The sequence below is a fragment of the Sarcophilus harrisii genome, chromosome 5, assembly GCF_902635505.1.
Source record: "Sarcophilus harrisii chromosome 5, mSarHar1.11, whole genome shotgun sequence".
Classification (NCBI taxonomy): domain Eukaryota; kingdom Metazoa; phylum Chordata; class Mammalia; order Dasyuromorphia; family Dasyuridae; genus Sarcophilus; species Sarcophilus harrisii.
Window position 1 is genome coordinate 131,375,941 of NC_045430.1, and position 144,179 is coordinate 131,520,119.

Sequence of the window (144,179 nt, forward strand, 5' to 3'; positions counted from 1 at the left end):
TGCTCAGAATGGATGTCCTTTTCTCCATCTCTGCTAACTGAAATCATTTTCTCCAGAAATAGTGGTTGATGTCCATAGTCTGTGCTGTTTGAAGAGACTGAGCTTGGAAATCAATTGTGTTTGAGAATTCTGAGCTTCAGTAAGAGGGTTAAATTTGGTCTAGTTTCCTTGATAAGTCAAACATAAATATGGTGTCTGTGCTGAGAGGTATTGGGATCAGGATGATGAAGAACTGCTGTACTTTCAGCCTAAGCAAGATAGGGAAATCCAATTTCAGAAAAGAGAAAGGGGAAGAGAAGGAAGGAGAGAAGGAAAGAGGGGAGGAAGGAAGGAAGGAAAGAGGGGAAGAAGGAAGGAAAGAGGGGAGGAAGGGAGGAAAGAGGGGAAGAAGGAAGGAAAGAGGGGAGCAAGGGAGGGACGAAGGAAGGAAGGAAGGAAGGAAGGAAGGAAGGAAGGAAGGAAGGAAGGAAGGAAGGAAGGAAGGAAGGAAAGACAAAGAAAGAAAAAAGAAAAGAATTCTTTTCTTTCAAGACTGAATTCAGGAACTTCTTATTCCATAATCTCTCCTGATTCTTCCCAGTTAGAAGTGATCTGTTCTTTTCTGAATCTTTCACACTGCTCCTTTAGATCTCCCATATACTTGATCATATTTTAACTTGTATCATAGTTAGTTGTGTGCGTTATTAACTCTGAGGGCATAGAATGTCATTTTTCACTGCCATCTTCCTGGTATTTATGTACCTTGTACATAACAGATGCTTAATAAATGTGTATTTAATTGAACTGAATTGAGGAGAGGAAGTCCAGCAACTGAGGATAATTAGGCTATACCAAAGGTGTAATAAAAAATATCTTCTATGGGATTTAAAAATATATACATATATAAACTACCCTAATTTTCAATGCCCCTTTGATACAAAAGTGTGATACCCAAGCTCCACTAACTTGAGGCTGCCCAGCAACCTTTCTAGCTCCCAATGGTGACAATTTAAGAGGCCAAAATCACAAGAGGACTGGTCTTTTGTGTACAGTGTCTTGAGTTACACTTTAAGGTAGCCAGCATGAGAGTGCTCTTGTTTGAGGGAGTTGATGTGAGGAATCTGGCCCCCTGGGGAGGACAGCTTCTCACTAAGTTTGCGGTTCATCAGCTCCATGCGACGGCTGTTCTTCTTTGCTTGGCGCAAGGATCTCTTGACCTTCTTCACCCTATCTCGAAGCTGTTTGTTCCGTTTCTCAAGGGTGGCCACTTTCTGCTGCAGCTTCTTCACATGGTCTTCCTCCTCAAAGAGGGCCTTCTGTACTGATGAACACATGAGCTGCAGAAAGGATAGCAAAGACTAAATTAAAGGGAATTTCCAGAAACCCTTTCCCAAGTAAGAATATTCTTGGCCCTGTATTTTAAAATAACTATCCTGGCTTGCTCAGGGTCACAGGCAAGTAAGTAACAGAGACCCAAGTTCAAACCCAAATCTCTTCTCACTTCAAGTCCCCTGCTCTTAATAATACTCATACTCCTCTTGGCAAATCAGACTTGAGTTTCAGAGAACTACTATAAAAAAAAAATTGAATGAGAGCAAGACTTGATCTGAAATTTATTTAGAAATGTAAATACTTCTTACTCAGGTTCATTTTATCATATGTGTTGTACATCGGTCGATGTACACTTTTTGCAAGGGGAGAAATGGAGAGAATGCTGAGACTGGAGTCAGGAAAACCAGAGTTCAAATTTGACCTCAGAGACTTACTAGCTGTATAACTTTGGGCAAGCCATTTACCTGCTGCTTGCCTCAGTTTCCTCATCTGTAAAAGGGGAAAATAATAATAACCCTGCTCTCCTAGTGTTATTGTAAGTATCAGAAATAATCATTGTAAATGTACTTAGCAAAGTGCTTGGCACATAAGTAAGTGCTATATAAATGTTAGCGAGAATTGATTACATCAAACTATTATTTTTAAAAATCAAAAGTCACTTATTAAGCATCTACTATATACCAAGCACTAAGGTTGATACTGGTGATACAAATAATAAATGAAAACAGAATCTAATTTCAAACTCAACATTAGCTACCAAACAGAGACTTTGGGAAAATAGGGAAATAAGACGAGAATAAACCAAAAAGCAGCCCTACTCCTGAATACATTTGACTATGTTGAGCTCTGATATGTTAGGTTTTCTTAATATTATTTCTCCTTAATCTTTCGGGCCAGTTAAAAAGAAATGTTCTACTGGCTTAGTGGAATCAAAGGAAGACAATGAAAATGGAGGAGCTATCACTTCAGAAGATCTAGGATTTGGGTCTATTCGAGGAATTTCAAAGAAAATAGTCTGGGTTCACCTGTGAATGCTTCTGCCTTCTTGCTATCCCGTGAAACTTTATAATAAACAAACAATATTCCCCAAATGTTAGGAGTCCAACTTGAAAGGCATCCAATATCGATGGGAAACTACTGTGAGCCAATGGGACAACATGTCCAACACTGCCCTCTCCTGGCTAGATTGAGGCCTTTCTCCAGATGAGAAGGGAATGACACTTCCACCCCCCACACCCATATCCAATTTGGCCATTTGGAGTGTAACTAAGGCATAACACTTTGATGGGTTCATAGAGGTTCTTCTATTAACATATTCTCCTGGTCAGATTCAACTAATCGGTAAGAGGGCATTAGAAGGAACTATCAAATAAAAGTAGAAAAGTTAAGGGTTAGGGAATTTTAGGAGGATGTGTGTCCAGACTCTAAATGAGCAGAAGGCAATAGCAAAACATAATTTTATATCCAAGAGACGCTCAATGATGTTTTAGAATATTCCTCGAAAGCCACATTTTTAAACACATAAATAAAAAATAAGTATTTATCTAGCATTTCTCTTTTAAGGACTTCAAAACACTTTATAGAAATTATGTTGTCTGGGGCAACTAAAACTTACTTTCTCTTTGATGAAGATCAAAGAGAAAGTAAGTTTTAGTTGCAGCAGAATTAGCAAATTTGACATAAGAATGAACTTTTTGACTTTCTATTAGATTGATATGAACTATGTTTTGTAAAATACTTTCTAACTTTAAAGCACTATGGAGGTAGGTGCTGGCTCTTATTATTCTTACTAATGATGCGGTTGCTATTATGTGGATAACAATACAGAATTTCACCTGTCTGGATGAGATCTGGAATTTCCTGACACATAAGTGATTACCTCCCCCTTTAAAATCAACAAAGAGGCTGGATAAGAAAACAGCCATAAATCTGTTCAGCACGTTAGCTGCCAGCTACAGTCGGGGAAGCATGGTAGTACAGTGAATATAGCACCAGGTCTGGAGTCAGGAAGACTCATCCTCCCAAGTTTAAATCTGGCCTCAGATGCTTACTAGCTGTGTAATCCTGGGTAAATCACTTAACTCTGCCTCCATTCTTCATCTGTAAAATGAGCTGAAGGAAGAAGTGGCAGACCACTCCAGTATCTTACCAAGAAAACCCCAAATAAGGTCATGAAGAGTCAGAATGACTGAAAAACAATTTGAACAATAAACTGGTGATAGGATAAGGCCCAAAGACTTCTTACTCATATTTTAGTCTTAAGTGGGGTTATTTCTCTAGTTAAGTTTGTAGATTCAAGAAATCTACATTAAAGAAGACATGTTGATGGTGATCATCAAAATGATCATACTCTTAAGTAATAATGGAATCAATGGGAATAATATGATCTGGGAGTCAGGGAATCATTACTTTTTTTTCAGTAAGTAGTTTTAGGACTTTTTCTTTTTCTGAACTTCAGCCTCTGATATCCTTTCCAACTCTAAATCTGTATAAATTTTATGATTCACTAAGTGTCTAAATTAAGAATTTGGAATCTAACTCATCATCTCAGAAATATCTGCTTCTCCTATTAGAGAAGGGTGGGAATTATTGAAGGGCAGAAATTATTCAGGGACAGACAACTTCTCAGTTCATCTCTTACCAATTTCTCTCTTTCTCTCTCTTTGAAAACAAATCATTTCAGAAAATTTTCTCCTTTTTTCCATCTAAAGGTCCTTTTTCCATCTAGTTTTGCAACTTTTTTTTTCAATAAACCAATTGGGAAAAGGAAAAAGCCAATGAGTGCTATAATGAATAACGCTGCATTTTCTTTGGAAAGACACCAGAAAAGAAACACACAAAATAACGCAATAGCACTGGCAGCGGCAGCAGATTGCTACTGTCCAAAACCCTTGGCTCTTTTACAGACTTATCCCAGTACTTTGATGACAATGGAACTTTTCTGACTATGGAAAAGAAGTCATCCCCCAGCCTTTACCAGTTATTTAACATGGAACATCTCCCTTAGGAAGAAAGGAATGGCCCCTTACAGAGGCTAGGGAGGGTTAGGGTAGGAGGGCATAATCTCTTCCTTTGGCCAAGTGGGGTGGGCAGCACACTACTCCTTGTGAGGCTACCTATTCTTAATCCTTTGCCATTCTCATTGCCATAGTCATGGTTTGAGAAAAAAGCCAAGGCTGGTGCTTAAGATGCCAACATACCAAGTAAACTTCCGGTGACCTTTCTTTGGCCACCAGTGTATACTTTAATAACAGGACAAACCCATGGAAACTTCTTCCTTCCATAATAATTTAATGGCTCTCTATTTACTCTCTGAATTTTCCAGGCAAGCCTATCTTAGGTTATTGGCAAGTTAACAACTTTATCCATATGGACATCAATGAATGGATAAATGAATGAAACATTTGTTAAGTGCTAACTATATGAAAATGCTATGCTAAGTCCTGGGGATAAAATCAAGTTAATATTCATTCTTCAGACTTTCTATATTCAAGCATTTTTATCAACTATTTATCCATTTATCAACAAACATTTATGTTGGACCCTCACTATATATCTAGCACTGCTTAGTATTATTTCCCTAAGAAAATAATAGTAGTCTCTAAAAATAATCAAGTCTAAAGTCAACACATATCATTATATGCTCTTATGTGTACATACAAAGCACGTGCTATGCAACATATAATCCATTGTTCTTATGGCACATATGCTCAACATAAAATAACAAAGCCAATATTATTATATACATAGATCATTTTCTGAAATCTAAAAACTGAAGGATAGAGATTATAAGCCAGAAAAAATAGAGAGAGAGAAAGAGAATGAGAGAAAGAAACAGACAGACAGAAAGAGAAGTGGGGGAGAGAAGGAGGGAGGAAAAGAGGAAAAGAGTAAGGGAGAGAGAGAAGGAAGGAGAGAGTTTTTGATTAACATTTAGTTCAATTCAATTCCATAACATTTTGTTCAACATTTAGTTCAATTCAATTCCATAAGCATGTATACCTTCTCTGTGTTAGGTACTATGCTGGACACTAATGTTCAAGCAAAAAACAGTGCTTTCCCTTGGGAAGCTTCATGCTAAACTAAAGCTGACAGAAAAGCAAAAGACAAAAAAAATGGTTAAAAAAAGAAAGAAAAGCATGAGGGAAAGAAAGAACAGTAGAAAGAGTTAGAAACAAGGAAGATAAATATCTAGGTGGGACAAAAAAATATCTAGCTCAGTGGGACCAGAGAATCTCAACCAATTTAAAGTGATGATATTCTCTACCCAGAGCTTCTGCTCATTCCTACCACTTTTAGAGCTCTAATCTACCTGATTACATTAGTCTTCAGTTGGGCTGCTAGGCTATAACTTAGAATATGGAAATTTCTTGAAGGTCCTATTGTTTCTACCTAAATTCAAAATCTGAAATGAGATGAGAGGAGACTCCCGAGTCAATAAAACCAGGTATGTCCAAATTGTTTTTAAAAGGAAAAAGACTGACAATCCTAAGTGGCCACTGGCAAGGTAAACTTAAAAAACTCTACCATATGAGTAGATAAAATCATAAATCTAACAGTTACAGCTGTAGAGGATGCCAGCGCACCATAATTTTCCTCAATCCCTTCCTGGATTCACCTTCAAAAATTCACTGCTAAGTACCCATCAATCAAATCCAACTCACCTTGAACTTTTGCATTTTGCTCCAAATAGAGGCTATGATTGCACATCTACTACCCTACTGATATAGTTTGATAATGTCACAGGTAAAAGTTTAGAGCATCACTTTAGGATCATTCATTTACACAGTCATCATTCCATCAGCCTGATAACCTCTAAGAAGTTCACAGATTGTGATATTGCTAACATTCAGGATGAGAGACCAAGATTCATCACAACTAAAACAAATTCCAGAACTTATTGTTAAAGGGAGGCAAAAAAAGAGGAATAGAGATAAGTTCTGAACACTCCATTCCCCCCCAATAATAATATCATATAACAAGAGCTACTGTTAAGTGATGCTTTGAGGCATTTTCTCCTAAGAATTCTGTAAAATGGGGTCCTGTAGAAATTCCATTTAGAATGCATTTTGATAGATGCTTTTCTAACTTTACATTTTTCGCCAAGGTCATTGCTGAATTATTGTTAGATTGTCATCTTTCTCCTACTTCCTTAGCATGGGTATCTCCTTAATATACCTTAGCCTTATCTCGTGCTAAACCCATCTTCTCTTTCAACTGAATATTTCTTTAGTGACATATTTCACTTCTATTCTATTTAGAAGTTCTTTATTCATCTCATATTACTGCCTAATTGTACCCACAATGAGTACCTTCATTGCCCTCTGTATGATATTCATTTTCAATTATTCAAAGACTATTGGTTTTTATTTCCCTCTGCAATACATAAACATTTGTGCTATAAAACATTGGTACTGAAAAGATGAGTCTTATTTTCAGAAAAAGTTTAGGGGTCATTAAAGAAGCTTTGAAATTTCTTGAATGCATGCAAGCCTACTCTCCTTTGGTCTGAATCTAGTTTAATTTGTCCATTTGTATGGTTTGACTCATATATTTATGATAATGATGGACAAGCTCTATAAATTGTCCAATGAATGACTGTTATAATCTTGGCAATAGACATTCTTCATCCATTTGGCATTCCCTGTGTGTATGGCAATGCCAAAATCTTTTGAATGATTACAGATGTCTATTTGGAGGTGTTTCAGTGTCTTGAAGTCTGAGGATATCAGCCCATTGTCATCCATAAATAGGAACCTCTGGAGAAGCTCATCATCCACAGAAAATCCCACATTAACTCAGATGCTGTTCTGGTTCTTCTCCTTTACACTGACAAAAACATGTCATTGGTGATCATAAAGTTCACCTTTTTCAGACCTGGTCTCATTTTTTTGTGTCACTAAAAGAATTATTTCTGTTGTTCTACCTTTTAAAGTACCTTGAATGATTTTTATATAAAGGTGGGACACATCTTGTTAGAAGATAGCCTTTAAAGGAACATTTTGTTCTACTGAATTAAAGGTCTTTTCACAGTCAACAAGGAATAAGCACAGTCAGAATTTGTATAGTCTACAGTGTTTGGTTAATTGCAAGATAGTAAAGATGTGGTCTATTGTAGGCTATCACTTATAAAAACTTCCCTATTGCCTCCTAATATTATCATTGATGATACCCTTATAATGTGTATGTGAGTTACTCTATTAAAAATTTCAATACATGCATATATTAGTCTTTAAAAATTTACAAAGATGGGAAAGAAGGTCTATTAGGTGGGTAATAATGTTCTCTTGGTTATTTTTGGTTTCTCATAAAGCCGAAGTTTTTCCACATTTTTGGTATCTTTCCCTCCACATAACTTGTAAATTGATTCCTTAATGTAGTTGTGGTTATGTTATCTCCAGCATCGATCTCATGTCTCTCTTTGACCCAGTCTGGTTGCTTTTGCTATTTTTGTTTTCTTTATTGTAATTTCTATCTCCCATATAAGTATATCCAGGACTGTGATATTAGTGTCCAAGCATGATTGTTCTCCTATCTTTGTTGGTGAAAATAGCTTAGTATTTTAAAAAATATTTGCAGTTATTTTCCAATTTTCCTCTTGTATTCTTTGCACTTTTATATTTAAATGTCTTTGAAAACACTTTTTTTAAAAGTTGGATCTTTATCCAAGCTTCCTTTAAACTGGTTATCCTCCACTATTCTCTTTGCTTTATGAGGTGATAGTACTCGTGATCATCCATCACTCTTCTTATTAGCTATTTGTAAAATTATACAAATGAGTTTATATTCTTGTCTTCAGATACCACCTGTTTCTACTTTGCAAGTAAAATCAAGTGTTTGGTGTCTTTTGAGCTTTTTGTATCTAGTTGGCAACTAATTTTTTATTTCTTAATTTCTATGTAAAATTTCAATTGGTATTGATGTTATTTATGCTGTCCATTAACCATTTTATTGGTTGCTTTGAATAATTCAGAATTAATTTTCCCAATAATCCTTTCATAGTTTTTCTCACTATTTTCTGTCTTTTAAATTCATACTAATTTTGACCTTTACTCTAACATGCCAGTTGTATGACTCTATATAGACAACAGATTCATAAATGAGTTAAATGAGTTACTGATTCAGTAATATTTTTGTGTTTTATGTGTATTAAAATCAATATCATTCAAATGATATTTGACACTTGTCATAACAAATATTTGCCAATTTTTCATTAGAAGAATAATTTATTATTATTTATGTAATAATGATATATATAATAACATCTAACAGTATGTAACATTAATTATATATGTTAATGTATATAATTGAATATAGAATAATAAGCTTGTGATAACTGATTTATATTTATGCATTCATAATATAAAAGCACCTTTCTGTCTGATCTATAAGTCTGGCCTCTCTCATTTTTTTGTCCTCAATCATGCCTTTTAATATATTTTTAAACATTTTATCTATTCTGATATTTGTATTAAATTCATTGAATATCAAAGTTTATAATAACTATATCTGCAAAATGTCAAGTCTTAAAGAAGGCAAGAAATAAGCATTTATTAAGCATCTATTATGTATCAGGCATTATGATAAGCACTTTACAAATATCTCATTGATCCTGTGAAGTAAGTAGGTACTATTACATCCCAATTTTACAACTGAGGTAAAATAGAAAGCAAATGATGTGTCTGTGTTTACAAGGCTAATGTTTGAAATCATATTTGAAATCAGGTTTTCCTCATTGCAGGCTCTGTGCTCTCTTATCCATTGCACAACCTCTCTACCAAATAGAATTCCTTAATATGATTCCTATATATCTTCATTCTCTCCATTTGATATTCATAAACTGCAATTATTTTCATTTCAGTCTTAAAGAAAATACTCATCATGAGCACTGCAATATGAGATGGCCAAATGTCCTATTAAATAATGTTCCTTGCTTAGGGAATATTATAAAACACACCATCTTTTTTGTTGCTTCTCCAAGTGAGCCATCCTTCAATTTAGCTACAACGTCTTCTTTTCTTTTGGTTTCCTTTATAATTAGAATGTTTTTTTTTTTTTAATGACATGATTTTACTCCTCTAGTGGCATATTGACTCACTGCTCATTATTCAAAGAGCTCACGTTTAAAATATCAACTGTAAAAGTAAGATTTTCAGATTGTCTAAAAGTTTATTCCTTATTCTTTGACCCCCTTTCCTACTGCCTTCATCACTAATGAAGCGGAAAGGGACTCCCCAGGACTGCAGGTCATATATTTTTTCCCTTTATTTTACAGATTGCCAAGACCAATTACTATGCATTACTATGCAGTCACTCTACTGGTGATAAGCCTTACCATATTCGCTATAGCAAGCCTGGCCCTCAGAACACAGGTCTATACTTAAAGCTTTTCCAGTATGGTATAACCTTCCAGAGCAAATCTCTGATGGTATAGACTCTCAAAACTCAGGATTGAGGATATGGAGATTAATAATCTTTACCAAAAATCATGCTGATGACATGATTTGCTCTTTATAGAACGCATGTAAGTACAAAGTTATCACTATTACTCATAAAACATTCTTTCAATAATGTATTCTAGATTTTTGCCAGTAACAAGTCAAATTCGCTAGCCTACAGTTTAAAAAATCTTCCCCTTTTTTAGAACCAAGATAACATTACTCATATCCAGTCCCAAATCACCTTTCTTTTCTTCACAGTTCTGCATAGATTATCAATAACATCTTAATAAATGTACCTGTAAATTAATTTAAAACACTGAAATGAAATTTATCTGAACTGGTGAGTTAAAAAACATTTAAGAACACTAAATGACAACTCTCTTACTACTTTTTCATTTATTATAGATTTTGAATTAGAAAGAATTTTAGTTCTATCTCCTTCATTTTACAGATATGTTGATTGAGAGTGAGAGATAAGGTGCTTTGTCCAAGATCATGATGATTCTCTGACATCAAATATAGCCTTCCAATATCACACTTCAGTTTCTTCTCTTGCTTTCAATTTCCTATTAACCATTCTTATTTCATACTTCCCAATCTAAAGTCCATTGTTCCATGAAAAATGAAGGTAAACTGAAGCACAAAGTTCTGAGCATGATCAATTTACTAGCAAAGCTCACAATTCCTCATATATTGGATAATAACCAATTTATTGGATATTCAGGACAGAATACAGAGCATTCTTTTTTTTTTCCTGAGGCAATTGGGGTTAAGTGACTTGCCCAGGATCACACGGCTAAGAAGTGTTAAATGTCTGAGACTAGATTTGAACTCAAGTCCTCCTGACTTCAGAGCTAGTGCTCTATATCCACTGTACCACTTAGCTGTCCCCAGACCATTCTTATGGTCTAAAAAAAGAACTAATCACAATACATATTCATGAGAGATTAATATATATTCATGATATTAGTGCATATTTGTAGAATTTATAGGAATAGGGAAGTAGGTTGATTTGCAACATTAGGGTGGTAGGCAGTCCCAGTTCTATGTGATTTTGATTAAATCAGGCCTTGTCTTTTTCATTGGTTTGAGTGTCTATGATTAATGAAACAATTCAATGATATAATATGAGAACATCATGGAATGTCTTGTACATTTTCATGAGTCTAAATGAATAATTAATTTACATATAAAAAGGGGAACTTTAACTAACCCAGAAAAAAAGAAGTCTTACAAAACAAGGAACTTGGGCTCACAGAGAGTGGGGAAAGTAAACTCTAACAACTTACTAATAAAAATTAACTTAAGTATAATAATTCATAGCAGGCCTTAGCTAAGACAATTCTCAGTTTGCATGCCTTGCCATCACTCTCCTTGATAAAGAAAATAGATTGAAAATAAGAATTGAGTTCTTTCATATTTCTGTCATTCATTATTACATCTACCCAAATAGCAACTGACCATTTCTTTGATCTTTCTCTTGCCTCAAATAAGATTTTTGAAATTCTATTTATCATTCTTGGCATACACTTCCAGCCTTTGCTCATTTTGAGATTTAGCATTTCCAAAGTTATTATAACAGAACTGAGCAACCATTTTATATTCATCTTCCAGTAACTTCCTTCCTTCTTCTGTGCATCTCTCTCTTAAAAACATTTTTTTCCTATGACTTCTCCTGATGACATATCTCTCTTTCTAGCCGGATCCATATTTTTTCCATTTTTTGGAATAATTTTTGTTTGTGTTTTTGTTCTTGAGAATATCTCATCTTTCTTAAGCTTATTTCACCTATAAAACTTAGGTAAGTGGAAACCTACCTAAGTCTTTCTCTGAAGTCTTAAAACTTTGCTCCCTTGATATCTAAGATCAAATTCTTTTCAGTGTTCTCCTCATCTATTACAAATGCTAGTTTGACTTGACTATTTCCTCCCATAGGTTCCATTATTCTTACTTCAGCAACTAGTTCCTTCATAAATTGGCCAGAATCAGGTCCAGCAGAAATGAGATTTTTTTTTAAATGCTGACTCTTTAGTCATAGTTTTTGTGAATATTAAACATTCTGAGATTTTTACAGGACTAGCTGTAACACTATGTGAAAATGAGGTTGTAATATTTTAATGGTTCTATGATTTTATTAATGTGTGTATTCTTATACATAGACACAGAATAGGAAGATGTTAGACATGAAAGAATCTTCATGATCATATAATCTCATGAGGAAACTGAGGACCAAGGAAGTGTCAGACAACTCAGGGGCAATGAGCTTTTTCAGGAGAAGCACCAGACCTAAATTTGGTAAGAATAATAGAATGACAACAATACTAACCAGATCTAATTTAATTAGCACCCCCTCCTCAAATCCACTTCTTCAAATATTAAGCTTCTTTCAAAGCATAGTTAGGCTACCTCCTCAAAGACCTTTCCTGATTGCGCCCAGTTCCTTCTTCAGTTATTAAGAATCTCACTCTTTTGAAATTATTGTTACTTTGTATAGTTTTTGTATTTGTTTGTATACATATTGTATCTTCCCATTACAGAACAAGCTCCTTGAGGGAGAATCATTTCCTAGATTACAGGTGACTAGCACAGTGCCATATACTTCTAGCATGACATGTGTGGTGAATTGAATCAAAGCCACAAAATCAAGATTAGACCATTCTCCTTCAGTTTTTCTAGTGAGACCAATTGAAATATTCCTATTTGGCTTGGCACAGGGTTCCCTGCCCCGCCCTGCATCTCAAAGGGGTTTGTCCCTCTGGTGCCAGGAGTTCAAAGGAGGGGAACTCCACAAGCCCAGAGCAGGCTGTGGCAGGAAGAATTCCTACTTTAAAGGAGATTTGGCAAAGAAAAGAAACAAACTGAGGTTAGGATGAATGGGAAGGAAGAAACAACAGTGATAAGGCAGTCCAGACAGATGGCTTACCAGGAGATACTTTTCTTTTTTTTTCCTGAGGCAATTGGGGTTAAGTGACTTGCCCAGGGTCACACAGCTGGGGAGCTGGGAAAATCAGACTTAAACTCAGGTCCTCCTGACTACAGGGCTGGTGCTCTATCCACTGTGCCACTTAACTGCCCCAGGAGTTACTTTTCAAAAGTTAAGGAAGCTGAAATATTGAAAACTGCTGGACAATCAGATAGATTCCTGAGAGCCCTTCCTACATTAAGGCTAAAGTGCCACAGAGGAAATTTTAAGGTTTGGTTTTGTCGCAACTGAGAAGAATTTATGAAATCTAAGAACAATTCTTTCCATTTCAGATACATTTCCCATCCCATCCCACACATGCCTCTGATATGAGGGCTAAATTTATGTGTCTAGTCATTAGTAAATGTTTAACAACCAAATCTCTATGACATTTTTTAAAAATTGTACATAAAACACATTATTAAGTTTAATATGAATTATCAACATTTTATCTGTCATTTTTTAAACTAGCAATCAACAAGACATTAAACCAAACCCACAAGTTGTCATTTTGCACTTGCGAATTTGGGGTATATAAATGCTCCCACTGAAAATTTATTCACTGGTTCTTTCAAGCAAGCTCTGATACTCCCCTGTATCCCAAAGACTTACTTGATCCCACACCCATTTCTCTACTATATAGAGAGAATAGAAAGAAGAGGGCTATGCGGGGATATCAAGGGCCAAAAAAAATTAAACATCCAAGCAGGTAAGGTAGAAATATAAAGAAACATATTTTGTGGCTCTATCTAAAAATTTTTTGAGACTTATTAGAGTATTGAATCCTGTAAGGAAAAAGAGAAAGAGGAAAGGGAAAAAAGACAGTCAGAAACGGACAAAGAGCAAAAGAGAGAGAGTGAGAGATAGACAGACTCAGACACACAAAAAAAGACAGAAAGACAGAAGGAGAGAGACAAAGACAGACACAGAGAGAGATGAGACGCCCTCTCACACACACACACACACACACACACACACACACACACAGAGGCATAATCACAGAGAGTGACAGAGACAGAGAGAAAAACAGAGAGACAGAGATGAGAGAGAGAATGAGAATCCTTAAGTGAAATATTATTTGGTGTTGACCATCTTCCAAGTTCTAATAGCGTAAAAGATTTTCAAAGAGGAGTGAGAAGGAAAGAGAGTTGGATCGTTTTCTAAGCTTCTAACAAATTTGCCTTCAGAAAGACAGTGTGTAGTGGAAAAAACTCTAACCTGGAAGCCAGGAAATGGAGGTTCTAATCCCAGTTTTGCCATTAAATGGGTTTGTAGTCTTGAATAAGTTATTTAACTTTTCTACACTATGGTTTCCCTGTCTATGAAATGAGACTAGATAACTTCCTAGAGTCCTTTCCATTTGTAATTGTATAAATTATGCAAAGTCTCCATGGAACATCTAGGATCACTTTAGGAACAGTCTATAATAAGCATGGGATTCTCTCCCAACTGATACTCCTCATAGAAATTAGGCTTACTATCTTCTTTCAATGACTGTTGATTTGAATAGAATAGCAAGCTTCTATGTTAACTGACAAGATATCTCAGTTTCTGTAGCCCATTTGTCTTCGTTTCTCATATTTAGCCTTCTAGGACTGTTTGAAAGAAAGGCTAAAAGGTCTCTCTGATGACTTTCTTACGTAACCTTTGAAAAATAGACCACTAAATTTAGCTCCAGACTTATCTGGGTTTATATATATAGGAATGTCCCTTCACCTTCTGGAAGCTTCAATTCAATCCAACTCAACAAACATTTGTTTTATAAAGCACTGGGTCTAAATTTTCTCATCTTTGAAATGAGCAGGCTCTATTAAACTATCTCTAAGGTCCCTTTTAGCTTTACCATAACAGAAACTAAGTCAATAAAGAATTCAGAGGCTCTCAACTCTAACCTGAATAAGAATCCCTGATTTAAAAAAAAAATTTCCCAGAGAAATTTCAACTCTGGAATAAATAGTGGAAATTGAATTCAATGAACCTATATTCATGAAAGACTACAATATAATCTTATGAACCCAAGAATTGTAAATATTCCTGCTTAGAGATGAAGTTTGGGAATTGGGGTAGGGGGAGGCAGGGAAAATTACTGCCCAGTCAGAACCATAAATATAATTATCCCATCTGGCTGAGGCTTATAGCACTCTATGATCTCAATTTATTCTTCCTTCCTCATACCCTGTCATTGGGTCACTTTTGTTTCCAGAGGGGAATCTGCTGCCCCAGGGAAATTTAAGTCACTGCCTGAGCTGACACACATACCCGGTCCAGTGGTACACACTGAGGTTTACCTGAGAAAATTCATAAACTGAGTTTTGTGTCCTCAGATAAGACCAATCACAATAAGCCACTGGGAGTCCCTGATGTTAATAATACTGTCAGAAAAACAGAATCCTGGGGTGATTTGCCCTTAAAAATATAAACCTTTATCTGTCAGTGCCCAGATAAACTTCCAAGCATTTACCCAAATTAACCAGCCACTCTAATCCAATGGATTAACATCCATTTTGCTTTGCTCTCATGAAGGTTCAATTCTTTGGTTCAAGTGACCTGGAAGGCAGGATCCCTGATTCCTTCCCTGCATAAAGGGCCTTCAAAGCCAATCTGTGTTTTTCTTCTTCTGTGCCTGTCTGCTTTCCTGGCATTCTCACTACTGGCTAAGAACCCCAAAGGACTGCTGCCACTGGCCCTGCTGGAGAATGTGAGTGAGATTTATAAGCTGTGAGCTCATGTTTACTTCCCATTGACTAATGACTTGTCCACACTGCCACATCAAATGCCCTGATTTCAGCTGGAAGTCCGTTTATTTGAAAAGAAGAGAGTGGTCTGGGGACATGTTAGGTTATTTGTTGAAATGCACATCAAGAGACAAGATGTGGGTTTCAGGGGTAGCTCTTCTAACCCCATCCGCACTTCATACCCATAACTATTCTGTTTCTCATTCTTTCTTGAATATAATCTGAATGAATTGAATTTGATTTCCCATCTTCATTCCAGAATTAAATTTCAAAGGGAAATTTTAAAACATCAGATTACCAAGTGAGCCTGAAGCAGAGTGATATTTCTGCAGATTCTTATAAATTTTTTAAGGATCATCAGCCATGCTTTCTGTTGTGGCAAATATTAAAAGGTCTTCTTAGGGTCATGGGATTTTTTACAATTATACAAGTCTTTAGAAATCATCTAATCTAATCCAAAGGTTCTTAATTAACCATTTTTGTGTCATGGACCTCTTTAGTAATCTGGGGTAACCTATAGATCCCTTCTCAGGGTAACATTGGTTTTTTTAAATTCATAAAACAAAATATATGGAATTAGAAATAAAAACAATTATATTTAAATAAAATTACTAATATATTAAAGAAACATCATTACAGTTAAGAACTCCTAATGCTCTTAACCTTTCATTTTATAGATGAGAACGTAAGATTGGCAAAAGTGAATTGAGTTGGCCAAGGTCAGGCAGGTAGTTTATGCCCACATCAACTAACTCCAAAATCCTGTGTACATTTCACTGTACCCACCCTGCTTCCTATGTACTTTCCACTCTTGATAATTTAAATTGTAAGTAAGGATGTGCTGGTAAATATTTAGCAATCAGTTTTCAATTAATATATGCAACACACATTTTTTAGCTTAATCTATATTTTTTGCCTTTTCTCCACCACTTTCTAAGTCTGGACAATCAATAAAACTAAAGCAAACTCTGATTCACAGAATTTGCTGATTTCCTACATGTTTCATTCATACTGAAAATTTAACAGTTGGACAGGTAAAAGTTAACACAGGTATGCCTCACTAGAGGCATTCAATAGAGATGATCTATAAATGACATTTAGAAGTAAGATATTAAAAGTTAGGATAACAAGATTACATGACAGTACATGATATATTTTCCTTTCATAATGACAAGTGAAAAATGGTTCCTGAAGATGAAAAGGTAAACTGCGTCCTGAGGCTAAGAGAACTAACATCATTATCAACTGAGAGGAAAATTGGATTTGCCATTAAATGCTATTTATAGAATCAACTATTTTCTATCATTTAGTTTTAAGAACCTCAGAAGATTATCAGGCCTAATCCCTCCTTCCTTTCAATAAGTTATCACTTCCACTTTATAGGGGAGACAACTAAATCCAAAAGCAATTAAGTGACTTGCCCGAGGTCACACTGTCAAGGACCTAAGCTAATAAAATTTGTCATTTTTTGTTACAACCTAGGAAGGTACAGTTTTAATAAATACTTGTTGATTGATTAAGCTATGTGACCTCTGGATAGGTCCAGATAAAGCCACTGCTTTGTAATAATGATTATGTCAGAATTACAAAAGGGAAGGTCTTGATAAGTACTCTTTTTATTCCTATTAATGTACATGCCCATCTGCTTCCTATTGTCACATCCACAATCCTTTCTGCACATGAAAGTATATAAACTTGCCTAATTCCACAGATCTAGCTATTCTAAGCAGGGTATCTGGGGAGTTATCTTTTTGTCCCTTTAGGAAGTTTAAGATACACAACATTATAAGTTCCTAACTCAAAATATGCTGAATTTTTAATCAGGAGACCTGGATTCAAATCCTAGTTCTACAGTTCACTATTTCTATGATGTTGAGCAAGTTAGTTCATCTCTCCAGGTCTATGTTTGTTCACCTGTAAAACAAAACCATTAAACTAAAGGATCTCTAAAAATCCCTTTCAGCTCTAAGTCCCATTGTTTTCATTCAACTCTTAGAAAGCAGGAAAGAAACTTAGCACAAAACTATCTATATAAATTGGAGAAGGAAATGACAAACCACTTCAGTATCTTTGCCAAAGAAGGAAACCCCAAATGGGGGTCATTAAAAGTCAGTTGCAACTGAAAATGACTGAACAACAACAAAAATCTACATAATAAGTTCTCAATAAATACAAGTTAAATAAATAGGTTTCTTCAGAAAACTCAGTTGTGATAGAATTCCATCAAAGTCTACCACTATAATAAAGATTTTTGTCAATCTGTTCATGTGACTTCCTAAGGTTATTCCATTACCTTCTCAGGGTTATAAAACCATGATAGATTTCTTTTTCAAGTAAGGAAACTAGGGCTGCAAGAGAGAAAAAAGCTTGATTAAAGTCCCTCAGTGACTCAGGGAGAGAGCTGGATAAAGAATCTAATCTAGCCAAAGTCAGGTCTTTATTCAAACAGAAGATGAGTGATTTTACCCTGAGACCTTTGCAACCACAAAGAAAAAAACCAGCCAGCATTGTACAATATGAAAAGAGCAACTAGCCATTCTTAACTACTTGGTTTCCACTGTGTGGATATTTAGGCTAAAATATTTTGAATAATTTTGAATCTCATATAATAGGCTCTGTAGTGTTCCAAGGCTTGATTCAAATAATACAAATCCAATTACAAATCGTTAAATAGGACACCATCTCTTCCATTTGGATTCAGCAATAGGCATCCTCCATCAAAAAGTACATGCTTCTACTTTATGCCTTATTTGATTCTCAAAGGGCCAATATGCTTTTAACATACACATGGGAGACATTTTGTTGGAAAAGAGTTAAGATGGTGTTTTGCTCTATTAAAATATGTGGCTTATATTGGATTACTTGCTATCTAGGGGAAGGGGAGAGGAAGAAGGGAGAGAGAAAAAAATTGGAACACAAAGTTTTACAAGGTTAAATGCTGAAAATATCTATGCATATCTTTTAAAAATAAAAGGCTTTAATAAAAAAAAAGATAAAATATATGATTGGTGGAAGTAGGTTGCAATATATTACCAAGGAGGAATTGTACAGGAGAAATGGAATAATGAATGATTCAAGAGTAATGAAATGCAACCTCTTAAAGGTAGCCTTGAATATAGGTCTAATGAAAACGAATAAGCATCCCAAGATCAGACCAGTTAAGAGAGACATTAACAAAAAATTGTCTATTAGGCCAAAAAAAAATTTAGCCACAATAATTCATTATATCAATAACTAAGGTATGGAGGAGATTATGTAAATATAAATTAAAGAAGTAACCACCAGAATAGAGTCACATTTTTGAAGGATATTGATATTTACTTAAGGATGCTTAGAAGACATAAGACTATGGCATTTGAGGATTGAATGGGGGAGGGGAATAACAATGTTTAAATTGGAAAAACAAAGAATAGGGGAACAGGAGGGACAAAATAGATGTCTTCAGGAATTTAAAGTACTGTCATGTGGACAAAGGATTAGAAACACTTTACTTAGTAGCCCAGAGAGCAAAGTTAGGAAACAATACAGAAGCAGAAAAGATTTATAAAATCTTCAACTATATAGTGTGATCAGTTGTCAAATACTGTGGAGGGTATTTCTATAAAGGGTCAAATTAAACATCCTTCACTATATTACAGCTCTTCAAAGTAATGAAATAGTCCCCAAGGTAGCATTAAGTAGAGTCGTAATTGAGTTATACCTTACTTTAAGCAATTGGTAATTTCAATGTGGATTCCATCTACAAATAGTACAATTTGCAACCCAACTGAGCCATCTCATCTTGTGTGATTCTTCCTCATCTCCTTCTATAAATTGCTCACATGAGGGCCACTTCATATACTGGCTAGGTTTGGAGGGAGAGGAACATAGTTTATCCCTAAATTTTTTGATATTGCAGGGACATTATCAATGCCTCCCTCAAGTGTTATTAGCCAGGTTCAGCGTCCAGGGAGTGGTACTGTCTTAGAGGTGAAACTGTGATGTACTTGGAGAACTTGGAAGAAACCCCATTATTTGGGGTTTCTTTGGATGTACCTCACACTGGAGCATTTGTTATAATAGATATCCTCTATGGAATTCTTGCTTTTGTTAGGAATGAGAAGAGATGATCTATCAATAAAGTCCCTTTTAGCCATTAGTACAATGCTAAAAATAATCAACCAAGTAAATCTCCTGAAGGGATCAAAGTTTAAGCAAGAACTCTGTCCTCAGGGCCATTGTTGGCCCTGGTTGCAGCTGATAAGCATCTTCCCCATTCACAGGAGACTAACTTTATATCAGTGCTTGGCACAGTGTCTGACATATGGTAAATACTTGATAGTTGCTTGTTGAATGACTGACTACTTCCCTTTTTTAAAAATGTTTTATTGATGTCTTTTGTTTTCACAGTACTTCCATTTCCAAACCTATCTCTCTTCTCCTCCCTAGAGAGCTATACTTTATAAAAATAAAAAAGGAGGGAGATAATAGGAGAGGGAAAAAAACAGCTTAGCAAAATTAAGCAACACATCAGCAGAGCCTGACAGTATACTCAATGTTTCACACCCACAGTCTCCCATCTCTGCAGAGAAGAGAAGGTGGTATATTTTCTCATCTCTTCTTGAGGACTAGTCATTTTTATTTTGTGTCATTTAATATTTTTGTTTCTAGTGTTCTTTCTAATTTCCTTATAATGGTTATAATGTACATCTTCCTGTTTTCCTTACTTCATTTTGAATAAACTAGGTGATATGGTGCCAGACCCAGAGTCAGGAAGACCTGAATTCAAATGTGAACACAGATACATATTAGTTGTAAGATTCTGGACAAGATACTCAACTTCTATTTGCTTCAGTTTCTTCATTTGTAGAAGATAATAATAGCATTTATCTCCTAGGGTTGTTGTGAGGATCTAATGAGTTAACTATAAAACACTTAGCACATTGCCTAGAATTTGATAAATACTATATAATGCTAGCTATTATTTTCACTATTATTATCAATTTACATTATCATTCCACACAAATTTTATATATATATCATTCTCTACAGTACAATATTGAATTCCATTCACATACACAATTTATTCCACTATTCTCCAACCAATGGATGTCCATTTTGTTTTGAGTTCTTTACTGCTACAAAAAACACAGTTATGAATATTTTGGTGGAAAGGAGACCTTTCTGTCCTTGACTCCCTTAGGGAGTCTAATAATCAAGCAGAGGGACATCTGAGTGAAACAGTATTGACATTTTTAATCACCTTCTTATATGATTCCAAACTGCTTTCCAGAATGATTAGACCAATACATATTGCTACCAACACAATATCCAGGTGCTTGACTTTCCACAGACTCCCGTAGCCATCTTTTGTTATCTTTGCCATTTAGCTAGGTATGAATAAAAGCTCCAAATTGCTTTGATTTGCTTTTTTCTTATTAATGATGTAGAACAATCTTTCATATCTTATAGCTACTTTCATGAAAATCTAGTGAATCAAACTTCACAGTTTGGATTTTTTTTTTTAAGATGGAAAGGGATAGAAAGGAGACAGGGTGGGGCTAGTTATACAGAAATGACTTAAGAACAATAACCACTCCAGAAGACTTCACTATAAGCACCCCTCCCTTAACTTCACTTCTACCTAGTAAATAGCTACTCCTTCTGTACACTCAATTAAGAATGAACTCACCAGAAAATTTGAATCTAGAAGGATATTTGTCCCCACTTTAAAAAGTAGACAGTGAATCAGTGTCAATGCCTAAAAAGCAACTACTTTCTCTAAAATCTTCACAGTCCTTGACCGACAAAGTCCCTTTATGAAGATAACTATATTTCTCTATAGCCTCGGGCCTATTGCTGCATGTATCTGGCCATGACATTCAGCATGAGGGGCTTAAGCTCATGTGTTAACCTGTTGTCTGTTAGCTTCAAAAAACAAAACAAAAAATCCCACAAAAGGTTGTTGATTCAAATTGGATATGTTTTGGAGCCAAGTGGGAATTTCTAAATGCTATGCTGACAGATGGAAAAGCCAGGCCTTTTCTTGGACTACCCCAAAGCCATGGAAACCCTGATTAACTCTGTCCCATTCTGCTTCATTGCTTCCCAACTTCAAGAATTCATGACTGCATCCATGTGGGCACTCCTTCCGACAGCACAGGTTGTTATTCCTCTCTTAACTCCTAGTGGACTATTTCATAAGGTACTGTATCCAAGATGAAAAACAAAAAACAAAAAACAGAAAACAACCCAAATCATTCTCTGTAGGGTAACTCTCTGAGAGTGGAATCAATCAGATTTTGTATTCAGTGGGTATTGCTCTGTAGAATTCAGAATTACCTTCATTCCACAATGAGGCAGTGAAGCAAGTCTTAAACATCTCTGTTTAATTTCTTTTTCAATATGCCAGACTTCCACCCTTAACATATTCTCTTCTTGCTTCTCTTCAATGTATTGAATTGTACTTATTTAGATTTCTTTATTGGTATCCTCAAACTAATTTGGGTATAATTTATGTATTAAATTTGGTGTTCCCTATTAAACAGGGAACTCCTCAATGGAAAACAGGCTTTTTATTTCTTTAATGTCCCCTCCCTTCATAAAAACATGGCTGAGGGAAGGGAGGAATATAAAGATATGTCAGAACTTTACCAAAAAGCTTCCATTTTTTTTCCCAAGGCCATAGGTCTTATTTCCACTTTCTTGGGAAGGAAAGGTAGATGGGAAAGGGCAATCTCCAAATGTGTTACCTCAGTATAGGATTAATGCTACCTCCCACCTCTTAAAACCAAACTCTAAAGAATTCTAAAGTCAGTGTCAGATCTGCTCCAATCATGTTCCTCACCCAATATTACCATAGAGATGCTTCTCATCCAGGACTTCATCTGATTTCCTTTGCCCATTCCATAAACACTATCAAGTAAAATAAATCTTTACATACATTTATTCTATACAAAGTAAGAGTTAATCCATACAAAATAGGAAGAATACAATAAATTTCAGAGACATAAAAATATTATAAACATTTGACCCTGTGGTCTGCTTTAACCTTTATTTAATAATAATTGGCATTTATATAGATAGAACTTTAAGACTTGCAAAGGAATCACATGTTACCTCATTCAATCCTGACAACAAAATTATAAAATAGGTCCTACTATTACCCTTATTGTATGATTGAAGAAACTGAGGCTAACGGGTCAAGTCTTTCCCAGCATCACATAACTATTAGGTGTCTAAGGCTAGATTCCAACTGGTTTTTCTGATTAGAAATCCAGTGTGCTAGCAACTATTTCATCTAGCTGCCCTATTTCACTATACTTATATTCTTCCTATTCCCTAAGGAGTCAGCTCACATAGGCAAAAATTCAGGTGCCATCTTTTTTTTTTCTTTTTTAAAATTATATTTATGCATTTTAATGCACATTGCTTTATAAATCATGTAGGGAGAGGAAAATCAGAACAAAAGGGAAAAACCATGGGAGAGAAAGAAAAACAGAGAAAAGAAGTGAACATAGCACATGTTGATTTACATTCAATCTCCATAGTTCTTTTTCTGAATTCAGATGGCATTTTCTGTCCAAAGTCTATTGGGATTGCCTTGAATCACTAAATCATTGAAAAGAACCAAACTTTCATAGATGATCACAACACATTCTTGCTGTTATTGTGTATAATGTATATTTATATATATAATGTATAATGTATAATTCCTGGTTCTGATACAGTGCCATCTTGAGCCAGGAAAAGTTTTTCCTCTCCAATTCTTTTGCTAGAATGGTCATTTCACTTTTTCCTAAAATTCTGTGCTAACTCTGGTTCTATCTAGTTTTTAATCCCTTAAATTTATCCTATTGGTACATATTTTATCACCTGTACTCCTCATTCAACCAACAGAGAATAACCATCAGTATATGGTTAATGCCTAATACTCCCTCTCTATGTGTGACCCCTCTCCATTTACTTCTTGTCCTTGAATTTCATCGCCATGCATAGATTTTCTAATTGTACTTGATATGTTTGCTAGTAACACTTAGGGTGTAGAAAAAACTGGACTCTGATTCAATACCATAAGTATTCTATTGAACATCCATGTCTAATCTCATTTTCTTGGCTGACATTTGTAGAAAATACCCATTCAGATATAGTGCCTGATAGTATGGAATGTACTAAAAGATGTTGACAGAATTAGCAATTTACAGCTTGGAAAGAGAATGAATGCTGAATTTACACACCATGCAGAAAAGAAACTTTTTTTTTTTTCCTGATACTTTCCAAATGTTGAAGAGACTCATGAGGTTTTACTCTCCCTGGTTCATAAATATAATAAGAACAATCAACTTTAGTCAATTGTATAGGGAGTGAGGAAGCTGTCTGGATACTTTAAAAACTTAAAAACATTTTAAAAATAGTACAAGAAGATAAAATTTAAAATGATATGCCTTCCTAATTTCTCAACAGGGTATATGTGTGTAGAGGGAGACAAGTTTGCTCCATTAGAAAAGGAATAAAACCACCACTGAAGGATATTTCTGACATTAGGAAAGGATTGAGGATTTACAAAATATTTTACACCCATCAAAATACCCCATGGACACAAGACAAGTGAACACAGCTTCTGATCATGGGATCAGAAGAATACTTTGCCAAGATTACCTGAAATTAGTGATATACCTCTTCCCTCACGTCTGCTTCTATTACATAGCAGCAATTTGCAGTAACACTGAAATAGTCATCTCTCTCTCTCTCTCCTGTAGATAGTTGAGCTTTGTTTAAGATCCATTTATATACTCAGATTTATGCCTTAGAGAAAAAGATATAGTCAACTACTGGGTTTTAGATATCATTTATTAATAATATTTCTTTTTTGACCTGTTAACAACACCTATTGACTTCATGTAGCGTGAGCAAGCTTTAAAAAAAAAGTCCATGTATTTATAACCACTTACAGGGCCAAATAAACATTTGTAAAGTACCCACAAATACAAAACTCTGCTAAGAATCCCATGGGGGAATATAAAAAAGGAAAATGACTTTACATTTGCCTTTGAAAAATTTAACATCCAAAGGGAGGATCGGGGAAGAGAATAGAATCACAGCATGTATTAGGATAAGAGAAATTATTTTATCTACATATTAAAAAATAGATTTTTATTCCTACATTTTATTTTTATAATGCCTAGGTCCTCCCCTTATATCCCTCTTTCTCCCCCCCCCCACAAAATCCACATCTGAAAGAATGTTTTAAAAGAGGAAAAAAAAAAATCAGCAAAACTGCACATTATGTCCCACAAAATACATTTTTTACAATGTTGAGGATATTTTTTAACTAGGTCTGTGATTCACAAGTATAGAGAAATCCTAGAGGAAAACTCTCTTTAGTAATAAATGTTCAGCACTTTCTCTGCATTTTATAGTCTTAGAAAGTTCCCTAGAGGACAGAGAAGTAAAGAGACTTGTCTACAGTCATATGACCAGGATGTATTAGAAGCTATACTTGAACAACTTCCAAATTGTTTTTCAGTCTTGTCTGATTCTTTGTGCCTTCCTTTGGAGTTTTCTTGGCAAAGATACTAGAATATTTGTCATTTCCTTCTCCAGCTTATTTTACAGGCAAAAACTGAGACAAACAAGGTAGAATGACTTGTGTGGGGTCATACAGCTAGTAAGTGTCTGATATCGGATTTGAACTCTGGTCTTTCTCATCCCACTGCTTTAGTCACCAAACCACTTAGTGGCCCATCTTATACAGAACGAGTACTTAATAAATATTTGCTGAGTTGAACTACATTGAATATTTCCAACTTTGTCCTAAAGCACTCTCAGAGTAAATAGGCCTGTAAATAGTTCTGCATTTATGTACCTTAGTGCTGGGGTTTCTTCTTATCTGGCCCACAGGAAAATGAGGAGAGTATCTTTTTTTTCTCCCACAGACAATACAAATTTCTGTGCATTTGTAGATCTGTCCATCACAAATGCACGGAATTATTTGAGTGGATGTGGGACCCTAGAACTCATTTTCTAGGTTTTTTTTTTAAAGGAAAAACAAATAAACAAACAAACAAAAGACCAGTCACTTCTCAATAAGAAAAAGAGCACACAAAAAGACACAAGACTATGTCATATGAGGACTGAATGGGAAAAAAAACAATGTTTAGATAGGAAAAAAGAACAGGGGAACAAAATCTTCCATATTTAAAGTACTATAATGTAGAGAAAAAAAAATCAGAAACACTTTATTTAGCTCCAAAAAGCAAAGTTAGGAAACTACCCAGAAGCAGAAAAGAGTTGTTGAAAAAATTTCAACTATAGTGTGATCAATTGTCAGAGATATTGTAGAGGATATTCCTATGAAGGGTCAAATTAAACATCCTTCACTATATTACAGCCCTTCAAGGTAACGAAATAGGTCCCAAGATAGCATTAAATAGAATCATAACTGAGCTACACATTACTTCCATAGATTGGTGATTTCAATGTGGATACTGTCTATAATAGTAGAATTTGTAACTTGTCTGAGCCATCTCATCCTGTATGATTGTTCCTCATTTCCTTCCATAAAATGCTCACAGGGGGACGATTACACATACAGACTAAAGTTGGGGAGAGAGGAATATAGTTTATCCCTAAATTTCTTGATATTGAATGGACATTAACATAGGCTATCCATTGGTATGACTCAATCTGGCTACATAAAATCCCTTCTCCTTTTTTGATTGTAGATTTCTTTCATATTTCATTCAACTACTCTTTATATTCTTCCATATAATTCTTCATTGATAACATATTGTATTCTACCAATACTAACCATATACCTTTTTACTGCTCTTTGGCTGGTTTACCCCTTCATTGGAGATTGTGATATCTCAACTCAACCAACTGTGTGATATTAGAGAAGTCAATTAAATCTTTTGGGAGGGTACCACACATTACATCTTTTAAAATGAATAGCTGTTATTCATTTCTGATAGCAATAAACCAACTAAAGTCTTACTATTATGCCTCCCCCAAGTGTTCTCAGACAGGTTAAATGTCCAGGGAGTGCCACTGTCTTAGAGGTAAAGCTCTGATGCACTTAAAGAACTTGAAAGAAACCCTACTATATGGGGTCCCTTTGGATACACCTCATTCTGCAGCATTTGCTATAACAGATGTCCTAGATGGATTCATGTTTTTGTTAGGAACGAGTCCTTTTTAGCTGGAAGATAGTATAATGTTAAAAATAATCAACCAAGAAATAGTCTCCTGAAGTGATCTTACTGAGATATTTGATCAAAGTTCAAGCAAGTAAGTACACTCCTTATGGGTTGAGCTGTAAATAGTTCTGCACTTATATACCTCAGGGCTTTTGAGTTTCTCCTTTTCTGGCCCACAGGATAATGAGAAGAGTACCTTTTTTCTTCCACAGACAGTACAAGTTCCTGTGTATTTGTAGACATGTCCATCACAAATGCACAGAATTACTTGAGTGGATGTGAGATCCCAGAACTCATTTTCTGGTTTTCTTTAAAAAAAAAAAAAATCCAGTCACTCTCAGTGAGGAAAAGAGCACCCAGGAGCTAAAAGTCAAAAGCACCAAACATCTTCCCCATTTAGTAATACAATAATGCAACACAAACTATACAAAGTAGTGCACCAGTGGGCTCCAGCTACCCATAAAACAGCAGAAACTAGTTGATGATATTATTAAAATAGTTCATTTTAGGAAATTCTATGTCTGTGGTTTGAAGGAAGAATCCTAGAATGCATTCTGAAGAGAAAAGCCTTTGCCAAGCCATTATTTATAACTGTGTAACCATGACAGCCAATCTGTTCCATTTAGTTCAGCTTAACAATCTCCACCACTCATGATTCAGGGAAAAGTAGGCTGAGTGGAACAGCCTCCTTGTGTGCAGAGTGTTCAAAGAACAGAGGTGCCCCTCTCTGGGCTCGCTTATGACTCAGTCCTTCTTTTTGTGACAATGAAGCATTCTCAGAAAGGCTTTGCTGCTAAAGTGGAAAATCTAGCAGAAACTTTAATGTTCTCTCTTCTGCTCTTCTCCTGTGTGCGTGAGTGCTGGGCCATAGGTGGCTTTCCTGTTTGTCTTTTATGTTTTACGTGCACAAGGAGAAGTTTACTTTTCTCTCCCCTACCACAATCACTATTGCCAGCAGCCACCACCACAGACTGTCAACCACCACCACCACTACCCCAACAACCAATGGCGATTCCTTGATCCCTGCCTCTCCTCTCCAAGGGGGAAGAGGCAAAATGAACAATCATCTCAGGGTTGTAAGCTTAGCCATATCCTTGACTCCTTGTCTTCACTCACTCCACATACCTAATTGTCAAATCTGGCTATTTTTAATCTTCACAACATCTCTCTCACAACTGACCCCTTCTTTCTACTGTTCCAGCCACTATCTTAGCTCATTCCTTCATGCCTCTTGCCTAGTTTATTGAAATGGCCTCCATTCCGTTTTGGTCATGTATACTTATTGTGTATCTAATTTATATTTTAATGTATTTAACATCTACTGGTCATCCTGCCATCTAGGGGAGGGGGTGGGGGAGTAAGGTGAAAAATTGAAACAAGAGGTTTGGCAATTGTTAATGCTGTAAAGTTACCCATGCATATAACCTGTAAATAAAAGGCTATTAAATTTAAAAAATAAATAAATAAATGAAATGGCCCCCATTGGTCTCCTTGCTCCAAATCTCAATTTTTTAGTCAATTCTCCCTTCAGCTGCCAAATGTGATTTTCTTAAGCTGCACATGTGAACGTGTCACTCCCCTACTTACTCAACACTAGTGGCTCAGTATTTCATCTGTTTTGACTTTTAAACCCTTCACAACCTGGCCCCAACCTCTTTCCAGTCTCATTGAAAACTGTTCCCCCTCTATAATCTATGATCTCTATTTTTCACACTGGACACTCAATCTCCCACATGGATGCTCTTTCAATGGCCATCTTCCATGTCTGTCCTATTCCTCCTCACTTTCACCTCAAAGAATCCCTCTCTTCCTAGAACACTCCACTCATCCCCCACTTTTCATAAGGAACTTCCCTTGATTCCCCAACTGCAAGGATCCTTTCTTCCAAACTACCAAATATTTGGTGTTTCTGCTGTAAATACTATTATATGTACTTTTTTTCTGTATGAATATAAGTGCCTTAAGAGAAGGAATTGTTTCATTCTTTGTATTTGTATTTTCAGCACTTAGCCAAGCAAAGTTGAAGTTTAATAAATGCTTATTGATTGAATACTGATTGATCTTCCTGAACTCTGGGAAAAAGTACAGAAAACATCTGGCTTTTTTATATCTGATGCCCTAGTTAAAATATATGTGGCTGAATTCTAAAGAAGGAAATGATATCCTTCTAAATTTCTACTCCTAGGAAGGGGGCATGGCAGTGGCCTGTGATTAAACAATTTGCAGACATTGAAAATGGATCTTTGATTAAATTTAGGCATGTATTATTGTTTGTCAACCTTTATTCTAGGAAAATCCAGTTCACTGTTTTTCTTCCTCTCAAGTCCTTTGCAGCAAATATTTAAAATCACAATAATCTTTCAAACCACTTCAGGCAAACAACCAAAAATAATCTATTGCTATAAGGACAGGGACTATTTTAATTGAAGCTTCCAATGAAGGAGGTAATAAAATGATCAAGCAAATTTAATTTGGGCAAAGGGCATTTTAGACAATTACCCCTAATCCACTTAGATTTTGACAGTATGCAACTTAACCAGATGAGAGTATCTTAATTGTTCACTTGGTATAATCACAGCCTGGATTCTAACAAATTAACTTTAGACTAAGTGTAAAAATTCCTTGACCCATTTATATTTAATATCAAACTACCAATGCCTACTGATTAAGCCCAAATATTCACCCAACTGAAAGTGGACTATGATAAATTTAAAATGGGGCTCTTGTAATATATTTAAGGGAGCCTCTTTGAAAGCCTCTAGATAAACTGGAATGAGAAATTCTCTTAAAATAGTAAATAGGCTAAGAGACATAGTCCCACCCTGCAGGGCATGGAAGTAGATTTGGAATCCCAGATTCTAGTATTTAATTTCTTAAAGGTGGAAGCCTCCAGCTAACTCTTGAATTGCTAAAGGATCAAAGAGGATGGGATGAGTGCAGAGCTTCACCCTCAGGTTCTTCTTCCCCACCTCTACCTCCACTTAAGCAGGAGGAGAATCCTTAAGAACTTCAGAGAACCAGAGGATCTGAAGTGTTCTCAAAACACCCCAGGGCCATCTGTGGCCGGTGGCAGCATCTCTATAGGGAGCTAAGGATAAACAGACATGATGAGAAGAGGTAGCTTCTACATGGAGCCCAACAAAAAAAGTTACACCATAAAAGGACTTCTGGGAGCTGAGTCTCCTTGCATGTGTACTTTCTAAGCACAAGCACATTCTTTTGGACTCTGAATAGGTTTAGAGAGTATGTCATAGACTTGAGGATGATGTTTTGTACCAAGTGTTCTTACTATTCCATTTCTATAAATGTCCCTCTCTGAAGGCTAATTGAATCAAGCTGAATAATTGATATAATTGACATCAATTGATAACCAGAGAGGAAGCACATCATTAGGAGATTGTGATCTCCCAGTCTCTCAGAACTAGCTCTAGATTCACATGGGTTCAACCTGCTTGAGCTTTGGGACAGTGACCTTTTTGTGTGAGTAGGAATTGGAAGACTGAGTCTAGAGTTTGTCCTGTATGTGAGTCAGGAAGCCTTTATTCAGTACCTACAATGTTCCAGGCAGTGAACCGGGGGCACAAAAATAAAAGTTGAGACAATCCCTGTCCTCAGATAAGTCCTATAGAATTTATATTTCACTGGAGGATGCAACACATTCACAGATAGGTGATTATCAAGAAGTTACAAAATAAAAAGAAGTAATTTTAGTTCAGGGAGCACTGAGAAGTCTTAAGATCAGGAAAGACCTCTTGAAAGAGGTGGTGATTAAAAAGTCTTGAATTGAAGGTAGATGTTCCAAGAGGCAGAGGGGAGGAGGAGGAACACATCAGACATGGGAAACAGTGGAGGAAAGAAAAAGCCTATATAAAGGATAAAGGCATGTAGATAAGAAATGGAATGTCCTATAGAGAATACATTATGGCCAAGATTAGCTAGACCATAAACTGAAAGAGGGGGAATAATGAATAAGTCTAGAAATATAGTTAGAATCAGAATTCTAGAATCTAGAATTTAAATGCAAATAGAGGGGTTTGTATCTATTCTATGAATAATAGGGAGCCAGGAATGCATCTTGAGATGCATTATGGTTAGGGCTATGATTTAGAACTATCAGTTTGACAGTTACACCTATGATGAACTGAAGAACCGAGAAAATAAATGCATGGGGACTAATTAAAAACTTATTCATATAGTCCAAGAGAGAGATGATGGGGGCTTGAATTAGAATGTTTTTGGTGTAAGTAAAGAGATGAAAACGGACTCAAGAGTTCCTGAAGAGGGAGAATTATCCAGATTTGGCAACTGATTGGATATGGAGGAAGGGTGGTAGGAATGACAAATTGAGGCTTACTCTTGGATTGCAAAGAAAAGTGAAGTGACTTGAAGGATGATGGTGCCTTTGACAAATAGAAATGTGGGAAGGATGGGCGGTTTATGGAGAAAAATAATGAGACTGGTCTTAAACGTGTTGAATTTAAGATTTCTAATGTACATCTAGATGGAGGAGTTTATCAAACAATTGAAAATGTGAGACTGGAGCTCAGGAGAAAGATGAGGACAGGATATAACAAAACATGAATCCCACCTATAGAAAGTGCTAATTGACCTAAACTGGTAGAGGGAGTTTCCTTATCTGGGAATTCTCACTAAAATCACATTTCCAGTTCTTAACTTTCATATATTAACGATTCCAAACATGTAGAGTTTCATTCAACAGATTCCAATTAACCTACATTTTCTTCCCTCAAGGATTCCAAGAGGCTGCTTTTTCTTCTCAATTCAAACCCACCCCAGAATCCCAGAGCCATTATTTTCCAACCCAGAGAAGACTTAAAATTCATTGAAATTTAATCAACTTGATGTATACTTGGATGCCATCAATCTTGAACAAAATGCACAATCCAGAACAGGCAAATGAGATGAAGAAAGGATTTTTTTTCAGGAACTCCCAGGGAATGTGACTGAAGAGCATTGCCAAGACTTAAGTAACTGTCTAATTTCTTCCATCCTCCAGACACCAGACACGCTGAGACATAAAGGAGACATAAGGAATGCAGGTGTGTACACCCTGGGCCCCAGGCATGTTGCAACACTGCTGAGTAAGCCACAGAAACTCCATCCGAATAAACCTTAGGACTTAGAAGATACTCCTGGCAACTGTTGCCCAGAGCCCATGATGTATAGATTGGTATCACACAGCAGCATCTCTGTAGAAGAGACAAATTAAAATAACAGTCTTTATGGTACATATGCTGAGCCAAAAGCTATACCACCATAGTTTAGTAGGATTCTTTTAAAGCTGTTTCCTGGGGGGTAAATAAGGGAAGGGGGATGCTACTTATAGGCTCTATGATCTTAAGGGAGTCCCTTCTTCTCTCTGAAACCTGTCTTTCAAACAAAGGATATTGCCCTACATGGCCAGCAGGGTGCTCTTCATCTTTTTAATCTCATGATCCAACATCTCCAACCTTCAGAAGAATGCAATAAAAAATATAGGGAGAGCCACAGAGGCTTGCTCTGACCGACATCATTTCACAATAGCAACATTAATACAATAAAAACATACTTCACCATAAAGTTGTAAAACCAAGCTATAAAGATGTCAAGAAAACCAATCATTTATGAGATTATTCCTAGGGAACTAATTCAATTCCATTTTACCTAACATTATATTTTTGCAGAACCAGTTTATGACATTGGATGAGCTAACCCTATATAATTAAGTGAAGGAATCACAGATGGTACCCAACATTCTTACCACTCACTATATACCATGATACCATCCCCATCTCACTCCCGTCCTTTAGTTAAGGAATGTGAATTATATACCACATAATCCTCAGTTTAGAGATAAGAAATAGAGAAAGAGAAAAAGAAAAAAAGGATAGGCAACAGAATATAATAAACTTATGGGGACTTCTTAAGGAGTAAGACAGTCCCTACCTCTGACACTGGTCAAGATTACAATTAAATCACCTTAAGGAGATGGATGTCCAGCTTCTATAACCTCTAGTAGGAATCCATCCTAGGATGGAAACTCAGTTTTCTCATCTGTAAAGTTAAATTGAATAATCTCTAAAGTCTCTTCTAAATATAAATCCTTTCATGCTATGACTTTGTAACTTTCACCAATTGGCAGTTCCTGTTTTCATTTAAAGTACTTTTAAAAAATGCTCAGAATAGTACAGTCAGAGGTCATCTAAAAGAGCACTTGAAGGAATTGAAGATATTTAGCTAGGAAAGAAGACATAACAGTTGTCTTCACATTCATGAGGGGCTGCCATCTGGAAGAAAAACTTGTTAGGAGTTTCACTGCTTATTTATCATTGGCAATGTTATAATTGTCAAGACATTCATATATCTTCTAGTCACTTATAAGGAGGAAAAACAAAATACTTTGCTCTTCCTCCACAAGTGGACCCCCACAAATCATGCTGACTGAATTGAGAGAGCAGCTTTCTGTTAATAGTATAAGGTCAAGAAAAGATCCATGGGCTGATTTCTTTTGGGAGTCTGATACCACTGGTATAGGTTATGATTAAGGTTATTATTAAACATTCTACTTTCATTGTATAGGTTCATATTTGATGGTCCTATGCTAATATATATTCCCCCAATAATGTTTTTTACTTGAATTAACAAATAAAACCTTTTCCTCCTATCTTTCCTCTATTCCTTATCTTCCCCCATCTCTCTGTCTCAGTGTCTATCTCTCTTTTTTCTGCTTCTGTCTCTCTTTCTTTGTCTCTCTCTCTCTCTCTCTCTCTCTCCCCTCCACATCTCTGTGTCCTTATTTGTCTGTGTTTCTCAGGAACTGAAAAGGGGATGACAATGGACCATGTCACTTGAGCATAATGCTATTTTTCTATTGCTGACAGAACCCATATGATCTGAAAATAGCCTGAGTAGTAATCATCCCCCCCCAATATACACACACACACCCCCACCCACCCACCCACACACACCGAAGTAATGACCGGATCTGATAGTGTTTAGAATGAAAAAAGTATAACTGTTTTCAAAGGAAGTCAGTTGGGATAGTTGCGTATATATATATATATATATATATACTTCTATTCCTTTTCTTTTTAATCCTACAGGTAGAAGAGGCAAGAGGCAAGTAGCAAGTTTGAATCTGTCACCATGTGGCTCACAAATTCTAGACATGATATGTCATTGAAATTATATAAGACAATTTAATGCTAATTTTCCTTAAAATAATATTCATGCATATTTATATTCTTAAAGCTAGTATTAAAGTATTTTCAATGTATAGATAATTGTTTTAAAATAAATTTGCTGTTTTACTGAGCTAGAAATTTCTCTAAAATTCTATGTGCAGTCTAATTCTGTCAAGTTTATAAATAACTTTTGTCTTTCAAGAAAACATGTTTGGATTTTTGAGAATTGAACACATTGAGTACTGTTGGCCAAATGGAAAAGATCCCAAGAAATTGGGGGGTGGGTACACTAGGAGAAATGCTAAAAGGCCTAGAATAGAAATTAAACCCAAACAAGTGAATCCTGAACTTTAATAATATTCATTATTAATATATTCTCAACAAATAGGAATCCTGTCTACTTTTAAAGTCTAAGAAAAGGTGATTGGAAAGCAACTTTTGGTAAATATTTTGTTTACGCTTTGTTTCTTCAGAATCACCTTATATAGTAGTTAATGCAAGCATTATCCCCTTGTTTACAGCTATAAAAGCTGAGCTTCAGGGAGATTAAGATGACATGTTATGTACCTTCAAAGGAATGTATACTTATTAAGAGCAATTTACAGAAATAAAATTGATTCCATTAACTAAATATCATTCTGAAAAGAAAATCTGTCCAACTTCCACCATGACCATATTAAGTTTTCTGATGGGGGAAAATGCCATTAAAATCCTAGTCTGGTTCAACCTTTCTGTAAGTGTTGGCATCTCACCACCTGAATCAACACAGCTTTCCTTATCAGCTGACAGCTACTACAGCAGCTGGCCAATGTGTCAATTATTAGCTGAACATCTGGGACCATTTTCCCTCCTGGTGAGCATGTTGTGATCTCAATCACCCCTGATTGAGGGGTAATATAAAACAGGGAAGTCATCAATTATCTTGCTGTCTTCTGCTGTGGTCAGACCATACTTAGAGCACATCTTCCTGAGTTCAAGTCTAGCCTCAGACACATACTAGCTTTGTAGCCCTCAGCACGTCACTTAATCCTGTTTGCCTCAGTTTCCTCATCTGTTTAAAAAATGAGCTTGAGAAGGAAATGGCAAACCACTCCAATATATTTGCCAAGACAACTCCAAATGGGGGTAAAGAGTCACACATACACACACACACATACACACACAATGACTAAATAAAAACATTAGTTTGGAGGGGGGGAACAAACAACTTGATATGGTAAGAGCTATTCAAAAGTGGAAAGGATTGCTTCAGGAGGCAGTGCATTGCTTTGCTGGGATGCTGGCTCATCATCGAATTCATTCATGAGCCAGCTAACTAAATGAACAGCCCAGGGGATTATTAACCAGGTACACATTGAATTAGATGGCCTGAAGTCCTTTCCAAATCTGGGATTCTATGATAGCTCTTACCTTTTAATGGAATTAGCGGAATTTTTATAGCAGGAGATGGAGATGCCAGGTAGTGACTCAGGAGAAGCTTGTCAAAATGCAGTTTAAGGTAGGGCATTGATAATATCAATCCATTCCATACTATAGTCCATATTTAACTATCCAACAGGAGACAAAAACATTTTTAAAACCCCCAAAATAAGACATTTTAAACATAAGAATTATGTAGCTGAGCAGAAATAACCAATGAATTCTACTTAGAGTTTTGACTATTTACTTTGCTGTTCAAGAAAAACAGCACAAAATGCTCCCAAGACAGCAATAATTAAAGCACATTCAAATCAGTTTTTTATGATAAATTTGGAGATGGTTAAGAGAGATCAATGTCCTCAAAACAAAAGCTCTATAGAAAGAGAGATCATTCTGAATGAGGAAAGGTGGTGAGTATAAAGTTTTGAAGAAGTCTTACTATATAATATACAATTAAAGTATTAATTTTTAATTTAACTAAAATGAATAATTATTTAAATCAAAAGAGTATTCCTATTTTATTAGGAATTATTATGTACTATACAGCACACTTCTGGGCAAACTACTACACAGAAAACTAATAATTCTTTTTTTTTTCTCAACAGTACTTTATTTTCCCAAATACTTGTAAAGATAGTTTTCAATATTCATTTTATTTTTATAATAGCTTCTTGTTTCTCAAAATACATGCTAAGATAGTTTTCAACATTTGCCCTTGCAAAAACCTGTGTTCCAATTTTTCTTCTTCCCTCCTTTCTTTCCCCCTGCCCTAGACAGCAAGTAATCCAAAATAGATTAAATATGTGCAATTCTTCTAAGCATATTTCCATGTATATCATGCTGCACAAGAAAAATCAGATCAAAAAGGGAAAAATGAGAAAGAAAAAAACAAGTAAACAACAGAAAAGATGAAAATATTAAATTGTGATCCACATTCAGTCCCTATAGTCCTCTCTTTGGATACCAAAGGCTCTCTCCATCACAAGTCTATTGATTGGCCTGAATCACCTCATTGTTGAAAAGAGCCAAGTCTATCACAGTTGATCATCCTATAATCTTGTTGTTTTTGTGCACAATGTTCTCTTGGTTCTATTCACTTCACTCAGCATCAGTTCATGTAAATCTCTCCAGGCCTTTCTGAAATTGTCCTGCTGATTATTTTTTATAGAACAATAATATTCCATTATATTAATATACCATAAGTTATTCAGCCATTACCCAACTGATGGGCATTCCCTTAGTTTTCAGTTTCTTGCCACTACAAAAAGGGCTGCCACAAACATTTTTGCACCTGTGGGTCCTTTTCCCTTTTTTATGATCTCTTTGGGATATAGTCCCAATAGAGACACTGCTGGATCACAGGATATGCAGTTTGATAGCCCTTTGGGCATAGTTCCAAATTGCTCTCCAGAATGGTTGATCAGTTTGCTATCTGGGTTACCATGAGCAAGGTCCTATCCCTCCCTAGGACTAAGTTTCCTCATCCTCAAAATGAGGTGGGAGAGTGCGGGTCAATAACCCACTCCCCCTCCTGTTTATCCAAGCATATGAGTAGTAAAGTACTCGCTATCACTTCATGAGACACAGAATATGTACAGGGAACCAGCCAGCCTGTGAATACTGCCATGGATGACAGAATGAGATCTATTTATATAACATGCCTCGTTTCTTAAAATCTCTGTTCTCTGAACATTTATCTTCTGCCCTCGTGTCCCTTCTCTCCCAACACAGAATAAACATAGGACTGTGTTGGTAGCGTGGGTTTGGTTAGAAAGCCCACTATTATACTCAGGGAGGAGTGGGGGGGGGAATGTTGAAAGTTAAATATTGTCATAAAAGACAGAGAAGGAAGGAAAAATAAGGGTCAAAGGCCACACAAGCTTCTTAAGGACTTAGAGAAAATTATAGTCCTATACCCTACCCATATCCTGCCACTTCTCCCATCTCTCCAAAACTTTCCCCTTCTCTAAAGAAGAAAACATTTGTTTTGATAGAGATAGCTCTTCATTATTCACGTTAATAGCAAGAAGCTCTAAAAGTCTCAACTATTTTAAATTAAGCCATGCCTCCTATTCTTTTTTTAAAAAATGGTAATAAATTCCTCTCTTGAAATCCCTAAAATAAAATAAAACTAAGCAGTGACTAAGCAGTCAATAGGTTTATGATATGCTAGTAGTGATGAATTGTTCAATTATTGTTCTCCCTAGGCAGTGCTTTACACATAGGTTTCATTGACCAATAACATTGTTTTCAAGTTTAAAAGTTTTTCCCTCTTCTTTTTTGATGATGGCCTGGTGGTCAGGCAGATCATCTTGGACCCTTTTCCTAGGTTCTTTGAGCTAATCAGGTAATGTCTTAAGAGGCCATCTTCATTATATCTAATTTTCTGCTTTCTTTTCTCATCATCTAAAGTTTATTAAGCTCATATAATTTAAAAAGTATTTTATAATCATAACTCAAGAAAATGGAAGCATAGCATTTCATTCCCAAAATGCCCACTTTGATTTGTCTCCTTACCTAAACCTCATCTTCTTGGCACTGAAGAAGGAAATAACAAACCACTCCAGGATCTTTGCCAAGAAAACACCATAAACATGAGATCCATGTAATCATAGAGAGTAAACTTTACAACAACAAAAATCTCACCTTCAACACTAGAAAGAAAAAAAAACAGAACTAGTGGTGTGTGTGTGTGTGTGTGTGTGTGTGTGTGTGTGTCTGTGTGTGTGTGTGTGTCTGTGTCTGTGTGTGTGTGTGTGTGTGTGTTGAACACAAAACTTTCCAGAGTGGGTGTACAAAATTTTAAAAAATTATCAAAACCTTATGGGATTTCTCCTCTGTCTTGGGAAAAACTTTAACACCCTGGCTTAAAGGAATATTCATTCTCTCAAGCCACTCATTGCCTTGAAAGTGATTGAGAGTGATTAAATCAGGGTCTATTTACAATTTTCCAAAAAGAAATCATAAACTCTTTCTTCATCTAATGGGTCCATGAAATCTCAATTATTTGGCTAATTCTATGATTTCATGAAAGAGAATAAAGATAAACACTGGACAGGTCAACGGGGGAAGTTGGAAGCCTTGACGATAGAACAGATACTCAAGTATAAAGCAACCTAAAAGTGTGTAAGGGGAGTGAATAGATAATCCTCTGCTTCATTCCAGCTGTCTAATTCTACTTCTGAATTAATAGATCAGATGTAAAAAACTGCAAATGAATATGAGATTCTCAACAAATGCACAGAACCCTGCTGTTTTATGTTTTACATGGAAAAGAAAATAGCTCAAAATACCTTAGACTATTTCAGTTACAGAAGAAACAACCCAGAAAGAAAAAAAACAAGCATCTGGAAAAATAGTAATTAAAATACTTTTTCTGGACCAAACTCTTGTTTTCTACTTCTTCTGGGAATGAGATTTTATAGCTGAGGGATAAAAAACAAAGTTTCTATTTGGGAAATGTGAACTGAGCTCTCAGTTGCTAAAGGAAAAGGGTGATGGGGAATCAATGCCCAATAAGGAAATGTGTATGCATGTATATAATTAGGTACTGACCATCCCTCTCTCTCTCATCTCCTTTTAACAAATTATTCATCTGTGAATCATTGTAAAAGATGCAAAGATGTCAAAGAAATAGCTTCTGCCCTCAAAGAATTTATAATCTAACTGAGGATATGGAGTAGACAGTGATGGTAAATACATATGATCAAGATTATAGATTTAGAAGTTGAAGGGCAAGTAGAATACAAATAACATATGATAAATGTTATTAGCAGTGCAAACAAGATGTTGTAGGAATTCAGAAAGAATTTCTTCCTACAAGAGCTATTTCCTGATTTCCTCACATCCCATTACTAGTCCTCTCCCCAAAAATTATTTTTATTAACTTCAAACATATTTTAAACAATATATTTACATGTTGCTTCCCTGATGGAATCCTTACCCAATATTCTGTCAACACCTCAAATTCAACATTTTCAAAATGTAACTTGTGATTTTTCCCTTGTTTCCATGTTCTTCCATAGTTCCCAGGTTTTTAAGATATCACTGTTCTTTTTGTTGCCTAAGTTTCTTCCACCATCACCTTATATGGAATCAGTTGCCAAGTTTTGATTCCATCTCTACAAAATCTCCCCAAATTCCATCTCCCTCAGTTCTCTTCTCTCCTCTCATGTACTATCTACCCTAGTTCATATCCTTGCCATCTCTTCTGCAGACCACTGAAACAGCTTCCTAATTGAGCTCCTTGTTTTGCTTTCTCCTCCTGCAACCTACCCTACACATAATAGTTAAAAGCATTTTCAAAGGTATAGGAATGACCACATTGCTCCTCTGCTCAAAAACTGATAGTAGTTTCCTCTTGACTAAAGGATAAAATACAAACTCCTCAGCTTAGAAGTTAAAGTCTTCCATGATCTGTCCCCAACATGCTTTTATAGCCTTACTTCCCATTCTCTCCTTGGCATATTATATTCCAGCCAAAATGACTAAAAGTTGTTCCACAAACTCAACATTCCATCTCTTGTCTTCATGCCTTTGCAAAAACTCCTGGGATTGTCACCATTATCATCACAGCTACTATTTTTACATCTACCTATCAATCTAATTTCACTTGATCCTCACAGCAACTCTGTGAGCATTTACTACACCCATTTTATAACTGAAGACACTGAAGAAGCAGAGATTAAGTGATTTTTTCCCAGAGTCAAACAGTGAGTAAATGTCTGATGTGTGATTTAAATTCTGGTCTTCTGGATTCCAAAGTCAAACTATCTATCACTCCATGTACAAACTTCAAAGAGAGAATGTACTCTCCTCATTTTCACTTCTAGAATCTTTGTCTTTTTCTAATTTTTAATTTTGGCACTATTTACTTCTTTAAGTCTTCTCTAATCTCCCAGTTGTTAAGGTTTTTTTGCCTTCTCAATTTTCCTTGTACTATGTATATTTCTCTGTGTATGACAAGAAAAGTGACTCACTCATAGACTGCAACCTTCATGAGGACTGTTTTGCTTTTATCTTGGGTCTTAGGGAACTTAGTTAAGTGCTACTATATAGAAAGAATTTAACAAAAGTTTCTTAAATATCATAGGTCACTAAGGAAACAAAGCTCCAATTATGATGGAGGCAGGTAATTATGCAAGATATATGATTTTAATGGTTCAAGCCTCAGGACATGAATTCAATATTTTTTAAATGAATGCTGCTGATATATCTGTGAATTGGTTTAGCCATTCTGGAAATAAATTTGGAAATATGCACAAATGATTACCAAAATATTCATAACATTAGTCTAGTACTGAACTATATCCACAAGGTGACTGACTTCAAAAAAAGATATATCCTTGACTAAAAAATATTCATAGCAGTATTATTTATAACAAAAGCATAGGAACAAAATATGTGTCTAACAACTAGGAAATTGCAGAACAAATTATGGTACATGGATAAAATGAAATATTATTTGTTCCATAAGGAATGACATATATAAAGAATTCAAAGAAACTTGGGAAGATTTGTAAGGAATGAATCAGGGTGAAGAAATCAGAGGAGAAAAAAAAAGACGTACTGACTCCAAGGATGTAAATAGACATAAACAGAAGTAAATAGAGTTGCCATGGAGAACCTTCATCAAACACAACAGTGAGTGTAGGTAGTATAAGGCCAAAGATAAGGACACATATATAGTATTCATTGCTAAATCTTTGCTCAATATCTTAGGGTTATCCAAGATGTCACGTCAACATATTCTTGTTTTATTCTCTATTTATACCACATAATCAAGCATCTTGTAATATCTACAAAGAATGTGTATTTATTTATAGATAGATAGATAGATATAAACATATATCTTCTTATCTTATACAATTCCTGTTGATTTTATTTTTGTAATATCTCTTCCCTATTCCCCCCTGCCTGTCTCAAATCTCTTTCCAATATACTCCTCCCCTCTCCAATTCAATAAATTCCAGTGGCTCCTGATCACCTCCAGGATGAAATAAAAAGATTCTCTTTTAATATTCAAAACCTTAATAATTTGCCCCCTTGCACTTTTCCCTATATAGCTTGCCCCCATGTAGTTCACGATCCAGTACTACTGGCTACATTCCATTTGAAGACCCTGGGTATTTTCACTGGTTATCCCCTGAATCTGGAATGTTCTCACTCCTCATCTCTGCCTCCTGACTTCCTTCAAATTCTAATTAAATTCCATTTTTTATGAAAAGTCTGACCTGATTTCTTCTTTGCCACTGATTTCAATGACTCAGAAGAAAAGGGTGAGTTCTGCTTTACTTAAATTCAATTCATAGACAATTCAAAATGTCACCCAAAGGTTACCCCTTCCAAAATGAAATTATTCCTATCTTAGTAGATAAAGAATGAATTAGGTATTAACTTAATGTCACTTTAAAATCAGATTACCTGTACAGTCAGACCATAGCAGACTGGCTAAAAAATCACTTACTAACTATAATACTTAAGGACCCTCATCATGAGCAAGTTTAGGCTCCATCGAGTAAGATCTTGAATGAAGTAGGGAAAACAAGTGAGCAAGGTGAATATGGTACTCACAGATATATCCGATTTCTACTGAATACCAGTGACTATAAAGGACTTGGATGTCATGATGTATGATTGATTGCAGTGATTCCCAAATGATAAGAGGTCCAAATCAGTGAGATTATTCAGGAGAGGGAAACCAAGCAGCTGAAGAGACAGAGCTGGAAGATAGCTTCTTTTATATCTCATTTCTTATCAAGTTTTGAACTTTAAATAACTGCTTTTTTGTGTCATCATTGTTTCTTGGCAAAATTCTCATCTCATAGATAGAGCCTATAAAAATGAAAATTCCTTTTGTATTAAAGACCATCAAATGACCACCTAAGGCACAAAAGTCCTAGATTTTTCCTTGTAAGCACATTTTTTCCTTTTATTATATAATATGACAGGGACATGCACCTAGTAGTTGAACTTCAACTGGCCCGAGTAATCATATTTTAATTTGGGGAGACTCCTATTGCTGAGCTAGGAAACAAAAGCCACACACATCAATTCTCTCAAGCACACAAAATTGGCATTTCTACTGGTAACATATCCAAAGGGTACCTAGGTCTCCTATTATAAACCAGTGGAATTAACCCCCTGGGAAATGCAGATACAGCTCAGCCAGGCAGGCTTGATTGGGAGCTTAGATTCTCACACAGGCATTAATAACTAACCCATGCCAGACAGCCTTTCACCATAACTGTGTATTTCAGTACATTAAGAAACATACTGTATGTACCATATTTATAGTAATGCTACTGGCTCCATTAAGCACTTATAACCTGACACATTAAATACAGAAGGGAAAAGTAATAACAGGCTCAAGAAGAAGGATATTGCTGTGTATGCAGACTGTCAAGAAAATAGAGTGAGATAATATGTGATTAGAGGGATTTCATAGGCTCAAGAAAATACACATACACACACACATTGGGGTCAGCAGGGTTCCCTGTGCATGTGGTGGAAGGGCAGTGAAGGAGTTTTCCTGCCAAGACTGACAAGATTTTGTTCTGGTCTTCCCCTTGGTGAAACAGCTGAGAGAAAAGGGATTGTATTGTTTTTCTCCTCCACTAGTAACTAAGGAGCTGTTTTTGTAGTGGAAACTGAGGGGATGCCCATCAGCTAGAGAATGGCTGAGTAAATTATGGTATATGAATGTTATGGAATATTATTGTTCTAGAAGAAATGATTTCAGAAAGGCCTGAAAAGACTTACATGAACTGATGCTAAGTGGTAGAACCAGGAGAACATGGTACACAGCAACATCAAGATTATGCAGATTATTGATTCTGATGGACATGGCCCTTTTCTACAGCGAGGTGATTCAGGACAGTTCTGATAGTCTTGTGATGGAAAGATTCATCTGCATCCAGAGAGAGAGTTGTGGGGCTGAATGTAGATGACAACATGTATTTTTACCTTTTTTGTTGTTTGCTTGCTTTTTGTTTTCCTTCTCATTTTTTTTCTTTTTTGATCTGATCTTTCTTGTCTAGCATGATAAATGTGGAAATATTCCTAGAAGAATTGCCTATGCTTAACATATATTAAATTATTCAGGGGTGGGGGGGAGGAAGAAAGAAAAAAAATTGCCACACAAGGTTTTGTAAGGGTGAATGTTTAAAACTAGCTATGAATGTATTTTAAAAAGAAATATAAAAAAAGCTAAAAAAATAAAGTTTACAAAGCATAATTTAAAAAAATAAATAACTAGGAAAAATTTTTTCTTATGTATTATGAAGGAGTAAAAAGCAGAGACAGCAGATACCCAAGCAAGGGAGCTATAGGGGAGAAAGAAGCAGATTGTAAAACATGTAAAACAAGTGATCCTAAATGCTGTCTTAGCCCTTTAGTGAAGCCTTTAGCACCAGGACGATTCGGGAGCATTTTCTCCTACAGAGAAAGACTGAACCCATCTTTCCATTACTAAAGTTGGGATTTTAGAATAGCCTGCTTCTAGGTTTGGGGGACACCACTCTCTCTTGGTTCTCCTTCTACCTAAAGGCTACTCCTTCTGTGTTCTTGGCTAGATCCTTATCTAGGTCATACTATCTAATCTTAAAACATCCCTCAGGCATCTGTCCTGAGCCCTCTTCCTCCTCCCTCTACACTACTTCATTTGGTGATCTCATCAGCTCCCATGGATTTAATGATCATATCTATACCAAGGCTTCTCAGCTCTATCTATCCTGTCCCAACTTTTCTATTGACTTCCAGGGAACTACCATCCTCCCATTTCCTAAAGTTTGGAACTTAGTCTTCACCAGACTTAAATGCTATTATAAATTCATCCCCTAAACATTCCCATTCCAGTCTGACCTATTAGATCATTGTTCCTTAAACACACAATCACTTCCTCCTCTGCATCTTTGTTCAAACTATGCCCACTATCCATCATACTCTTTAGGGGAGAGGGGATATATTGTTTTGACCAAACAGATATTTCCCAATAAATGGTAAAGCAACCCCTTTCCCTCCTTCATTCTCCCAAAACAGTTAAATAAAGCCACCTGATAGAATATATGTGTAGGTACATATATGTGTGTGTGTGTGTGTGTGTGTGTGTAATTTTAGGCATGTGTGTATTTTATATGTTAATTTCTACTTTTGCACTTTTTATATTATCTGGGAGGATGGAACCTCTAATTTAAACATCTTGCTATCTGATACTGTTCATTATATTTGACCTAAGATTTGTTGCTTTTAATGTTAGCTTTAGTTTTGTTGTTATAATCAGAATATTTATTTTCTTCACTCTGAACCACTTCACATAATAGTTAAGTATATTTTGTATACACAAATTTTTTCTTGCTGGAAGGACAGCCTTGGGCTTTAAAACCAGTAGTGGGAGGCTACCCCAAATAAAGTGTGGTATAATGGATAAAGAGGTCCTCAATCAGGAGGACCTGGATTCAAGGCCTGTTTTTGATGCAGACTAGCTGTGTGAACTAATCAAGTTGCAGAACAATGACTTCCCTGAATTAGTAGAAAGAGTTCTTTACTGGGAACGCCACACACCAATAAAATTATGATGGGGAAGGGTTTGGGATCTAAAAGAATGAACAATTGAATTATTTTTCTCTCAGCCTTTTGCAAAACCATTTAGAATCAAGTTACAATTCCACCAGCAACAAATTAAGATGTCTATATATAAAACATTGAATTTTACCATCTTTGCCAACTTAATGTGGGTAAGTTAATGTATTTGTGTTGTTTTCATTTGAATTTCTTCATTTACTGGGGATTTTGACAAATTTTCTCCGAAGATTGTTGAAGTTTTCATTTGTTCTTTTAAAAACTGTTCATATCCTTTGATCATTTGTTTACTGGGTAATGGCTTAGTTTTTATAGATTTTTATAAAGTATCCATAGATTTGGATATGAGTCTATTGTTAGAGATATATATAATACAAAGATTTTTCTCAATCCATATCTTTTCTGCTAAGTTTAGCTGCTTTAATTTTGTCTCTGCAATAGCTTTTCAAATTTAACACAATCAAGCTTATCCATTTCATATTTTATAAACTACTTTACTTCATGTCTGGATAAAATTCTTTCCCTTTCTACAGTTTTGAAAAATAACCTCAGAAATAATGTATTTTTTTAAAAAATGTAGATCATTTATTTATGTAAATTTACTATATAATTGTCTGGTATAAATTTATTTTCTACCAAAATATTTTCTAGTTTACTTAGCAGTTTTGTAAAATCAAGAGGCCCTTCCGGAGTGGTTTGTTCTCTGAGTTTATGAACCATTTAATTACTCTATATATCTACTTCTAAGACTTGCTTATATAATCTATTTCAAAACTCTACTTTTTAACTGTTTATTCCACACTGGTAACTTTTAGTCATTGATATGATTCTGAAGCATATTTTGAGATCAGAAAAAGTCACATCCTTTCCTAATTTGTCCCTATGCTTCTCCTTAATGTTTTACTTTTTATTCTTCTATCATAATGAAAATAATCTCAGATATAAATTCAAAAAAATCTGAATTTGAAACCCAGCCCTGTCACTCACACCTTATATGGCCTTTGGCAGGTCATTTATCCTCTCAAATTCCTCCTTGGGCACTCAGATTCCTTACATATTAAAGACATCCACAGCTGCCCTGGATTACTTCTAACTTTTGTTCCTGCTCCAATGTCATATCATAGCCCATAACAATCTTGTGCTAATTTTGTTTTTTCTTTATTTCTTTATTTAATTTCTTTATGGGAAACCAGTTTATATATGAATTTTTGTGTGTTTATTAAGGTAATTTCTTGTAATGAATATTGTTACATTAATAGTCTACTTAATGTGAAACAATCCTTGTAACCTTGGCATCTGTGCTTTTGGATAGATTGTTACAGATTCTTTAAACAGTTCTCAAAACACAAGTTTGGGTAAAAATCATTAAAAATATTGGTCTGCTTTGTTCCTCCTTGGTTTAGGTATCAGGACCACATTTTTGTCACAGAAAGAGCTCTGGTAATATACACTTATTTTCTACTTTGGAGAATAGTTTGCGGGTATAAGAGCTATTAGCTCTTTACATCTTTTGATAGAATTCATTCTTAAATCTATCTGGGGGTGGTTGTTCAGTTGAAGTCATGTCCAACTCTTCAAGATCCCATTTGGGGTTTACTTGGCAAATATACTGAAGTGGGATATCATTTCCTTCTCCAAAAAAATCTATAAGGACCAACCAGAAGATTTTTTTGGAAGTTTACTTATGGCTCAATCAATTTCTCTTTCTGATGATGAGTTACTATCTGTACATTTTCATATTTTATTTTTATACATATATATAGTTTAATTTTTCAATTTTGTAGCATGGAATTGGGTATGATATTTTTTGACAATTTTCTTCATTTCGATTTTCATTTCAATATAGTGTTAAGTCTACCCTTATCAGTACAGAGGCAGGCAGCATGGATGGATTCCATTTTTTAGTTGCATGTCCAATTCACTCAGGACATCTCAAGATCTTCCTGCTGCTGCTGCTGCTGCTGCTGCTGATTGGTTCCTCCTGACCTGGACCTTTATAATAGGATTTAAGTTTAACTTAATCCATTTATTTTTGAAGCTGTCACTTTTAGGATCTCACCCAATTAATTTGTGACTCAGTCTAAGTAAACAAACTAGCCCAGTTAGCCCAGTTTGTGTACTAGTTGGCCTTAGACAATAGAACATGTTTTATATCTAAATCCAATACATCGAGATCATCTCATAATCTTTTTCCTTTATTTCTTTTCACCTCTCCCAAGCAAAACAACCTTTCCTGAACATGTTTCCCTATATTTATAGTAATATATAGTATACATAATAATAGCTTCCCTATAGGATCAGTGAGAAATATGAGAGTGGATAGAATGCTGGACCTGGAGACAGCAGGACTCATCTTCCTGAGTTCAAATCTGGCCTCAGGTACTTCCTACCTATGTGATCCTGGGTAAGTCACTTAAATCTAGTTGGCTCAATTTCCTCATCTCTAAAATGAGCTGAAGAAGAAAATGGAAAACCACTGCAGAATCTTTGACAAGAAAGCCCCAAGTTGGGTCACATGACGGAAAAACAACAACAACAGCAATAACTCTGCTTTACAGCTATGTATACTTTCCCAAGAATCAAAAGAAATGGAATTCATTTATTGCATTGTCAGAGTCTCTAACCAATTTAATTGAAATCTACTCAAATGTAAACAATGGGACCAAAGTGTTCTCTGGATTTAAAAATAATAATAATAATATCCAAACAAATAAGGTTTGGGTTGTTCCGTTATATATATTTGCTTGTTTTTCTTTTCTCCCCTTTTATTTTTTTCATGATCCTACTATGCACGTCTAGGATAAAAAGCCAGGCAAAATTTCCAATGTTTTGTGCCATTACAGAGAAAAAGAGTGTGTGTAGTTCACAGATGGGATCCCAAGGAATATTCTCTCTTTCCTTTATTTTTATATTACTCTCCCACTAAAGAAAGGAAGAAAAGAGGGAAATGAGGTGAATTCATATTTCTTGAAGCAGAGACACCACAAGTCTTTCCCTTGAGAAAAATAAAGTAAGACTACTCATTATCCAGGGCTAGATACCATAAAAAGTGAGAGGTGGATTGAGATTTCTGCCCCATACCTGTCACTGTTTAATCCTCAAACCAGAATAATGAGGGGGAAGGTCAGCCTGAATGGTCTAAAGGGGGAAAGGTTAAGAAATGGCATTCAGGAAGTTACAATAGCTGAACTGTTTATGCCTCAATTTATGCAGAACTCCCAGGGGATATGAAGGGCCAGACAATGAAATGAACAATTCATCAAGTGCTTTTTGAGCACTGTTTTAGATTCAACTGGATAATAGAAAGATTGGAGCTAGACTTGAGATTTCATTAGCATAGAAGCCTTCTGCATGAAGAAATTCTCTCTGCAGATATAATCTGGCAAATGCTCTGCAACTCCCAGTTTTAGAGAAAGCAATGGTGTCAAACAGAAATGGAAAATGGAGCCACTAAACCCTGTGAGACAAATATTGATTTAGTTTTAAAATGTAATGTTATCGATATTTAATACATTGTTTTATTTTGTTAATTACTTCCCAATTATATTTTAATCTTTTCTGGGCCAAATTTAAGAGTGTTGACAGCTGACATAGAGAACTTGTTACTGTCTAGTCATTTCACTTATGTCCAATTCTTTCTGGCTCCATTTGGGGTTTTCTTAGCAGAAGTACAGCAGTGGGGTTGTCATTTCCTTCTCCAACTCATTTTATAGATGAGGAAACTGAGGCAGAGTCAAATGGCTTGCCCAGGATCACACAGTTAGTGTCTAAGATAGGATTTAAACTCAGAAAAATGAGTCTTCCTGACACCAGATCTATCCACTGCACCACAAGAGCCACATAATCACTGTATGTCAGAGGTCAGAGGCCAAACTTCATCCCAGGGCTTCTAGTTTCTCCAACCATTGTTCTTTAAGGCATCTCTTAATATCAGAGAAAACAAAAGCAGAAAACACCCCTTAGCCTTTAAAGAGCTGATGGTGCAGTTAACTCAAGAGCCAGAGTCAGAGAATCTCAGTCCCATGTGACTGAGCGAATGTTCTCCCTCTCTTAGACATATTGCTGTCTAAGTGACTAAGAACCCAATGCTGAGGCAAAGTATTTTTCTCTTAAGAACCTTCAGTATGGGTCTTTGAAAACTTAGAATTCTAGAGCTGGATTGGATCTTAGACTAGGTCACAGATAATTGGGGCAGGAGAACCAAAGATATTGCTCAAGGCCACACAGGTAGTGAATGGGCAGTGCTCCTAATTTCTAGGGCTTTCCCCACTTAACCCATGATTCTCCTCTTTTGGCTTGGATTAAATGCCTTTCTTTCATGGAATATAAAGTCCAGCTGGTCCTATCTTTGATTTATCTTTCTGGCCTCTCAGAGGATGACATCTCATATTATTCTCCAGAAGGAGAAGCCTGGGGTACTCAAAAGTAAAGTGCTTTATGGAAGCTCTGTTAAGTTTATTACCTATGATTGAAGTGATTGAAGTAGAATTAGGAAGAATGGGAAAATATATTTCCTATGATTTACCACAGCCCTATGGACCTTAGTCAGAAACGAGAAATCACACATACTAGCAAATAATGTGCCTCAGTGGAATGGCAATGAATTTGGAGCTGAAGGACCTGGGCTCAAATTCTATTATTGCTTTTTACTACCTTTGGGATGCCAGATAAACTCTTTAAACTCTCGAAGCCTTAGTTTCCTTATATATAAAATGAAGGGGCTGGGAATGATGACCCCTAAATTTTATTAGTTCTATGATCTGATTATGACTCCATCAACAGCCTTCCCCCAAGAAATTCATTATTCATTACTGAGGACCTATTTTCTAAATGACAACTTCTTGCTAATACACTAAGTTTTATTGAGATGCAGTGAATCACATATCTCCAAAAAAGTCATCTCACGAGAAGCTCTGAGATACTAGATTCAAAGGAAAATTTGATAGATTTCAACTAGATACTATGGACTGTTTCTTTGTCTTTCTCCCTTCTTCCCTCTCTAACACCTTCTCTCTTTCCTCCTTCCCTCTTCCTCTCCCTTCCTTATATATAGGCTTATCTGTTCTCCTTGTACAAAGACTCCAACAGAACACTATCCTGCGGAACTTGTGGCCTGTGAATCTTGCCTGAGGCTATTGCTTTCTATGGTCTTTTTTTTTTTTTTTTTTTTTTTTTTTTTGTCCATCAGAATAATCTACTTTATAACTTAGTGTTAATGACCTTCCTAACTCAGAATTATCCCCTTCAAAATCTAGTTGGTTTGTGAATTAAACTTTTTGGCATTCCCCTAGAGACAATGAAATTTATGTTTTCTTCCTTGGCTATCATCTTAACTTCTGTGGTTTTAATTATCACTCATATGCAGATGACTCTAAATCTCTTTTCTAATGCCAATATCACATTTTCCATACAGAGATTTCACAATGGCACTTCCAGGTCAGAATGTTCAAATATGAAACCATTATATTCCCTCAAAACACTGCTTCTGTCTCTGACTTCACTCCTGAATTACTGCAGTAGCCTCCTGGTTGGTCTTTCTGCCAAAAGTCTCTCTCTACAACAATCCATTTTCCATTTAGCTGTCAAAGTGTATGATGTATCTCTGACTATTATCCTATTCCCAATACAATAAATTCCAATGGCTCCTGATCACCTCCAGGATTGAATATAAAATGCTCTGTTGGACATTCAAAGTCCTTGATAACCTTTCTCCCTCCTTTCTTTCCAGTTTTCTGGTTTTCTGATCTCTTATTCCCATGTACTCCACAATCCATTAACAATGATCTCCTTGCTGTTCCTTATCACACAAGACACTCTACCTTGAGTGTTTTCACTGGCAATCCCCATGACTAGAATTCTCTTCTCCTCATCTCTGCCTTATGGATTCATTCTCTGACTTCCTCCAATTCTTGGCTAAAATCCTGTCTTTTATAAGAAACTTTTTCCAAACCTTCTTAATGTTTGTGCCATTTTTGTTGATTATCTCCAATTTATCTTGCATATATCTTATTAATATATAACTTTTTGCATGTTATCTCTCATTATATTGTGAGTTTGAGAATGGAAACTTTTATATTTCATTATATTCACAGCTTAGCTCAGTGAATGACACTGTTTATTAGTTCATTATTAATTGAGTGACTTATTTCACTATTTCTATCAAGGATATCACTATCTTTCTAATCACATGGGTTTGTAGATCTCCTGTGATAAAGGGTTCTACTACAAATTTAGATGACCTATTCTGCTTTTGAATACCTCTGACTTTTAGATAATTCCACACACACACATTAAGTCTGAATCTGTAACTTGTTTAGTAGGATAATGGATTTATAATTGGAAGGGACTTCAGAAGCCATCTAGTAAAACATCTTCATTTTACAGAGGTGGAAAAAATGAAATTTTGCATGAAGAAAAAGAATTAAACTTGTGAAGGATGCAAAATCCATTCCTTTTCATCTTGGTTATGAAAAGAAACAGAGAAACAACTTGTGTTTTTTTTTTAACTTAAAGCCAGTTTAAGCCAGTTATAAAGAAACAATTTTCAACTGAATGGTGATGAGAGAGATATTTAAAAGGTCTGAATAGAGAACTGAGAGAATTTTTTATGAAAACCTAGAAATGACTATGATTGCATGTCATTATGGTCTCTTGACTCATTTTTATGTAACTGTTTTTAGAGCATACAAGATGAAAAATCACGAAGTGATAAATCAACTATTTGGAGAGTGTATAATGATTAAATAAAGATTACTGTTGACATTACTAACAGAAAGATAAATTTTATAAGTTTTCTTTATAAGATAACAAATCACTGAGCACCAAGACATTCTAATTTCAGCCACAGAAAGGCCTGAAGAACCCAGAAAGGTATAGAAGAACTCAAAAGAAGTTAAGAAGTCATTAGGAGTTGAAAGAGAAGATGCTAACAGGAGTGGTCAGCTGATGAAAAAATTTGAGCTGCTCTCCTTACTAATTTGCTGATTGGCTACACGTCCCCAGCAGGGGTCCTCAAACTACGGCCAGTGGGCCAGATACGGTAGCTGAGGACATTTATCCCCCTCACCCAGGGCAATAAAGTTTCTTTATTTAAAGGCCCACAAAACAAAGTTTTTGCTTTTACTATAGTCCGGCCCTCCAACAGTCTGAGGGACAGTGAACTGGCCCCCTATTTAAAAAGTTTGAGGACCCCTGCTAGAGAGAAAGGCTTCTTGGAAGTTGAACTCTACCTATTTATCTTTGCCTCCTTCAGAGAGCATTAAAAAATCAAAGAAATGTCTGGTTGCTCATTATTGGAATCCTATGTTTTTGGAGAGAAAAACAGAAGGGAGAAAGAAGCTTTGCAGTTTCTGTACTATAAGAATAGATTGTAATTTATTTTAAAAAATAAAGCACCCAGTTGCATGAGGATAGACTCATCTGCATTGCCCAGATAGCCCTTGAAGAGCTTAGACGGTCTGTTTCAATTAGCCAGAATTGTGTCACTTTTTTTTTTTTTAACCCTCTCTTCTTAGTCCTGCCCTTTGCTATCAAGGAGCACAAATCTCATCCATTTCCCAGCTGACAGTCTTTCAAAGAGTTGAAGACATTTTATTATGTCTAAGTCTTTTTTTTTTTTCAGGCTAAACATGCCAAGTTGCTTTAACTTATCTCTATCCTGTTTCCCCTCCCTTACATATGTTCCCCTCCTCTATTTATCAATGTCCTTCATAAAATATGGTATTTAGGACTGGATAGACTTTGAATATGATTTTCCATGAAAGAAAACAGCCCAACTATTACCTTCTCAGTCCTGCCACTTTTACTGTAACCAATGGTTGTATTAGCTTTTTTTTTTTTTTTTTTTGCTACCATATCATCTGAATTTCTCACAATGATTCTGCAATATACTGAGACCTCCAATTTTATCTTTAGACAAACTTCTGCCTGACCATGGCTTCTCTACTTTGTACTTGTGAAACTGATTTTTGTTCTCTAAAAATCAGATTCTACATTCATCCTAATTGAATTGAATTTTATGTGACTAATGATCTATTCCATCAATATATTTTGGATCCCCATGTTGTCTTTCTTTATCTTAGCTAGCTATCCACCTCTCTCCCAAGCTTTGTGACATCTGCAAATCTGATCTTTGTCTTTATCAATCAATAATCACTTATTAAACACCTATTATGTACTGGCATTATGCTAAGCTACCCAGGTCATTGACAAAAATGTTAAATAGAATCACCAGATCCCTGGGGTACTTCATGAGAAATCTCATTCCAAATTCTCATTAAGTCAAATTATCAGTTACACACATGCCAAAAAAAGAAAAATTTAAATCTCCAATAAACATAGTAATGGGAATTTAGAACAATTCTTAGATTTCACCAGACATCCATCAAATTATAAAAAGATGATAATATATAACAAAATTCTATTTTGCGTCTGTGGTAAAAACAAATATTCCATTAAACTTCTGGTGATTGCTCTAATCTTTATGGAAAGCAATGTAGAATTCTACCATATAAATTACAATATATGCATACCCTTTCATATAGTCATTTTGCCTCAGGGACTCTATCTCAAGGCGCTATAGATGGGGGTGGAAGGGAAAGAGAAGAAAATATATATGTGCAAAAAATAAAAATAAAAAATCCCCGTGGCAATGTTTGTAATAGCAAAATCACAAAGCAAATTAGAATATATGCATGTGGTGAAATATTATTGTACCTAAACAAGTTCATTATGAAAAATTCAAACAAATGTGAGAAAACAAATGAAATGATAAGTTAAAAGGTAAGATCAAAAGAATATATAGACAATTGCACAAATTCAAAAAAATAGCAAAAAGAGTCCATGTAAAATACACAGAAAAAAATTTTAAAAGAATTGTGTAGAACAGAATACTAGACCCCCTCACCCAAACTGACTACTCAGAGGCATCTTCAGATATAAACAGAAACATTTATTGCATCCTTGCAAGGAAAAGTCCAAGCACACCAGCTGAGCAGACACAGAGCCTCTCAGCTCCCATCTCCCAGCCTGATGTGTGGCCCTAGGCAGGGAAACAGGGAATCAATTATATAGCAAAAGACTCAAATTCATTGGATGGATTGAAAAGGAAGTAACCATTGACCAGTGGTCAGCAATGATGTCTACTTCCTGTGGGTCATGTAACTTCCTAAAGCTTAGGCCTTGGGTCTGATCTTTTCTTCCCTGCAGTCCTCTGAGAATAGGGATCATGTGACTTCCTGAAACTTAGACCTAAGGTCTGACCCACTCCATCTCATAGACTTTTTGAGAAATCTTCACCTGATCCCATTCAGAGTCATGACAAGAAGATGGGTGATGTGGGTAATGTTACATTAAAGACAAGAAGTATAATTCTTGGTTTAAGTTTAACAATAACCAGCCAACTTATAAGCACAATGATTTTAATTTTAGTTTCGTTTAATTTTGTTTGTTCATTTTCTTCTTTTCTTTACTTATATTCTTGTTTGCATGCTTGAGTCCTCCTCCATGGAAGTTAAAATAAAATTTACATTTTACAATGGGATAGTTTGCGAGCATTTAGAAGAAATAGTAATAATTAACAAGAACTAGTTTGGTTTTACCAAGTGCCAGTCAAGCTAAACTAACATTGTTTTCTATTTTCCTTTTTTTTTTTTTTAAACAGGGTTACTATGCAGGTAAAAGTCAAAGACACAATATTCTATGGAGAAGTCTCTAGTAAAATGCCATGGGATTGATCCTTTGCCTACTTCTAGTTAGCATTTTAATCAATGATTTGAATGAAATTATGAATGGTTCACTTATCAGATTAGCATCCAACATAATGGGAGAGATAGCTAATACTGTATTCCATAGAATTAGCATCCAGAAAGCTTTGAGAATCTACGATCACAGAATTGGAAAGGGCCTTTGCTTCCATCTATCACAGTCTATAACAGAAGAAGAATCCTTTCTATAACATGTGCAATAAATCATCCTTCAATCTTGGCCTAAAGACAACTAATGAGTTGGAATCTATTGCTTCCCAAGTGCCTTCCAATTTTGGTTAGCTCTAGTTCTTAGAAAGTATTTCCAGAATCAAGCATAAATCTGGCCTTCTTTGCAACTTTGACTTATATTTTTCCTATTTCTGTCTTTTGGAAACAACTCTGATCTTGACAAATTTTCAAATACTTGAAGACAATGGTCATCTCAGATGCCATTCTTCTTTTCTCTAGTCTAAACATTCCTATTTCTTTCAAATGATTCTCATATTCTTAGCCAGCCTAGTTGCCTCCCCCTAAAAACTCTCTAATTTATTAATGTCTTAACTTGATTGGGAGATGTAGAGTAGAATTGTCAGACTTGTACAAACATGAGAAAAAGAGAAGGTAAGGGAGCCAAGCATTTATTGAGTACCTACTACACATCAGATAGCACTAAGCACTTTGGATATTATCTCATTTGATCCTCAAGACAACCCTTCAAGATAGTTGTCATTATTACAATACATACTCCAGACATCTGACTAAGTCATGGAATATTGAGACTAACAATTCCCTGGTTTTGATAACCATACCTCAATTAAAGTAGCTTATTCAACCCACATTTATTAACAACCAACTTTATGCAAGGCTTAGATTTAGATGCTGAGAATATGAAAGTTAAAATCTCTGATATCAATGAACTAACATTCCACTGAATGATTTTAACCTAATTTCACATAGGCTTTCTTTATTAACATTTCATACTATTCACTCATATTGAGATTACAGCCTATTAAAACCCCTAAACTTTTTTTTACATCAACATCTACCTAATCATAGATAGCTTCCCTTCCCAAACTTGATGATTTCCCCCCCCAATAGCTAGATATATTGATCTTTGTGACAATTTCATATCATTAAATTCAGTCAGTCCTTCTAAATCCTGATTTAGTCATCATTATTAGTTCTCTCTCTCTCTCTCTCTCTCTCTCTCTCTCTCTCTCTCTCTCTCTCTCTCTCTTTCTCTCTCTCTTTTTCTCTCCCTTCCTTCCTCCCTCTTTCTCTCTCTCTCTTTCTCTCAGAGGCATCTTAGATTGGAGAAGTGAATAGAGAGCTGAACTTGAAGACTTAGGAAATCCTGAATTCAAATCTACATATATTAGCTGAGTATGTTATTTTACCTCTGCCTCACTTTCCTTATCTATAATAAAATGGGGGTAATAATAGCACCCACCTTACAGGATTGTTATAAGAATCAACTAAGGTAATATCTAAAATATTTGTTCTGGTGTCTGCCATATAGTAGATAGTTAATAAGTTCCCCTTCCCTTTTCCTCAGGTTTATATAATTTTTAAATTTGATAAACATGTCATCTATGTCTATGGAATTAAATGATCAAAGTGTGAAATGCCACAGGACCTAACCCACAAGAACAGCATGAGAGGCCTTTGTCAAATGCTTTGACAGATAAAATACAGATAAATTTCAACTATAGTGTTCTCTGGATCTAACAGTCTAGTAACTTGTATTAAAGATCTCACAGCATTTTTATAAGAAAAATATTTGGGAAAACTTAAAAGTACAAATGTTTTAAATGTTTGCAGCAGCCCTTTTGTAGTGTCAAGGAACTGGAACAATCCATCAGTTGGGAATAAGTTATGGCACATGAATGTAATGGAATATTATTGTTTTGTAAGAAATGATGAGCTAGCTGATTTCAGAAAAGCCTAGAAAGACTTACATGAACTGATGCTGAGTGAAGTGAGCAGAACAAGAGTACACAGGAACAGCAAGATTATGTGACAATCAACTATGATGGAACTTTGCTCTTTTCAACAATGAGTTGATTCAAGGGCATTACAAGAAATTTGTGATGGAAAGAGCCATCTGCATCCAAAGAGAGAACTATGGACACTGAATGTGAATCAAAGCATAAAATTTTCATTTTATGTTTTTGTTTGCTTTTTTGTTTTGCTTTTTTTTCTAGTTTTTTTCTTTCACCTTTTAATCTGATTTTTTGTGCAGCATGATGAATACAGAAATATTTTAGAAGATCTTCAAATAGTTAACATAAAAGTGCAGCTTTAAAAAAAATACAAAGGCTTTATAAAGCACTTATAAAAGTATTGATGCTATTCTTTCCACCTCTCCTCTTTCCCCCTATTTCCTCATCTCCTCTGTTTCTCTTCTTTTAAACAATCTCCTCTCTGCCTATTTATGGCTCTTCCTTAGGTCTCTTCTCCTTTTCTTTTTCCTGTCCTATTCTTTACCTTTATTTGTTCTTTTTTGTCCCTTTATTTCTCTTCTACTTTCTGTCCATGTCTTTTCTTTCTTTACACTTCTTCACCTTCTTTTGTTCCAAACTCTCTCCTCAATAAAACATGAACTCCTTGAGAGATGGATTCATTTTTGTATTTGTATTTGTATGTGACTAGAATAGCACACATATAGATATAGAGATACGTGTGTATATATACATATATACATACATATGTATGTAAGCATGCATGTATGTGTATGTATATATGTATAATCTATATAGACATTTATTTAGAGAGATATCTATTTAGAGAGAGAGAGAGACAATTAGATTCAGAAATCTAGAGGTAGAAAAGGAGGGAAGGAAAGCACTATATGAAATCTAATTTCTGAGTACATCTAGTTTGCCTAATGTGAAGCCTGCTGAGTTTTTTGCACTCCTCCCTCCCCTTTTTCAACTATGCCATTTTTGGTCAGTTTTTAAGATGCAGATACTCAATCAAAGGAAATTATCCCCAACCATTTGATAGCCATATCGGGCTTCATGTTAGACAGACTGGGCATATTCAAAAGGTTAGTCTATGGTTACATAGATAAAAAGATATTAACTTTTGAGAGATCTATCAATTAAAAAAAAGATATCCATTGAGAGAGAGTCTTATGCATGGATTCAGGAGATGGAATGTATTGTTTGAGGAACAACAAAGGGAAGGAGGGAAGGAAGGAAGGAAGGAAGGAAGGAAGGAAGGAAGGAAGGAAGGAAGGAAAGAAAGGAGGGAGGGGGGAAGAAGGGAGGGAGGGAGGGAAAGAAGGAAAGAAGGAGGGAAGGAGAGGGAAAGAGGAAAATAGGGAGAGAAGGAGGGAGAGAAGAGAGAGAGGGAAGGAGGGAGAGAAGGGAGGGAGGGATAAAAGGAGAGAAGGGAGGGAGGGAAGGAGGAAGAAAAGAAGAGAGGGAGGGAAGGAGGAAGAAAAGAAGAGAGGGAGGGAAGGAGGGAGAAAAGGAGGGAGGGAGGGAAGGAAAGAAGGGAGGGAGAAAGGGAGGGAGGAAGGAAGGGAAAAAGGAAGAGAGAGAGGGAGGGATGGAGGAAGGGAAGAGAGGGAGAGATGGAGGAAGGGACAGAGGGAGGGAGGGAGAGAGGGGAAAGAAGGAAGGAAGGAGGGAGGGAAGGAAGGAGGGAAGGAAATGAGAGAGGAAAGGAAGAAAAAGGGAGGGAAGAGAGGTAGAAAAGAAGGGAGGGAGGAACAAAGGGAGGGAAGAAAAGAAGAGGAATGTTTGCAAAGTTTGTATACTGGGGTCTAGGGGAGTGTCATTCTTCTTCCATGCAATGATATGTACCAGCTCAAAAAACAATGATGAGAGGCTGCTAAACAGAATTGCTTCATGCCATTTTTTTCCCTAAGTCAGGCATTTTTGGAGAGGTCTAGTTCTGTGATACAGCCAAAAAACTAATACAATCTCAGATCAAACTAGGAAAGACATAGTGTCCAGAAAGAGAGGCAATGGGGGTTAATAAAAAGCTGGCCTCAGAGTAAGGAAGTCCTGTGTTCAAATTCCACCTCTGACCGAAGCTCACTACATGATCTTAGGGAAGACATTTAATCTCAGTGCTTCAAGCAATTCTCTAAACCTATAAATTGCAGAGAAGGTGAAAATCTGAGCTAATAGAGGAAATTCCTCACTAATGACATTAAAGGTAGGGTGAAAGTTTTTAGAAATGAAAAAAGAGTGATTAATCTAGTATATTTCTCTGGTCCAAGACTATCTGGAAGATTTTACTCAGTTGTGGGTGCCATATTTTAGGACGAGCCTTGACTAACTGGAGCACAGCTTACAGGAGGGAGATCAAGATAGTAAAAAAGACTGGAAACAATTTTTACAAGAACTATAAGGAAGTGGGAGTGTTTAGCCTGAGGAAGACAAAACTAGGAAAGGAGAGTGATGATTGGTATCATTAGGTATTTGAAGCATTGTTAGGTATAAAGGCATATAAGACTTGTTCTGTTTGGTCCTGGAGTCTGCCTAGAGGGCAGACTACTATGTGTAAAAGTCACCAAATTTTACCTTTCCTACTCGGTATAAAACAACATCTCTAGCGCTCTGGAGCTAGCAACTTTCTTATCTCTGTCTCAAAAGGCAACCTTTCAGATTCCAAGACAAACCATTTCCTAAACTGGTTACTAGCTGCCGAATAGAAGGAGATGGGTGTTTCAAAATATCCACCTTTTAGATGAGGAAATGAAAGCAAGTGCAATCAAACCACAGGAATTGGCTGAACTGGATGACAAACATAAGATTAAGTTCTTTTACAAGTGTTCCAGGGGAATGTGGTCATGCCCTATCAGCATGTAAATTCCAAATTTCAAAACTTTACCCCTCCCTGCAAACCCTGTCTCTTTGAAACAAAGGGCCAGAATAAATTAGCCTTGGATCACTCTCCCCTATATATACATTCAGCAGGTGACAAGAACAATCTGTAGGGAAGAGAAAAGGATAAAACTTGGCATCACAGGACCCAGGTTCAAATACTAGCTCAGTCCCTTCCTGTTTGTTTGACTGGACAAGTCAATTTAATCTTTTTGGGCTTCAGGTTCTTTATGTATGATAGGAGAGGATTGGATCAGATGATCTCCAAAATCCTTTCAAGCTCCAGTTCTATGATCTTATGGAATCTAGGTAAAAGAAACATCAAGGGCATTCTTCATCCACCAAACAAAGAGAAAAAACAATTGGAAAATCAGTGTATGTAAATATGGCAATATTCCCTCCTTTCAAGCAGATAGAAATACTGACATGCAATATTAGTGTTATTTTAGCCCCTTCTTCTCCACGTACAAAAGCCTTGTTTGTCCCTTTCTTGCCACCCCTCAAAACCAAAGACCAGCAAAATACTCCATAATGAGTTCTATCTGAGAAATCATGTGTCTCTAGGACCCATTGTGCTCATAGTTTTCACTTTTTTATTATATGCTACTGGCTGAACTTCATCATCTGACCCATTACCTCTTTATTTCCCTTATTCCATACTATTATACACACAGAAAACATTCAAATCTGATGAAAGTTGTCAATGACTTAGAAACAGGGATCTGGGCATAAATTTCATGATGATTGAATGGAAACCATATTAATAACTAGAAAGATCCTGGAGGAGTAGGATAGTCTTATGCATGGATTCAGGAGATGGAATGTATTGTTTGAGGAACAACAAAGTATCTAATGTCACCAGATTACAGAGTATGTGGAAGGGACTGAGGTGTAAAACTGGAAAGGTAGGAAGAGTAGCCAGGTTATGAAGGAATCTAAGAATCAAATACAAGAATGATATTTGGTCCTGGAGGTAACAAAGAGTCACTAGATTTTTTTTAAATGGATGTAGGAAAATGACTTGGTCGGACCAGCTCTTTAGGAAGATAACTTTGACAGCCAAGTCAAACATGAACCAGAGAGGGGAGAGAGTTGAGACAAGTTTTGAGGGGTGGCAAAGAGTATTTCAGTACTCAATGTGTATTGTGTTAAGGATCTGGCTAAGGTGATAACAGTATTAGAGGAAGAAAACCAGTTCTTCCTATATACCTGTATATAGAGAACTGTGTGAAAATAAAATTGACAGGACCCAGCAAGAGAATAGATATGGGGAGAAGCAGTGAAGGAGGGGGAGGAATCCAGGGTGACATCTAAATTGCAAGCCTAAGTGACTGGAAGGATGATGGTGTACTCCAAAGTAAGAGGGAAGTTAAGAATACAGGAAGGTTTATAGGGGTAAATATTGACTTCAGTTTGGGGCATATTGAATTTAAGATGTCTTAGAAACTGCTAAGATATCAAATAAGCAGTAAGACATATGCGACCTAAGCTCTTTAAATTTAGAGGTCTTTCTACTCAAAAATTTCATGTTTCAATATAACTAACTCCTGTAATACATACATTTCCACAATATTTTTCTTTAGGCAAAGACTTCTCTAAACTGTTTACATTGAACACTATGGGGTGGGTATTGAAGTGAGTACTAGTTTGATGCTGAGCCATACACTGGAGAGAAAAATTATTGATACCCAGATCAAAGTCACAATAGAAGGATACTTTAATCCATCTTCTCTGAGTTAGATTTGAGGTTCTTCTTAGGAAACCTTTTCCAGATCCTTGTATTTTGTAGTATTAGAGTAGCATGGAAGAAAGGTCTCCTTTTTGAATTTTGAGCTTATATTTTCTATAGATGGTAATTAAACATTGTCTTGTACTTTTGAAAAGGTAATTCTTGAAATAATTAAAAATGTATGTCTAGTCAGCATAGTGGATCATGTATCAGGGTTGGAGTCAGGATTGTTGTTTGTCCTTCATTCTCCAAGAGGACTATGACATCAGGGAGGTGATACCATGACATGCAAGTGAGTTAGCTCTCAGTGAGGAAGGACTGGGCAAGATCACCTCCCTCACTTTCCCTTCCAGAGTCATCTGGGTGCAGTGACCAGATATAAACGACTGGAAATGGCCCTGGGTTAAATGGAATACCTTGGTCTTTTTAAAGCTGATGTCTTCTACAGTTCTCAGTTTGACTAAAGCCTACCTATCCATTCAGTGAATAAAGCTAGGTAGCAATTAAGGTGAAGAATCTCTTCTTTTGCCTAGTTAAAATCTGACCTCAGAAACTTCCTATCTGTATGATCTTGAGCAAGTCACTTAACTTCTGTTTGCCATTTGAGAAAAAAATTGCCAAGAAAATCTCATGGACCAAGGTCCACAGAATACAAAGAGTTAAGTCAAAACTGAAACAAATTAAGAACAACAATACATATATAAACATATATCATCTTAAATTTTGCAAAATGCTTTTCAAATATTTCATTTGATTCCAACAATTCTGAGAGACAGGTGCTATTATTATTCTCATTTTATTATTGTTGTTCATCTTTCATACTCAAAGAGACCCATGTCATCTGTCATGATATTGGAAAGATTTAGTAAAGGTCCAAGGTTGGTTTTGAATTCAGAATTAACTGACTCCAGCTCCAAGGTTCTATCCACTGCATCATCTTGTTGTCAGAAAGTTTCTTAAGATCACCAAAGAAAGTCAAGGTTTGGGGATTGTTTCTGGTTTGGTTTTGTTTTAACAGAATAAGAAAATATTCATTCAATCATTCCCCCAAATGGCTTCCAAGAGCTAGAAGGTACCTTGGAAACATCTAACACAAAGGTGCTTAATCTGGGGTCTGCGTGCAACTATATTTCAATATAATTTGAATATAATTCAAAAGGAAATTTGATTTCCTTTGAAATCCTATGATTTTATTTTGTGCATTTAAAAACATTATTCTAAAAATGGATTCATAAACTTTACCAGATTACCATGGGTCTATGATATTTTAAAAAATTATGAATCCCTAATTTAGACCAATTACCAACCTTCATTTTTCAGATGAGAAAACTGAAGCCCAAACTTGTATTGTGAGCTAAGGCAGTGACACAGCTGGGAAAACAAACTAAGGTTCCTAGTCTTTTGAATGGGCCACAGCTCACTTCTTTTGAAAGACTTCTCTTAAATCAGTTTAAGAGGCAAAACCAAAATCAAAATATTTTTTCTTCTTACTTTATACAAATGTTAAATAAGCATAATTATAATGTTCTCAAAGAACAAAGCAACTGAATTTGGATCACAACATAATATTTTCACCTTTTTTTGTTGTTGTTTTGTTTTTTCCCTTCTCATTTTCTTTCCTTTTTCACCTGATTTGTGCAGCATGATAGATGTGGGAATGTCTAGAAAAATTGCACATATTTGGCCTATATTGGCTTGCCTGCTGTCTAGGAAAAGGAGGGTGGGGGCAGGGGAAAGAGAAAAATTTAGAACACAAGGTTTTGCAAGAGTAGATTTTGAAGACTATCTATATGTATTTTGAAAATAAAAAGCTATTGGTTGAAACAAAGAATCACATCATAAAAAAAGAACAAAGCAAATTAAAAGTGATATTTTAAAGATTTCTTTGTATGTATTATTTATCAACCTTCCACAAAGTTTTTGGGTTAGGAATAGATGGGATTTTTTTTGAGGGAGGAAGAAAATAGAAAGCAAGCAACAAACAATTTAAAAACTTAGTTTCTATCGGGAACTATGCTAAGTATTAGGGATGCAAAAAAGTTTTTATAAACAGTCTCAACTTCCTTTTTTAATTTGTTTTGTTTTAGGCTTTAGTCTCTGAAGGTTGGAGTTTTGGTTTTTTGTTTTGTTGGTAAGGCAATCAGGATTCAATGACTTGCCCAGGGTTACATACTAGTCAGTCCCTACTTCCAAGGAACTCACATTGTAATGTGAGCTGACCTAGTGGAAGATACTATATGCATTCAATTATGTACATACAGGATATTTACAGAGGTAATCTCAGAGGGAAGATACAAGTATTAAGATGGCTGGGAAAGGCATCTTATCAAAGATGGGGTTTTAGCAGAGGTTGAAAGGAAGCCAGAAAGAAAAAGAAAGATCCTGAGTCATAATCACGGGACAAGCCTAGAGTTCAAGGTTATAAGGAAATGGAAACACTCAGTTCCCGAGTTCAGGGCTTATCCTGTTTATTGGTCCAATGAACATGACTGTTGAGCTTGGAGTTTTTACAGTGGGACATTCCAGTTCAGATCCACAGTTGAATAAACACCTCAAGCTCTGCAGTATTTGATGTCTCCATTTCTTTTGTTCTGAGCTTTGGGGACATTCCTACCACAAGAATAAATTATGCACTAGAATGTAGTTTTTAAAAGGCATGCAGGGGGAGCCTTGGTGAAACCTTGTGGGGAATAAGGCTAGAAATAGTAGAAATGATCAGAAGGCAAATGAGGGATTGAATTATGATGACAGCTGAAGCCTACTCTGTCAGCCAACTGTAGTGAAAAAGTCAATATTGCTATAAGCTAACTATAGTTCCAAAGTTCCACGAGTCATGGTGGAGATATTGGTCTTATAGAATCAATTACATGAGCTAGATCCTTAAGGCTCCCATGTTATACCTTTGGTAAATTAAAACATGAAGTGTCACCGGTAATAGGTTTTGCAGCAGTCAACTATCTATCTGATCCCTGAAAAATTGTTAATCTAGGGGATGCGGTTTCCAACTTCATGCTAAACTTCAAATCACTATTTCTTAACAAGGAAAAGAAGACCTAAATTTTATATCTAAGGATTGACTGTCTTCCCAGCAAATAACCAGTTCCACAATGAAAACACATGGTAAATAGCAAAGTAACAGAAATAAGAGAAAGTACGCCTAGAAGAATATCTACCCGACAATACAGAGTGAAGGAGCTCTCATTAGAAGATAATTCAGCTGAATCAAGAGAAAAGAGGAAACTCCTCAAAGTCCCTCATGTAGCAAGCTAGAGATAGATTCATTGTAGAAACTGCTGTTTCCTCTCTTCTTCTTTCCAGATTTTTATTCTTCCTTCAACAACCTGAAGTGGGGTTGACATCACTCATCTTTTGTATTGAAGCTGAAAGCCAGAAGCACCCAAAGAAACTCCAGAGACTCCAATGAGTCTGAAGAGAGAAGAGCTCTTCTTTCTTGCATTCTTTTCAACTAAGTCACAACATACAGAGCACTGATCTCCACCCATGATGAGAGTCCTCTCTATTTCTGCTAACTCTAGTTACATAATTACTCTAGTTAAACTAACTAACTAACTAACTAATTATATATATATATATATATATAATTATATATAATATATATATTATTGTGCAAATGGTTCCCAGATCAATATAACTGGGGCTCAGTCTCTTCTGAGCTTCATTTCACTTCACTAACGCTACTAGATGTTGCAGAGATATTTCTTACTCATTATGTCAGTTATCTTTCTCTCTAAACCCTCTTCTCTCCCAAACTTCCCTAATTCTGCTGAAGTAAACACCAGCCTTCCAATGTCTTGAGTTCATAATTTTGGTATTATCATTAACTCTTTACTGTACTTCACTCCACATATTCAATTAGTTGACAATTTTTGTCATTTATACCTTCATAAAATCTTTCATAGCCAACCATTTCTCTGTTTCCACAACTATCACCTGAAAATGTAAATAGAGAAAATCCACATTAATTCTTGCCTAGATTATTGCAATAGCTTCCTAATCAATCTGCCTGCCTCCAGGATGTCCTAGCTCCTGTTCATCATACACATTGCTGCCTAAATATTTTTCCTCAAACACACATTTCACCATTTCATTTACCTATTCAACAAACTCCAGTGGCTCTCTATTGTGTAGAAATAATGTAATCTCCTCAATTTAGCTTTTAAAGGCCTTCAATGCTAGGACCCAAGCAACCTTTCCATCCTCATAGATCATGATTCCCAACACTCTGCAATCTATCCAAACTGTCTTTTCCTCATTTCCCTATATAAAATGTTCCATCTTTTGTCCCTGAGCCTTCTTAATAGCCATTGCCCACACATAGAGTGTAATCCTTCTTTACATCTACCTCATAGAATCCCTTTCTTCCTTTAAAATACAGCTCAAACACCATCTGCTATATGAAGCCTTTCTTGATTCCTCTACTGTTAGTGCCTCACCTCCAAAACTACCTTCTATCTAACTACTTTGTATATATTACTTTTATTCATTTTATACTTATTCTGGATACATTCATATATATATTGTCTTTCTCTTTAAAATGTAAAAGCTTTCAGAGTAGTAACTGTTTCATACGTAGCACTTGTATTCCTAGTCCTAACACAGCAGCTAGTATGTAGTCGGTGTTGAATAAATGCTTCTTGATTGATGGATAGATTGCCTGGGCAACATTAGCCTAGGAAAGCACTTCAAAGAACTTCTTAGTAAGAATGCAATGGGAAAGAAAAGGCAAGTGAATTAATTTATCTGCTAGAAGAATGACATCTCTGGTATACTTCCTTGAAAACAAAAGTCACAAGAAAGACCAGAGAGTAAACGAGGGAAAAAATAAAGCCCTCAGACTCAAATAGTCGTAGCTCAGGATTCCAAATGAGATCTATTTATAGAAATGGTTGATGTGAGTCTTTGAGGAAGAACTTGGCATCAATAACTTAGGACTTCTTAAAATGATTTTCTTTTGTGGTCCAAGAACTATGGTTTAAGTGTATTTTAGCACCCCATAAACATTCTCCCTTGAGCACAGAACAAGTATGGAAAGCTGAAGAATTCCACCAGGCAACATTTTCAAGGGACAGTTTTGTATCAGAAAGTTTGTGGAACTTAAACTCATCACCCAATGGAAATAGCATAACTTCTGGAAAAGATCTGTTTTCAATCCACTAAAAATTTGATTTGTCACACTCTTTCCATTTTAGTCATCTTCCTTGCTGTTTTAAAGAGTGGTCCATCACCTTGTCTCCTCCAGATATGCCATTCCTGATATCTTATTCTCTGTTTTAGTGTTTTCCATTGTGGTCATCTGGCTAAAAAGAAATAATCTGGAAAGTTGGAGAAAAGTTTCCTATACTCTTTTTTTGTGCACATGAATGAAAAATGTAAACATCTGACAAAAGAAGTTATTGTTTAAATTTGTATATAGTAAGGTTCAAAACAAATGGATTAGAAGCCTCACATTTTACAAAGATGATTATTAACAAACTGCAGTTTCTCAGAAGTAAGTGAAAGTAATTAGATAAAAAATCAAGGAAAAAGAAAATAATCCTATTCCCAATTTGGAGTAAGACCTCTAAGATGCTTCTATATCTTCATCGACTTACTTTTCAGTAGAAGGAGCTGGTAAGAGAATCTAATGTCAATGACTTAGAATCTGAAACTCCCACCTCCTTAGTCCTCCCTACCCCTGAGTCCATCTTCCCCCTCTTGCCTCCAACTGATTAGAGAGGTTGGAAAGTAGATATGGGGAGCAACTCCCAGTTCTTCAATTCAAGGATGGCATCCAAACCAGTCATCTCTTCATTTCTCATGCAGTTGCAGGATTTCAGCAAGCTCTGTTGCCACTGAGTACTCTCCACTCTCATCTCCCCCCCACCCATCATAACCTTCAGCTTCTTTTTATATGTTATCTTCTTTCTTTAGATTGTTAGCTCCTCAAGAGCGAGGATTGTTTTTGTGTTTGAATCCCCAATACTTAGTATAGTCCTAGGTATATAGACGGGGTTTAATGCATGTTTATCTGACCACCAGATAGAGAACCTCCTTTTAAAGCATTCTGCTTTATCAACCTTCTTTAAGCCCTACAAGTAAACATTGATATAGATATAGCCAAATCAATTCAATTCAAGCCAAACCAATATATTTTCAAGTGCCTACTACACAGAAGCCACTATGCTATATAGGTAAAGATACAGAGATGAAAACCTCTGGATCTCATTTTCTGCATTAGGAAAACAAGTAGGCAACATAGTTTCTAAAGTACTTTTCAGACTTAACTCTTATGATCCCAAAACCAATATGCCCCTTACTTCAAGGAGCTTCTAATCCAGTATGATTTAGACTTTAAAAAGTAAAATAAATAATTTCCACACCATCATATTACACATAATATGTACTACACCCACATGCCCTGATGACCCTTTGAAAGAGGCCAAATTTGGGCTGGCAGAATGCTAAATCCAATCAGAATGGCATAGCACTAATACAATTACAGAGCCTTCCTCCTAGTCAGACATTCTGAAACTCAATGACAAAATTAAGAACTGCATGCTTTGGGTAAAGTTTTTCATTAACATCAGTTCAAAGATGAAATGGAAAGGTTATTTTTAGTCGTTGCTACAAGAAGCAAATGTTCATCCATCCACACACACGTTTTAGTTTCTAAAGCATTTAAATTTATTTCTTGTGGAAGTTTTTTTTTTATAAAAAGGATATATGGATTAAAAAATATACATAAACTCCTTACTAATTTTTCTTCTAATCTTTCTACAATCCAAAATGGTAAAAAAAAAAAAAAAAAAAAAAAAATCCTAAGCTTTTTCTTCAGTTAAGAGCAGTCAAACTGCTTTTTAAAATATTTCTACAGCAGAATGCCATTTTTAAAAAGAAAAAAACACTATCTGTGAAACAAGGAAACTATTTCAAACACCACTACAGACAAGATTTCATTTAAACACATTGTTTAACAGTGTCATCATCTCTAATAGTAGTTTGAAATTTTAACTTGAACAAACAAGGCTCAAAGTCTAACTTGGAAGAGGAAGAAAAAAATGGTTGAAGCTTCGGATGTAGCTGTTCGCAGTCTAATGTGTTCAGGCTTCAGCAAGGTTTCCATCCCTCTTTCTAGTTGTTGTGAGGGCTCCAAGTACTTTATCTCCTCTACACCAGAGTAGTTATATTATCCCAGACAAAATCTATGTTTGTTTGTTTGTTTGTTTGGGGGGGAGGTTCTTTTTTCATATATATCAAATTGGTTTCCCATTTCTAAATTTCAAAAATAGGGAGACACTAGGAAGTGACCAAAGGAAGCCCCAAATATACAAGCACGAGTCACAGAAGTTTCCTGAAAAGGACAAAAAGGACAACATAGAGGTACTAGGCAGGAGCAAGGTGGCAAGGTCCCCAGGTCATAGTCAACCTGCCACATGTGACCCCTATATTTCTCAGAGAGGTATAAAAACAAGAGGCAAATGATAGCAACTGACTATCAGAAATGGTATTTTGTTTTTATTTTGTTAGTTGTTCTAGCATATCCTTTAAGCCAAGTCCTAAACTCCGTTGGTATGAGATTTTTTCCTCACTGATAAAGATCAATGCCCTGTAACTTCTTGAGGGATCTAGAATTCTTTCTCTTCCTAGAGAAGATTATCTCTATTCCTAGAGCTCACCCAAGGGGAAGTTCCCCAAAGTTTCTAGTATAGCAGTCTGAGTATAGCGATATGACAGAGAGTTCTTGCTCCTCTAATGAAGGCTTCTTTCCCAGGTCATTCTGCAATTTGATTTGGTACTGGCATTTTTTATCTTCTCTATGGAAGCTGGAAGCCAGAAACCCCTGAAATGATTGCAGAGATTTAAAGAATCCTTGAAGAAGGCTGAAGAGATCTCCTCTCTTCCCATCTCATCAATTCTTCCCTGTCTCTCATTCAAGCACAGGGCACTGATTTCCATTTATGAAGAACAAGTCCCTAGTGTACCAATGAGCTCTGGCACTCAGGTTGCATTCCAAATAAATCATGGCCAAAAAGAATCTAGATTCTTTATTTCATCTCCTTTGCCACCAGAGGCAGAAGCTGACAAATTTATGAATTAAGATGCTATTAAATGATTTGAGGGGTTTTTTTGTCTGAGTTATAAAGTTGTCAATGTGGTAGGATATAAAAATGTAAAGTGCAGAAATTCAATTGCATCATTTACGCATGGGTATTAATGGCTATGATATTTTTTAAAAAGCCAAAGTATTTTAGTAGAAACAAGAAGTCAATTTTAAAATTACAAGTATAAACAGGTGGCCTGGAAGAAACTAAGTTTAAAGCAACATTTATACCATATACCATAATAAATTCAAACTAGGTACATTGACCTGAAAATTAAAGATCATCATCCACAAAAAAACAAATGAAAAGAGAACTAGATCAAGTATCTTTCACAACTATGACTAGGGAGTTAATTCTTAAGCAAAGTTTAGAAGCTAGGCAGCATTCAACAATATTTACTGTCTTCTCCTGGATACTCTCTTCACTTGAGATTCGTGACTTGCCTTGTTCTTGATTCTCCATTCTGTCTTCTTAGTCTCTTTCACTAAATCATCCATTCATATGGGTACTCCCCAAGGATCTATCCTAAATCCTCTTCTCTTTTCTCTTTCTAACTCCCTCATTCGTTGATCTCATTAGCTGGCATGGGTTCAATCATTATCTCTACATAAATGATTCCCAGATCTATTTCTCCAGCCCTACTCTTTCTCCTGACCTCCAGATGTGGATCACTAAGCTATTAAATCCTTTGAACTGGATGTCCCATATGCATCTCAAACATAGCATGTTCAAAATAGAATTCATTATCTTTCTCCCTCCATACTTCCTGCAAAGTTCCCCGAAAACTAATGAGGGCATCATCTTCTTCCAGTCACCCAAGTATACTTGACTTTTCTCTTCTGTCCCTAGTTCAAACCCTTAACACCTCTCACCTGGATTATTGTAATAGTCTTCTAACTGGTGTCATTGCCTTAAGAATTTCCATACTCTAATCCATCCCCATGCTGTTGCCAAAGTCATTTTGTTAAAGTAGAAGTCTGCTCATGTCATTCCACTACTCAATAAACACCGGAGGAGAAGTGGAATAAGAGCAAAGGAATAACCATTTATTAAGCAACTACTCTGTGCCAAGCACTGTGCTAAATGTTTTACAAATATTATCTCATTTGACAAGGCTCCCTGTTACCATTAGGATCAACAAAAACATCTGTTTTTCATTTACAGTGCTTTATAACCTTCTTAACTCTCTAGTCCTTTAACATATCGCTGCATTCCAAGCTCTCTGTGGTCTGGCCATCCTGGCCTACATCCTGTTCTTCACATTCAATACTCTATGTCTAGTCATGTGAATAAAAAGATAGAGGACTAGAAATTTCCTCTGATCCCCTAACCTCTCAAATTGCTCCAAAACAGAAATTATGTGCCACAGTAATGCGACTTTAACTGTCTCCATGATCTAAGACACCCAGAATCCAAAAAAAAAAAAAAAAGTTAAACAGCAACAACAATAATCTACTACTGCTCACTGACCCAGAGCTCACCCAGAACCCTTCTCCTACTCCCTATACTATATACATCAAAGGCTTCACCTGCAAATCCAACGATTCATATAAAATCAGCCCCACATTATGGTCCTCTCTCTCTTTCCAGTGCCATAGATACCGTGGTTCCATATAGTAGAAGTTTGCCAAGGCCTCAAAAAATATCCAGAGCCCTTCAAGAACAAAAGCCCATTGGGCCAGATAACTCAACAGCACAAGAATGGCAGCTCTCTGAACTACTTCTGCATAGCCAGAGAATTAAAGAAAATAATAACGAAGCAACATACCAAAATTTCTTGGATGTAGCTATAGCAATCTGCAAAGGAAAAATCATATCCTTAAAAGCATATGTTAAAAAATAAATAAATAAACAATTAGTGAATTGAATATGTATTTTTTTAAACTACAAAGTCAACAAATAAACCTAAAATAAACACAAAAGAGAAGATAATAAAAATTATAGGGGAATTGGATAAATTGGAAACAAAAATATCACTGAAATGATAAAACTAAAAGATGATTTTTTGTAAAGAAAATCAATAAACCCCTAGCTAATCTGATTACAAAGAAGAGAGCAAGAAATCAAATTATTGAAATAGCAATTGAACAAGGTGAAATCATGCCAGAACCAAAACAACAAGAAAAAAAGAACAAGCAGAACATATTATGCACAGGCATATGTTAACACAACTGGAAACAAAAAGTAATAAAGGGCTATCTTCAAAAACACAAAACACCCAAAATATTAGAAAATCAAACAAATATCTTAAATAATACAATCTCAGAAAAGGAACTAGACTTAGCTATGAGCTACCAAAGAAATCCACTACTGCTCCTGATGATTCACTGGAAAATTCTATCAAACTTTTAAAGAATAGTTATTACCAATACTTCACACATTTTTTAATCTCAAAAATTGTGAAAGACAAGACCTCCCAGAGTCCTTTCATGGATAAATATAATCCTCATGTCTAAACAAAGGAAAGAAAAAACACAGAAAGAAAAGTATAGGCCAATGTAATTAACAAACATTGACTCAAAAATTATAAACAAAATTCTGTCAAAGACACTACAAAGATTTATACAAGAAATCATTTATTATGACCTAATAGAGTTTAAACCAATGGTGCAAGCATGATTTAACATTAGGAAAAAAGCATAACTATATTAAAATTCAAAATATTCAAAACCACATTATCATCTCAATGGATTCAGGAAAAAGACTTTGACAAAGCACAATTTTTACACTAAAATTCTACAAAGTCTAGGCATAGAAGAACCTTTTCAAATGTCACTAAAAAAAACTTTTAAAACCAAAAGCAAGCATCATAGAGGCAACTAAGTGACCTAATAAATAGAGTATTAGGTCTAGAGTTGGAAAGACCTGAGTTCAAATGTCACCTCACACCCCTTAAACTAGCCATATGATCCTTATTTGGCACAGTGTCTGGCACATAGTAGGTGCTATAGAAATGTTAGCTATTATTATTATTCATATATAATAGAGATACACTAGAACTTTTGCCATTAAGGAATAAAACAAGGTTGTCTACTTTCTCCACTATTACTTGATATAGTTCTAGAAATACAAGAAATAACAACATGATAAGAGAAAGAAACTAAAGATGTATGTGTGTGTGTGTGTGTATGCACGTATGTGTGTGTGTAAAGGGGAAACAAAAATATCCCTTTTAACTGATAATATATTGTTTTATCTAGAAAAGCCTAGAGACTCAGCAAAGAGACTGAGTCAATTAGTAACCTCAGCAAAGTTGAATTTCTATATTTCTATGTAATTACAACAAAATACAAAAAGTAATAAAAGAAAAGAAAATCTCATTAAAAATAAATACAAAATGCACAACATATCTGGTGATCTACTAAAACACAAAAAAAACTTGTACAAATGCATTTACACAGTGCTCCTTAAAGAAATAAAGAATAACGTAAATAGTTGGAAGAATATTTAATGTCTATAGCTAAGCCATAACAGTATAATAAAAATGATAATACTATCCCCCAAAAAAGTCTAATTTAATCTACACCAATTAAATTAACCAAGAGGATACCTGATAGAATTTGGTAAAATAGTAACAAAATTCATTTGGAAAAATAAAATACCAAAAAAAAAATGTAAGGTATGATGTGTATAGTACTTGTAAACCCCAAATTATATTGTAAAACAGCAATCATCAAAAATATCTGGCATTCATATGAAAAGATGCTCCAAATCATTATTAATCAGAGAAATGCAAATTAAGACAATTCTGAGATACCACTACACACCTCTCAGATTGGCTAGGATGATAGGAAAAGATAATGCTGAATGTTGGAAGGGATGTGGGAAAATTGGGACACTGATACATTGTTGGTGGAATTGTGAATGCATCCAGCCATTCTGAAGAGCAATTTGGAACTATACTCAAAAAGTTATCAAACTGTACATACCCTTTGATCCAGCAGTGTTTCTACTGGGCTTATATCCCAAAGAGATCATAAAGAAGGTAAAGGGACCTGTATGTACAAGAATGTTTGTGGCAGCCCTCTTTGTAGTGTCTAGAAACTGGAAATTGAATGAATGCCCATCAACTGGAGAATGGCTGAATAAGTTGTGATATATGAATGTTAATGGAATATTATTGTTCTGTAAGAAATGACCAGCAGGATGACTTCTGAAAGGCCTGAAAAAAATTACATGAACTGATGCTGAGTGAAATGAGCAGAACCAGGAGATCATTATATACTTCAACAACAATAGTATATGATGATCAATTCTGATGGATGTGACCATCTTCAACAATGAGATGAACTAAATCAGTTCCATTTGTTCAATAATGAAGAGAACCAGCTACACCCAGTGAAAGAACTCTGGGAAATGAGTGTGAACCACAACATAGCATTTCCACTCCTTCTGTTATTGTCTGCTTGCATTTTAGATTTCCTTCTCAGGTTATTTTTACCTTATTTCTAAGTCCAATTTTTCTTGTGCAGCAAAATAACTATGGACATGTATACATATATTGTGTTTAACATATATTTTAACATATTTAATATGTATGGGTCTACCTGCCATCTCAGGGAGGGAATGGGGGGAAGAAGGGGAAAAATTGGAACAAAAGGTTTTATAAGGGTCAATGCTGAAAAATTACCCATGCATATAACTTGAAAATAAAAAGCTATAATTAAAAAAATCTGGCATTGGTTAAAAAATAGAGCATTACAATGGAAGAGACGAAACAAGGAAGAATCAGAAGCAACAGAATTCACTAACCCATTGTTCAATAAAGTGAAAAACATAAATCACTTATGAAAAACTTCTTATCTAATAAAAATTGTTGAGTAAGCTGGAAAAGTCTGGCAGAAATTAGGCTTAAGCCAACATCTTACAACATATTGCACAAAATATTTTAAATATCCGAGGTTGAAATTGAATTTGTCTTCCTGACTTCGGGTCCAGCATTCTATCTATCATACCACTTACTACCTCAAAGCAAAGAAAGTCATTGACAAAAAGAAAGATTTATATATATACCCAAACATTTATAGCAACATTTTCTGTGGTAGTAAAAAAACTAAAAACACAGTAGATCTCATCAATTGGAGAATGAATAAATAGGTTGTGGTACATAGATGAAATGGAATATTACTGTATTATAATAAATGCTTAATATAATGAATACCAAGTAACAGAAGACACATTAATTGACACAAAACAAAGTATGTGAAACTAGAAAAACTCACTCTATATATGTAGGTATGTGTGCATGTATATACTTACACACACATATATGTATATACATATATATATAAATTCTATATGAAATGTTTCTTTGAAACTCTTCTATATTTATGTATATAACAATCAATAAATAAATGTAAGAAATACCTACTATTTGCCAGGTACTGTACTTATAACTGGGAATACAAAAGAAGTCCCTGCCCTTAAAAAAAAAGCTTTCAATCTAATGAAAGAGACAATATGGAAACAAATACAAAGCAATTTATATGCAAGAAAAATAGGAAATAATTCACAAAGGGTAGCCACTAGGATTAAGAGGGGATAGAAAAGGTTTCCTGTAAAAGATGAGATTTTTGGTTGGCACTTAAAGGAAATAAGGAAAATCAGTGTCAGGAGAGGAAGGGAAGGGAGGGGAAGTATTAAGAAAAGAGTGCACTCCGGGCATGGAATACATACATAAATGTATCTATATGTGCATGTGGCAGGGAGGGAGGAAAGGGACAGACAGAGACAGTGAAAAAGAGAAAAAGGGAGGAAGGGAGAGAGGAGGCAAGACAAAGAGAGAAGGAAGAAGGGAGAGAAGGGAGAAAAAGAGAAAGAAGACAGAGAGAGAGAGAGAGAGAGAGAGAGAGAGAGAGAGAGAGAGAGAGAGAGAATATACAACAGTATAATTTGGAGAGAACAAGAAAAACAAAACAATAGATACCAAATGCTAAGAAAATATGATGATCAAGCTTGGTTCCAAAGAAGATACATTTTGACAATTGTGGGCACTGTGTGCACATAACACTGCATATATTGTAAAAATAGAGAGAGAGACATATACAACTATACATATACATACACACATCTATATCTATCTAGCTATATATATATATATATATTTTTTTTTTGCTGAGTTAGGTGGGGGTTTTAATCCTTTTTTTTTCTCTGTTAAAAGAAATAACTCCAGGAGGGGGAGAGAATAATACATTGAAATATATAGGTGATATAAAAACAAAAGATAATAATGCAATCTGTTTTTTTAAAGAAATATAAAAAAGAATTTTAAATTTCCTTTTTTTTTCTCTTCTTTCCCAGGAATGAGTCATCTACTTTAATATATTAGCCAGATTTGGTTCTTTTGCCATAAAGCAATGCCTAATTATGGTTCATCAAAGTTGACAATTACAGTGCCTTCAGGACACAGTGTAAGAAGTTAACCAAATGTTCTTTTTGAACAAGATACATGAGAATTGATGTACAAATAATGAATTTCACTTTAACTATAATTTGTTTAGGGCCTAAGGACAAAAATATTTAATTAGTCCCATAAAAAGGGATACATTGGTTTTTAATAATACCAAATCATTAAAAACAAATCTCCAACACTAAAAGTGGATTCATCATCACAGCTTTCTTTTCTGTGTTTCCTGTAATAGAAACTTCTTTTGAAACTCTTCTTTCAGATACCTTTCAAGCCTTAATTTTTCAGTCTCTCTTAGATGATAAATTTTCTAATCATAAATAGGTATTGTTTTAATACATTCTTCTCTCAGCATTGGGTCTATTTGTCAACAGTTATCCCCCACAACAGACACAAATCAGGCAAGTTTAGTTAGTGCTTGACTAGAACACCACTTGGAAATACTGAGCATTTTGGAAGGACTGTCCTTGATTTTAAACTCCCTTTCATTTCTAATAATCAAGTTAAGTTCAGGAGAATGAGGTGGTTAACTCCCCTTCAGGCTGCTTCTGACCTTTTGAGAAAAAAAAAAAGAGATTGAGACCAGAATCACAGAGTCAGTTCTTGTTGAAGTTTAATACAGAACTAGGTCTTCTTACCATCTAAGGGATGTAACCTCTATGCAAAAGCATCCCTGACTATTATGTATATTGCCACAAGTAGGAAAATCTGCTGACTTGTTGAGTTGTCTAATAAATAGAACTATTTACTGGAAGTTTCAATTCTGTTATTAAGCTTTTTGTGATGTCTGCCAGGCAAGGAAGATAATTAAATTAATTCTTTTGTTGTTTTAGTGTCCTATTTTTCATTATTAAGCATCCCTCAAGTATTAAAGGCTTTTCAAAATGTTGTTACTCTATCATTTTATGTTTATTTAATAAGCCAAACAATTATAAAGCATTGTAATTCAAGGGAATCATCCTACTTTTCCATATATAATGTTTCTTCTTTATTAATGGAGATTCTATATACTACATAGGTATTATGGGATAATTAGTTAGCTGTGAGCATTTCAACCTTACACCTCTGACTGCTCCTTCTTTGTCTTCTTGTTCAAACTTCCACTTTGCCTCAATCTCTGATTAGCTGGTCCCCAAAGCAAAGTCCTTTCTGCTCTTTCCTTTCAATACCATATTGGTCAGTGAACTGACTCTCCTATTGTTTCAAGTATCACAACTATATTGACAACACCTCAAACTGTATCTCTATTCACAACCTCCATTCAGAATCTTTAACTGCTTACAAAGCAACTCTTTTCAGAAGTCTTCCCATCACCTCAAATTTACACAGTGCATGTTCCATTAAAGTGGCTAAGTGAGTGACTGATGTCCCACATGCCTAAAAATCCAGTAACAGTTTTGGTGATTTATAAGAAGAGACACTAGAAGGTGGAGCCAAGATGGTGGAGAGTAGAGAGGTCTTTATCTGTGCTCTTCCTGGCGCCCCACAGATCAACACCTGATCAAGCCTCTGAACTGGTTTTGGAGTGACAGAACCCACAAATATTTGGAGTGTAACAAATTTCCAGCAGAACATATTTTGGAAAAACTTCAGAAAATGTCTGTTTCAACGGAGATGGGAGGAGGAGGGAGGCAGCCAAGCAGCACTGGCTACTCTGTCCTGGTTCAGAAGCCAGTGGATCAGCAGATTATCTATGAGACATCCAATACAAATATAAAAGACAAATAGAGAGCCTCTGAATCCTAGAATAACACAGGTCTTGGCCATGTACGTCCAGCACCAAAGGAAGTCAGCAGCACCAGCCCAGGGCAGCTTAAAGCCACTGTCGACTACAGAGGAAGCTTGGGACAATCTCTCCTTTGTCCTAAGAGCAGACCACAGCCTTTAAAAAAAATGAGTAAAAAAGAAAAAAGAACTCTAACCATAGATAGCTTTTATGGAGACAGAGAACAGACCTCAAATCCTGAGAATGCTAAAGGCAAATCATCTCCAGATAAAGCTCCAAAGGGTGATATGAATTAGGGTCCATCTCTCAAGGCTCTCTTGGAAGAATTCAAAAAGGTTATTAAAAGAAAGCTAGAAGAAAAATGGGGAAAGGAAATGAGAACTTTGCAAAAGAGTTTGGAAAAGGAAATTCAGAAATTATCTGAAAAAAACTCCTTAAAAATAGATTTAGTGAAATGGAAAAATCATATAATTCTTTACAAAATAAATATGACGAAATGGAAAAAGTATATAACTCTTTGCAAAGTAGTAGACTTGAAAAAGAAACCAACTGGTTGAAAAACAGAATTTGTGAAATGGAAAAAAGTCCAATGAAAAAAACACCTCATTTAAAAGTTCAGTTAACTAAATGCAAAAGAAAATAAAAAAGCTAACTAAAGAAAATAATTCACTAAAATTAGAATTGTACAAATGGAAGCAAATGACTCAATGAGACTTCAAGAATCAGTCAAACAAAACAAAAAAAATATGAAAAAATAGAAGAAAATGTAAAATACCTCATTGGAAAAACATCTGACCTGGAAAATAGATCCAAGACAGACAATCTAAGAATTATTGAACTATCTGAAAACCATGATGAAAAAAGATCCAAGACATCATCTTTCAAGAAATCCTCAAGGAAAACTGTCCTGATGTCCTAGAACCAGAGGATAAAATTGCCATTGAAAGAATTTGCCTATCACCTCCTGCAAGAGACCCCAAAATGAAAACTCCAAGGAATACTGTAGCTAAATTTCAGAATAATCAGATAAAGGAGAAAATATTGCAAGCAGCCAGAAAGAAACGATTCAAATATCAAGAAGGTATAATCAGGATTACCCAGGACCTAGAAGCTTCCACGTTAAAGGATCAAAAGCCCTGGAATCTGACATTCTGAAAGGCAAAGGAACTTGGATTGTAGTCAAGAATCAACTATCCAGAAAAAAATAAGCATTATCTTTCAGGGAAAAAGATGGAGGTAAATTTCATTTATTTCCAATGAAAAGACTAGATTGAACAGAAAATTTGATCTTCAAATACAGAACTCAAGAGAAGCATAAAAATGTAAAAAGGAAAGGAAAAAATAACTTTCTTTTAAAAGTTAAAAAGTTTATATCCCTATATGGGAAGATGATATGTTTAACTCTTGAGATCCGTATCTCTGTAATGGGTACTTATGCCCTCTAAGTATAATTTGATTTTATTGTGGTGATATAAAAAAGAACCTTGAAGTAGAAAAGGGATTATACTGGAAGAAGAAGAAAATGAGTTAAAATGGGGTAAATTACATCTCAGAAAGAGGCAAAAAAAGACCTATTGCAATTAAGGAAAAGAAAGGGGGAGGTGAGCATTATGTGAATCTTACTCTCATAAGATTTGCCTCAAAGAGAGAATATCAGATATATTTAGCTTCACAGAGAAACTTGTCTCACTTTACAAGCAAGTAGGAGGAGAAAGGCAAAGGAATGGGGAAGCTAATAGAAAACAGAACAAAAATAGAAGGGGAAAGTTATAAGAAAGGGAGAAGGGCTATAAAAGGAGAGGGCTGTTTGAGGGAAGTGGTGATCAGAAGCAAAATACGGGGGAGAAGAGAAAGGGGAAAAAGGAAAAAGAAAAATATAGGAAGGGGAAAACAAGATGGTAGGAGATACAGAGTTAGTAATTTTAACTGTGAATATGAATGGGATGAACTCTCCCATAAAATAGAAGTGGATTGCACACTGATTAAAAGCCAGGACCTTACAACACGTTGTTTACAAGAAAAACATTTAAAGCAGATTGATACATATGTGTAAATTTAAAACATACAGAGTAAATTTAAATGCTGGAGCAGAATCTATTATGCTTCAGCTGAATAAAAAAAGAAGGGGAGTAATCCTGATATCAAATTAAGCAAAAGCAAAAATAAATTTAATTAAAAGAGATAAGGAAGGAAACTATCTCTTGCTAAAGGGTACCACAAATCATTATTTGTAACATCAATACTGAAAGTATTGATTAAAAGTATTGATTACTAAAAGTAATATCAATACTAAAAATATATGTACCAAGTACTGTAGTATTTAAATTTCTAGAGAAGTTAAGAGAACTGCAAGAAAAAATAGACAGAATTATACTAGTGGAGGATCTCAACCTTGCTCTCTCAAAACTAGATAAATAGACCCACAAAATAAATAAGAAAGAAATTAAGGAGATAAATAGGATTCTCCAAAAGTTAGGTATGATAGACCTTTGGAGAAAATTGAACAGAGACAGAAAGGAATATGCTTTTTTCTCAGCAGCACATAGAACCTACACAAAAACTGACCATGTATTAGGGCATAAAAACCTCAAAATCAAATGCAGAAAGACAGAAATAGTAAAAAATAAAATTCTTTTCAGATCATGATGTAATAAAAATTACATGCGATAAAAGGCCAGGAGAAAATAGACTAAAAATTTAAAAACTATATATTGGAAACTAAATAATTTAATTCTAAAGAATGAGTGAGTGAAACAACAAATTATGACACAACTGATAATTTCATCAAAGAGAATGGCAATAATAAGACAACATACCAAAATGTATGGGATGCAACCAAAGCAGTTCTTAGGGGATGTTTTATATTTCTAGATGCTTACATGCATAAAATAGAGAAAGAGAAGATCAATGTATTGGGCATGCAACTAGAAAAGCTAGAAAAAAAATTTTAAATCCCCAATTGAAATTCTGAAAACAAAAGGGGAAATAAATAAAATTAGAAAGTAAGAAAACTATTGAATTAATAAACAAAACTAAGAGTTGGTTTTATGAAAAAACCAACATAACAGATAAAACTTTAGTTAATTTGATTTAAAAAAGGAAAGCAGAAAATTAAATTGTTAGTATCAAAAATGAAAAGGGAGAACTTTCCAGATAAAGAAGAATTAGAGAAATAATTAGGAGCTATTTTGTTCAACTATATGTCAATAAATCTGATAATCTAAGTGAAATGGATGAATATTTATAAAAATATAGATTGCCTAGGTTAACAGAAGAGGAAGTAAATTACTTAAATAGTTTCATTTTAGAAAAAGAAATTGAACAAGCTATTAACCAACTCCCTAAGAAAAAACTGCCAGGGCCAGATGGATTTATATATAAATTCTACCAAACATTTAAAGAACAATTAATTCCAATACTATGCAAAGTATTTGGAAAAATAGGGAAAGAAACAGTCCTACCAAATTCCTTTTTTTTAATTATAACTTTTTATTTACAAGATATATGCATGACTAATTTTTCAGCATTGACAATTGCAAAATCTTTTGTTGCAATTTTTCCCCTCCTTCCCTCCTTCCCCCCTCCCCCCATATGGCAGGTAGACCAATACATGTTAAATACAAAATTCCTTTTATGACACAGATATGGTGTTGATACCTAAACCAGGTAGGGTGAAAACAGAAAGAAAATTATAGACCAATTTCCTGAATGACTATTGATGCAAAAATCTTAAATAAAATATTAGCAAAGAGATTACAGAAAGTCATCCCCAGGATAATTCACTATGATCAAGTAGGATTTATACTAAGAATGCAGGGCTGGTTCAATATTAGGAAAACTATTAGTATAACCGACTACATCAATAACCAAACTAACAAAAATCATATTATCTTAATAGATGCAGGAAAAGCAAAATCATTTGATGAAATTCAATACCCGTTCCTATTAAAAACACTAGCAAGTATGAGAATAAATGGAATTTTCCTTAAAATGATCAGAAGCATCTATTTAAGACCATCAGCAAGCATCATATATAATGGGGGAAAAACTAGAACCATTCCCAATAATATCAGGGGTGTAACAAGGTTGCCCACTATCCCCATTACTATTCAATATTGTTTTTGAAATGTTAGCTTTGGCAATAAGAGAAGAAAAAGAAATTATAGGAATTAGAGTAGATAAGGAGAAAACCAAATTATCACTTTTTGCAGATGATATGAAGGTATACTTAGAAAATCCTAGAGAATCAACTAAAAAACTAGTAGAAAGAATTCACAACTTTAGCAAAGTTGCAGTACACAAAATAAATCCACATAAATCATCAACATTTTTATATATTACCAACAAAGTCCAGCAGCAAGAGTTACAAGGAGAAATTCCATTTAAAATAGATGTAGATAATATAAAATATTTGGGAATCTACCTGCCAAAGCAAAATCAGGAACAATATGAACACAATTACAAAACACCTTCTACATAAATAAAGTCAGATCTAATCAATTGGAAAAATATCAAATGCTCAAGGGTAGGCTAAACTAATATAATAAAAATGACAATATTACCTAATTAATCTACTTTTTCAGTGCTATATCAATCAAACTCCCAAAAAATTATTTTGTAGAGCTAGAAAAATTAATAACAAAGTTCATCTGGAAGAATAAAAGGTCAAAAATTTCAAGAGAATTAATGAAAAATGCAAATGAAGGTGCTCTAGCTATACCAGACCTAAAACTATATATAAAGCAGAAGTCATCAAAACCATTTGGTACTGGCTAAGAGAGTAGTTGTTCAGTGGAATAGGTTAGATTCACAGGATAAAATAGTCAATGACTATAATAATCTAGTGTTTAACAAACCCAAAGATCCCAGCTTTTGGGAAAAGAACTCATTATTTGACAAAAAATCTATGGGAAGATTGGAAAATAGTATGGCAGAAACTAGGCATTGACACATACCTAACAACCTATACTAAGATAAAGTCAGAATGGTTTAATGATTTAGATATAAAGAGTTATATTATAAGCAAATTAGAAGAACAAAGGATAGTCTACCTTTCAGATCTGTGGAGAAGAAAGGAATTTGTTGTCAAAAAAGAATTGGAGTACATTATTGAATACAAAATGGGTAATTTTGATTATATTAAGTTAAAAGTTAAAGTTTAAAAAGTTTTTATATAAACAAAACCAATGCAGACAAGATCAGAAGGGAAGCAATAAACTGGGAGTTCTGACAAAGGACTCATTTCTAAAATATATAAAGAATTGACTCAAATTTATAAGAATTCAAGCCATTATCCAGTTGATAAATGGTCAAAGGATATGAACAGTCCATTTTCAGATGAAGAAATTGAAACTATTTTTAATCATATGAAAAAAGTGCTCTAAATCACTATTGATCAAAGAAATGCAAATTAAGACAACTCTGAGGTACTACTACACACCTCTCAGATTGGCTAAAATGATAGGAAAAGATAATGACAAATGTTGGAGGGAATGTGAAAAAACTGGAACACTAATACATTGTTAGTGGAGTTGTGAACTAATCCAACCATTCTAGAGAGCAATTTGGAACTATGCCCAAAGGACTATCAAACTGTGCATACCCTTTGATCCAGCAGTGTTTCTACTGGGCTTATATCCTAAAGCGATCATAATGTCGAGGGAAAGGGATCCACATGTGCAAAAATGTTTGTGGCAGCCTTTTTTGTGGTGGCAAGAAACTGGAAACTGACTGGATGCCCATCAGTGGGAGAATGGCTGAATAAGCTATTGCATATGAATGTTATGGAATATTATTTTTCTATAAGAAATAATCAGCAAGATGATTTCAGAGAGGTTGCACTCCAACTGAGCTTGCAGTGCTCAAAACCCCAAGCCTTTTTTGGACAAACTGTTAATCAGTCACACTTATCCCATCTTGTACTTGTGACAATGATATTGCAAACCCAAGTAGACTTTACATGTATCCCTATTAAATTTTATGTTAATAGATTTGGTTTGCTGAGTAAAGCTGCCCTCTGGTTAGAAGATTTTATTCTACTTATTTTTAAAAGTCAAAACATTTGGCCTTTTCAGTTTCTTGGCCTCAGACACTTCCTAGCTGTGTGTTGGAGAAGTCATTTAACTTTCTTTGCCTCGGTTTCCTCATCTGTCAAGTGAGGATAATAATAGCACTTACATCACAGGATTGTTGTGAGGAACAAATGAGATAATATTTGTAAAGTACTCAATACAGTGTCTGGCACATAGGAAACAATATATAAATACTTGTTTCCTTCATTTGTTCCTTCCTTCCTCTAATTCTGGGGGGCCTCTTACTTTTTCCATGATCATTAACAGTGTCTCTGGCACATAGAAAGCAATACATAAATTCTTGTTTCCTTCATCTGTCCCTTCCTTCCTCTAATCCTGAGGGCCTCTCACTTTTTCCATGATTCTTCAATCATCAATGACATTGCCTCAACAATCACATATATCAGTTCTTTCAGCACCATAGATCATATTTGGACAGTGAATTTGATTAATCAAAACTAGCTTATTCTTTCTCCACCTAAGCTGCTCAATGAATTTTGTTGTGTCCAATTCTTCGTGACTCCATTTGTTTGTTTATGGGGTTTTTGGCAAGGATACTGGAGTAGTTAAACATTTCCTCCTTCGGTTCATTTTACAGATGAGGCAATCAAGGTTCTGTGACTTGCCCAGGGTCACACAAATAGTGTCTCAGGCCAGATTGTCTTCCTGACTTCAACACTGGCACTCTATCAACTGCACCATCTAGCTGCCCTTTCTAAGTATTAACTCCTAAGTATCAGCTCCCTAGCAGTCATATTTTTGCTTTTCCTTTTTTCAGCCCAAGGATTATCACTGTCTGTGGCAGGGAAACCAGGAATAAAATAACAATTGAACAGCTCGACATTGTCATCATTTCATTTACTCCAAACTCCAGGCTCTTTCAATCTTTGACATTTCTCTTTATATCAATATAGTTTTAGCTTCCTTTGACAAACTCTAGGTTCATTCTGAACTGAGCATTTCTAATATTCTCATTCAGGTCTATCAAGCTTCTGTACTCACCCTTTCTTACCTGCTTTGTAGTTTGTCTTCTGATTGAGGAGATCCCCTATATATTCTCAGCAATCCATTTAAATAGCTTTTAATTTTGCTCTTCAATTATTTATTTTTCTATCTTCAGAATTTCAGTGTTGAGAGCTTATTATTTCTATTCTCACACACAAATCACTTAACTTTCTCAGGACCCTGATAGTAACAGAAGAAGGAGAACTGGAGGGCCCATTTCTCTTTATTTTTCCAGGAACATATCTAAAACTGAATAATCTGCAGAAGAGAGGCTTGGGAATTTCCCATAATTCTGACAAGGGTTAATCTTTCTCCTATCCCCATTCTACTTTCACATTTTAAAGGCCTCAATTTATGACAATTACATGACTAGAAAATAGAAGATTGAGGTTCCAGTACTTCTTCAAATCATTAGCCCTGTGAACTACCTGCTTCTGTTTCTTAATGTCTTAAGGATCATCAAATAGAAATCATGATAACTGTTCCTTTTATCTCAAAAGCTTCTTTTGATAATCAAACAAGAGCATATTTAGATCTTAGGGACTACCTAACCCAATTCCCACAAGTTACATTTGAGGAAGCTGAGACCCAGAGAAGTTAACTGATTTGCCCAATGTCATCATTTCCCATCAGCTGCACTGTTTTTGGATTTCCTCATCATGTCTTCATGCCCCAGAAAAATCATTATTGGGAAATCTCATTATCCTGTAAGACTGAATCACCCTGAGTGAAACTACAAACTCACATCATATAAGTAAGTAGCCTCTGCCCCTTTGACTGGCCCCTCTAACGAGAAAGCAGAACCATGAACTCCAAGATCTCCACTTAAGGAGGAGGCCCATTGCCCAACAGCTGCATTGCTTTGGGATTTCTTTGTTACTTTCATCATGCCCCCAAACTGGTTATCCTCTCCTCAATCCCTTTTTCAATTGTCTTTTCTGTTGTAGTCTGTAGTCCCATTAGATTGCATGATCATTGAGGGGAGGAAATGTTTTTCTTTTTATTTGTATTTATATGTCCAGTGTTTAGCAACTGACACTTAGTAGGTGCTTAATATTTTTATTAGTTTATTATTTAACTAACTTATTTATAATTTTATTATTTATTTATTTATATCATCTTTATATATCATTTATTTATATTTGTATATTTTGTTTATATTACTTAATGATATATTTATTTTTATTATTTCAGTTTAGTTTATTGATTTATTAATTTACTGACTTCACTATAACAGAAGCAAGACTCAAACTCAGGTTAGCTCCCAACTCAGTGTATTTTCCACAGCATTATGATGATAATAGACTTGAAAATAATTTGACAACTATAAAGTACTATCCAAAGAGTTAAACAAGGAATTGTAGACCACCACTTTCTAAAGAATGGAAATTGACACTCATCAAAAAGGCAATGGAGATATATATGATGAATATAAGCAGGCTATAGTATTTTATCTAAAACCTCACATTGCACATAATGCTAGACTTTTTTGGCATGCTGAAATCAGGAAGATCTTATTTCAAATCCAGCCTCAGACACTTTCCAGCTATCTGATCCTTGACAAGTCACCTTATGCTTCAATTTCTTCAGCTGTAAAATGGGGATAATTATACATCTACTTCAAACAATTGTTGGATGGATAACATGAGATTTTGTAATGTGTTCTACAAACCCTGAAGCCTTATTATCTGTTATAAAGAATATTATTATCAGTAGAGGATCATATGTTAGTTATTTTACTAAACTGATTTCCTCCCCTTTTTTTGATATATTAGATGGCTCTCTGAGAAGGCTAAGAAAGAAATTAAGAAATATGTAATATAAAAATAAAACATATCAATATAATTTATTTTTAAAAATAAAATTACTAGCTTCTGTTCAGTCCCCATAGCTATCATTGAGGTAAGATATCACTGCAAAGATGGGGAAGGTCTTCATCATCAGGTACAGCTAGTGACCAGTTAAGGACAGATAGGTAAATGAAGTAGCCACCCTTTTCAAAACACTAGTCCTGCTCCATCCCAGCCTTTATCATCACTCCTGTGAAGGAAGGGTCAGCCATTACCACCAGCTTCCACACATGGGGCAGACAAGCCAGAACCATTGACACAGCAAAGCAGAGTAGGTAGCCTATGCCAGGGAAGTAAAACTACAACTACTATAGCAGCTTAACTATCATCTTCCTTCATACCCTAATGGAGATAGGGAGGGTCCTGAATCCAAGATCCTTGGAAATAGCAATGATTCCAGCTCAGTATATTCAGACATCATTCCAGGAAGATACAACCTGGCAACTGCTCCCACAAATGCTACAGCCACACCTACTTAAGACCCAGAACAGAAAGTTCTTGCCACAAAAATCCTTGGCACCATCAAATGGCTTGACACCAGAAACATATCATTTTCTCAAGGCAAATGACATTAAAGGAGCAGCATTATAATCTACTTTGTCACTGCATCCTAAGAACCAAGGGATCTTTTCATCTGACTTGCAGCTGACACCTTCCAAATGTAGTTTCATTTGTATCCCTGACACTTCGTGCACTGTTTTGCAAACAGTAAGAACTTAATAAATCATTCATTCATTCAGAGAGAAAATGTACAGAAAGCCCTTTTAGTGGAGGTTAAATGTGGGATAGAATTAGGAAATGAAAAGGCAGTGTTTTATGGAACTCAGTGAGAGGAGGCAATCGCCAGTACAATGAAGTTGTAAAAACCTCACACGGGCAGAGGGCAAGGACAGCCCTTCAAACACTCCCATCTGGAATTTCCATTTGGGAAAGGGACCACTATTCAAGCTTAGCCAACATGATTGGCACATGTCACTGTCCAAAGTCCATGAGCAGAGGGCAGTTCAGGCCAGGTCGAAGGTTTCCAGCTGCCTCTAGAATGACTATCCAGCTTGGCAGTAAATGCTTGAATTCCTCTTTCCTACAGTATTTTAAACATTTGTTTTTATAGTCATGGTATACATAGATTGCATGAAGTTGACGACAGTGTAGACAGCTACCTTTTGGCTAACTATCATTATGCAGCACTTGGAAGTCATATGCTCAGCTCTTTTCCCCACTGTCATTCATCCTGGAAATAACATCTGTGTGTATGTATATGTGTAGACATGAATGTGTGTGGGCACTTGATATAGTAGCAAAAGCACCGAATTTGAAGACTAAGCATCTGTGTTCAAATAGCAGCTCTTCTACTTATTACCTATATGATCTAGGATAAATTGTAAACTTTCTGAGTCTTAGTTTCCTCAAATGGAGGAAAGTGAAAAAGCTGGATTAAATGATTTCTTGATGCTTTCCTGATCTAAATCCTAAGGATCCTATAATAAATATTTCACATTTCTACAAGTGAAGTCAACAAGCATTTATTAAGCATCTATTATGTGCTAAGCACTGGGGATAAAAAGAAAGGCAAAAACAGATCCTGCTCTCAAGGAACCAACATTCTGATGGAGGAAAACAACATATAAACATACATAAACTAGGGTAAACTGAAAATAATCTGAGAGAAGAAATCAGGATTAAGGAAGATCACGAGATGTTTCTTGTAAATGAGATTTTAGCTGAGATCTGAAGAAAGCCAGAAAGCAGAAGTGATGGAGAGAATTCCAGACCAGAAGCTAGCCATAGAAGATGCACAGAGATTAGAATGGAGTGTCCTATTGGAGGACCAGCAAGGAAGTCAATCTCACTGAATTTTAGAGTACTTGGAAATGTTATTGTTGTTGTTGCTTGTCCTTCATTCTCCAAGAGGACTATGACATCAGGGAGCTGATGCCATGACATGTAATTGAATTAGATTTGTGAGAGAGAGGGCTGTGCAAGGTCATCTGCCTCATTTTCCCATCCAGAGCCATTTGGGTGCAGTGGCCAGATATAGATCAGGATGACTGAGATGGCCCTGGATGCAATGGGTAAGATATAAGAAGTCTGGAGAGATAGGAAGGGGCCAGGTTATGAAAGGCTTTAAAAACCAAACAGGTACTGTATACAATAAGTAATAAGGAGAGTTTATTGAATAAGGGAGTGATGTGTTTACACTGATACCTTAGGAAGATCCCTTTGATAGCTGAACATAGGATTAACTGGATTATGGACAGATTTAGTTCTGATTTAGTACAACTGTCTAGTTGTGCAGTGACAAAAGGGAGTATCAAGGGAGAAAGGGGATATGTATTAAAAATGTCACAAAAGCAGAAACAACAAGCCTTGGCACTTAATTGGATATGGGGAGTGAGAGGTAGTGAAGAGTTGAGAATGACACCTAGATTTTGAGTCTAGGTGACCAGGAAGATGATGGTCACACAATAATGGTGACATTAAAAGGAAATTGGAAAGAAAGAAGGATTTGGGGGCTAGGAGGAGAGGAGAGAATGAGTTAAATTTTGGATATGTTGAGCACATATCTAGAGGACATCTAATAGGGCAGCTGATTAGTGCAGTAGACAAAGTACAAAGAGACTCACCTTTATGAGTGCAAATACAATTTCAGACACTTACTGTGTGACACCGGGCAAGTCGCAATCCATTTTTCTGGAAATCTTTGACCTGGCTTGAACTGCCCTCTGTTCATAGACTTTGGACCTCTAGTTCAAGATCTTCTATAGGCAATTAGAAATGCAAGACTGGAAATCTGGAGAAAAATTAGGGCTGGATGTATGGATCTCAGAATCATAAGCCTAGAGATGATAACTAATTTCATGGAAGCTGATGAGAAAGTGAAAGTGAAAGAGGGAGAAAAAAAGAGAAGCAGAGAAGAGAAGAGAACAGAACAGAACAGAACAGAACAGAAGATTCAGAACAGAATATTCATGGCTAGTGGGCATGACCTGGATGAAAATACAACAACAACAACAACAGCAAAGTGAATAGAGCACTGGTCCTGGAGTTGAGAGGACTTGAATTCAAATCCAGCCTCAGTTTCCTCACAAGCTGGAAGTTTCATGAGTTTTGCCTGATAATGTGCATCCATTGTGTATTAGAGAAAAATAAAAATAACCTATAGTATCATTTTATAAGACAAATGGAAGAAAACATTTTTCCCCTCCCAACACACAAACATAAAAAATTCATCCAAGCTAGAAGTTTGTTTTTTTAAATTGGGAAATAATGGGCAAAACAACACTGAAATAAAATTCGCCTGCTTCTGTTCATCACGTGATTGCCACCCCAGCAGATGGTTGAAGGAAGATCATATGTCCACTTGCTGAACTGTTATATGAGCTACTATTACCAACGTCATCAGAGCTCACACTCTGATCTCTCCTAAGCAACCAAAGGTGTGGTGCTAGAATTTGTGGCAGAGAATTGTAATATCTTGGATTTAAATAGCACATTTTATAATGGAAGATATCTCAGGGTATTTCACATGTCACATATGTCATTTTCATAATATCTGAGAAACAAATAGGAGCTTCAAATTAGAGATTAAACAAAGGTTTTCTTGATGTAAATGGAGGGAATAGAGGCACTATTGCAGAAGGATGGCCCTCTCAAGTTTAGCCACAAAAGATAGGAGACATATAGTACAACTAATGCAGATGGATGGATCAAGTGAAGGTTTTGTTTTTTGTTTCTTTGTTTCTGAGGGTTGAGGGGGAGGATCACACTGAAAATTGGGCAAGAATCCCAGGTCTTTTAGCCTCTGATATAGTACCCTCCCATTATGTGTCATGGTGGTGAATACAGCACTAGACTTGCAATCTGGAGACTTATGGGGGTTCAAATCATGCCTAAAATACTCATTAGCTAAATGATGCTCACTTATTTTAGCTATGTCACAATGAATAAGTCACATAATCCCTAAGAGCCTCAGTTTCTTAATTTGTTAAAACACACACACACCGTTTATGTGTATAAACAAATCATAACACTTGCCCTACCTCACTGTTTTGTTGTGAGAGAAAATATTTGTAAGACAATCTGCTCAATAAGACTATGTAAATGTGAATTATTCTTTTATCATTATTTCAAAGAACTGAGAGCATTATCTAGGTCTTCCATTTCTCACCATTGCCCCATATCATGCTACCTCATTTATACTTTCCAGTTTCTTCTAGATAGAGCGCTGACCCTAAAGTCAAATCCAACCTTAAACACTTAGTAGCTATGTGACCATAGGTAAACATTATTTAACCTCTCTTTGTCTCAGTTTCCTCAACTGTAGAATGAGGATAATGAATATCACCAGACCCCCAGGATTCTTGTGAAAATCAAATGAGATAATGTTTATAAAGCCCTTAGCACAGTGCTGGTACATAGTAGGTGCTTAATAAATAGTTTCTTCCTTCTTTTCTTCTAAAAAAGCAATAGAATATCCTGCCTTAACATATTTTGTAGCAGGTATCCAAACCACATACTTTCTATCCATTACTTGTAACAGCCATTAACATTATAACTATATGAGACCCATTAATTAACTTCCTACCTATATCCATCTTATAGTAACAATGTGGCAAGTACCATTCGATTCCAGTGACTCTCTGCCCACCTTTCACCAAAATGAGATGAGCACGAAGACCCGCAAAAGGCTGGTGCAATGTTCAAACCAAATTAATGGAGAGGTCTATAAGAAGGGAGATAGATTTTAGAAGTAGAAAGCTAAGTTAAAGGGGATATAAAGAGTATCAGTGCCAGTTAATATAGGACAGATAATTTCACCACACAGAGTTGTATGGTTCCAGGTCAAGAATCCCTAACCACAAGAAAATTTATCTACAGTTGATTCTTGAACCAATTTCTATCCACACCCTTAAAATGTATGCAAATAATCACAAGATCTAAAGGCTTGTCAGCTTGGCAGGTGTGCAAATGAATTTAATTTAGTTGTTTTGCTTTCTGAAAGCCTGATAACATCACAGGATCGCTGGATTGGAAGTAGCTTTGAAAGCAGAGGCAGTCAACCCACATCTAGAGTACTCTGTATATATAGTCTTTATCCTCTTGCCTTGAGATAAGACATGCTGCTTAAAACAGATGAAAATTCAGGTAAAATAGAATTAGAGACTCTTACAGTTAGACAGACCTCTGAGTTCACTCCAATTTGTACTTAAGTAAAAATCCACTATAAAACCCCAGCAAGCAGTTAATCACTCTTTGCTATGTTGGATGTTTTATTATTTACCTATTTTTCAGTCCTATCTGATTCTTTAGGATTCCATTTGGGGGTGTTTTAGTTTGTCATTTCCTTTTCCAGCTCATTTTACAAATGAGAAAACTGAGGCACTAGTTATATCCCTGAGGCCCTTCCTACAAATGTACTTCCCAGCGTTGCATGTGACAAAAATATTTCTGCCATGTAGCCATGCATTTGTTCAGTGTATATCCTACCCTCTGAACTATATGCCTCCATTTGTTCATGGAGTTATAGAATTTCACATTTGGAAGGGAACTCAGAAACATGTAGTAGATCTGACCAAATCCCTTTTTTAATCCTTTTTCACTGACAATGCACACTATAAGCCTGCCAGGTTTAAAAAGCCCCAAAGCCCAGCCACCAGCCATCTTCAGTTGACCAAAAACCAAAAAGAAAAAAAAAAAAATTCCACATCATGTGACCTGGATTCAGTTCCTCCTCCAGTTACTACCTTCTTCTCTTAGTCCCTACATAATATTCAGACAGAGCAATTAAAGATGAAGAGATATCACCAAGTCATTTATTCAAAAGCATCAATCCCTCCAAATCACCCTTTTCCTAAGTCATTGATGACGTATGAGCTATCTCTTTTGCTCCATGGGGCTCAGAAGCAACTATTTTTTTGCCTGTTTGTTTATTTATTTATGTTTTTAATTAAAGCTTTTTTATTTTCAAAACATATGCATAAATAATTTTTCAATATTGACCCTTATAAAAACTTGTATTCAAAATTTTCCCCTCCTTCCCCCACTCTCTCCCCTAGATAGAAGTAATCCAATATAAGTTGGATTACTTGTTAATGTTAGACATGTTAAAATATATGTTAAATCCAATATATGTATACATATTTTTACAATAATCTTGTTGCACAACAATATTATATGATGACCAGTTCTGATGGACCTGGCCATCCTCAGCAACGAGATCAACCAAATCATTTCCAATGGAGCAATAATGAACTGAACCAGCTACTCCCAGAGAAAGAACTCTGGGAGATGACTAAAAACCATTACATCGAATTCCCAATCCCTATATTTATGCCCACCTGCATTTTTTATTTCCTTCACAAGCTAATTGTACAATATTTCAAAGTCTGATTCTTTTTGTACAGCAAAATAACGTTTTGGTCATGTATACTTATTGTGTATCTAATTTATATTTTAATGTATTTAACATCTACTGGTCATCCTGCCATCTAGGGGAGGGGGGGTAAGAGGTGAAAAATTGGAACAAGAGGTTTGGCAATTGTTAATGCTGTAAAGTTACCCATGCATATAACCTGTAAATAAAAGGCTATTAAATAAAAAAAAAAAGAAAAGAAAAAATAATCTTGTTGCACAAGAAAAATCAGATCAAAGAGGAAAAAAATAAGAAATAAAACAAAATGCAAGGAAACAACAAAAAGAGTGAAAATGCTATGTTGTGAACCACACCTAGTTCCCACAGTCCTCTCCTTGGGTGTAGATGGCTCTCATCACAAGATCATTGGAACTGGAGAGGAAGCTATTTTAACTTATATCCAAGTCTTCTTACTATCTCTCCTCCCAATCACATCACTCCCCAACATATCCTCAGTTTCCTAACAGAAGAAAGAAGAGAGAGTTCTGGTCTTAGTCTTTGAAGACCTAAGTAACCCAATATTTCACAAAATTATATAATAGCAGGATATAGGAGCCACTGCAGATTTTATCAACACCAAGATTTCATCAGTTTGGGTACTCATATCTCATCAGTACCCTCAGTTGACTCTTACCCTCTGACAGGAGGACTGCAGGTCAGGGCAAAAAATTCCTTCCAACATTCTCATTTAATGAAGACTGAAACCCAGCCAACTCTTCCTTTCCCATCAGTTTTTCTGCTTGGTTTTCACTCCATCATCATCGACTCTAACCCTAACCCTACATGGGCATTCTCTCTCCTCTTTTTTCCATATTCCTTTTGGGAGTTATCTTCCCCCATTAGATTCTAAACAACTTGAGATTAGGGATGGTCTGTCTTTATTTTTACCTATATCCCCAGCACTTATCACAGTACCTATATAGTAGGTGCTTAATAAATATTTATTGTATTGTATTACATTAGGCCCAACTTATTCCTAAACAGTAACATCTACAAAATATCCAGATTCCAGGTTTCATTAGATCTCAAGTTTAAGAGAACTTTTGGATAGTTGATATTGTTGGATATTTATTTTCCTTTATTTTTTATCTTTTATTTTTCAATAAGCATTGAGCCCCAATCTACTGCTGTACTACTTTAGATCATGGTTTTACCCATTGAGCCTAAGAAGGACAAGGCTAATCTCTTTTCAATATGATAGTTATTCAAATTCTAGAAAAGAATTATTATTTTTCCCTATGTATGCTCTCTTTTTTTCAAAATAAGTATCCCTGGTTCCTTCATCTAATTCTAGAAAATGATTAGGTCCAGTATCCTCACCATCTTAATCACCCTTTTGTGGATGTTTTTCATTTTATCCATAAAATATTGTATCTAAAATAATTACAGAATTCCAGAAGTGGTGTCATTAGGGGAAGATAAAGTAGGACTGTCACCAATTCTTATCATAGACAATTAACACAACATAAAATTGCACTAGCTTTTCTAACTGCCAAATGAGGAAATCTAGGAAATCATGGTAAAACATGCTAGAACTTGGACTCCAAGACACAGCTTTCAAGAATCTAGGTCACTCCATGATAGCATGAGGAAGGTATAGATTATAGATATGAGTAGACAGCAACAAAATAAAATTTTAAAACTCTAGAGAAAGAATAGTTAAACATGTCATCAAAAGAAAATATGGTCTATTTAAAAAAGCAAGAAAGGATGATTATATAGTATATGCTTTTTGCTGTTATCTTTGAACTGTCTAAAGTCATGAAAGGATCCCAAGATATTGGGTCACACATAGGCAAAGTGGTAAATTTATGGGAGGGTTTTAATCTGAGTTAATAAAAGTTATATCCATTTTAATAAGATTAGAATACCATTCAAATATGATTCCATTAGGATGTGAGATCCTTGAATGCAAGGATCATGCTTTTCCCTTTCTTTGTATCCTGAGGCCTTAGAACAGTGCCTGGAACATAGGAAACAATAAATCCTTGTTAACTGATTAATTGAATTGAAGATGGTTTATTTAAAAGAATCCCAGAGATTCAATGAAAAAATACATAATTTAAAACTTCAGTATAGTAGCAGGATATAAAACAAAGCTATAAAAATTATCCTTGTGCATGCTATTAACAGAATCCAATAAGAAGAAAGAAAACTATAAAATCTATAAACTGTCCAAGAATTAATCTGCCAGAACATAGTTAGGACTTGTAAATATAATCATAAAACACTCTTTATTGAAACAAAGCAATACTTTGTCTTAATCATTGTTCAGGACTGGACCACACAAATATAACAAAAATAATGATACTACATAACTTAATCTACCAACTTAATAATTAAACCAGACTTCCCAGGAGTTATTTTTAAAAACTAAACAAAGCAATAACAAGATTTATTTGGAAGAGCAAAGAAGGCAAGAATCTCAAGGGAAATAGCCAAAAATGACTAAAGGTCATAAAAGATAGAAATAATCTGTGTTGTAGGCACCATGGAAATAAAGGCACATTAATATATTTATAGCATATACTCTAAAGCTAGTCCCCTAAACCTCATTCACACTAACCAGTAGAGTCCCAGAAGTTCCTTGGGACCTGTAGGGTCACACTGGGACAATGCTGTAGGGGTAGTCTGAGGGCTAAGAGAGTGTCATTATAATGCTACACATCCAAAATTCCCCTGAGGTGCTCCATATCTCCTCCATGACTATATTAAATGAGTCAGCCAAATCTAATTAGCTTTTAGTTGTTAAGGATATTTACTAAGGTAGCAAGGAGAACTTTCCCCTCAAGAATCTATGACACTCTCCCACAGGTTCATATGGATTACAAGGGAAAGTGGGCTCAAGCTTAGAAAGTATATCTAATAAATATGTCATGCGCCAGGCTGCTAGGAGTCCTTTTCCTCCCACTTTATAGGGTACTCCATAAAGTTCCCCTTAGGGAATAAATCATAAACTTCATCAAAAGGAAAATCAAAATTTCAAGTTACACAAATGGCTATAGAAAGATGTGTGGTGGGGTATTTGTAGGCTACAATATATTGTTTGTTGCTATTGAATACAAACAAGAACTCTGGATAGAGTTCTGGGTTGGACTTGGAGTCAAGCAGACTCATCTTCCTGAATTCAAATCTAGCCTCATACAGCTACTCTGTGTGAACCCTGGGTAAGTCACTTCACCCTCTTTGCTTTCCTTATCTGTAAAATGAACTGGAGAAGGTAGCAATTCACTACAGTATCTTTACCAAGAAAATCTCAAATGAGGTTATAGAGTCAAACATGACTTTATCACATTGAAATGTGATATAAATGACATTATCAAAAACATGAACAAAAAAGTCAGTTTATAAATATTTGTTAAGTGCCTATTATGTGCTAGGCATGTGCTAAGTACTAGAAATACAAAAAGAAAAAACAATCCTTGCTTCAAGGATCTTGTGATCCAATGAAGATTTGGGCTATTCATTTACCCTGAGTGAAAGATGACAAATGGTCAGTCCAAATATTCCACTTGGTACTCACATCAAATAGAGCTTCACTAAGGATTTATGGGAGGAAATGGACAATGATTACAGAGAATGATAATTCATAGACTAATGGTAATCTGTACCAGGGAAGGAAACATATTCATCAAGGAGAATATAGACCCATTAAAGTATTGAAGCATAATGGACTGGACTGGAAGTCAAAAAACGCAGATTCTAATCTTAGGATCTACATATGACTTTGGACAAATTACTTAAAGTACCCCTGGGCTTAGTTTCTAAACTATCTATTTAAAAAAAAAAAAGTGGCAATAATATTGAATGACTTACTTCACAAGGGTTTTGCATGGATCAAAAAAAAAAATGCTTTTTATTTCAATTTTGCCTAGAATTGGTCCCAAGTCATATTCAAAATTTACTCTAAATATATCTCTATATGGCAAGCAACCAATAAACCCTGCTGTTCTGTTTTGAAAGTAGGGAAAGCAAACCACAAAACTTCTTGATTTTCCCAAGTCAATGAGAAAAAGAACCTCCAGATTCTTCTTGGAAAAGCCAACTCTCAGGAGCTCCCTTCCCAAGATCAAACAAACAAACAAAGGCTCAGAAAATACCCACTAGAATACCATCTGGCCCCATAAAAAACTGCTTTGATTTTTTTTTTCTTTCTTTTAGCCACTTCAATTTGAACATAACCTTGTCATTCTCTCTTTATTACAAGACTGTAAGCATAACTGGGAACCTAGATAGCATTCCATCTATTGGTTACTTGATAATATTACTATGAACATTATTTAATTTTAAAAATTCAAATTTTAAATTTGAATTTAATTGAATTTTAAATTTGAATTTTAAAAATTCAAAACACAGGATCACAAGACTGTATGTTAAAATAAAGAGGTATGAGATTTTATTGGTTAAACAAAACAAAACAAAAAAAATGACAACTTCCTTAAAGTGAATGGGATTAAATTTGATTGCCCTGTCAGAGAGTTAGGAGTTTATAGATTTAGCTAGGCCCATGGAGACAGGTGTGATCATGCCAGATGGTCTATCTGACTTAAGAAATAGATAGGAAGAAGTAAACATGACAGATTCCATGAACTTGACAGAGCTCTCTAAAAAATCTAGTGAATATAGTAGGAGTGGAGAAAAATAAGGTGATTTCTTCCCCTGGTTTAGAATTATTTTGTTCTAAAATTTTTTAATCAATTAAAAGAAACTGATATGTGCTTTTGCAAAAATATACTCTATGCTTTTATAGAAGGTAGCTGAAATCATTAATCTAGTCTCCAAAACTCTGTGTGCATTTTTGGGGACAAGGGAAAGATAATAAAAGGAATAATAGAAAATATTTTTCCTCTTCCCAAGAGAAGATTCTATGAGCTGGAGATATCAACAGGAGGAACTCAAATGGTGGCCATTTTCTGACTCCAGAACAAGAAGAGGATAAGATATTTTATGTTTAATACCATGCCTTATGGCCAAACATCTTACAGCCTTCTCATTTCTAGTTGCAAAACTTCTGAAAGGGGGAAGGGAAGGTCAGCATAAACAGCTTCTTTGTCCTGATAAGGACAATGAAAAACAAAGAAAGAATTCCTTGAAGCAAGCAACTCAACAAAAACAATGGAGACAGAAGCTGATATTGTGGCGCATTCTCAACCTACATTTCTTTTTTAATATACAATGTGAATGTGCCTTCTCTCCCTCTCATCTTTTTTTTTGTAGCCCCAATTTCCAAGGTAACTAAATAGTACTGGAATTCTCCCCTGAGCAAGGTAGCATGAGTCTGGTAAGCTGCTTCTCTTAAGGAGCAGGGAATTCCCCAGCTGTGAGAACTCAGCTGTTGTCTGCCTTTTTTCATCCATACTAGATAATAAATACATAGCAAACTAATTGCTATACAAAATTAATATGAAGATTGTGGTTAAGTCGTTTTAGTCACATCCGATTCTTAACCCCATTTGGGTTTTTCTTGGCAGAGATATTGGAATGGCTTGCCATTTCCTTCTTCAGCTCATTTTACAGATGAAGAAACTGAGGCAAACAGAATTAAGAGTCCCATGACTAGTAAGTGTCTAAAGCCGGATTTGAATTCAGATTTTCCTGACTCTAGGCTTGGTACTCTATCTACTATGACACCTAGCTGCCCCAAACTTGAAAAAGTTCTTCTTATTAAAACATAGTAGTCAGAAACCTAGAATAGGAAAATCATCAGATGGCACTGTTTGTTAGTGCCCTCATCAATTCATATTTGTTGAACACACATAACGTGATAGTTGCATTATCTTTTGTTTTCTTGATTTTACTTCATTTGTTCATTTATTCATTCACTCAACTGCTCAATTTCTATGCTCCGATCCAAGGGCCAGCCTTCTATATTTGGATGTTGATCTCTTCTCTTAGTGCATTTCTAAATTCACATATCAATTACTGGGAAACTGCTTTTAAAATCTTCTCTGGGATTTCATGTTAGATGATAGCATAATAAATTCAAAAGAACTGTCTAAAAATCCTTTGGCTGTCTGGAATTCTATTGCAATGAGTATTGCTTGAGATAAGCAGACCATCAAAATCTTTTTGTTACACAGATATTTTTGTTGAAGTGATATTTCAACTGCATTAAAAATCTAGAGGACCAAGTAAGATAATATATGTAAAGCAATTTGCAATTCCTAGATGCCACAGAAGTGCCAATCATTATTATGATTATTGTTGTTTATCATTGTTATTACATAGAAAATAGAACTATGGAATATCTTCTAAAATATAAAGACATTACCTAGAAGTTGCCAAGTAAAACTATTAATTCATATTGAAGAGAAGGCCCAGGATTGAGTCTTAGGTAACACAAAATCTTAATGCAGAAGAAAGGGATAATGATTTAAGAAAAGAGTTTAAGAAGAAACATATAGGAGAAAAACTGAAACAGAGACAGAATCAGAGAGACCAAGACTGAGACAGAAAGCGAGAGCAGTTTCATAAAAATTGAAGGAAAAAATAATTTGTCTAGCAAAGAGGTAGTCAAGTATTGTCAATACCTGCAGAAAAATCCAGCAAGGTGAAAGTTGTGGAAAAGCCATTAGATTTAGCCGTTTAAGAGATGACTTATAGACAAAAAGAAGACAGTTCCAGTCAAGTGATGGGGCCAGAAGCTATATTGGCAGTGACTGAGAAGTAAAGAGAAACTAAAGAAGTAGAATCAGCAAGGATAAAAAGGAAGAAGAATACAAGAAAGTGCTTGGGAGAATGTCAAGGTCAAGTGAAAGTTTTTTTTTTAAAGATGTGAGAAGCCTAAGCACGTGACCACAAGGAAGAACCTTATAAAAAGGAGGTTAAAATGTACTCATTTAAATACTAAATATATTACCATATACTATATTACATATCGTACATAAATTTATTTATATATGTAGGTAAATTATTTGTATAAAAATACAAATAGTTGTAATACCTATCACAAAATTATTTATGACTAAATAACACATATTTATTAATCTTATAAGAATATGGGATTTAGAGATGACAGGAGCTTATAAATCATCCAGTTCAACTCCTTCATTTTTAAGATGACAAAATAGAAGCCTAAAGGTCTACCCAGGTCACCCATTGCTAGAATGTAAATGCAGGTTATCTTCCCAAACCAGCTCCTTTGACATCATGCCATATTAGGGCCAGAAATCTAGAGTTTGAATAGATCTCTGTGTTCATCTTGTACACACCCTCATTAAAGATGAAGACACCAAGGGAGAGAGTTGAGATAACAAGCATTAATTAATTAAGTATTTACTAGTTGTCAGGCACTGTGCTAAGTATGTTACAAGAATCTGAGATTTGAGGTCATCTGATCTAAAGCAATCTGAGCTAATGTGTACCTGAATAGGAATCCTTCCTACAACATAACCAACAAATAGTCCTCTAGTCTTTGCTTAAAGATATCCAGTGAAGGGGAAATCCACTTTTTTCTGAAGCAGTCCATTAGAATTCTTTCTATATATAACCCTACATTTGCTTCCTATTAGCTTTTAGCCGTTGTTCCCGATTGTCTTCTGGCAGAATGAACCTTAGGCTACTGGGTAGCAGAAATACTTGAGTTCAAATGTGACCTCAGACACTTATTAGCTGTGTGACCTTGAGCAAGTCACTTAAATTGTTCTGCCTCCATTTCCTCAGCTGTAAAATGGGGATTATAATAGCACCTGCCTCCCAAGGTAGTTGAGTGGATCAAACAAGAAAATATTGATAAAAAGCTCATTTTATAGATAAGGAAACCAGAGCAAACAGTTAAGTCACTTGCCCAGGGTCTCACTTCTGGCAGGTGTCTGAGGTAAGAAGAGTCTTCTTGATTCTATGTCCAGTGCTCTATTCACTGCATATCTAGTTGCCTTTTAACAAGACTACCACTTCCTTAATCCTAGTCACTATAGTTTTCTTGATATCTCCTAAAATGGTAAATATCATTTTTTTGGCTGCCAAGTAAAACTGTTAACTCATATTGAGCTTGTGATCCCCTAAATGCCCAGATCTAAAGGTCTATAGTGGCCAGGGGAATAAAAAGGTGTTTATATACAAGGTCACAAGATAAATTCCTCAGGGAAGGGAGTATTATGTTTTTTGTAACCCCTGTGCCCAGCATAATGTTTGATACAACAGGTGCTTTAAAAATGTTCATTGAGTCAATCAATCATTAAGTACCTACTACTTGCCAGGAATTGTACAAGATTCTAGATACAAATAAAAGGAATGAAATATTCCCAGATGAAATGAATGAATTGATGATCAAACCAACTGCCAGTGGCTGTGAGAGCAGAATCTGGAGATCAGAAACTGATTTTTCCAAGCAAGCTCTTTTGAAGTGGAAAGAAATCTTTAGGGGAGGGAGGGGATTGCTCAAAGCTGCCATCTAGGATTTCTCTTGATCTCTGGTAGGTCTCTGCGGGTTCTACCCTTGTGTTGCAAGCCCTTCATATATGCTTGATGATTGATTGACTGTAGAGGAATCACAGCATATTACTTGACTGAAAGTTATGTTTGGAATAGTTTTGCAGCCCCAGCTGGAAAAACAGTCTAAAAGGTGCTGTTCAAATGTTCGGGGACAAGTCACTACATTCCAGAAATGTGGCTTATTGAGTTGTTGAGATTCTCTGACAGTTTCCTGAACATCTCTTTGCAGAAGAGAATATAAAATTGTGAATTTGGTAGGACACAGAGAAAAAAGAAAAGGAAAATGGACTTGGGAGGTGGAGAGTGGGATCAAGACCAAAAAAAAAAAAAAAAATGGAGCATTTAAACTTTTCAGAATCTTAAGAGATATATTCTCCTCCCATCCATTAAATTTCCTTTTAGAGAACTATAGTTGAAATAAAAAAAAAAAGAACTGTTTATGATGAGATGACATCTGCTATTCTAAGACTTCAAAAAAGAAGGAGGAAAGGATTTCACAACCAGCTTGGTGAATTGCAGAGGCATAAGTCTACAACAGTAGATAATGGTGAGCTTAACACTTTTATTCCTGGAGAGATAATCACTTAATTTTTTTTTCCTGCTCTTTAATTCATCCCACCTACCATCCATCCTCCCCACCCCAAAAAAAGGAAATTATAGTTAACATTTATAGAGCACTTTAAGGTTTGCAAAATGCTATACATATGCTACTTCATTTGATCTCAAAAAAACTTTGGCAGGTAGTTAATATTATTATCCCCATTTTATAGATGAAAGAAGTAAAGTGATTTGCTCACAATCATTGAGAAAAGATAGTTAGGTGATACAGCGGATAGAGATTGGAGTCAAGAACATCTGAGGTCAAATCCAGCCTCAGAGATTTACTGGCTGTGTGACCCCGGGCAAGTAATCCTGTCTGTCTCCGTATTATCTCCATAAAGGTCAGGGGAGTAATAATAGCCCCTACCCTCCCAGGGTTGTTGTAAGGTAATAATGGCAATGTACTTAGCAAAGACCAGCACATAGCAAACATCATAAAAGTGTTAACTACTAAACAGCTAGAGTCCGAGGCAAGATCTTAACTGGGATCTCCAAGGCCCACACTCTATCCACTGCAGCACCTGATGCCTGAGCTAGGATAATGGATGGCATGGTTTCCAGGAAAGGTAGTGTGGTACAATGGCTAAAAGACTGGCATCAGTTTAAATCCTGACTGAAATAGCTAACAAATCACTCACAGACAAATCACTTCCCTTTTCAGTACCTCCAGACCTGTCTATAAAATCTTAAGGGAGTTTCCATGCCAGGAATTCCATCCATCAATGAAATCACAGGTTTAGAGAGAAAAAACAATGTAGGTCCATGCTCAAAAAGTAAAGCTTCTTTACTTGTATTTCTTCTTAAAAAATAAAGCACCAAACAAAAAAAAAACAAAAAAACTTTGAAGGTTAATCTCCACATGAAATCTTCAAACAAAAGCTGGAAGACTATTTGTCTCTGGTCTTTCTTTATTTCTCCAGTGCTTAGCACAATCCCTGACACATAGAAGACACTTAATAAATGTTTGTTGACTGACAGACTTACTGGTCATACTGAAGACTCTTTTTCAGCTAAGTGTGAAAGTGAATAGAGTCAGGAGTAAAGTCTGGAATCAAGGAGACCTGTAGTCAAATCTAGGCTCAGGTATTTGAGGAAGTTATTTAACCACTGTTTGCCTCAGTTTCCTCAACTGTAAAGTAGAAGGTGATAATAGCACTTATTCCCAGGATGTTGTGAGCATCAAAAGAGATAATATTTGTAAAGCTCTTAGCTCAGTGCAAGGGCAAATTGTGATGTTAACAAATGCTTGTTCTTTCCTTTAGTGATCTCATCTGAAAAATAATCATAACATAACTACCTCCAGGGTTGTTGTGAGGATCAAACAAGATATTTGTAAAGCTCTAAGTACAATCTCTGTGCTAAACAGGCACATGGTTGGGTCTATATAAATGATTTTTTTTCTTCCTCTTCCCTTATAGAGGTTGAGATTGATGGCCGTTGAGATCCACTCTGAATTATGATACTTAAAAGGAAAAAAAATGACATTGTAGAAGATGACAAAAACACTAATAAAGATTCCAAAAAAGAATATGGGGTATATGTTAAGTTAATATGTTAAACTAAGCTTCTTTCCATCCCCATTCTACCCCAAAAGACAACAGCTATTTGAAACATCCTAGATAGTAAATAACAATGGGACTCTGTGATGGTATGACTAGGAGTACCACTATCAATAAGGGGTGCTACATGGTTAAAAACAAGGGTTTTTTAAAAATCCAGTCATGAAAATTAGCACATTCACGAGGAGACATGATCCCTGATTCTGCTTTCTGTTGCTCTACCCTTTCAGTCATGTCCAATTCTTCATGACCCTTTTGGGGGGTTTTCTTAACAAAGATACTGGAATGTCTTGAGATCTCCTTCTCCAGCTCACTGTACAGAGGAGGAAACTGAGACAAACAGGATTAGGCCTTGCTTAAGTTCACACAACTAATAAGTGTCTAAGGCCAGATTTGAATTCAGGAAAAGGAGTTTTCCTTCACTCCAAGCCTGATACCCTACTGACTGTGCCACCTAGCTGCCCATTCTACTTCTGCTTTGAGCTTTGCAACTAATTAGTTATATGATCTTTAGCAGCTTAGCTGTAAAAGTGAAAAGAATTAGATTCCATAAGTTCAAATATCTCTTCCCACTCTAAAATTCTATTACACTGGACTGCCCAAAACACAAAGCATTTATAAATCTAGAAACTGCTGGCATTTTAAGGCATTTCCTTCCCACTCTTCTCCCAAATGACCATTGATTCTTAGTACTCTCATTACTCTTTACCTCCACATGCTATACTACAGCTAAGCTGGACTCTTCCCCATCTCCTAAACATATCCTGAACTTTCCCACCTCTGTGCTCTATTTTCCATGTCTAGAATGTTTTCCCTTCCCCACTCAAATAATATATTATCCACTAGCTAGTTTTGGGGGTGATTGTTATTATTGTTGTCATTTTAATCACGTCTAATTCTTTGTGACTCCATTTGGAGTTTTCTTGGCAAAAATACTTGGAGTGGTTTGCTCTTTTCTTCTCCAGCTCATCTGAGGAAACTGAAGCAAAAAGGATTAAGTGACTTGAGCAGTATCACACAGTTAGTGTCAGAGGCTAGACTCAGGGAGCTGAGTCATCTGACTTCCATTCACTGCACCTCCTGACTGACCTTTGGATAATTAAACTGGTACTTCATCAGTAGGCATAGCGGATTTCCAGAAATGTACTCAGGAGACTTATTAGATCCTCAAGGCAGTCAAAAAGCATTTATTTAGCACCTATCATGTGCCAGACAGTGCTAAAAAAGTGGACATACAAAATAAAAAAGCCAAAGACAAGCCACGCTCTCCAAAAACTCTTTCCCAATCTAATGGGGTAGACAATAAGCAAGTGAAAATATACAAACTATATTCAGGAAGATAGGAAATAATCAAGAGAGTGAAGGAACTAAACTTAAAAGGATTTGTGAAAGACTTCCTGAAGAAGGCAGGATTTTAATTGAGACTTGAAGGAAGCCAGAGAACCCAAAAGGCAGAGATAAATAGGGACAGCCAGAAGAAAGCCCAGAGTTGAGAGAGAGTCCTGTTCATGGAATGGCAAAAAGACCAATAAATAAAATAGTATATAAAAGGTGTTAGGAAAACTAGAAGGGAAAGAGAAGTAGGTTGTGAAGGTCTCTGGATGAAAGAGCTTTTTGTTTTTGATCAGGAGGCAATGAAATTTATCAAATATGGTGGTGGTATGGTTGGACCTGCTCAAATTTATACTCTACTAGCATAGACCTATACATATCTAACTCAAATGTCACCTGCTAATAAAACCTTTTCTGATCCTCTCTTGCAGGAAGAGCAATATTCTAACTTCTCTCCCCAACCAGGTCAGGCTAATTTTTCCTTAACAAGTATTGAGATATTCCTTGAGACTTGGGTTGGCTCAAGGGAAAAAAAGACCTTAGATTGTTGACATCACTTCTGGATGTACAAAGTAGCTACAAGAGTGCCTGTGGCCTCCCAGACACTTGGCTGATGAATTTTGGTCAATGGGAGTTTTGAATCTTTTCAAAGTTTCCCTATGCCATGAGGATCCTCTTGCTACATCTAAGCAAATCTCCTTTAAATAACTGTTGAAAGAGCGTCTCATTTTGTTTCAATATCAAACCAAAACTATCAGGGACTGGCCTGAGTTTGGTCTAGCTCAGAAGATCTCTCTAGATAATAATTTTCCCTTTAAGACTGTACATAACCTTTTCAAGTTTGTTTTTCAGATTGCTTTGCGATAGGTATGCATTGTTATGTTCTATGTATGTTTCTTTCTTCTGTAAAATGGCATGCTCCATAAGAACAATTTTATCTTTACCTATTACCCAATACCTAGTAGAGGTTTTACTGATTGAATTTTCTCAAAAGTTTCAATTTCAGCAATGATATCTATCCCCATGACTACCCCCAGACTACATTTTGATCAACAGGTTCTTCTTGGTTCAAAGAGTGAATCTCTACTGTACAAAACTCTTTCTTTTATATTACAGAGAGTCCTCTATATCTAGATATGATTCTTTCATCTTCATGTTGGCAGTAAAGGTATATCTATTACCACACCCAAAGGCCATCACTCAGAGTGCAAAGAAAGTGATTAACAGCAATTGGAACCTCATAGGCTTTCAATCTGACTATCACATTTTACTGAAAAATCATGTGGCTCCAATATTTTTGTTCTTTTAAAGGTCAGACTGGGTCTTGGTCTCAGTGGACAATCATGTGGAGCGAGGAAAAAAAAAAAAATATATATATATATATATATATATATATATATATATATCTGTTTTGACTGTTGCACTGAACAGCAGGAGAGATGAGAAGAAAGAAAAGTTCTTGGCTAAGCTGAGGAGAAACTTGCCAGAAAATCTGGTGAATACTCTAGCTTGCCAAAAATATCCCCCAAAGTCCCATTAACACTATGACACCAAACTAGAAAAGTACTGAGAAAAGCTTAGTAACACCGCTGATATCTTGGCTTGTTTTGAAAGAGAATTTGTGTTTCCATTTGTCCAGGTTTCGGGTGGGGCTATTTATAAGTGGATGGGAACATCAGTGTTGTGGGAGGACTACGTAGCTGATGTTTAAAGCTGGGCATTGCAATGGGTTCACTTTGCAAAAGGTTTCTGCAGAAACTTTCCCAGCAGATTGAGCTTCTCAATCTCCCAGTTTTACTTTAGAGTTCCAAGTTAGACCTTTGAAATAATAGTGAGAGGGAGGGGGAATCAGAGAGAGAACTAGGAAGAGAAACAGACTAATTGCCTGAGTTGAATGGAAACTCAAAAGCAGCTCACAGCATACAAAGTAGAAAGTACAACAGATTTGGCATCCTTGCAGAGTTAGTAATCCAAGATGTGGTATGTGAAACAAGCAAGGGATTTATTCCAAATCTATTGCCATTTTTTAACCTAGTCTTGAAATGTATTAAATTTGCTACCGATTCTATTCAATTCAACAAATACTTTATAAATCCCCACACTGGGGCTAGGGATTTAAAGATAAAAAAAAAATGGCAGTCCCAAGGCTTCAGAAAGCTTACAATCTGGTAAGTGACAAGTAACTATAATAAATTAAAATATGTCATTATCAATGGCCTCAAAGATCTGAGGCAAGGGAGAATCAAAGAAGGCTTCATGAAGGAAATAAAATCCATCTGATCATTGAAGAAAGAGAAGGAATATGATCCTTTTACCACTAGGATCAAATATAAACTATTCTCATTGGCATTTAAAGCTCTGGCCACATTAAGCTGGCCCCTTCCTATCTTCCCAGTCTTCTATGTACTCTGTGGGCCAGATATAACAGCTTCCATGCTTTTCCTCAAACATGACACTTCCTCTCCAATTTCTGTGTCTTTAGATATCTGCATTCCTTGCCTGAAATGTTCTCCTATCTAACCTTCAACTTTTAGAAGCTATAGCTTCTTTTAAGACTCAACACAAAAGTTTTTCTGCAGGAAGTTTTTCCAACTGGCCTTAGCTGCTAGCACCTTCCTCTCTGTGGCTCCTTTGGATTGATGGAGATGCTACCTTTTTCATTAGAATGTAGGTACTCTGAATGTAGGGTCTGTCCCTCTTTTTTCTTTGTGTGTGTGTTGTGTTTGTGTTTGTGTGTGTACACAGACACACATACAGTATAGATGGCATATAATATGTATTTAATAAAATGATTAATTATCCATTAAGAGCATGGAGAAAGTCTTTTATAAGCACAAGATTCCAGTATATACAAATGCCTCCCCAAAGAGGGAAAACAGGAAGAATTAGGTAACAGTGAGCAGTACAATTTGGCCAATCAATTAGTAAATATGTATTAAGTGTCTACTATATACTGGGAATTGCACTAAGTGCTGGAACTGCATAAAACACCTCCTGTTTTCAAATGACTCATGGGAAAGACAACATGAAAACAAATAGACACAAACAAGCTATATAAAAGATAAATAGGAAAGAGTTAATAAGGAGAGCGCACTGGAATTAGGAGAGTTTGGGAAAGGTTTCCTGTAAAAAAAAAAAAAAATGGGGGTGAGAGGGAATTTCATATTTACATGAACTGATGCTAAGTGAACTGAGCAAAACCAGAAGAACATTCTACACAGTAACAAGACTATGTGAAAATGAACCATGACAGATTTAGCTCTTCTCAGCAATTTGGCTATTCAAGACAATTCCAATAGACTTGGGATGGAAAATGCCATTCACATCCAGAGAGAGAACTATAGAACCTGAATGTGGATTGAAGCATAATAGTTTCACCTTTTTGTTTGTTTATTTGTTTGCCTTTTCTTTCTCGTGATTTTTCCCTTTTAGTCTGATTTTTCTTGCACAACATAACAGATATAGATGTTTAGAAAGATTATACATGTTTAACCTATGTCGGATTGCTTGCTGTTTTGGAGATGGGAGAGGTAAAAAACCCAAGGAGAAAAAATTTGGAAACACAAAATCTTACAGAAATGAATGTTGAAAACTACCTTTACATGTATTTGGAAAAAACTAAAATGCCATTAAAGAGAAAAAAATGAAGTTTCAGTTGGAACTTAAAGGAAATCAGGAAAGTCCGAAGTAGAGAAAAGAAGAATGTTTCAAGCATGAAGGACAGCCAGAGAAAATGCCCAGAGCAGAGTTGAGAGAATTATCTTGTTCATGTCACAGTCAGGAGGCCAGTATCATTTGATCAAAGAATATATGTCAGGAAATAAGGTTTAAAGAGACTGGAAAGGTAGGAAGGGTGTAGGTTATGAATGTCAAATATAAGAATACATAATGAGAATTTTTTTTAAAAGATGGAGTCTGATTATGAAGGACCTAAATGATGCCAAAAATTTATATTTTATTCAATAAGCATTGGGAAGATTTCTGAGTCACCGAGTAATGCAATAAGAAATGTGAATTAGAAAAACTACTTGAAAGTCAACTGCTTTTGAATAGCAATTACCCTCAAATTTTATTGCTACTTCGATCATCTGTATAAATGGGGAGGCATTTTTTAATCATCTCCTCATATCTTACTGCTAGAATTTTTTTTTGCCATATGATATATAGAAATGTTTTAACTCTAAAAATCCTACTTCTTTTATTTAACTTTGGCCAACTTCATTCACCCTTGCCTTCTTATTCTCAAGTAAATCTTTTACAATCCATACTCTATATTAGCTATTCCAATTCCAGTGGCTGTTTCTTCCTAACTAAACTCTGTGGGAAGACTCCACAGGTTTCCAAACCCACAAGCCAAGAAACTATGCTTTTGAAAAAAATTTCCTAGAAGGACAGGAGGGGAAAGAGTTACAAGCTTTCCTTTTGGTCTAACCATCATGTTCCTTAAGTTTTTGGTTAAGAGAAGTCATTAAAGACTAGATCTACTTTATTGTTTTAATGTTCTATGAATTCGGACAAATTCTTACTCTGTTGTCCTCCTGGATTTCCCAGTCACTGGAGAAAGTCACAGGCTGCTGTCCATGAGTACAGTTGGAAAACTGGAAGAGACTAGAAAACATTCTTCTGTTCTCTTGAGTGTCTGGAAAGATGGCATCCTGGAAATTGACTCCATGAGGCAAGAGATTATAATTTTCATCCATCCTGGAGTAAAAGCAAAACAAAACCAGAGATCTATACTGAATTCTCATTGGATACCATAGTTTTACAAAAGCCATAGCAACCTTCTATCTTTGAAAGTTTTAAAAGAAACATACTGATAAACAAGGCAAAAAGTAAATATTTTAAGTTTAGAAGTCTCCTGAGAGACTTTAATTCCTGGAGTTTGCTTGACTGTGGTGGTTCTGTGAATCATAAAATAAGAAATTTGCAGTAGAGATAACAATTAAGAATCAAAAGTAACACTACAAAGAAGTAAATTAACATTCTAGACCAAAATGATAGGACAAGGTTGATTGACCAATCAACATATTCACTTTTCATTTTTGTGAAACTGACCAGAGCCTGTTCTAATCTCAACAGAATAACAGGAGGAAGAATAATCTGTATGTAGCTGTTAATATACTTCAGAGCAAGTGAGCTCTGTGAAATGGGAATCTGTCAGTCTAGCATTTAACTTACTGTATTTCTGCACTAACTTTTTGTAAATATTTAAGAGCAAAAAGATGAAAGAGTTGGCTGACTACCACAGAAATATTGAACAAAATTGTATTTCACAATAAGATAGAAATATATTTCCTGACAGGTCTGCACCTTTCCCCACTTTAAAAATGGATTATTGCTTGATCCTATCATATACTTTTCTCTTAATGAAAAATCATAGACAATTAAAGTGTCTCTATAATGAGAAATGTGCTGTAGTCTTTGCTGGCACTCCTGAGAAATTTTACTTAGTCTAGAGAAACAATTCAAGCCAGAACCATGACATGCTGTATTCTAAACTTAGAAATTCTGGCTTAGATGTGGAAAACATGTGTTACAGCAAGCTCAATGTGGGTGCACTTAATGTCTCCATTCTCAGAAAGATGCTGAAGTCTGGGGAGCTAATAAGTCATCTACAGACACTGGTTGTAGTCAATACCAAGTATTTTGTATTACATACTACATTGTTATGTCAGTATAGTAATTATTACTAACAGCCTTGAATTTGGTTTTATTGGCTCACAACTTTAATCTTTAAGTTACTTTCAAAAGTATTTTCATGATTCTTAAACAGTCCAAAGGAATGGACTTAGAATCAGGAAGGTTTGAGTTCTACATGAGTTTACACTTATTAGTGTGATACAATAGTACATTTATTGTGGGCAAGTCACTTAATTTCCAAGCCTGCTTCCTCATCTGTAATATACAAATAATAAAAACATCTGCTTTATAGGATTGTAATGAGGTTTAAATGAGATAACATATTTTACTAATTCTCTTCTCTCAGTTTAAATTACATATGTACAGAAAATTTCTATTGTCAATCTACTTCCTAAATCCTTGACTCTAGGAAAATCTATAAGGCAAAATGGTCATGAATATGTGTTTTATTCTTCTAGACTGATTTATAATTTATAACATTCCAGAAGCCTGGAATTAAGAATAACTTTTTAAAGAGAATTTTTGGTTCTGAAGAGAGTGGACTTTTGATATTTTTTGAAAAGAAATGTATCTGTCAGTAAATATTTATTAAGCATCTACTAGGTACCAAGAATGATGCTAAGATACAAAGAAAAGTCAATCCCTGCTCTTGAGGAGCATAGGGGAGACAGCAAGCAAATAACTATCTCTCTTTCTCTCTCTCTCATTTTTTTCTCTCTTCATATATATGTGTATGTATATATATAAATGCATGTGAGTATACATGAATATACATAAGCATATATATACACATCAACAGAGGAAAGGCAGTAGAATAACGGAGATCAAGAAGAAATGTTATGTTACTGATCAGGTATAATCAACTGAGACAATTAAACTTTCTTACCAATTGCTTACTTTATTTTTTTTTTAAGTTTTTCTCCAAACTCATATGGACTAACAAAGTGAAAATTCTCTCCACTAGAGCAGGAAAGCAACTCCATGAAACCTAATATGTATTTATTAAGTGCTGAATATGCACCAGGCTCAGTGTTAAGTCCTAAGTATACAGATTCAGTAGAGGACTAGTCCCTGCCCTTGAGGGGCTTATATTCTAAGGGAGCATGAGAAAGAAAGACAACAGTAACCTATTTAGGAATCAATTTGTGATGGTGGGGGAGAGCACAAGTTGAATATGAAGGGTACTTCTTCTTACTTACTTGGGTTATTACTTGTCTTAGGTCATCAACATGGTAAAGTGACTACCATGGTCCAAATAACTGCTACACCAAAGGCAGAATCAGAAACCATTTTTTTCTGACTCCAAGGCTGGCCCATTCTCCTCTAAAATAACAGGTTCCTCAATCCCATAAGTAAAGCATAAAACTCTGGGAAGAACCTAGCTATATATATATACTGTAAAATTCATATGATTTCTGTCTAGAGTGCACCCTGATTCTTTCTCACATAAGCTCTCATTGCAGGTTATTAACAGGCAGATGGATTTAAAAGTCAGGAAGACCCAGTGTTTTAATCATACTCTAAATACTTAAGAACTGTGTGAATCAATAGTTGTGTGGGCAAGTCATTTAACCTCTATCAAACTAAACTCAGTTACCTTGTCTTATTTGTAAAATGGGGATAATAACGGCATCAAATGCCAAATAAAACAATACTTGTAAAGCGCTTTGCAAACCTCAAAGCACTATATAAATGTTAGCTATTATTATTAGGAACATGGATATTGTTCTAAACCCAGAAGCTGGGGTGTACTTGAGTTAGCTGAATCTCCCATTGTTTAAATTTTCAATAAGTTTTTTTTGCATCTCAAAAATTGACAAATGCCCCAAATCAGGGTTTGATTCATTATTTTGGTTGATCTTCGAGGATTAAGATGATGGGGAAAATGTTCATTTAGGAAGATTAAACTTTTAAGTGTATCTCGAATGCTTTTCTTTTCCCTGAAGAGCAGTTATTGAACTTTTACCCCCGTAGATTTGCCTGGAAAGGAGTTCAGAGATCATCTAGCTCAATCTCTTCATTTTACAGATAAGGGAACTGAAGTCTACAGAATATAAGTGTTTTGACAAAGGACACGGTTTAAAACTGGTAAGAAATAAACCAACCGGTAAATTCTTCAAACTCTTGGGAAGAGCAGGATTCTAGATATAATTTCAGTCCTTCCATTATTCCTTTGGCTCATTAGCAAAGATCTCGGTGACCACGATGTAGAGTGAGTGAGTGAGTGAGTGAGTGAGTGTGTGCTTGTGTTGCCCGTGGAGGGTATGCTAAAAGTGAGAGAGGGCGGCGAGAGGTCCCGTTCACGAGGACCTGCGAAAGCCTAGCACACTCTCTCTCCCAAGCAGACAGTGCGAGGCAGAGTCCTGCCGGCTCCGCTCACCTGAGGAAGAAGAAGTAGGAGTAATCCTGTACCACGGTGTGGGAGTGGCAGGAGAAATAGCCCAGGCCGGTGAGGTTGAGCCGGGAGCCCGCGGGCACCTCCAGCATGCTCCCCCACGCCTGGTCGCACAGCATCTCGATCTCGGCGGAGTAGAAGAGCCCTCCCTCGGAGGCGGCTTCGTACTGCCACGGCAGGTAGTTGTAGAGGCTGTACATCTCCTGGTGCAGCGCCAGCACCTTGGCGTACACGATGATCTCGGCCAGCTCCGCCCGGCAGCTCTCGCTCAGGGGTCTCCAGTCGGACGGCAGCTGGCAGCCCAGGCTCGGGCGGGGCCGGTGGCCCAGGCAGAGCAGGGCAAGGAGCAGGGCGGGCAGCATCGCGGAGGGGGAGCGCCTACAGCGCGCGCGCTCCCCGGTCCCCAAAGCTTCCCCGCGTCCCGCGCTGTCGGCTCGCCCTCTCCTCAAGCGCAGGTTTAGCTGACAGTGGGCATGCCAGGTGCGCGCGCGTTGGGGACCAGGGACAGGAGGGCAGAGGGAGCGTGGGGCTGACCCAGACTGGAGGCAGGAGGGGCTCGCGCTGCCCCTCTCCGGTCAGCGCCACCGCGGATGAGCCCGCAGCTGGACCGGCTCCGCCTGTGAGTCCCGCTCGTCTCCCGGCTCTTTCTCCTGCAACCCACTGAGCTGGCCCCTCCGCACTCGGCTGGAGTCGCTCCGCCTCAGCGCAATCCATCCCCTGTCCTATCGCTTTAAAAGGGTCGCCAGGACCTGGCTACCCCGCCTCCTCTTCTCCGTGACTTCTCGGGGGCGTGGGCTGAGAGAGCGGGGTGGGGAGAAGCAGACCCGCCGCGGCAGTCGCCTCGGAGCCTGCCTTTGCTCCGACCCGGGGGGACGGGAGGGCGCAAACCGGGTGGAGGGGCGGACGGTGGGGGCAGCGACGCGGCTGGCACATAGCTGCGGAGGGCCGGATAGATATCGGGCCGCACTAGGAGGCTCCTGGAAAGGGTTCTAGGTGAGGCGAGTGAGAGTTTCACCAGCAGCTGGAGTTTGCGTTTGGGGATGTCGGTCTTAGTTCCCCAAACAGTTTTGTTTTGTTTTTTAAATACTGGAGATGTGGACGTAGCCTGGGCAAAAGAGCTTCTTGGAGAGCTATGAGGGAGACGCAACCCTCTTCTGTCGTGCCGGAATTTAACTTGTCCAAACTTTCATCATTTAGAATAAGGTACCAAAACTCCTGGAAGCCTTTTGTCAGCACCCCTTCTTATAGGAAGAAGGAAGGAAAGAAAGAAGGAGGGAGAGAGGGAGGGAGCAAAAGAAGGAAGGAGGGAAGGAAAGAAAATGGAAGGAAGGCAAGGGAAGGGAAGAGAGAGAAGGAAGGAAGGAAAGAAGGGAGGGAGGGAGAGAGGGAGGGAGAAGGAATAAAAGAAAGGAAGGAGGGAGGGAGAGGAAAGGAAGGAAGGGGAGAGACGGAGAAGAAAAGAGAGAGAGAGAGAAGGAAGGAAGAGAGGGACAGAAGGAGGAAAGAAGGGAGAGAGGGAGGGACCCATGGTTAGAGGAGTTTATCAACTCCCTGAATCCCCACCACAGCAATACTAAGACGGAGTAAACAGAAGGCCCCTTCTTTAAAAAAAAAAAAAAAAAAAAAAAAAAAAAACTTCAGGGAATTATCTGGCACTGACTGAAGACAAGCATGTATGTGATACCTTTCTCAAGAAAAACTTGTCATGTATGGGACTACCTGCCATCTAGGGGAGGTGGAAAAGGCGGGGAAAAGTTGGAACAGTAGTTTTTGCATGGGTCAGTGTTGAAAAATTACCCATGCATATGTTTTTTATATAAAAAGCTATAATAAAAAAAAAAAAAAAAAAAAAAAGAAAACCATGTTAGACAAATAGTTAGTAGAGGGCACAGCTTTAGACAGAAAGTAGTGTAAGTTCTGTCAGTACTCCCCCAAAACACACACACACACACACACACACACCCTGCTTAGATTTCTGTTTAAACTTCAGCCAGTTTGTTAACCTCCCAGAATTTAATGAGATTTCTTGGCAAAATAAGAATGCTTGCCTTTTTTTTTGATAATTGGAACAATAGCATAATATCTTTCCGAGAAAGGTGGCAATGAAACCCATTGAACTCTAATGTTGGTGCTATAGTGTAAAGATGTAATATCATAATCATTCGTTATTATTTATAAATATCAAACCCTTCCATCTTATCCTTTTTCCTACCTATTTTTTTAAAAACTTAAGAAATCCAAGAAAGAAGAAAAACTCAAATGTACTAAAAATTTATAGGAGTTCTTTTTCTGGTGGCAAAAAACCTAGAAAACAAAGAGTTACCCATCAATTAGAGAATGGTTCAACAAATTTTGAAATATGAATGTAATTGTCCCACTTATAACAGGAGTGCTTAGCACTCCACACATAAGTGCTTGATAAATGTTTTGTTCATTTATCCATTCATCCAAGGAATTTTATGATTTTTTACATATGAATGATTTTTAACACATGTTTGACATTATGAGAGACATTCATTAAAACACATATCTTAGTCCAGAGGTGTCAAACGCTTGGGCATGGCGCCTAGAACACTCTTGAGTGCAGTCCAAAGCTGATTAAAAAGCAATTGGGATGGAATAAGGAAGATGTGAATTGAAATGGATACTCAGGCACTTTACACTTACTAGCTATGTAAACTTGGGCAAATCACTTTATCCCAAATGCCTCTCAAAAAAAAAAAAAAAAAAACAATTGCAATTGGAAATTATTTAATAAAATAATGTAATCGAGTAATAAAATAATGTAATTATGTACTCCATAAATGATGTTAATGTGTAGTTTTTAAAGTCAGTCTTTGGAGCAGTATCCTTATGTAAGGTTTAGTAGCCCCCACTTCTATTTCATTGTCTTTGACAACAAACTAGACCCAGAAATGATTAAGACAAAGCATACTGGACAACATTTGGGAAATTGTGTAGCTAGGTAGTGCAGTGGTCAGAGCACTGGGCCTGGAGTCAGGAAAATTCATCTTCCTGAGTTCAAATCTAGCTTGACATTCACTCACTAATTGTGTGATCCTGGCATGTCTTTTAACCCTGTTTGCCTCAGTTCCTCTTCTATAAATGAGCTGGAGAAGGAGTATCTTTGCCAAGAAAACCTCAAAAGGGGTCACAAAGAGTCAGAAATAAACAACAAAACAAATTTAATGACCCCAAGCTTGTCCTTGAAACAAAGGCCCATCTTTTTAATAAACAACATTCCTCCAATGATTCAGTGTGGGACATGAGATATGGCAGATTCAAAAGAATTCTAGCATAGAAATAGAAGGAAATATGATGGGTTTGCCCAGGTTTCAGTATATTGCCACTAAATAACTGTACAGCAGAGTGACATAAGAGATATTTTAAAGGAAATGTATGATTGGAAAAAGGGGCTAGAACAATCACATCAAGAGTAAGAGAATAGTCTATGTACTCTATTAGTGTTCATACAAGGTCAAGAGATTTACAGGAAAATTCCAGCACATTGGTGGAAGACTTAAGGGAGAACATTCTCCTCTGTTAGAATGTAAGCTCTTTGGACTTCCTGCCAAGATGGCAGACTGCCCAGCTCCCACATGCCTACTACAGCAAAACCAGAAAATTTGTACCAAATTGAGTCATGATCAAGAAATACAAAAACAACTAGTCATGGCTGGTGGTGTTCATCCTGTTGCTGCAATACTCAATATAAGAATCTAAACCCAGGAACTCATAACAAAGAGGGCCTTGAATATCTAAGACTGAATATCAAAGATCTAGGGAGACCTACCCATGGGAGGTGAAGGTCAGTAGAGTACTTGGGAGTAGGGATTATTAATTTTTTATGCCTCCATCTCTACTGCATCTAGTACCTGGCACGCTGTTGTTCAGTTGTTCAGTACTGATGCTTCATGACCTCATGGACCACAGCAAGTCAGGTCTTCTGTCATCCACTATCTCTCAAAGCCTATACAAGTTCATGTTCATTGGTTCCATGATACTATGAATCTCATCTTCTGTCATCTCTTTTTCCTTTTGCCTTCAATCTTTCCCAACATCAAGGTCTTTTCAATGAATCCCATTGTCTCACTATGGAAGGAAGGAAGTTAGTTAAGTTAGTTAATTAAATGGTTAAGTTTCAGCTTCAATATTTGACCTTCCAGTGAATAGTCTGAATTAATTTAAGTAATGACTGATTTGATCTCCTTGTTGTTCAAGATATTCTCAACCATAGTTTTTTCCAGCACCAACACCCATTCTCTAGTCCTCAGCTTTTCTTATAAATATTGATTGATTGATTGAGTTGAACCAACTTGCATGGAGAGAGGACATGGTTGTATTGCTATCTTTACCATTGGAGGGATCGATTATAGCAAGGTCACATTTCCTTCAAAGTATCTATATGGCTTGATCTCCCACAGGGCAACCTTACCTCACTGCAAATGGCTTTTAGCTTTCCTGGAAATTCTGAATTCTATATAAAATGATTTGCACAAGTCACTAGACCTCTGTTGTCATTAGCTTCCTCATCTACAAGATATGAGAGTTGTATTAGTCAATGTCTGAGCCCCTTTCAGCTCCAATAGTCTTTAATTCTACGAAATTCTATGAAAATGTCAGCACTGAGTCTTCACAGGATATTATTGCTCTTAAAGATTTGTTTCTTATAGCCTCAAGACAGAGCCACAATCCCATCACAGAGGACATAACTGTTACTGATTTGCATAAATACTCTGCCTCCAGTTTGCATGTTGTGTGTTCATTTAATGTCTAAATACATAGAAATCAAATGCTGATTCCACCTCCAGTGTGGCGGGCAGCTGGGAAGCACATTTTATGAACTGGTAAATATTTTCATGCTGCTTGTTTATAAAGCTTATGCTGATCAATGTGTTTGAGAAATACAGAGAAGTGGGGAGTGGGGGAAATGGAATGGAGTTTACCTTCCATGTGCTATTCTTACTCTGAATAAATTGCCCACACATGCATTTAATCTACTATCTTGTACTTGAAACCCATACACCATGTGTACTTATGGCATAGGACAGAGATTCTCACTGTGATCTGGGAGATACTTTCATGGAGTCTGTGAGTTCAAAACAATTTTCATAATATGACTAAGATGTTTTGATTTCTAATAAATATTCACAAAAATAATGCACATAAACAAAAGCTCTTTGGGGTCCTCAATAATTTTTAAGAGCATAGAAGGGTCTTGGGATGTATTTCATCCACTGTGGACATCCACCAAGGTTCTGGGCCTCTTTTCTCTTCCCTCATTTTACATATGAACAATACGAACCCATACAACAAAGAAGTATCTTCCTCCTTTGGAGCTCTGAGCCCCTTGTAGGTATAAGGGACCATAGGTCTTGGATTCTTTGTCGTTGTTACTCACTAGTGTCTGAGTCTTGACTCCTTGGGCCATAACATGTCCTTGCTGTCAATGGGGTTTTCTTGGCAAAGATACTAGACTGACTCACCATTTCCTTCTCCAGTGGATTAAGGCAAACAGAGTTTGCTTAAATGATGTGCCCAGAGTCACACAGCTAGTATCTGTCTGAGACTGCATTTGAATTCAGGTCTTTGTGACTCCAGGCCCACTGAGGCACATAGTTAACTCCTTAGATTCTTTGGGACATTCCTAAATACGAGCCTTTTTGTAATAGGACCCCAAATGACTACTGGTTTCCTTTGGAGGTCTCCTCTATTTCCCTTCCTCAGTCTTTAAGGGAGTTTTGCCTGACTTTGGCAAAGAAGCAGCTGATGGCAAAGTAGATAGAATGATGGACCTGGGGTCAGGAAGAGCTGAGTTCAAATCCATCCTGAGATTTGACATTTAGGAGACATTTAGGAGCTCTGTGACCCCAGGCAAGTCAGTGAGTCTCTGTTTGCCTCAGCTTGTTTAACTGTAAAATGGGATCAATAATAGCCCCTTCCTTGCTATGAGGTTGCTATGAGGATCAAATGAGAAATAATATATTAAAAACACTTTTCACAGTTCTGATACATACATAATTCTGATACTAAATAAAAACGTATTCTTTTTTCTTTCTTGGGACTGGTAAGGCTTAAGTTTAACTGACATCCTAATTTTATCTCTCATCCTAAAGAATTATGGGAAGAAGAAGCAAAGAAAAGACAAGGCAGCTGAGAGCACACTGGATTTAAAAAGGCAAAAGTCAAAGAAAGGAGTAATCTCCATATTGAAAGGGTACCAGGTTCTCACCCTATGAGAAATCATGAGTCAAGGAAGAACTGTCATCATATTTTTAATAATAGTTTTTTATTTTCAAAATACATGCAAACCTTATGTTCCAAATTTTTTCTCTCCTTTCCGCCATCCTCCTTTCCCTAGACAGCAAGTAATTCAATACAGGTTAAATATGTGCAATTCTTCTAAACATATTTCCACATTTATCATGTTACACAAGAAAAATCAGATCAAATTGGGGGGGGGGGGAAATGAGAGGGGAAAAAAGAGAAGCAAACAACAACAAAAAAGTGAAAATACTATGCTGTGTTTCACACTCGGTCTCCACAGTCCCCTCTGTGGATGCAGATGACTCTCTCCTTCACAAGTCTCTTGGAATTGGTTTGAATCACCTCATTGTTGAAAAGAAAAATCATAATTTTTTAAAGCACAAAATAGAAGTTAAATAAAGTTCATCTTTATTACAATCTTTTAGTGTGTGGAGTTTCTCCCCACCCTCTTATATGGGGATGAGTATCTTTTAGAAATGAACAAAATTGATTACTTTGTGTCATCAAATAATATATGGAACATGGGGCAGATAACCAGCTAAGATTCCTGAGACTGAAATCTATGATCCTATCTCCCTACTCAATTTTTTCCTTTTCCCTGAGGGATAGAAGCCTAATGTTTTCCCCAGGGGAGAAGACTTATCCTACTTCTTCAAATAATTTGTTTCATATTTTATGCCTAAACTTTTACTTTTAACCCAGGAACTATAATAAAATCTGTATGTCAATCAATTATTCTAATAATCTATATGTGTATTGATATTGATCCAATGAAGATAATTGAGGAGGAACTGGTAGGTGGTTTGATCTTCATTCTAGATCTTCAATTGATCTTCATGAAGAGTCAGATACAACTAAACAACAAAAGGCTTGAGAGGAAAGCTGCCCTTAGAAGGGAGTTACCAAGGCTAGAGAGAAAGTCAGACCCAATGGGAAGGGAAGCTTGGCCCACAGAAAACTAGGAAGTGAGTAAGAGTGAGCCCTACTAGGATGTGTGACATATAACCCACTACCCCTGTTAGATATGCAAAAGAAATATGCTTCTGCAGACTACACCATCTGATCTGGCTTAGAATATATCACTACCATGTCATTTGCAGCCCTCAGAGTTAGATAAAATATCCACAGGCCCTAATATCAATCAATCAGCACCTATTTAATAAGCATTTAACATGTGCCAAGAGCAGGGGATTCCTAGCTAAGACAGTACTTGCATTCAAAGAGCTCAGATTCTAATGAAGGAAATAATATATATATCAATCAAAACTTATAAGATTAAAAAAAAAGAAGAAGAAATGTAAGGTAACCATAGAGTGATTTCACTAGAAGAAATAGGGAAATAGGAAAAACCTCCTGGGGGAAGTGCTGTTTGAGCTGTGCCTTAAAGGAAACCAGGGATTTGTTAAGAGTTGGAAATTGGAAAGGAAGATCTTTCTCGGCCTGGGGAATAGTCAGTGCTAAGGCACAGAGCCTGCTGTGAGCAAGGAGCAGCAAGGAAGCCAAGATAACTGGTTTGTAGAGTACATGGAGAGGAACAGAATGTAAGAAGACAGGAAAAGTTGGAAGGGATTCAGTTGCAAAAAGTTGTAAATACCAAAGAAAGAACTTTAGATTCGATCCTGGAAATAATGGGGAGCCACTGGAGTACATTGAACTGGATGGGGAACAGGGTCCTGTACTTCAGGAAAATGATTTTGGCAGCTGAGTAGAGGATGGATTGGAATGGGGAGAGACTTGATGACCAATGTAAAGTCTTTTGCATTAGTAGTCAAGGCCAGAAATTATAAGAATTAGCACGGTATTTGTGTGAGGAGATAAATATATGTATATATGTGTATATGTTTACATAAATACAAGCATACATGTCTCTATACACATATATAATGATGTAGAGAAAGAAATGATAGGATTGGGTAACTGAATGGATTTGAAGAACTGAGAATGACAGCAAAATCGAATGCTTTTGCAGAGAATGATTCAGACTCAAGATTTAGGACAAACATTATTTGGCATCCCTAAAAAGTTTCTATATGACATGAGCATAACTTTGTGTGCCTACCCTGATAGGCTGACCCATTAGAAGAAAGTAAAAGAAGCAAGATGTTAATGTTTGCATTTTCTCTCCCACTCAAGCATCTTATATGCATATACTATGTTTCAAGTAGTCAGAGTCAGAAAAGTGTTTAATTTCACAATACTAGTGAATTTGTGATGAAAAGCCATTCTTAGACAGCCTAGGCTACATCCTTGAGTAGATAACTGTCTAAAATTAGGACTCTTTAACTTCAGCCATAACACAAGAGAGGAGAGTATATTTGGCTAAGTTAGTGATTTGCAAGTATCAAATGCATTGGTGAGATCAAGAAAGATGACTAAGAAAAGGCCATTGAATGTGAAATAAGAAGATGACTGGTGATCTTCAAAGAGCAGTTTCTAGGTAAACCAGATTACAAAGGATTGAAAAATGAAGAAAAGATGAAGAAGCTGAGCAAATTTCGGCTCAAGGATAGCTTACTCTTTAAAGAAAGGGAAAGAAAAGAAGACATATTAGTCTGAGAGTTTAGATTGGGCAAAGAACAGACACTTTAACTCAGACACTTAACACTTCCTATCTGTGTGACTCTAGGCAAGTCACTTAACCCCAATTGCCTCAGCCCAAAAAAAAATTTAAAAAGACTATTTTAGGATGGAAAGAATCAAACATGTTTGTAGTCTGAAAGGAAGATATCACTATACAGTAGGGGTTCTTAAGCTGGGGTCTAAGAACTCATGTATATCTATCTCTCTATGTGTGTGAATTAAATATATAGATACACATGATAGGGATACACATGATTATGTTTCAATATAATTTATTTCCTTTGTGATCCTATATATTTTATTTTATGAGTTTTAAATCAATATTCTGAGAAGTGGTTTATGGACTCCGAAGGAGTCCACAACCCCTAACATATGTTTTAAGAACCCCTGTAAGTTTCTTTCCCTTCAAGTATATCTCTGATATATTTGAAAATACATGACAGAAAAAAAAAAAAGATGATGTTTAATGAATCAGGTCCTAAAGAAGACTAGAAAGGAGGTGATCAAGGGAAAAGTAGGAGGTATTGTCTTTGGCAAAAAGAGAGGTCTACTCTTCTTTGATATTTTTGTTGTAGTAGTAGTAGGTGGTTTGACCTTCATTCTCAAACAGGACCAATAATGTCAGGAAGGTGATGCCATGACCTGCAAGTAAATTGGATTTAAGTGAGGGAGGGCTGTGCAAAGTCACCAGCCTCACTCTCTCCTAAAACAGGAAAGAAAAGTATGGGGAGAAGAGAAGTTTGGAAGTGTGAAGAGTAAGCTGAGAACTCACGTTGGATAGCTCCCATCTTCTCACTGTGGCCCCACTTGGGCTACACCACAAAATGCAACAAGATTTGCAATGAGGGAACTCCCAAGTTTTATCCTTGACTCTGAATTTGGAAGAAAAAATTGGAAAGTAATTTGAACTAAAATCACTGCAAATTGGGAAACACCTAAGAAGAGTGCTAGCAAGGAGCTATTAAAATAGGCTTTGAAGACTGGCCAGAAATTTGGTCCAGCATGAAGCTAAATTATGGTCAGGGAAAAGAGGCATGCAGATTACAGTCAGGATAGGATTAACTCAGTGTAATGGCTGGGCAACAATGAGAAGAACAGAGCTATGGATCTGTAGCCTCCAGAGCAGTGAGAGAAAGGCATTCACCTGGATTAACACCATCTGGTTGTTTCCCTATTTCTGTTCATTTGACTGGGAGCCAATAATCTTTTCTGCCTCTTACAGAAAGCAGTTTATCCCTTTTCTGGCTACCAGAAAAAAAAAAAGGTAGCCAAAGTGTACACATGTATTTGTTGCTTCCCCTATAGATTTTTAAAATTTTATCTATCACAAAATTTACTTAGTTCTAACTAGTGATCCTGATCCAGATTTATTGATAATAGCTAGTAATATCAATGACCTAGCATTTTTATAGATTTTACTATGTACCAGGCACTGTGCTAAGCACTTTAAAATTGTTTCATTTGACCCTCTCAAAAACACTAAGAGGTAGATGGTATTATTAACCTCATTTTGCATTTATGAGGAAGTGAGTTGCTCAGAGCCACACAATTAATCAATAAACTATAAACTAATAAATCAGTCAGTCAACATATATGAAGTACCTGCTAAGTGCCAAGCACTGTACTAAACACTTGGGGATACAAAACATTGTAAAAGATAGTCCCTGCCCTTAAGGAACTCACAGTCTAATTATGTGAAACCCAGCAGAAACAGAAATCTAAATTACTGAGGTTTTGTGAACTTAATCTGGAGTTTGTCTACGGAAAATGACTGGGAGTTAAGGGCTATGTATTTAATAGAGATGAGAGCTTATTAGTTGTTTTAATGATCTCCCATAAAAAAGAGAAAAAGCCGTGTCCAGTAAGATATTTCTGGTAAACATGAGCTAATACAAGTTTATAAGCAAGAAAACTGAAATAGGACAGTCATTTTCTTCTTCCCCTTGGAGGAAGAGGAGAGTGCCATAGATGTGGAAGGAAGTTTATCTCTTCCCTCTCTTTCCCTTTACTTCCTTTACCCAGTCACTAAAGAAGGTCTATCCACATGAAAGAAGAGGGGACTGTAATCCTTAGATATGTATAGAAAGGTCTCCTGGCCCTGGGGTACCTGATAACTGGAGCTCTTTTGCTCTCCATTTCCACCTAGTGGTTATACCAATAAAGTAAGAAAGAAGATCATCTACTGAAAATATGAAGGGTTTAAGGAGAATGAAACAGGCTTGAAATAACTTCTTTGAGGAATATAACAGAGCCAAAGAGAATTAAATGAAAAAATTACCAAGTATCAGTGAGGGTCCAGTTAAGGCTATTAAAGGATGAATACTTTTTAGAATACTCACTAAGAACAACGTTATGACTTTCTCAAGTATTCCTCAGAAACTCAGTAACAGAGAAATCAGGTAATGGTGATTACTGGTGTTAAGAACTAGAATCACTGTTCTGAAGAGAAATTTGGAACTATGCTCAAAGGGCTATAAAACTACATAGCCTTTGATCCCGCAATGTCACTACTGAATCTGTATCCCAAAGAGATCATAAAAGAGGAGAAAGGATCTATATGTGCAAAAATGTTTGGAGCATCCTTTTTGTGTAGTGACAAGAAACTAGAAATTGAGTGGATGCCCATCAGTAGGAGAATGGCTAAATAAATTGTGGTATATGAATGTAATGGAATATTATTGTTCTATAAGACATGAGGAGGAAAGTTGGTTTCAGAAAAGGCTGGAGAGACTTAGAGGAACTGATACTAAGTGAAGGGAACAGAACCAGGAGAACACTGTGTATATTTTGCAACAGCAAAATTATATGATGACCAACTGTGATAGATTTGGTTCTTCTCAGAAGTGAGATGATTCAAGACAATTCCAATAGACTTGGGATGGAAAATATCCTCATCAAGAGGAAAAACTATGGAGACTGAATGTGGATCAAAGCATAGTATTTTCACCTTTTTTTTTGTTTGCTTTTTCTTTCTTGTGGTTTTTTTTCCCTTTAGGTCTGATTTTTCTTCTATGCATGACAAATATAGAAATATGTTTAAGAGGATTGTGAATCTTTAACCTATATCAGATTGCTTGCTGTCTTTGGGGATGGGAGAGGTGAGGGAGTAAGGGAGAAAAGTTTGAAACGCAAAATCTTTCAAAAATAAATGTTTGAAACTATCTTTATGTGTATTGGAAAAATAAAATACTATTGAGGGGGGAAAAAAAGAATTAGAATCACTAGAGTTGGAAAGGACAGCAAATATCACCTATACAGACTGTGATTCCTACCTTTAATAATAAGTACTCTTGCATGATCCTGATCAAAAACCTCCAGTGATGGAAATGATGCCCCTTAGTGGAAAATGCACTAATCCTGAAGTAAAGAAAGATTTGGACTTGAATACTGCTTTTGGTTTTTTTCTAAAGCAAAAACTCTCTTTTTTAAAACCTATAAAGTAAAAATGATAATACCCACAGCAGAGGAACAATATAAGAATCAAATGACATGCCATATATAAAGTGTATTGAAAACTTTGAAGTGTTATAGAAATGCCCATTGTTTATTATTATTACTATTAAAGAACTCATGACCCCCTGAATCAATCTATTTTTACTCATTAGAGCTCTCTTATTCATGGAAGTATCTCCTTATACTTATATTAAGCTGAAACTTCCTCTCTGTAAATTCCATCCACTGGCTTTAATTATGTTCAGTAATGCCAATCAAAACCAGTTCTTGCTTCTACATGTAATTAATATATTTAAACAGAACTATCATCCCACTGGTATTCCCTCCAACAGTTTAGACCACAACTGGTCCATGCCTTCTCACCTTATGTAATTCTTGTCTTTCCATATAATATTTCTTAAGGGATTCTAGAATCCTTCTGGTTCTTTACCTATCATATGCAAGCCCCCAATTGCTTCAGAAAAAAAAAAAAAAGTCATATGGCTAGAACATGTCTAAGGCACAAAACAAACATCCTTTGCACCATTTGAGTCATTTCTATTATCTTCATTGAGATCAGATCAAGCACTCTATCATTTCCTTCCATATAATGTCTCACAACTTTTGAGATTCTATTGTCTTGCAGTCTTCACTGAATGTCTCATTTTCATTTTCTCTTGGTCTCTACCTTAAACACTTGACCCAGCACAATGCTGTTCATGTATTGCTGTTGTTTGTCCTTTGTTCCCTAAGAGGACCATGAAATCAGAGAGGTGATACCATGACATGCAAGTGAATTAGATTTAAGCAAGGATTGTAAATAGTGTTTGGAATCAGGAAAATAACATTATATAGCACTTACTTTGTACCAGGTATGGGGTACGTGTTTTACAATTTTGCTCATTTGATCCTCACAATAACCTTGGGAAGTAGGTGCTATTAAATATTTCTATTTTATAAATAAGGAAAGTGGGATAGACAGAGCTTAAGTAACTTGACCAAGTTCACACAGCTAAGTAAGTATCTGAGGTTAGATTGAACTCAGGTCTTCCTTGCTCCTGACTGGACACTTTATCCATTGTGTCACCTAGCTGTCTAAGAAGACTTAAAAGAACTATCCTTTATTGTTGCAAAATTTTGGCAAAATCCACTTCAAGATTTTATTAATCTATATAAACTAAAAAGAAACAAAAATATAGCATACTATAGCAAAATTCAGTTTATATAACCTTCTCTTCCCTTTAAATAATAGAGTATTTTAACCAGCAAAGGATTGACCATTTTTTTTTTTGAGGTTTTTTTTCTATTACATTTCTAGGATGTAGAAATTACATGTTGATTTTTGACCTTTCAGCTGTTGCAAGTGACCTGAGAATCATTGCTATCTTCATTGTGCAGCTCTGGTAAATCTTTAATTTATTTTTAGTTTTTAATTGCCTTAAATTTCTAAATAAGATGCTTCTTTTAGCTCTCTGTTGCTGTCGCTTAATACTGGAAGGAATGGTTTTAAAGTGTGCCTGCATACCAATGTCTCACTCTAAGACCACGTATGACAAAGATCCCACAACTTCAAATTATTTTGGATAATAATTAGCTAGTATTTACATAATACTTTAAGGTTTATAAAACACTTTACATGTATTATTTCTTTTTACAGAAGAGGAAAGTGATGTAAACAGAACTCATGTATCTTACTCAGGGTCACACAGTTATTAAGTGTCTGAAGCATGGGCCTTCCTGATTCCAAGTCTAGTGTTCTATCCACTGTACAATCTCATTGGGTTCAAGTCTCCTTTCTCATACATACTAGCTTACAAGTCACATGTGCCCCCAGGCAAATCTAAAATACTATAAATGGGCAGTTGGTGATCTGCATTGGTAAATGGCATTTTCTTACCAGGAGTTCCTTCTATACCATCAAAATCACTTGTCTGGTAAAAATGAGAGAGAGAGTGAAGAAGAGTGAAAAACAAAGTAAGAGAGACAAAAACAGAGAAAGAATCACAGTAAAAAAGAAAAACGAAAGTTGAGAAAAAGCAAGAAAGAGCATTAAGGTTTTCAAAGCATTGTAAATATATTGTCTCACTTGATCCCCCAAATAACTTTGAGATAACTGCTACAGATATTATTATCACCATGTTACAGATGAGAAAAGTTTGAGGAGTTAAGGGATTGGTTCATTAGTATAAGACCTGGTACTTAGTAAATGCTTAATAAAATGTATGTTGCCTGCCTTTTGGTTCAAGTACACATAATTAGCAAAGTGTCTGCGTTTCAGGTTTTTTTCCTTAATAATAATTATATGTAATGATAGTTTTCAAACATTCATTTTTGTAAGATTTTGAATTCCAGTCTTTTTCTCCTTTCCTCCATTCCCTCTTCCCTCTCCAAGACAGCAAACAATATATTTACAATACTTTAAAAAATATTTCTAAATTTGTCATGTTGTACAAGAAAAAATCAGAACAAAAGGGAAAAAACCATGAGAAAGAAAAAGCAAACAAATAAAAAACATAAAAATAGTATGCTTCAATCCACATTCAGTCTCCATAGTTCTCCCTTTGGATACGAATGGAATTTTTCAGCCCTATTAATGTGACCCATTTTTCAGTCACTTAACCTTGATTGCTTCTGTTTTCTCATCTATAAAGTGAGCTTGAGAATGAAGTAGCAAACCACTCTACTGTCCTTACCAAGAAAACCCAAAATAGAGTCAAGAAGAGTCAGATACCACTGAAAAAATGATTTCTACGACAACAAAAACAATAAATGCTCCCAGGCAATCCCAATGGACTTTGAACAGAAAATGCCATTTGCATGCAGAAAAAGAACTATGGAGGTTGAATGTAAATTAACTCATGTTATGTTCACTTTTTTCTGTTTTTTTCCTCTCCCATGGTTTTTCCCTTTTGTTCTGATTTTTCTCTCCTGACATGATTCATAAAGAAATGTGTATTAAAAATAAATAGTTTAAAAAAATAGACCCTCTTAAAGTGGCTCTTCTTGCAGGGCTAGCTATAATTATTATAATATTGAGATATAGTCATCAAAATACTTAAAAACCAAGTTCATGGATCCCCAGATTAAGAACCCCTGATTATATTATTATAAATGTCAAATTTTATTCTGAGGCTTTATCATGAGTGCCATATATAATACATATATGTCATACATATATATATATATATATATATATATATATATTGCATATAAGTTGCCTAAAAAAGACCCAAAATTATAGTGTTGAGAAGGAAGGAATAGTTCTGCAATGTTAATAATAGCCATGCCTTCCCTAAGCTATTGATTTCATTTGCAGAATTCTGAAAAAATGATTAGTGTGCTGGCACAAAGTATACTTTCAGTAATACTATAAAGTAACACCATAAAGTAAGGTTCTTCAAGTCTTCATCCCAGATGACACATTGGCAATGAGAGACTTTCTCTGGCAGAATGCATCTGGTCAGGGTCCTCTATTTTGTTCGGTTTTAGAGAAGATCGCAAACATATCTTCTGCTTACGAATCTTGGTGTGACAAGGGTTTGCGACCTCATCTCTGTCTGCTTCCAGTGGACCATCTGGGAGCTGGGGAAAACAGAAGGGGGATACTTCTTCCATCCATGTACAACTGATTCATCAGGTTGGCACCCTGATGGCTCCCCAGTTGGATGTTGAGGTGAAGCTCAGAGAATATACAAAAAGGGCAGCCTCCCTCTTGCCTCCGTTCCCATCCTTTGTGACTTGGAGGAATGGGAACTATTCTGAGCTGTTCTGGGTGTGGTTAGGGATGGCTTCCCCATCTCCCACCCAGCTCATCCAATCCCAATCACATATCTTGCCTAGACAGGTCTGTGCAGGTAAGGAAACTTCCCATTCTCCTGTGTCGGCTTCCTTATATAGGTAATTTTGTGAGTTTCAAGAAACCTAGGAGTCTCAAACTATATTGGTAGCATCTTTCTCGCTGGCAGCAGGAGAAGCAGTATCCACGGGCACAGGGGCAGCTCCTGGAGTGGCAGTGATTGTCAGCAGGGGAAAATATTTGTAGGAGAGAAAAGTGGCCACTAGAAAGAAAGGCCTGGACTAGTTTGGTTGCTTTACTGTCAGGGTTTTAGCAAAGGAATAAGTGTTCAGATACACCATTAAAGGGCATTAAAACATAAATTTGATAATTAGCAGTCAGTCCCGTGAATTGTGATATGGCTCAATAGGGTTTAAAATATCATCCTTCCAACTAATTGTGTTAGTATTTATAAGTTGTTAACTGAATCTCTTTAAAATCATCTTGTTGATGTGCACTGTGATTCTTTTAATGGTTATCATTGCTTTCTGGGTAAGAATAAATAACCTATAACCAATTTATTTTGTGCATTCGGGACCTATTTTATTTTCCCTTTTGGGGACTCAGACATGAGTCATAACTCAAACTGTAATTAGCATCATCTTGAGGATACCAAGTAGGGGTTTGTTATCAAGTCATTGAGAATGAAACTGTGATGCTAAATCCCCCTAATTAAAGATCAGGCTTCCCCAGCAATGAACCCCTTCAATACTAAATTGCCAGGTACAGAACAAGAAGGGTGGAGTCCCCGACACCCTTTCCTCTCTGGACCCAGCAGCAATTTTTCTCTGCTAGACCACCTAATTCTAATATTCTTGATACACATACCTCAGTGCTAACCAAGTTATCTCCTCAGCATTAGCCAAAAGCAAACAAACAAATTCCAACTATGTGGAAGAATCAAAGAAGGTATTCCCAATCTTAATTGATTTTTGAATATTATTTTGACAATTAAAATGACCAGTCCCTAAAAGTCAACTTACAGACAATTTCTAAATAAAGGCATTTTTGTCTATTAAATCAAATTTCCTGGCCATATGTTCTCTTTACTCTGAGGATCACAAAGTGCTAAGTGTATATTATTCTTTTTACCCTTATAGCATTTTTGGGAAGTAAAAAAATCATTCTTTTTTTTTTACAGTGTTATTTTACAGAAAAAGAATTTGAGGACAAGAAAGGTTAAATGTCTTATTTAAAATCATACAACTAAATGTACAAGGGGTCAGGATAGGAATGGGAGTGGGAATGGAATTCCAAGTCTGAGAATCCCTAGCTGAGGGTCTCATGACCCCAAGATGTTTCCCCTGGGTCCAAAGTGATTTTATTTGTTGAAGAAAAACTAGAGTCTCATCAATTAAAAGGAATATTCTTCTCTCTGCTAAACCAATCTATGCATTTTTCTTCATCGGTGTTCTATTATATGGACTACTTGCCCAAGAAGAGTTTAACATAGGCATCCATCTGTTTCCAGTGGAATCAGCAAGTATTATTATCTAGAGACAAAAGGTTAGACTAAATAACCTCAGAATTTCCTTTCAGAGCTATAAGAATAAGAAAGAACTATTTTAATAGAATGACTAAGGAAAATATTAGGGGATTAGACTAGATGGTTTCTGTGGCTTCCAGCTCTAGGTTTTTTATCATATGATCTTGTGATCTAAAGTGCTAATTTTTAAAATTTGAAATTAGATATGGAAATATGTTTTTCATGACTGCACATGTATGGCCTATATCATATTGCTTTACTTTCTCAAGGAGTGAGGAGGAGAGGGAGAGAGAGAAATCAGAACTCAAAATTTTAAAAAATGTTTAAATTATTTTTACATGTAATTGGGAAAAATAAAATATTAATTTTTTTAAAATTTGAATTAGAAATAACTCTCTGTGCCATTCTACTTTTTAAAACCTAAGCTTGTGTATGGGTTTGTAGATATCATACAAGGGAGTGCATGTACCATTAAGGGAACTCCTTCATCAACCCCTCCCTCTTATTATACTTTGGGATAACCCCCAAAATCAAACCTTGAGTCATTATGACTCAAGAAAGAGTTGGGAAACCCTTTTGGCCCTAAGTTACCAAAGTATGTCTAAAAAAGCCTACATATATTGCTCTTTCCTGTAGTATGCATTCAGATTTAACAGTTAAATTGTTGAAAATACTTCACACTCGTTTTTATTGGTGAACCTTGTTTATCTTTTCTCAAACTTCCCATGGCTCATCCTCCCCCACATCCCACTCTCAACTCTTCTTAGCTAAGAAATTTGTCTCATGTTTTATTGAAAATAAGAGGCCACGTATCCCAAAGAGATCATAAAAAAGGGAAAAGGATCCACATGTGCAAAAATGTTTGTAGCAACCCTTTTTGTAGTGCAAGGAAATGGAAACTGAGTGAATGCCCATCAGTTGGTGAATGGCTGAATAAGTTAGAGTTTATGAATGTTATGGAATATTGTTGTATAAGAAACAATCAGCAGGATAATTTCATAGAGGCCTGGAGAAACTTAAGTGAACTAATGCTAAATGAAGTGAGTAGAAGCAAGGGAACATTATACACAGCAACAGCAAAATTATACAATGACCAGCTCTGATGGACAAGGTTCTTTTCAACAGCAAGGTGATTCAGTCCAGTTCCAATGGCCTTGTGATACACCCAGAGAGAGAACTGTTGTGATTGAGTATGGATCACAACATAATATTTTCACTTTGTTGTTTGCTTGTTTTGTTTTCTTTGTGTTTACTTGTTTTGTTTTCTTTCTCATTTTTTCCCTTTTTGATATGATTTTTTTGTGCACCATGATAATTGTGGAAATATAAAAGAATTGCACATGTTTACCATATATTGGATTACTTGCTGTCTAAGAGAGGGAATGGGAAAAGGGAGGGAGAAAAAATTTAGAATACAATGTTTTGTAAGGTTGAATGTTGAAAACTAGTTATATGTTTTGAAAATAAAAAGCTTTAAAATAAGAAAAATTTAAAGAGGTCATTTTCTCTCTTCTCAACTCATATTACTCCTATGTTTCCTGTTACTATCTCCTGTCTCACATTAAAAAGATGGTTCTCCTCTTTGCCAAAGTAAACCCAAATGTCAATATATATAACACTAATCCCATTCCATCCCTTCTCCGAAAGTTTACCTTCTTTATCATCCCTATTTTCCACATATTCAATCTCTCCCTTTCTATTGGCTGCTTCCTTACTATGTACAAACATTCATCTGTGTCTCCATCCTCAGAAAGAATCTAATTTGATCCACCTGTTACCAGCAATTCTCCACCTCTCAGTGACAAACCACCTTGAGAAGGTCTTGGATACCTCCCTTTCCTTTTCTTTTACTCTCTTAACTTTGCATTCTATCTTCCAATCGTTTCAATGAACTGATGTCTCCAGAATAACTACTGATCTCTTGATCACCAAAGCTCATGGTCTTTTTTTCAGTCCTCATCCTTCTTGACTTCTGTGCTATCTTTGACACTGTCAGTCACCCTCTTCTCCTTATTTCTTTCTCTGGAGAATGTCTAATCTAGTGTCTAATGACTTCATTCTTTTTCTGTTCTCTTCCTATGTGTCTAAACCTCCTTCTCAAGTCTCTTTTGCTCTAAATAAATCTCGGTCCTACCTTCTACCTCTTCTCTCATATAATATTTTACTTGATATCATTAGCTCCCTTGGATTCAGTTATTATCCTAGCTAATATTTCTCAGATCAATTTATCCAGCCCTAACTTCTCTGTTAATCTCCATTCTGGCATCTCCACCTGTATGCCGGACATCCCATAGATATCCCAAACTCAATAACTCCAAAACTGAAACAATACTTTTCCCCCAAAGCTCTAACCTCTTCCTAACTTTTTTAGTATCAAAGTCACCATTTCTTCTCAAATTCCTAGACTTGCAAGCTGGCCATCATCCTTGATCCCTCACTCTCATTCCCTCGCCCATATTCAATCAATTGCCAAGTCCTATTGATTCTAACCTCAGAATAGCCCTCTTATTTGCCCCCTTCTCTGGTGCTACTGCCACCACCAGCCTAGTACATGACTTTGTCACCTTACTCCTAGAATATTGCAATTGCCTTCCGTTTGGTTTTACTGGCTCAGGACTCCCTTTACTTCAATCTGTCTTCCACTCAGCTGTCAGATGGATCTTCCTAAACTGTGGGTCTGTCTATGTCGCTCCCATTATTCAATAAATGCCTTGGGGTCCTCAAAACTTCCAGGATGAAATATTAAATCCCATTTCACTTTTAAAGTCATTTGTAACTTGACCCTTTTTCACTTTTTCAATCTTCAAACTCCCCATATACTTTGTTGGACTTCCTTCAAATGTCTTTCTTCAACTGAAACTATTTCTAGTCATATGAAAAGATGCTCCAAGTCATTATTAATCAGAGAAATGCAAATTAAGACAACTCTAAGATACCACTACACACCTGTCAGATTGGCTAAGATGACAGGAAAAATAATGATGATTGTTGGAGGGATGCGGAAAACTGGGACATTGATGCATTGTTGGTGGAATTGTGAACGAATCCAACCATTTTGGAGAGTAGTTTGGAACTATGCTCAAAAAGTTATCAAACTGTGCATACCTTTGATCCAGCAGTGTTACTACTGGGATTATATCCCAAAGAGATTACAAAGAAGGGAAAGGGGCCTGTATGTGCACGAATGTTTGTGGCAGCCCTTTTGTAGTGGCTAAAAACTGGAAACTGAATGGATGTCCATCAGTTGGAGAATGGCTGAATAAATTGTGGTATATGAATATTATGGAATATTACTGTTCTGTAAGAAATGACCAACAGGATAATTTCAGAAAGGCCTGGAGAAACTTACATGAACTGATGCTGAGTGAAATGAGCAGGACCAGGAGATCATTATATACTTCAACAACAATACTATATGATGACCAGTTCTGATGGACCTGGCCATCCTCAGCAACGAGATCAACCAAATCATTTCTAATGGAGCAGTAATGAACTGAACTAGCTATGCCCAGAAAAGAACTCTGGGAGATGACTAAAACCATTACATTGAATTCCCAATCCCTATATTTATGCACACCTGCATTTTTGATTTCCTTCACAAGCTAATTGTACAATAATTCAGAGTCTGATTCTTTTTCTACAGCAAAATAACGTTTTGGTCATGTATACTTATTGTGTATCTAATTTATATTTTAATATATTTAACATCTACTGGTCATCCTGCCATCTGGGGGGGGTAAGAGGTGAAAAATTGGAACAAGAGTTTTGGCAATTGTTAATGCTGTAAAGTTACCCATGTATATATCCTGTAAATAAAAGGCTATTAAATAAAAAAAAAATGTCTTTCTTCAAACAATTATAGGTAGTTTCACTGTCCCCCACACCTGAAATTCTCTCCATCCTCATCTCTGTTTTCTGGCTTTCCTGGTTTCCTTCAAGTTCAGCTAAAATCTTATTTTTTAATGGGAAACCTTTCTTAATTACCCTTAATGCTAGCATCTTAGCTCTGTTTATTTATCTCCAATTTATCCTATATATTTTAGCTTGTATGTATAGTAGTTATTTGGATGTATATGTTTGTTTTTTGGGGAGAAAACAGCAACAGAGTTTGTTTTGCTAGCACATAGTAGGCATTTTAATAAACTCTTTTTGACTGGAACTCATTTTCTTCTGAAGAATGTACTTCTACTGAAATGGTTGTATATTTGGCAAAATGAAAAAAAAAAAAAAGGAAATTAACTAATTCTGTCAAGCTTACAAAAGATAAACTGGAATAAGAATTGGGATTAGGAATTTAGAATTCCCATTTCTTTTTTTAACCCATGAAGACAAATTCCTTGGTTGCTTTCTTATTTAGATAAGTGAACTTCCCTGAAGAAAAAAAAAAGTTGAGTTCTGTAGTGGAACAGGAAATGAAAGTAAAAAAAAAAAAAAAAAGATTAGCTTAGAATGCAAAGAAATAGGCTTAAAAATTATGACTTATTATAACTTCAAGGCTGAGTATAATCTCCCTGATATTTAGATTTAAGGGTCCTTAACTTACAGGGTCAGTTCTAGACTAGGTTAAACAAGAATTTATATGATAAATCCTATTCTTAAGGTCAAAATGTATATATATATATATATATATATATATATATATATATATATATATGAATGTATATAAAATAACCAGAAAAATCCCCCCAGTCCCTAGAAGAGTTAATCCATAGCTTTCTCCCAATATGGACTCTATCATGATAGGTGAGCGAGTTCATGCAAACTCAACTAGCTTACAACATCTACCTGGTCCCAGGCCAATATTCTAGGCCATGTTTTACATCTTATTCATCAGTTAACTCTGGCCATTTTGCCATTTATTACCATCTGCCTCCCCTACCCACTTTCCACCTCTTGCCTTGGGCTCAATAATCAAATCAATATTCCAGTTCCACCTTAGCTCCCAAACTGGTCACCATTATGTATTGTTCCCTTTGCCTCAGTAGGATTAGCCCCTTGAGGGCATACCATTTTATTCTGTTGTTTTTATGCCCAGAATTTAGCCTAGTACCTGATACATAATAAGCACTTAATAAATAAATTTTTCATTCATGGTTGTAATCTTAAAGACAGCACATCGTACCAGTAAACTCTTATGTCAGGCTAACCTTCTATTCATATCAATGTTCCCAAAATAAAAAATAACCAGAAAGGGAAATATGTTTCAGCAAATCTATCTATCTCTGCATTTTCAAAGACTTGCATAAGATGTTACCTAAGTAGATCTTTCCCACAGGAAGTAGATTCTCTTGGGAGAAATGGTAGAAGTTTGCTATAGTGGGTAAAAAAATGTTTGCAGGTGGGGGAAGGAGGAAGTATGATAGGAATCCTACAAAAGGAAATAGAATGAGTTAGTAGCTACAAGATGCCATAAATGGTTCTGTGAATCTTCCCAGTGTGGGAATTTCTTCCTCTCGTACAAATTACAAACCCTCTCCATCTTCTTAACCAGTGATTCTTATGCATGTCTTTCTATAAATTTTCCATAAAGTACCAACTCAATGTCCTAGAGATTTTTCTTTGGGTCTTTTAATATTAATTGGTGGGGAAAATCAATCTAGCTAAGTAATCAAATTATTAACATTTGCATTGCAAATTTCCATCTGGTAGGAACCAATGACTCATTTTATATAATTGTAATTTTGACTGGTGAAATTAGAACACAATTGACCACTTCATAAGATTCACTACTTGTACTAAGCAAGATCTAGCTAGATGTCATTCTCACTCAATATATATATAATTGGCCCTTTTCTTTGTCCACTTCTACTTATTCTTGATGACTGTTTATTCCATCTTTGTTAATGTAACACATTTCTTATACCCACAAAGTACCTTTCCATTCCTTTTTGGGGTCACATGCAATTTTGATTTCTTTGAGGTCATGGTATTTCATGATTTGTTGTAATAGAACAATCCCAGGATATTGATATTTAAAAGTGTGTTTCACAACAGCAAGAATCTTGTGATTATGCAAAAGCCTCAAAATTTATAAACTCGAATTTACAATTCAATATTTGCCTGTGAGTGGTCAAATTTCCCACCACAGTTTTCATACTGCAGAATTTAAATTTCCCCATGAAGAACAGAAATTGGGTGGATTTTTTTACTTGTCAATATTCATAGAAGATTTGGCACTAGAGATTATAAAATATGTGCCTCTCAGCTTTGGTCTATGCTAACCAAATCAGCATTTTAATATTCAAGTCTTCCAGGATAGGAGTACTGATCTTAAAACTGGAGATATAATAAATATAATTGTGGTGTCAAAGAGGGAGGAAGATAAGAGACCTCTCTAGCAATTAACTGTTATCAGCTATGAATTAATCTAACTCCCAAGCTTTTATTATCCCTATGACTTTTCAGATTGTACTGAGAAGTGAAAAAATCTGCGGACTCCTTGGTGTGCTGTGAAATTACTTCTGGCCTTTTACTGAGACCATAAGGTCTCCAAGGACCTTGGAGGCCTGTTTTTGAGAGGTGTAAGGAATAAGCACTCCCCAAATAGGATCCAAGATCTGTTATTTTCTTTCTTTTTTTTTTTTAAGTCCTTCATAAACAAAGGATTAATAAAGATTTCTTTGGAATGTAAATAAAAGTAGATGGTGATGATTTTAGTCCTTCCTTGACACCAAGAAAAAGTATGCCTGACTCATTTTTAACAAAGTCCCAAAGGCATTGCAATTATGAAAAGGTTCCCACCCCCTAGGCAATTTTTCATAGCTTTCTGCATTTTATTAACTTTTCTACCCACACTTTCATTTTCAAGTCTCTTTATAAAGAGACACATAACACCATCAATATTTTAGCAGCCTCTCATTCTTTTCTTCTCTCTCTACCTTGTGTAACTTGCCTTCTATTTAGCAAAGGTTCTTGAACTTGGAGACAATTAAATTACAAATGGCTCAAGAACCTGGATAAGAGGGGAAATCACATCTTTTTTTTTTTTTTTTCAGTATAATTGGTTTCCTTTGTAGTCCCTTGTATTTTATTTTGTGCATTTAAAACATTATTATGAAAAGGATTGTCTGCAGATTCAAAGGGGTATATAAAACAGAATAGGTTAAGAAGCCCTACTCATGGGAAAAAAAGAGAAAAATAGGTCCTACAACTTGTCAGTGATGCTTTCTCCATGTGGACCAAAGTAAATGGCATAAGCTTTGTTTGAGATTCAAATTATGACATTGATTTTCTATTCATTATTTAGTTCCCTATAATACAGAAAAGGTAGTGAATAACAAAGCTAGCATTTATAAAGGCTGTATGATTTGTAGAAATGTCTTACACATATTTCCTCCCTTGATCTTCTACAATAACCCTGGGAAGTAGGTACTATCATCATCAAATCAGCAGCAGCAGCAGCAGCAACAACATCATTAGTGTTACTCCCTTTTTACAGATGAGAAAACTGAAGTTGAGAATGACTAAGCGACTTGTCCCATATCTCATAGCAATATCACAGAGCTGGAGAGCTATCCTTCAAGTAAGGAAGACCTTAGAAACATGCTGAATTTATTAAATTCTCAATGTCCCAAGCAACTCTCTAAGACTATCAGTGGCAGATAGTCTGCAGGAAGCCTTTCCTATTCTTTTTTTTTTTTTTTTTTTTTTTTTTTTGCTTACCACCTCATTCTTTCTCCATTTACAATCTATATATTTTATATGTACGTAGAAATTTGCAATTATTACTCTCATAGAATGTGAGCTTCCTGAACATTGTATACAATAACAGCAAGATTGTGTGATGATCAACTATGATAGATTTAGCTCTTCTCAGCAATACAGTGATCTAAGACAATTCCAATAGATTTGGGATGGAAAATCCACCTACATCAGAGAAAGAACTATGGAGCATAGTATTTTCACTTTTTTGTTGTTTTCTTTTTTCTTTCTCATCATTTTTTCTTTTGTTCTGAGACTTGTTTCAATATGTTTAACATGATTATACATGGATAACCTATTTTGGATGGTTTATTGTCTTGGGAAAGGAAAGAAGAAAGAAAGAAAATATTTGGAATTCAAAATCTTATAAAAATTAATGTTGAAAACTATCTACATGTAATTGGGAAAAAATAAATAACTATTAAGTGTGGTGGGGAAAATAATGTGAGTTCCTTGAGTGTGGTTGTTTTTGCCTTTCTTTGTTTCTCCAGGGTCTGGGGCATAGAAAGTCTTAAAAGCTTGTAGACTAATTAACTGACTGGAACTAGATAGAGATCACATGTCTGACAAGGTAGAGGATTAGGTACTCTCCAATCCTCATGCCATCTCAAATCTCTCCAAAATAAGAATTATGTGTAAAAGATAAAGCAATTTCTATAGGCTTCATGGTGGGAGATAACAAGAACCTTAATGAGGTCACAACTCACTTAAGTAAATGAAGAAAAAAACTAATCTTTGATTCCTAATATGGTCATTCATCAGCCTCTTCCCCAGCTAACCATTATAGACTTATAACACTCTATCCTATCCTTTTATGATGTCATTGGTCCTCTTTGAAAATGAAGACTGAACAATAACAATCTCCTTCTTCTTTGTATTCCTCCAAATCAAAAAACAAAAGCTTGTTCTGCCTGCAACTGATTTGTGGCAAAATTTTGAGTAGCAATAGAAATCTGATATAGAACTGAGAAATAGAGGGAAATGAGCAGAAAGCCATGGGGTACATGGATTTACTAGGTCTAAAGGAAGCTGCATCCAGCTGGGGCTAGTTCTGTCACCCCCAGAAGTCACTTGGAACAGATACCAAGTGAATTGTGAATTGTTTATTATGTAAGAATGCTGAGAAAACTTTGAGACCCGGCCCCAGGGGAAACTGCCATCAAAGTAGAAAAAGTCACAAAGTGAGTGATAGAGGATTTTTTTTTTAAAAAGGACCAAAATTACTAACAATGTCAAGAGGAAGAAAACTCAGTGTGAAGATTTTGAGTACAAAGCAGATAAACCACTAGGGAAGATATTAATAGAAGAGTAGATGACTTCTAGATTATCTAAAAGAGACTAGACATTTATGAATAAATATTGCATAACAAAAGGAAATGAATCAATCCCTCATGAGATAAAAGACCTTGTGGATTTCCAAGAGGGCCCAGAAACATGCCAGGATGTTTCTGAATGGCTTAAGAGAGAAATAAGTCTTGTTAAAGCACAATTTATAGGTCACCCAGCAGAAATAACCAACAGAATAGAAAAATTTGAATTCACGGTAGCAAATCTTACCAGGGAAATAGATAAGAGAACAATGAATTGAAAATCTAAATACATGTAAGTGAAGAACAATAAGAAATTCAATAATGTTAAAAGAAAAAAAATACAAATACAAATAAAACACTGATCTTGAAGACAAGATGCATAGAGACAATTTAAATGTAGTAACATTCCCAGAAGAATGTGACATCACTAAAAACCTGGACATATATGACAAAAGAAATTTCCACAGACTCTCTCACAAAAGACAAAGTTCCAATCAAAAGTGATCACTTCTACTAAAAAAATAAGTCTGCAAATGTTAACAAATCCTGCTAGTGACCAAGAGGAAAAACTAGTGAACTGATAGAAAGCTGTAAATTAAAAAAAAAAAAAAAATGATGGGGAAACTACTTCAAAAGATTGTCTTTAACTGAGATATATATCAAAATATTGAGAAAGAAGCAGAAAATAAAGGTCAAAAATCATAGATTCTTACTAGTTCCAATTTCCTACTTATTTCTCCAGGTATTTCCTCCCTATTTTCTTTTTCAGGGGAAGGAGAATAGGATACTGAAGCTCATATCCTCAAAAGGTCTCAGCTCTTTGTGTGGACTGCATCACTGAACTAAGTCCTTCAAGGCTGATTAAATAAATGAATCCAGGCTATACTCTCTCTAAAACTCCACAAGTTAAATTAAAATTTTAAAGGAGGGAAGATGGTAAGGGGCAAAGATGGAGATAGTTCTTTGATTCAGTGTCTCATATGACAGATTGCAATGGATGGAAAAGCATTTATTGAGCACTTACTATGTGCCAAGCACTGTACTAAGTGCTGGGAATTTGAATAGAAAAGTGAGCAGCATCTCCTTTCAAATAAAGCTTTTTCTGATTGAGTGAGATAGTATATATATTTCTCCTGTAGTTGATCTACAGATCTACAGTTGAGTATTATTGATGACTAGAATATGATAAAAGGAAGGAATGAGTTGTACCTAAATGCATTTAAGAAAAATACGTTGTAAATTCTGACTAAATAAATAATTTTTTTAATCTTTTAGGTCTAACACACATATCCTGCACTGTATAAAAAATGGAAGCAGGAGGAACCAAGTCTGCACTCTTTATATATTTGTCATTCATCCACAGCAGAAGCCGTTTTTAGGAAAATTATAACTGATCAAAGCATATAAGATAAGCGGATGATAGTGTAGCAATATATATGTATGAAATAGGAAGCCCTCTTGATTATCAAGGGCAAACTTGCATTAAAAAAATATTTTCCACAAATCATATTGCCCAGAGATTCAACTAGAAAAGTAAATCAAGTTAAAAACTACAAAGTAAAATCAAACTACCTAGAACACATGATCTATAGAAACAATATTATTATGGAAATGACTCTGACTCTCTGAGACAGTGTATAAGCAATATGATAGGTTTTACAAAGCATTTTTTGAAAAAAATCTCGTTAAGACTGACACCTATTTATTGCTAAAGGCCAATAATGATTGACAATAACTTTATGATGATGTATATATAATAATTAGTTGATACTTTGTTAAAGTATAATAACTAATCAATAAATTGATATTTTTCTATTTTTAAAAAAAAAGTTTAGTTTTTCAATAGTATTTTATTTTTCCAAATACATGCAAAGATCATTTTCAACATTCATTTTTGTAAAATTTTGTGTTCCAAATTTTTTTCCTTCCCTGTTTTACCTCCCTCCTCCCCCAGGACAGCAAGCAATCTGATATAGGTTAAATATGGGCAATCTTTTTAAATATAATAAATCAATAAATTAAAATAAAGTCTAGTACAGCAGCTAATCAGGACGAGCACTAGGCTAAGGCCATAAGGAAGGGTTGGTGACCTTTGCCAATTCATTCTTTCCCTGCTCTCAGTGTTTGCCTGGGATTCATAGTATCCTCAAAAGGATAAGTAGACTATTAGTGTTTCAATTCTTTGCTCCTCTTCCCTGAGATTTCTCAGGAATAATTATATTTTTGGTTCTAGTAGAAGGGGTAATCCCTAGTTGGGAGGGTGGAAGAAGGAATGGAGGAAAAAAAATCTGATAGTACAAAACAATACCTATAGTACAAACATGAATCAGATATGAACAAAAGAAAAGCAGAATGTTTTTTTTTCCCCCACACACATTTCTTCCCTAGAATGTTAGGCAATAAAAAAATCATAGAATGATTACAATCAGGTGAAAAGCTAATATTCAGGCCTAAGGTCATTTGTAATAGGACTATTATTAGCTATTTTGCATTTTGCTTTCACTAAACTTGTAATTATCAACATAGGCTATATCTTTTCCTGTGTTTTCCTTTTCCCTGGATGACTCTTTCCCTCTTGGCCTGTCTTCTGGGTCACAATTACTCCAAGAGTCAATTCCACTGCTCAGGTAACCCATAAGGTGGGAGGAGGGGAGGTCACCTGCCTTTCAAGATCTCCCAAGATCCTCTACCAAGAGAAAGAAAATACCAAGAAAGGCAGCCCCATCCTTGGGGATTTGACACATTTGACTAGGAAGTGATAAACTTATGGCTTGTTGGAGCAACTAATATTTTGGATGTTGGAGCATCCTTATATCGTAAGGCTGGCAGGAGATAGAGACTTGAGGTATAAGGATTACCCTCTAAGGATGCCCACAAGTATTCTTAACCAAATCCATGAAGCTCTAGCTCAGCAGCTAATTGCAAATGTCCTCATGGCAAAAAAAAGAAGTAGTCTGAAGATATCTGTGTCCATTCTAAAGGGGGAGGTGCTTTATCACATCCCCAAGGGGAAAAGAAATTAAGGTTTGCTAAAAATGAAATATGTGGAGTTAGGCTGACACCTTAACTGTGTTCATGGATCAGAATTCATGTGTCATGAAAGGATCCTGAGGTATCATGAAGGAAGATTCCTATCCCCCAACTCAACAGGGTAGCTCCCTCACTTGTGTTTTTGCTGTCAGCATATTGTAGTATATTGCTGTCTCACCAAGGTTTTCAAAAATAATGAAATGTATTTAATTACATTGCTTTCACTAGAATAAATTATTTAAATTTTTATGTTACTAAAAATATTTTTATTCAAAGTTAAAACTTTTTAAATTGTTTGTATTATCTTTTTATTTCTACTTTGTATATATTTTATGATGTATATGGCATATTAGCAGAGTGGTACATATATGTAATTTATATGTGGCCAAAATATTTTTAACAGTTTTGTTGATATTCACTATTTCAGTTGTGCTTGATCCTAGGACCCCATGTGAGAGTTTTCTTGACAAAGATACTGGAGTAGTTTGCCATTTCCTTCCCCAGCTCATTTTACAGATGAGAAAACTGGGACAAACAGGGTTAAATCATTTGTCTAGGATCACACAGTAAGTTCAAAGGTCAGAAAATTAATCTTCCTAATTCTAAATCCAGTGTTCTATCCACTGTATCACCTAGCTGTCCCTCCCACCTCCTTTTTTTTTTTTTATACAGGTAGGGAACATACTAAAAAAATAAAATAAAATAAATGAATTGAGAGCCATTAGTCTGGAAGGTGGCCCCTGAACTGAACCTTAAAAAAAAAAAAAAAAAAAAAGATTCTACGAGATAAACATAATCATTGAATGCATTCTACAAATAGTTTGTGTAAAGGTACAGAGATGGGAGATAGAATATTGAGTACAAGGAAATAACTTAATAGATCAGTTTTGCTCTGCAATACCAAAAGAGGAGTGAAATGAAATGTTTGGCAAGACCAAAAAGGATCTGAAATCCAGCCAAAAAATATACTTGATATCTGCTTTCCTGTTTCTCCACAGGGAACATTGGTCTGATCTTACATTTTAATGTATGGATTTTTTTTTTCAACCCAGCATGAAGTGGAGAAGTTCTATGAGTGAAACTCAGTGATGAGAGCCTAACTGAGCAACTTGAGCACTTCACTTCAACACATTTGTTTTCTGTGGCTACTGCATATCCTGGAGACTCATCATTCATTTCCTGCTCATAAAATTATTTTATAGACTTTTGATATATATCATTTTCCCAAATGTGAATTTTCATATGCCTTTATGTAGGAAAGAGGGATTGATTCCCACTCCTGTCCCTAACTCCTTTAGATACGGAATTGTCACAGATAATGAGATGTCAGGGTTTTTGTTTTGTTTTTTTGGACATTTTTGGGGGGAGAGGGGAATTGAGGTTAAGTGTTTTTCCCAGGGTCACATAGCCAGTAACATCCGAGGCTGGATTTGAACTCAGCACAAAGCATTTTCTCTAGCTATCCCCGGTGCCTAGAATGCTCTTCCTCATCATCTTTACAAAACTCCTGCCTTCCCTGGCTTCCTTTAGGGTCCAATTAAAATCTCATCTTCTGTATTTTTTTTTTCCCAATTCTTCTTAATTCCAGTGACTTTCCCTATTTATTTCATTCCTATTTATCCTGTATAAAGCTTATTTGTACATAATTGTTTGCTTGTTGTCTCCCCTTTTGTGAGCTCCTTTTGGGGGTAGATTGTCTTTTGTCTCTTTTTTTGTATCCCTAGCACTTAGCACAGTGTCTGGCAAACAGCAGGCATTTAATAAATGTTTATTGACTGACTTCTCAGACTTCCTGATGGGGCAAATAAGTCTTAGGAATGAAAAGGGCTGCAAAGTGATGTGGCCCTTTGAGGTCATGTCAGAGACTCTGGCACAAGAGTTAT

General features: G+C 35.8%; 1 protein-coding gene across 1 annotated transcript; it reads right to left on the minus strand.

Annotated features, from left to right (window-relative positions):
* Positions 1 to 478: 478 nt before the first annotated feature.
* On the minus strand, positions 479 to 113,063 carry CCDC3 (coiled-coil domain containing 3). Its single transcript, XM_031938590.1, has 3 exons — positions 112,641 to 113,063; positions 109,147 to 109,321; positions 479 to 1,316 (listed from the first exon to the last, which is right to left on the minus strand). The coding sequence occupies exons 1-3, from the start codon at positions 113,015 to 113,017 to the stop codon at positions 1,041 to 1,043; spliced, it is 828 nt and encodes a 275-aa protein (XP_031794450.1). The 5' UTR covers positions 113,018 to 113,063; the 3' UTR covers positions 479 to 1,040.
* Between the last annotated feature and the right edge of the window lie 31,116 nt (positions 113,064 to 144,179).

Coding starts and splice junctions, on each gene's coding strand:
- CCDC3 (XM_031938590.1), bottom strand. CDS start 113,017: ATGCTGCCCGCCCTGCTCCTTGCCCTGCTCTGCCTGGGCCACCGGCCC. Junction 109,322..112,640: donor TCCTACTTCTTCTTCCTCAG/GTGAGCGGAGCC, acceptor CTTTTACTCCAG/GATGGATGAAAATTATAATC. Junction 1,317..109,146: donor AAATCCAGGAGGACAACAGA/GTAAGAATTTGT, acceptor TCCTTTCTGCAG/CTCATGTGTTCATCAGTACA.